The 118819-nt window shown below is 37.5% G+C and overlaps 5 protein-coding genes, 1 long non-coding RNA gene, 6 other non-coding genes and 1 pseudogene across 13 annotated transcripts in view; 7 read left to right on the top strand and 6 right to left on the bottom strand.

Moving 5' to 3' along the window:
• Nucleotides 1-14281: 14281 nt before the first annotated feature.
• Nucleotides 14282-35428, top strand: LOC131952213 (cdc42 homolog). Of its 2 annotated transcripts, none has more exons than XM_059314784.1 (4): nt 14282-14320; nt 30919-31997; nt 32351-32415; nt 33045-35428. In XM_059314784.1, exons 2-4 carry the CDS (start codon nt 31832-31834, stop codon nt 33459-33461), a joined length of 648 nt encoding a protein of 215 aa, XP_059170767.1. In that variant the 5' UTR covers nt 14282-14320; nt 30919-31831; the 3' UTR covers nt 33462-35428. The 2 variants fall into 2 exon arrangements, with proteins under 2 accessions (XP_059170767.1, XP_059170766.1); XM_059314783.1 differs by lacking the exon at nt 14282-14320 and adding an exon at nt 26960-27073.
• A 1438-nt stretch (nt 35429-36866) lies between these two features.
• LOC131952210 (endoglucanase 4) lies at nt 36867-60761 on the bottom strand. Its single transcript, XM_059314780.1, has 17 exons — nt 60757-60761; nt 59591-59771; nt 59244-59364; nt 58697-58783; nt 58178-58219; nt 57721-57878; nt 56629-56735; nt 56215-56309; nt 55540-55710; nt 50214-50398; nt 48769-48928; nt 41979-42090; nt 40629-40779; nt 39551-39695; nt 38475-38640; nt 37583-37773; nt 36867-37026 (listed from the first exon to the last, which is right to left on the bottom strand). Exons 1-17 carry the CDS (start codon nt 60759-60761, stop codon nt 36944-36946), a joined length of 2160 nt encoding a protein of 719 aa, XP_059170763.1. The 3' UTR covers nt 36867-36943.
• Nucleotides 45180-48220, bottom strand: LOC131952208 (uncharacterized). The gene is made up of 3 exons (XR_009388520.1): nt 48063-48220; nt 45774-45835; nt 45180-45331 (listed from the first exon to the last, which is right to left on the bottom strand). It is a non-coding gene; the product is annotated as an uncharacterized LOC131952208 (long non-coding RNA).
• Nucleotides 60762-63245: 2484 nt separating the features above from the next.
• On the bottom strand, nt 63246-70141 carry LOC131952209 (conserved regulator of innate immunity protein 3-like; annotated as a pseudogene).
• A 702-nt stretch (nt 70142-70843) lies between these two features.
• Trnap-cgg (transfer RNA proline (anticodon CGG)) lies at nt 70844-70915 on the top strand. The gene has a single exon. It is a non-coding gene; the product is annotated as a tRNA-Pro (tRNA).
• Nucleotides 70916-72384: 1469 nt separating this feature from the next.
• LOC131952207 (endoglucanase 4-like) lies at nt 72385-86884 on the bottom strand. The gene is made up of 17 exons (XM_059314778.1): nt 86833-86884; nt 85491-85671; nt 85196-85316; nt 83911-83997; nt 82404-82561; nt 81699-81805; nt 80886-80980; nt 80067-80237; nt 78857-79041; nt 77900-78059; nt 77204-77315; nt 76352-76502; nt 75601-75745; nt 75056-75221; nt 74564-74754; nt 73376-73497; nt 72385-72826 (listed from the first exon to the last, which is right to left on the bottom strand). Exons 1-16 carry the CDS (start codon nt 86838-86840, stop codon nt 73397-73399), a joined length of 2139 nt encoding a protein of 712 aa, XP_059170761.1. The 5' UTR covers nt 86841-86884; the 3' UTR covers nt 72385-72826; nt 73376-73396.
• A 2308-nt stretch (nt 86885-89192) lies between these two features.
• Nucleotides 89193-89264, top strand: Trnap-cgg (transfer RNA proline (anticodon CGG)). Its single transcript has one exon. It is a non-coding gene; the product is annotated as a tRNA-Pro (tRNA).
• Nucleotides 89265-89615: 351 nt separating this feature from the next.
• On the top strand, nt 89616-89687 carry Trnap-ugg (transfer RNA proline (anticodon UGG)). The gene has a single exon. It is a non-coding gene; the product is annotated as a tRNA-Pro (tRNA).
• An 813-nt stretch (nt 89688-90500) lies between these two features.
• Trnap-cgg (transfer RNA proline (anticodon CGG)) lies at nt 90501-90572 on the top strand. The gene has a single exon. It is a non-coding gene; the product is annotated as a tRNA-Pro (tRNA).
• Nucleotides 90573-91326: 754 nt separating this feature from the next.
• Nucleotides 91327-91398, top strand: Trnap-agg (transfer RNA proline (anticodon AGG)). The gene has a single exon. It is a non-coding gene; the product is annotated as a tRNA-Pro (tRNA).
• A 569-nt stretch (nt 91399-91967) lies between these two features.
• Nucleotides 91968-92039, top strand: Trnap-cgg (transfer RNA proline (anticodon CGG)). The gene has a single exon. It is a non-coding gene; the product is annotated as a tRNA-Pro (tRNA).
• A 653-nt stretch (nt 92040-92692) lies between these two features.
• LOC131952217 (calmodulin-beta) lies at nt 92693-106488 on the bottom strand. Its single transcript, XM_059314788.1, has 5 exons — nt 106370-106488; nt 95706-95736; nt 94724-94867; nt 93793-94035; nt 92693-93334 (listed from the first exon to the last, which is right to left on the bottom strand). Exons 1-5 carry the CDS (start codon nt 106370-106372, stop codon nt 93306-93308), a joined length of 450 nt encoding a protein of 149 aa, XP_059170771.1. The 5' UTR covers nt 106373-106488; the 3' UTR covers nt 92693-93305.
• Nucleotides 106489-115790: 9302 nt separating this feature from the next.
• Nucleotides 115791-118819, bottom strand: part of LOC131952218 (calmodulin-A) — a gene marked incomplete at its 5' end in the record, with an annotated part of 6477 nt that continues 3448 nt past the window's right edge. Inside the window, 2 exon segments of the mRNA XM_059314789.1 lie at nt 115791-115977; nt 116731-116866. Coding sequence (XP_059170772.1) covers nt 115949-115977; nt 116731-116866 — 165 coding nt within the window.

Below are 118819 nucleotides of genomic sequence, written 5' to 3'. Positions count from 1 at the left end.
TAACATCCAGTACTTTCCCTCTTCGTATCATGATGAGGTCAATTTGCGAGGGGCATTTAATGTGGTCATTTTAAAAGGTGCCTCTGAATGCATATATTAAGGTGGGGGGGGGGGGTGATGAGGTAAATTTTCGAGCGGCAATTGGATGTGGTCATTTTGAAAGGCACCTCGGACTGTAGGAATTTTGAGAGGGGAATCGGCTTGTGGTCAATATGAGAAAAACATTTGAATGTGGTAAAAATTTAAAAGTTGCGGGGGGGGGGGGGGGGGGCTGTTGGTACTGCGCCGAGCTCAGCTAGGGAGGGGCACTTAACTGGTTTTTATTAAATGTAAGCTTGACGAAAGGACACAGAGATGTGGTCTGCTGTCATCATGCAAGCGAGGGCTTGAATAATACTCTAATCACAATGGCAATTAGCTAATGATCTGTATTAATCTTTGCATGTGTCATTCTTTTTATTTCTTTCGCCCCTCCCACATCAACCCGCCCACAACATTAATCTCAAGAAATCACCTCGAACATCGCTGTCCATGTCTAAAACTAGGTCGATGAAGTAGCCGTTTACTCACACACTTAAGGTACTTGACGCGAAATAAAAGTGACGCACTGCCTAGATCTCTTGCGGGCTCTAGGATTAGTTTACTACTTGTCCCTTTCTTTTCTTTAAATGGTTGCGCCCATAAGGCTACTTTCCATAAGTCAATTTGGCATATTGGTGTTGTTCCTTGTTAGCCAGGTGCAAGTTTTCCGGTTAAAAAGGTGTGAAACTGGGACACTCGTCTCACGTGTTTCACCTAACTATAGCGTCATGTCACTCTGGCTACTTAATAATCCCTGGAATGTGGGTTAGTGGTTCGATGTAGTGTTGTGTGTAGTTTAGTATTGTGTGGGGGGCTAGTGTTGTGGATAGTGTTGTGAGGGGACTAAGTAGTTTTGTTGTATGTAACTTTGTGCTGTGTGTACGATAATGCTGTGTGTAAGTTGACGTTTTAGTGTGTAGTTTTGTTTGAGGGTTAGTGTTGTGTGTATGTTAGTTTTGTTGTGTGTATTTTGGTGTTGAATCTAGGATATTGCTGTGTGTAAGTTGGTGTTTTAGTGTGTAGTTTTGTGTGGGGGTTAGTGTTGTGTGTAAGTCGTTGGCATTGTATGTTAGTGCTGTGTGTAGGTTAGTGGTAATGTATGGTCTAGTGTTTGAGTAGGTTATTTTGTTTTTAATCTGTTTTTTTAACTGTCTTTGAAGGTGACTTAGAGTCAAACATGTTATCAAACCATGTAATTAAACTCTATTGATTTTTTAAAATTACGTTTTCTTTGTATTATCTCCTACTTGGAACGAATACAACACCAATTTTAGACTTCAATGTTGTTTTCATGATAAATAATTTGCTATATTTTCTAATTATAATAAGTAGTTTTGGAGCGGCGTGGTTGGATGGTAGCGCACACCAGGACTAACTCATAATTCATAAGATCGAATCCCTGGCCCGAGTCCTTAGAACGAAACTGAGTTCAAACAGCCCTAATGGGTACCTGACTCACGTTTGGGAAAGTAAAAGACAACTGGGCATAATGCTGACCACACCTTCCCTTCATATACCACAGTCAGAGAGACAAGTGAACTCTACATATGCTCCATATGCTTCTGTTAAAGTAACCTTACTATCATAATATACAAACTCCCGCAGCAGAAGTAGAACACCACTCCAGGCAGTGGCGTAGCGGCACTTAATGGTGTCACCCCCCAGAGGCGTAGCGACCCTTCCCGGTGACAAACTTTAAATTTTCGATTTCCACCCCCCCCCCCCTCCTCAAACTTTCAATTTGCACCCCCCCCATCAAACTTTCGATTTGCACCCCCCCCCCATCAAACTTTCGATTTGCACCCCCACCCCTCAAAAACTTTCGATTTGCAACCCACCCATCCACCTCCCCCCCCCTCAAATTTGTATCTATATATTTTGCTATTTTTTGCCTTGGTGTCACTCCCCTAAATGGTGTCACCCGGTGCGGCCCGCACCCCCCCCCTAGCCCCCCCCCCCCACACTACGCCTCTGACTCCAGGTAATAACTAGGCGCACCTGTACTTTTCCTCTTGACGTGTCTCCCTGTCCACGACTATCCTTCTAATTTTATCTGTCATTAATTTTAAAAAGCTTTTTTTGTTTGTAGTTTTCCACTTCATTATAGGTGTCGTTTACAGTGTTTCTTTCAGACTTTTTTTCTGCGTGGAGGAGGGGAGGGCACTTAGAATTTTCGGGGGGAGGGGCGGACTTAATTCTCCGGGGCGGAAACTGATAAAAGTATATATTTTCTATATAAAGTATGTTTTATTGGGGGGGTAGTTGTTCTACTGGTTAAGGTTAGGTTTGTTTTGTTTTGAAAACAGAGCCTGGGTATGGTTAAGGTTAGGTTTACTTTGACAATAAAACCTGGGTATGAAGGAATGGGTTAAGCTTCATGCCGGGGAAATATAAAGTTGATTAATTAAAGTATGAAACGTAGAAGACGTTTAAGGCTAGGCTTCAAGTACACGCTCATACACACACACACACACACAAACACACACACACACACTGACGTGCAAATCCCTGACTTCATTAACCAGAGCTTAGGTATCACACAGGAATTACCACAACTAATTTACTTTCTATAGATAGATTCAAAGGGATTCTGAGTATGTTTTTTTTTTAAAGTGAAGTATTATTTTTGTAATTAAACTTGTCGCATCGAGTGTCTAGCAATTCAAGCTGTAAAGCAATTATTTGAGTATAATTGGATTTGAGATGGCGTTGGAGGAAAAAGCGCCCTTGGCTTAGATCTAGATCTAGTACCGAACAGAAGATGTGGGTTTGTAAGGTTCACTTGTGTAAGGTAATACATATCTTTGTGTGTGTTTGATTGTGTGATATCATAGAACAGTGTGGTTGAGCTTACTCAGCTTAATTAGGTACCTGGCTCGAGTATGGTGGTGGGTGGATCTAATTTCAAGGCGGGGGTGTGGTGGTACATATTGTTCTCTTCCATATATCTTCCATATACCGAGTTCACACGGAAGTTTAAAATAAAGTTCCAACTACCAAATGAATTACCGGGTCTAAAACATATTTTTATTTTTGTAAAACACTAGTCTGACATGGCTAAATTCAGCACAAACATTTCACTTTGGGTGACTGCAGTTTTTCTTACGCTATGCACATTTTTTACATTTATAACATCCTTACAGGAGATTGTTTTTTTTACAAGTTGTGGCGATAAGTCCTCATATTTAGGGAAAGACAAAAGGAGGATGCTCAGTATAGATGGACGGGAATGGGAAAATTGAAATGTGCCCCCCCCCCTTGATTAGCATCATCATCTTCACTGCCCGTTACCCCTGGGGCATGGGACGCCAATCATAGACTCCTAGAGTAGATTCCCAGAAAATACACGCAATCGGAAACTGCGCAAACAGAAATATTTGCGAATACAAAATAATTATACTAATACATTTTAATTTCATCATATTTGTTGAAAAAAATCTTTTGTTATGATGAAATGTACATGTGGTGTTAATTTGCCAGTGTCTATAAATGTTCGATTTAAGAAAATAAAAATACCCTTGCGCACTTTTTTTTGCGCATTTTTCTGTTTCGCAGTTTTACCGTTGCGCATCTTTCTAATCACCACACCGTCTTCTGGGTGCACCGTCAAAACGGCCCGGGACAAACGGCCCCGACATAAAAACCCCGTCAAAAGGGCCAGTGTCAAATGGACCCCGTCATATAGACTCCCGATAAATAGGGTCCCGTCATTTAGGCTCCCGATAAATAGGTTCCCGTCATATAGGCGTCCTATAAGGGGCCATTTTGTCATTGGCCGTTTTGACACCGCACAATTTAAAATGTTGCTATCACGTTTCTAAAGCTTCCAGACTGTACATGTTTTATTAACTTTAGATCCAACTAGAAGTCAGTAGAAACCCACCGACCGCTCCCGTCCCACAGTGGTGTCGTCTGCCCGCTCGCCGTTATAAACCAGGAAGTGTGAGCAGACGAGAGACAAGTAGATAATTCAACGCTGATCCTAACCCGGACATAACTCGTTCATTAACACGTGTTAAACACGGCCGGTCATGAGTCACACGGTGTCACCGTATCCGGCTGTTGTTAACGTCTAAATTAAAAGCAACTATCACATGGCTCTTGTTGTGAGCGATGTTCTTTAAAAGGAAAAGCGAAAGTGACGATTTGTAATGGGCCTTACATTGGGAATTCCCTAAAATAACATCTAAATTAAGCTCTGCAGCATCACGAATCACATGGCCCTTACTGTGAGCGAAATTCTTTAAAAGTAAAAGCGAAAGTGACGATTTGTAATGGGCCGCTACATTTGGAATTCCCTATAATATTAACAACAGGATATTTGTTTTCATATTTAATTTTTCAAGATGAAAACTTTTGAACATCTTTCGAACGAATTATTCAACGGGTATTTCCGTCCATTTTAAAGGGTATTCCAGAGACGATTAGTTAGGCAGGGGTCTCCAAACTTTTCAGTCCGAGGGCCGCTTTAACTATCAAATTTCAGTTCGGGGGCCAGTTTCTTCCAGGCATGTCTTTGATTTTTCTGGGCAAAGTTCCTCAGCCATCACCAACAAACGATTTTTCCTTGGACAAAAAAAAAATCTCCGCGGGCCGGATCAGATGACTTTGCGGGCCGCATTCGGCCCGCGGGCCGTAGTTTGGAGACCCCTGAGTTAGAGAGTTAGGGTTGAGAAACATAGGCTACCTATATATATATATATATATATATATATATATATATATATATATATATATATATATATATATATATATATATATATATATATATATATATATATATATATATATATGCGTAGACTTGTAAAAACACGAGTCAAATGTGTAGCCACACTTTAACTTCCAACCATGATGTTTGATGCCGAAGATAGCGATACACACATTGACATTACACACGTCACATCAGTAGTATATTAGGTCACTTTTGGGTCGTATTTGGGTGGCGCAAAGGTTATATAGCAAAATACTCGGGAGGAGGATGCGCGGGATGTACAACGACATATAGTAAAATACTCCCTAGGGTGGCGCAAAGACATATAGTAAAATACTACGCCAGCTGCCGCAGGGTGGGTGAGCAGGATGTACAATGAGATATAGTAAAATACTACGCCAACTAGGGTTGGCGGAGGTGGTGGGGAAGTAGGTCACCACCGGTGACCTTGTGACGTAATCATTGACCTTGTGACGTAATCAGTCACATTGTGACGTAATCATTGACCTAGTTACGTAATTTTAATGCGTTTTTTTAATGAGTTTTAATGAGTTTTTTTAAATTTTAATTAATTTTTGACCTAGTTACGTAATTTTAATGTGTTTTTATTACATAATTGTTTAATTTGTTTGATTTAAATTGTTTAATTACTTTGTTTATATTGTGTAATTTTTATTAACGAGTTACGTAATTTGATTATTTGTTTACTTTTTAATTATTTTTTATTGACCTAGTTACGTAATTGGATTTTAATGAGTTTGAATTTAATTTTGTAATTTTAATTAATTTTTATTAACGAGTTACGTAATTTGATTATTTGTTTGATTTTAAATTGTTTACTTTGTTTGTTTACTTGTTGTTTATTTGTTTATATTGTGTAATTTTTATTCAATAGTTACGTAATGTGATTTTAATTATTTTTATTTTGTTTATTTTTAATTTAATTTTATTTTATAATTAGTTAAATTATTATTAACGAGTTACGTAATTTGATTTTAATTACTTTTGTTTATTTATTTATTTGATATATTTCTTTTCTTTGATGTATGGTATTTAAAATAAAAGACAATGTTTATTTGATTTTAAACGGATAGGGGTGTTGGTGGATGAGAGGGGAGTAATGACGGGGTTTGAGGGTAGGGGTGCGTTAGCGTGTACTTTGTGAATAACATCCATTAACCAGACACGTAACATTTGTTACGTATCGACCGCCCGCGAACTTTTCCGGGCTGCGTATTTTTTAATGGGAATGTATTGATCGCACCCACGGGCCATCACAGCATGATGTCCCACCTAATTAAATTTTTTTTTTTTTTTTTTTTTTTGTTAGGCTTCACCGAGTTTCCCCCACTCGGTTGACAGGTTATGGTAATTTACGACGTACATTAAGTGGCTTTCCACGAAGTACGTAGGTCATTATGCAACAGCTGTGTAATATCGATCGCATCCACTGACCATCACACCTAATTAAATTGGTCACGTATCGTAAGTGTAGCGACATCGGTAATTATTCGCTTATAGCGAGGTCAGCGAAAACCGATCGATTTGTCAGCTCCGTGAAGCCCTTAGGTAACAGCTGGTGCTGTAATTAGTCACGGCTCTCGGATTTTTTCATTAGATTACAGCTGTCCATGAACTATGTTCACATATCATACGCCCGATCATTCTTTGATCAAATTAAAAAATTTTGTTTCCACATGTCCTACGAACCGTCCCTTGCTATGTATGAAAGATTAATGGTTGTAACTATTCGCTTATAGCGAGGGTCAACGAAAACAAAATATATTTAAGGGTCGGAATTTTCTTTCGACCACCGTTAAAGCAGGTTTTGAGACGAAACGAGGTCTCGGTAGGTTCGTGCTTTTTAATGGGCGACAGGGGCGACTTAGTGCGTTGGTACGTAAGATATGCGTGGGTAGACATGTTTTTTACAAGTCTGGAAAAGTAATTAAGTTTTTTATGACCGTTCCGATTTTCTTTTGATCTGACCACCATTTGACCACCCTGAGCCAGATAAATTTAACAAATGTTCAATACATAGTCGCTTATAGTAACATTAGTGATTGTATGTTCGGCAAGACGGTTTGACAAGACATCACGACTCTGTTCACCGCCGACAAGGACATCTCTGTACAACATGCGGGAATCTATTTACACGACTTGACAATTTAACAAGACATTGTAAAACAACACACACCAACCAAACATCACCGACCGACACCCCATCAGCAACCGATAGACAAACTCCACAACCACTATACGTGACCGACAGACAAACCATGCAACCCCTAGCAGCGATCCAAACAACTCGTACCATGACCAATACTATTCCATTAAAGCGACATACGATATATGACGACATAGCAATCAACAAACGCGTAAAGACTAACAACGACAGTAACGTTAATTCATACACCACTATTTTTCCTATAGACGACCTACCCATGATACGTTATACATGGGACATATGTGAGCATGCATTCACCGGCAAACATGGTTTGAAACGACATCACGATACGGCACACAGACGACGAAGACATACATGTAGAGAATGTTTGCAAGAATTTACAAGAAAATATAATTTAACGAACCACTATAAAATACCACACACCATCAAAACATTACCAGACGACACATCAGCGACCGACACGAATATCCCATAGGAGGACTTCTCACAGACATCTCCTTACACCCAACACAGAAACTCACTTTCTTACTTTTATATTAAAAGACAAGTAGACACAATGTGACATCTCCCCTAGACTGTAGACCGATGGGGTTGTTTTTATTCAATAAAAATTTATTATATATGGTCTTTTGTGATTTTTTAATGTGTTATTGTTTTGTTACTTGTCCCTGAAAGTTATGTAACTCGGTATCCTGTATAAGAGGTATGACTGGAATCAAAATCAGGGGAGAGAACGTGACGTACATCGCGATATTTGAAAACATGGCGATGTTTAACCTCAACCAAAAAAGGCAATGAACCTAGAAGGAAGACGAATATATATCTTAGTCTTGCAGCAGATTACCTTCCCATGTTCGCTTTAGTATTACAGTTTTCATCAATCTTCTTTTTGACTTGAACTTCTTTAATTTTTAAGAAAGTTTACATAATACATTACGTCTAATGACAATTTTTTTTATTTTTACCACTCAATGTATTTTCTTTTTCTATATCTTACATTGTCATCTTAATTTTTGATCACCTTAGGTGGTGGTAAGGTGGTAAGGTGGTGGTAAGGTGGTGGTAAGGTGGTGGTAAATTTGCTTAAGATTATAAACTTCAAGTTTTAAAAATCAACAACGTTATAGTACGTCGTGTCAAATGACACACCTTTAAAATGTCTACATTTAAAGTTCACCAAAATAATGACGTAAAAACTAAATATGATATGACGTTAGCATACATATCATTCAATCTAATCACTCTAAAGTACAAATCAATAATTTTTATTGATTAAGGGGCTGGGTGAGTTATTTTTATCACTATTCGCCCTTCCCCTTCCCTTTGTCCGCAACCCCGTTCCCCTTCTCCCATCCAACCTTGCGTCATCACACTAACCTCAATACCAACCGCTAGATAAACAGACCGTACTACTACTACTCACACTATTCCTTGGACAGACAAAGGCTGTATGACAATCCTACAGACAAATATTTATTCAACTAATATCACAACCCCCTAGAAACCACTCCAACAGACTGGGATACATAACTTGTAGACACCACTCCCCAATGAATATCTCTTGCACCCTACCTACATCGACAACTTTGTCCGCCACCCTCGCCCCCGTCCCTAGTATGAACTCGGTTACCAACAATTTCAAAACATGCATGTTCCGAGTTCAAAACCAACCTTCACCGACACTAGTATGAACTCGACCCCTAACACTTCCAAAACATGCCTGTACTAACTTTGAAACCACTTCGGTGAAAACTTCACCGACCCTAGTATGGACTCTACACCTATCGATTCCAAAACACGCATGTTCCGAGTTCAAAACCAACCTTCACCGACACTAGTATGAACTCGGCTACCAACAATTCCAAAACATGCATGTTCCGAGTTCAAAACCAACCTTCACCGACACTAGTATGAACTCGGCTACCAACAATTCCCAAACATGCATGTACCAACTTTCCAACCTGCCTCAGTGCTAACAAAATTCCCCGACCCTAGTATGAACTCGACTGCCATCAATTCCTAAACATCCATGTACCGACTTTGTAACCTGCCTCGGTGAAAACTTCACCGACCTTAGTTTAACTCTCCCTAACAATTCCAATGATGCATGTACGAACTTTGTAACCTGCCTCGGTGAAAACACCCCCGTCCCTAGTATGAACTCGGTTACCAACAATTTCAAAACATGCATGTTCCGAGTTCAAAACCAATCTTCACCGACACTAGTATGAACTCGGCTACCAACAATTCCTAAACATGGATGTACCAACTTTGCAACTTACCTCGGTGTTAACGAAAACTCCCCTGACCCTAGTATGGACTCTACACCGACTGATTCCAAAACATACATGTTCCGAGTTCAAAACCAACCTTCACCGACACTAGTATGAACTCGGCTACCAACAATTCCTAAACATACATGTAACACCTTTGCAACCTGCCTCGGTGAAATCATCTCCGACCCTAGTTTGAACTCGGCTGCCAACAATTCCTAAACATGCCTGGCCCAACTTTGTAACCTGCCTCGGTGAAAACTTCACCGACCCTAGTATGAACTCTAGACCTACCGATTCCAAAACATACATGTTCCGAGTTCAAAACCAACCTTCACCGACCCTAGTATGAACACGGCCCCTAACAATTCCAAGGATGCATGTACCAACTTTACAACCTGCCTCGGTGTTAGCAAAACTCCCCGACCCTAGTATGAACTCAACTGCCAACAATTCCTAAACATCCATGTCCCAACTTTGCAACCTGCCTCGGTGAAAACTTCACCGACCCTAGTATGACCTCTCTACCTATCAATTCTAAAACATGGATGTACCAACTTCGAAACATCCCTCTGTGTTAACAAAACTCCCCCGACCCTACTATAGACTCGACCCCTAACAATTCCAAAACATGCATGGTCTAGCTTCGAACCTCCCTCGGTGAAAACGTCACCGACTCGTGTATAAAATCTGTCCCAACCAACTCCAAACCTTCCCTGGGCACCCGAATAAAAATAACTCACCCAGCCCCTTAATCAATCAAAATTATTGATTTGTACTTTAGAGTGATTAGATTGAATGATATGTATGCTAACGTCATATCATATTTAGTTTTTACGTCATTATTTTGGTGAACTTTAAATGTAGACATTTTAAAGGTGTGTCATTTGACACGACGTACTATAACGTTGTTGATTTTTAAAACTTGAAGTTTATAATCTTAAGCAAATTTACCACCACCTTACCACCACCTTACCACCTTACCACCACCTAAGGTGATCAAAAATTAAGATGACAATGTAAGATATAGAAAAAGAAAATACATTGAGTGGTAAAAATAAAAAAAATTGTCATTAGACGTAATGTATTATGTAAACTTTCTTAAAAATTAAAGAAGTTCAAGTCAAAAAGAAGATTGATGAAAACTGTAATACTAAAGCGAACATGGGAAGGTAATCTGCTGCAAGACTAAGATATATATTCGTCTTCCTTCTAGGTTCATTGCCTTTTTTGGTTGAGGTTAAACATCGCCATGTTTTCAAATATCGCGATGTACGTCACGTTCTCTCCCCTGATTTTGATTCCAGTCATACCTCTTATACAGGATACCGAGTTACATAACTTTCAGGGACAAGTAACAAAACAATAACACATTAAAAAATCACAAAAGACCATATATAATAAATTTTTATTGAATAAAAACAACCCCATCGGTCTACAGTCTAGGGGAGATGTCACATTGTGTCTACTTGTCTTTTAATATAAAAGTAAGAAAGTGAGTTTCTGTGTTGGGTGTAAGGAGATGTCTGTGAGAAGTCCTCCTATGGGATATTCGTGTCGGTCGCTGATGTGTCGTCTGGTAATGTTTTGATGGTGTGTGGTATTTTATAGTGGTTCGTTAAATTATATTTTCTTGTAAATTCTTGCAAACATTCTCTACATGTATGTCTTCGTCGTCTGTGTGCCGTATCGTGATGTCGTTTCAAACCATGTTTGCCGGTGAATGCATGCTCACATATGTCCCATGTATAACGTATCATGGGTAGGTCGTCTATAGGAAAAATAGTGGTGTATGAATTAACGTTACTGTCGTTGTTAGTCTTTACGCGTTTGTTGATTGCTATGTCGTCATATATCGTATGTCGCTTTAATGGAATAGTATTGGTCATGGTACGAGTTGTTTGGATCGCTGCTAGGGGTTGCATGGTTTGTCTGTCGGTCACGTATAGTGGTTGTGGAGTTTGTCTATCGGTTGCTGATGGGGTGTCGGTCGGTGATGTTTGGTTGGTGTGTGTTGTTTTACAATGTCTTGTTAAATTGTCAAGTCGTGTAAATAGATTCCCGCATGTTGTACAGAGATGTCCTTGTCGGCGGTGAACAGAGTCGTGATGTCTTGTCAAACCGTCTTGCCGAACATACAATCACTAATGTTACTATAAGCGACTATGTATTGAACATTTGTTAAATTTATCTGGCTCAGGGTGGTCAAATGGTGGTCAGATCAAAAGAAAATCGGAACGGTCATAAAAAACTTAATTACTTTTCCAGACTTGTAAAAAACATGTCTACCCACGCATATCTTACGTACCAACGCACTAAGTCGCCCCTGTCGCCCATTAAAAAGCACGAACCTACCGAGACCTCGTTTCGTCTCAAAACCTGCTTTAACGGTGGTCGAAAGAAAATTCCGACCCTTAAATATATTTTGTTTTCGTTGACCCTCGCTATAAGCGAATAGTTACAACCATTAATCTTTCATACATAGCAAGGGACGGTTCGTAGGACATGTGGAAACAAAATTTTTTAATTTGATCAAAGAATGATCGGGCGTATGATATGTGAACATAGTTCATGGACAGCTGTAATCTAATGAAAAAATCCGAGAGCCGTGACTAATTACAGCACCAGCTGTTACCTAAGGGCTTCACGGAGCTGACAAATCGATCGGTTTTCGCTGACCTCGCTATAAGCGAATAATTACCGATGTCGCTACACTTACGATACGTGACCAATTTAATTAGGTGTGATGGTCAGTGGATGCGATCGATATTACACAGCTGTTGCATAATGACCTACGTACTTCGTGGAAAGCCACTTAATGTACGTCGTAAATTACCATAACCTGTCAACCGAGTGGGGGAAACTCGGTGAAGCCTAACAAAAAAAAAAAAAAAAAAAAAATTTAATTAGGTGGGACATCATGCTGTGATGGCCCGTGGGTGCGATCAATACATTCCCATTAAAAAATACGCAGCCCGGAAAAGTTCGCGGGCGGTCGATACGTAACAAATGTTACGTGTCTGGTTAATGGATGTTATTCACAAAGTACACGCTAACGCACCCCTACCCTCAAACCCCGTCATTACTCCCCTCTCATCCACCAACACCCCTATCCGTTTAAAATCAAATAAACATTGTCTTTTATTTTAAATACCATACATCAAAGAAAAGAAATATATCAAATAAATAAATAAACAAAAGTAATTAAAATCAAATTACGTAACTCGTTAATAATAATTTAACTAATTATAAAATAAAATTAAATTAAAAATAAACAAAATAAAAATAATTAAAATCACATTACGTAACTATTGAATAAAAATTACACAATATAAACAAATAAACAACAAGTAAACAAACAAAGTAAACAATTTAAAATCAAACAAATAATCAAATTACGTAACTCGTTAATAAAAATTAATTAAAATTACAAAATTAAATTCAAACTCATTAAAATCCAATTACGTAACTAGGTCAATAAAAAATAATTAAAAAGTAAACAAATAATCAAATTACGTAACTCGTTAATAAAAATTACACAATATAAACAAAGTAATTAAACAATTTAAATCAAACAAATTAAACAATTATGTAATAAAAACACATTAAAATTACGTAACTAGGTCAAAAATTAATTAAAATTTAAAAAAACTCATTAAAACTCATTAAAAAAACGCATTAAAATTACGTAACTAGGTCAATGATTACGTCACAATGTGACTGATTACGTCACAAGGTCAATGATTACGTCACAAGGTCACCGGTGGTGACCTACTTCCCCACCACCTCCGCCAACCCTAGTTGGCGTAGTATTTTACTATATCTCATTGTACATCCTGCTCACCCACCCTGCGGCAGCTGGCGTAGTATTTTACTATATGTCTTTGCGCCACCCTAGGGAGTATTTTACTATATGTCGTTGTACATCCCGCGCATCCTCCTCCCGAGTATTTTGCTATATAACCTTTGCGCCACCCAAATACGACCCAAAAGTGACCTAATATACTACTCACATCAGATAGTACTGTGTTGCTTGGCGACACAGCGTCTACAGTTGATTCCATCTATATTTTCTGGTCATAACACCGGGGTTTTCCTTATATGTACGTGAGAATAACATACTGCATAAAGGGAAACGTGACACCGCTCAGTTTTTTAACGGCATCAGTCAGTGTACGAAGATGTGTCATACAATACAGACATTTAGTCATTCAAAAAAGATCTGACATCCTACAACACAGTCTTGTAAGACTGTAACCATTATAACAGTCAGCTGTATATAAATGACGTCATACACCAAGTGGTTAGGGGGCGATATATGTGAAGATTTTACACAGTGGTATGGGTAGAGGGGGTGAGTGATTATTTAAATGTTATGTATATAATGTACGTTATGAATTTTATAGAAATGAGACAAATAAAATAGTAGCATTAATTTCGCTTTATCGTTCTTCCGGGGGTTGTGGTAGTGGGGGGGGGGGGGGAGGGACTAGGGGAAGAAAGGGATAAGTTGGAACTTTGTGGCGTCATTATGAAACACAGTTCCGTCGCTTATCGGCTTTCTATTTTTAGCCTAACGTTAAGCCTGACCTTAAACTGACTCAGGAATGAGAAACAAAAAGATGGCAGACTTGTAATGCATTCAAATAAAACTGAAACAATTGTCCTACGAAAATCCTTACTCCAAGCAATACAAACACAAATTCATAAAAAGTACCTTTTATAAATAGTTTAAATTTCAAATTTGAAACGACTTTCCCGAATAAAAAGAATCAGTTCTATTTTTATTGCAGTTACAAAATCCCCAACCAACTATATCTGACGATCACAACAAATGAGCGTTTTTTTAAAGCTGTGGGTGGGGGAGGGAAGTACGTGTATGAAAGGGGGAGGGGGTAATTTTTAACGAGATAACAAGCTCGAGGGGAGCACTTAGTCGCCGCCCCGTTTGTTAATCACCGCGTGAGTCGATGTTAATTGTCACCGCACGTATAAAAGCACAAGCGGTAGTAAAAATAGCTTACTCTAGCGTCATCAGGCGACTCGGCTGGTGTGAGTTTATCTAGTGTAGGTATAAGTTTGTTTTCTTTGTATGTTCGTTTATTCCAGTTAAAATGTGACTTCTTGGTTTAGGTACCTTGAAACATAATGGTTTTTTTGTGTTTCTTATTAGCATTTCTTTTATGATATTCGGACTTTTGTGTGAATTTTGGAGAGGTGTTACTAAAAGGGACTAATTTGTTTTCTTGATTTACGTATTTTGAATTGTTTTGTATTTTTGTGTCCTGTTGCAAATTTAGAAATCGTATTTTTATCCTGTTTCTCGAATAGTATTTGCACATTTTTTTTTTGCATGTAAGTGTAAATTTTGGATATTTGTTCAAACAGGTTATGTGCGTCCTGGACTAGTGGATAGTGACAACTGTTTTTTTTTGTTTCATATGTTGTTGATGTTTTTGATTGATTGAATGAATGAACAAGGTTAAGGATTTAAAATACGATTCTGCGGGTATGTTAACCAATACCATTATCATCATCTATAAACATCAATAGGCTCACGAATAACTATATCTCGTGCGATCTTCTCCATGTTAATTTTTTTGTTTGTTGCATCCCTCGTTGTTTCTTGTACATTTCCATCTAACATCAGTCTTATCCAACTCTCCTGTTGTCTACTGTGTATATCATAAAGAGGGGTTATTTGTTCATGAAATAGCAATGTAGACAAAGTGTTATTCTAATGCCAAATGTCGACAATTATGAGTAAAATAGTCCTAAAATAGACAGAGTCGTTTTAGCCTAACGTCATTCCACTGCTTCCGTGTATAGGTTATGAGAGTGGGCGATCATGAAATGTCTAATTTGTAGAGATAACTGGTCATAGTGTTTACACTTCTAACCTGAAGCACACGTGGAGTTGTGGGTTCGGATCCTGTATGGCTAAAACGTTTCTGTCTTTTCTAGGACTATTTTACGTACCTGCGTCTACCTCAGACATTGAAATAATACTTGACGATTACATACCTGCACTATTACTTGTAACGTTTACCTATCTACCAGCCAGATAGATGGTGAACGTCCCCGGATTCTTTTTTTGGGGTTATATGCAAATGACTTACAGCCTAAATGAATGAACACTAACTCAACAACACACTAGGGCTCGATTTGATGTCTAGGGAAAACTAGTGATACTATTGAAGTTAACACTCATCCAATCTGCATACAACCTTTAATAAGCGAACACAGTTGTGGCAGAACACTAGGTTAAACGAGATAAAATATTTAATTTAGAAAATAACAAAACCCAACTTACAAAGCGTAAGAAAAAATACTATCACAGATTTTAACACTGTATAAAAATAGCCACAGGTCACACAACACTGCTATAGCTTCAAGAATCACTTGGCGACAAGTAATATTATACTAGAAGACTAAAACAACTTAAGAAAGCATAGCACACTCAGGACTTAAGTTCTCTCACGTTCAAATGGTCAGAATCTATTGCCGGACAAAATGGACGGCCTGGTCTTAATAGACCGTTTGATCAAGGTAGACTGCCTGCGCGGACAAGTCTCTATGGAGACTCACAGATCACTCAAGGCTACTTGAGCTACTGTTCTCGTGCTGGTTGTGTTTCCTGTTGTGTGACACTTATGTGGTTATTACCACTAGGCCACTAATGGTGTTCCTAACCACTGTGCCACACTACTCGGCTGCAAACCGAGATTCTAAGCCACTAAACCACTAGACACCATAGACTATACTCAGTTTCACACCGAGTAATCGAACCTCGGCCGCCGCCGTGGCGCGCCGAGATCCTAGCCACTGAGCTATGGGGTGGTTATCTTCAACTCATGTAGTCATTGGTTGGGGTAGTCATCTGATCCGGATCAATCAATCAGATCTTGATGGAAAATTTCTTAGTCTTAGACACCCTTAATAAGACAGTGGAAAAACCCCGGTAGTTGCACCATCAATCCATATAAGGTATTATACAATGTCAAAATAAAACATTACTGGACCTAAGTAGGTCACATCCCCTCCCTTTTTGGAAGTGACAGATAGGTTCCACAAAAACATACATAAGGAACCAATCTGACAATGAAATAAAAAAAAATGCTTTACAAATGTAGGCAATCAAAACCTTAATACCAGATGAAAATATCCCTGAACAAAAAAGGTAAGTAACTCAGACTTTTACAATTTGTGAAAGGGGAGTAACCCTTCCAAAAATAATTATACATCAAAATCCCTCAAAAAGGGGTATTGCAATATTTCCATGAGGATATTAAAAGTGGTAAACCCGCCAGGGTAAGACCTTTATTTCAATGACTAGCTACAATATCAACTGAGCCATGTGAGACATATTATCATAGAAGATTACATATAATTAAAAACCACCTTTAATTAAGGTTCACCTGAAAATAAAAAAAATTTGTAACAGGATTGACATTTTGAAAAATTCAAAACTCATACCACTCATTTTCATGTGAGTGTCACCCAAACACAACACCTGTGTATGGTCTTAATGAACCACAAAACATGTCACATGATCAATGTGTGCAATAAGATTTTACATCCTTGACAAACAATCAGCCACAACATTATCACTACCCTTAATGTGTGAAATTTCCAGATTAAAATTTTGGAAATATAAGCACCATCTCAATATTCTTTGATTTGTCTGTCCTAACTTAGAGGTAAATTTCAGGGGATCATGGTCAGAAAACACTCTGACTGGATTGGTTGAAGAAGAGACATAGACTTCAAAATGTTGTAAGGACAAAACCAAAGCTAAAGCTTCTTTTTCAATAGTAGAGTAATTCTTTTGGTTCTCATTTAACTTCCTGGAAAAAAAAGCAATGGGATGGTCAATCCCCATGTTGTCTTCTTGAAATAGGACTGAGCCAATGGCTAAGTTGCTAGCATCAATGGCAAGTTTAAAGGGCTTGCTGAAATCTGGTGCAGCCATAACAGGAGCATTAGATAAAAATGACTTAATGGTTAAAAAAACTTCATGACATTTATTTGACCATTCAAACTCAACACCCTTTTTCAATAAGGCTGTAAGAGGTTCAGCAACAGCTGAAAAGTTTTGACAGAACCGCCTATAGTAACCAGCCATCCCAAGGAACTTTTTGATTTCTTTACAATTTTTGGGAGGTGGCAACTTTACAATAGCATCTACTTTAGCTTCAATGGGCCGAACTTGGTTCGTTCCCACTTGATAACCCAAATAGGTAATTGAACCTTTACAGAAATCACTTTTATGCAAGTTTACAGTAAAATTCACCTCAGACAATTTTCTAAAAAGGTTAGTCAACTGCACAATATGTTCTTCAAAAGTATTAGAAAATACAACTATATCATCTATGTAGGCCTCACATTGGTCTATGTCAGCAATGACAGAGTTAATGACCCTCTGGAAAGTTTGACCAGCATTTCGCATACCAAAGGGCATACGTTTGTATCTATAAAAACCATTAGGGGTTACAAAAGCAGATATTTCTTTTGCACGGTCAGATAAGGGGATTTGCCAGTATCCTGAAAGTAAATCAATTTTGGAAATTATCTTAGCCTGACCAACTTTATCAATAACGTCTTCTATTCGAGGTAATGGATAGGAATCAGCTTTGGTGAGCGCATTTACCTTCCTAAAGTCGGTCACAAACCTGAAAGATCCACCGTCTTTCGGGACTAGGAGACATGGGGAACTCCAGTTGCTGAAACTGGGCTCAATGATATCATTCTTGAGCATATAATCAATTTCATCTTTTATCAAAACAGCTTTTTCCGGGTTAACTCTATAGGGGTGTTGTTTGATGGGTTTTGCGTCACCTACGTCTACATCATGAGGTGGAACCTTCGCTTCTTTGGGGACATCCCCAAAAATAGAGGGAAATGTCTCAAATAATTGAGACAATTTATGGCTTTCCTCTGTGGACAAATGCATAAGGTGGACATTCAAATTATCTAAAAAGGAAGAATTTACCAATTTTGGGGGTTTCAATTTATCATGTATCACATCATCAGAAACATTTGAACATACAGGTAAAGTAATTTTAGCTGTGGAATGAAAATTGTTACAATTATCATAATACTTTTTCAGTGAGTTAACATGATACACTGTCTGTTTCTTTCTTCTGTCAGGCGTATTGACAACATAGTTCAAATCACTTAATTTTGAATGCACAGTAAAGGGTCCACAATATCTCAAGGATAACGCATTGTTCAGATTAGGCACCAGCACAAGAACTTTGTCGCCTGGATTGAATGTTCGTTTACGAGAACTCTTATCATACAGTCCTTTCATTCTCACTTGGGCCTTTCTTAAGTTCTTGTGAGCCATTTCGCACACGGCTTTCAGTCGAACGTGAAAATCGTCAAAGTTTTCCACTGGATGATCGCTGGTACCTGTCCACCGTTCGTGTATCAGCTTTAGGGGACCACGGACAGAATGTCCAAACACCAGTTGAAAAGGAGAGTAGCCTAAAGAGTCCTGGACACAGTCCCTCGCGGCGAAAATAATCCAAGGAACTGTCTCATCCCATTGGGTGTTACTTTTAGCGAATGTTCTTAGCATGGTTTTGAGGGTTTGGTGGAACCTCTCAAGTACGCCTTGAGACTGAGGGTGGTAGGCTGAGCTGGTGATGTGGGTAACGCCTAGCTTGGCTAGCGCTTCCTGAAAATGGTGACTGGTGAAGTTGCTGCCTTGATCTGTTTGCACGATTCTAGGTAATCCAAAGGTAGTGAAGAACCGGGTCATGGCTCTGACTACAGTCTTTGCCTTAATGTTCCGTAAGGGGAACGCCTCGGGAAAACGGGTACTTGAACACATAAAGGTAAGTAGGTACTCGTTGCCCGCCTTGGTTTTAGGCAAGGGACCTACACAGTCCATGACGATTTTAGAAAAGGGTTCTTCTAATACAGGAATCGGACTCAAAGGGGCCTTAGGAATTTTCTGGTTTGGCTTTCCGGCCAACTGACAGTTCGTGCAACTTTTGCAGTAACGCGACACATCATTTCTCATTTTGGGCCAAAAAAACAGTTCTTTGATCTTCGCCGTCGTTTTAGTGACTCCTGGGTGCGCTGACATTTGATGGTCATGTGCCAGTTTCAGTATTTCATGCCGATAAGGTGGAGGGACCCACAGCTGGTTTTTACCCAACCATGGTTCGGCTGGTGAGGCATTCACTGGTACAGAGCGACGAAAGAAGAGGCCGTTCTCGGAGAAATATTCCCCATCGTCAGATGATAGAGATTTCTCGACCGTTGCTTTGAGTTCCGCGTCGACTTGTTGAGCTTTAATGATGTCTTCCTGAGATATTCTCAGGGGTAAGCCCAGGCTTGTGTTTTCTGGAAGCATAGACTCCTGTTTGGGAGTCGAATTTCTTGACGATGATGGTAGGTGTGGTTCAGACGTTGTGTCCGCTAATTGTTTGGTCTGGCTTCTTGTCACCACACATGCAGGATACAGTTCATTATCATTATCTGGAACTGTTGAGAAAGGGTTTGGAACCGTACAGGGGTATACTTTGCTTCCCGCAAGGTCATTCCCTAGAAGTAGGTGTACTCCTGGGACAGGAATACTATCTATCACACCTAAAATGACTTCACCTTCGACGAGATGATGTTTCAGGGCAAACTTGTGTAGAGGGACTACAGTAGATTTTGTCCCCACTCCCTGGATAATGGAAATCCTTCCGGTGTTCGTCAAAAGAAGTGATTGTGACGCTCCTGTGTCTCTTAGGACGGTGATATTCCGCTGAGACAACGGATCACCTGGTTTGCTAATGATAGCTTCTGTAATGAAAGATGAAAAGTCAACCTTTCTCGATCCCTCGAGATCGGTAGACTCGGAAGAAACTGGACGGTGGCGTGAACAGTCAAAATGTGACTGCACATAATGTGTGGAGACTTGACTACCTTCTTGCGGACACTTAGGGTTAGAGTCCTTTAGAATTCTAGAGTTCATAGCTGAACTGGCTGCTTGAGGGGATAGAGCATAGTGCGCAGAACTACGCACCACCTCTCTGTTATATTGACGACGTTTGTAACAGTCCTTGACAAGATGACCAGGTCTTTTGCAGAACTGGCATACTGCTCGACGATTGAGAGTTGATCTTGGTTTCTCTCTGGACTGTAATGTCTTCAAGTGTTGGCCAACAGGAGGATTGCTGCCAAAAAGGGGAAGCACGGGGTTGAGGCGGTTTCCTGACACTGGTGGTTTCTTATGCACCAACATATATGTGTCAGCCGACTCAGCAGCCTTCTGGATGTCAATTATCTTGTTATCCAGTATGTGAAGTCGTATGTCTTCAGGCAGGGACGTTAGGAATTCTTCCCTTAGGATAAGTGACCTGAGTTTCTCAAACTCAGAAACTTCCTCAGAGTGTAGCCACCTTGAGAATATTTTCTCCTTTTCAAAGAGAAATTCCACATATGATTGAGTGGGTAACTTGCGGAGTGCTCGGAATTTCATCCGATAGGCCTCGGGCGTCAGTTCGTAGGCCTTCAAAATGGCAGTCTTGACCAAACTATAGTTATTTTGAACGTCGTGAGAGAGTGCCTGGTATGTTTTTGCAGCTTTCCCAGTAAGGACCGAGCTCAATAAAGCAGTAATGGAAGTTTCGGGCCATTCACATGTCTTCGCTAAACTCTCAAATGAGTTAAAGAAAACGACCAAATCTGTTTCATCAAATTTAGGAACTAATTTCCCAAATTTGGCAATCACTTGCCCCACCGACAACTTTTTTGGATCTACCAGAGAAGTGACATCACTAACTTGACCAAATTCTAATTCCAACCTCCTCTTATCTAAAGCAATTTTAGCCTCTAATTCCTGTTCTTTTAAAGCCTTCTCTAAAGCAACTTTCTCCTTCTCTAAAGCAATTCTAGCTTCTAATTCTACCTTCTCTAGAGGTTTCTCCTCGCGGAGTAACACACCAGCCAACAAGCTTTCATCGAATACACCTTCATTAATAAAATGAACAACAATTTTATCTCTCAACACCTCTGACTTCTGCGTAACAGAATTATCCAATTTCAATTCCTTAACAACACTAATCAAAACTTTCCTACTCAACTTTTCTATCTCCTCAACAGTGGGATTAGCCAAAAAAGATTCCATAACACTAACTTCAAAATCACAACAAACCTAGATTCTCTAAATTAACACGGCCCAGCGCTGTGTTATGAGCTTGACCTCCTATCTAGGACGTGAAGCGTCTGACTTTTGACCTAGATAACTCTAGCCTTGCGCGCGTTTCAATAACACGGCTTCACTGGATAGAAAAACAACTAAATCAAACTAAACTTAGTGTTTAACTGATATAACCAACAACTGGAACGACAGATTAAATCTCGGCGAGACCCCACTTTGTAACGTTTACCTATCTACCAGCCAGATAGATGGTGAACGTCCCCGGATTCTTTTTTTGGGGTTATATGCAAATGACTTACAGCCTAAATGAATGAACACTAACTCAACAACACACTAGGGCTCGATTTGATGTCTAGGGAAAACTAGTGATACTATTGAAGTTAACACTCATCCAATCTGCATACAACCTTTAATAAGCGAACACAGTTGTGGCAGAACACTAGGTTAAACGAGATAAAATATTTAATTTAGAAAATAACAAAACCCAACTTACAAAGCGTAAGAAAAAATACTATCACAGATTTTAACACTGTATAAAAATAGCCACAGGTCACACAACACTGCTATAGCTTCAAGAATCACTTGGCGACAAGTAATATTATACTAGAAGACTAAAACAACTTAAGAAAGCATAGCACACTCAGGACTTAAGTTCTCTCACGTTCAAATGGTCAGAATCTATTGCCGGACAAAATGGACGGCCTGGTCTTAATAGACCGTTTGATCAAGGTAGACTGCCTGCGCGGACAAGTCTCTATGGAGACTCACAGATCACTCAAGGCTACTTGAGCTACTGTTCTCGTGCTGGTTGTGTTTCCTGTTGTGTGACACTTATGTGGTTATTACCACTAGGCCACTAATGGTGTTCCTAACCACTGTCCCACACTACTCGGCTGCAAACCGAGATTCTAAGCCACTAAACCACTAGACACCATAGACTATACTCAGTTTCACACCGAGTAATCGAACCTCGGCCGCCGCCGTGGCGCGCCGAGATCCTAGCCACTGAGCTATGGGGTGGTTATCTTCAACTCATGTAGCCATTGGTTGGGGTAGTCATCTGATCCGGATCAATCAATCAGATCTTGATGGAAAATTTCTTAGTCTTAGACACCCTTAATAAGACAGTGGAAAAACCCCGGTAGTTGCACCATCAATCCATATAAGGTATTATACAATGTCAAAATAAAACATTACCGGACCTAAGTAGGTCACATACTACCATCTCCATCCTCTGTACACAACGCCTACTATTAATGTTCCCAATTCCAACTGATAATTTGCGTAATTTATTGTTCGCCTGTTTCCAATTTCAAATAACATCACCGAGGTATCATTGATGTGTTATAATTATATGCTATACTGATGTTATAATTATATGCCGTTCAAAAAAATAGTACTTTATTTGATGTTTGTAAAAACGAAAGTATGATAATACAATTTCAAAACCAAGTTTTTTTAAAGGTCGAAACGAGGGTCAGGGTTCGTGCTATGGCGATTTTTAGTAGAGGATTAGGATTACGATTATGTCTAGGACCCGGACTAGTACCAGGACAAGGGCTAGGTTTGGGGATCTTTTATTCACAAAAAATGCTAAAATAAAATATTCGAGAATGGTAGCGTTTACCCTTTAACCTCTACAGCAATAAAACAACATTAACACGGAAAGGGGGTGGGAGTGACATGCATAGAGAAAACATGTAAACTTTAGAACAAAGCTGTGCGTATTCGTAACAGAAGAGGGCGAGTATCGGCATTGCTTTTTGTAGCTCCAAACTAACCAATTGACTTGGTTCTTGAGTCAGCGTGTGAAGGTTCAATATTCGCTGTTTGTTTAGACCAAGTTGCATGTGTGTGAGAGATTGTGTGTGTGTATGTGTGTGTGCACTTGTGTGTATGTGTCTGTGTGCATGTCTGTCTGTGTGTGTGAGAGAGAGAAATATATAGTGTGTGAATGTCTGTGTTCACGTGTCCTTGTGTGTATGTGTGTGTTTGTGTGAGTGAGAGATAAAGTGCGTGTGTTCGCGTATCCTTGTGTGTATGTGTGTAAATGTGTGTTTGTGTGTGTGAGAGAGAAACTGTGTGTGTGTTCGCATGTCCTTGTGTGTATGTGCGTGTATTGTGTAGGCCCAGCTTTGTTTACATCTGAGCCAGCGACACCGGCACATATTTGGATGTTACCTTGTGGAGGTTAGCATTTTCTTTTTTTGGTGTCACTGTGTTGGGGGAGACAACTCCGGAGCAATGGGACAACACCTGACGTCACGTTTATTCCCGTAGTCGTCTCCCGTTTGGTGTTACATTTTTCAGCTGCTTGGGAAACGTGCATGGATAGAGGGGAGGGGAGGGTTGGCGGACTGTTACAGAAGTTAAAATATTTCCTTTTTACTTTAGCGTATAAGAAGTAGGCTATAGAGGAAGTATTGTAATTGTGCAAAAATCTCTCGAGATTTTCACAAATCTCGACGTTTTATACCTCCCTAAGCCGGAAAAAGTTAGTTGTGCAATTTTGTACGTGTATGTCTGTGTGTGTGTGTGTGTTTGTGTGTGTGTATGCCTGTGAAAACGATAACTTAAGTACGATTACAGCCAGGTTGGTGAAATGTCTACGTCCTGTAGTCACATGTACGAACAAAGATCCGAACTCGGCGACCAGACTACGTCATTGTATGATTTTTTTTTTGTCCGAAGGTGGTTGGTAAAATATTTCTATCAGTAGACGTTGGCTTAGCCTTTAAGTCGTGCATCTTATTAAATAACTTGTGATTGTTTTCTGATTGATGATATTTAGATAGAAGAGAAAGTGCTGGGTTGGTGTGTTGATTTGGCGTAGAGGTCTTTATATTAGCTTATTTGCAGAGTTTCTCCAAGGCATCTCTTCGTGTAGTGGGGAGGGGTCCCCCCCCCCCCCCCCCGTAGAAAGTCTACCGCCCCCGAACGAAATGGAATTTATATAGAAAATATATAGTGTCCAGCCCCCCCCCCCCCCCCCCCCCCCGGAAATTTCAAGTGCTTGCCCGGAGAAAAATGTCTGGAAGAAACACTGCTTATCTGCCTTTTTATCATATAAACCATAAATCATATATATATCTATAATATAAGCAGCTAGGTAGTGTGTCAGTCCGTCATGGCTATAGGCGCGGGCGCCCGGGTAATCTTGTATATATATATATATATATATACATTCATTTATTTATATATGTATCGGTATGAATACACTAACATTTCACGGCAATATCAGTATATCTGCTAGATTATGCGTGACGTCAGTAGCCACTTGTTACTGGCCTATTTGTTGTTGGCCGCGCGTGTAAGCGAGAGACGCGTCATTTCATGGCGTCACTTGGTAAAAAAAAAAACTACATTCCGTTGATTGTTGAACTGGCGGTATTGATCTCCCCTTGTTTTCCGTCGTCTGCCAACAGGTGGGTCGCAGGAGCAGAGGCAGACGACACATTGTGTCTAGGTAGACCTGTGTGTTTGTTTGTGTTCTTGCAGTGGTGAGGAATAACGTACATTCGGATATATTTATTTTAAAGATTTCCGTAAGTTTTTCATCTGTAACGCATTTCAAATTTAGGAGGTTTCGACTAGTGGAGTGATATTTTCGGTATTTATAGCATGCGCGGATATATTGTTATATACTCGTGTAGATGATACAATATTTGAAAATGTATTTTAATTTATAGCTTACCTTACTTGTTACATTCGCTTATAAATGATACAATATTTGAACAGGTATTTATAACATACATGTATTGGGTTTTATATACACGTGTAGATGATACAATTTTTGGTAAGGTATTTATATGGCTTACATAAAAGGTGTGTTATATTCGCTTATAGCTGATACAACATTTGAAAATGTACTTGTAGCTAACACGAATTGAGTGTTATAAACGCTTATAGCTGAAACAATATTTGAATAGTTATTTATAGACGGTGATGTCATATTATAATGAGGCTCTCAAGTATCCTTAGCTCTACATTATTATTAGAGATAACATTTCACTTCAAACCGTTGCCTAGGCAACAGCCCACGTTTCGTATAATGCAAAGCCTTTACCTAATAGAACAACAACTCGAAATCTTCTGATCGGTAATTCCCGTTAGTATTTCAATACAAGTAGGATACCCTTGTCCATATCCCCCCACCATTCCTCACCCCCCTACTTCTACACCACAGCGTCCACATTTTTTAATGCGTCAATGACTGACACAGTTAAGTCTTCCCCTCCCTGAAAGTCGAACGATCAAATGCGCCAATGATCTCACCAAGCCACTCATTAATGAAGCGCGTGCTTCACCCTGACTCTTTAGACGGTGAGCAATATATTTTTATATCCAGTACTGTCGTCTGCTGTTTTTTTAATACACCCACGTCTGCATACTGAGTTGCTTTGTGCTACCATTTTTAAATAAGCCAGGAATAGAAATGTATACTTGAAACGGATTAAAGAGTTTCTAAAAGAGCCCAGTTTATAAATGATTAGCGTCTGTTCTAGATATCGAGTACAGCTCATGTTTAAATGTGTAATGAATGGATGTACTGCGCATGTCAAAATGGCGGAGTAATTGACTTAAGTTTTTTTACAATGTGAACATTGAAAATAAAAATAAGTTTTTCCCCGTTTACACATAATGAATTGAAAAGAAGGGTATGCAACAACATACTTTATTTGTATCAAGCACAAAATTATTACAGTTTTGTAGTTGCACCAACTAGTGTTGTGTTTTTAGCAGTATTTATTTCAGACATTTTTTTTCTGGTTCAGGGGGGTGGGGGGGGGGGAGGGGCTCCTAAAAACAATTTGGGGGATGGGGGATTGGTTAGAGTATATATTTTCTATTTAAATTACCACAACCGCCCTCCTGTTCCTCCCCTCCCCCACCGAAGAGAGACATGAAAGAAACTCTTGTTTTCTAGAAGTGTTGCTGTAGGCTGTGTGTGGTTGTATGAGATGTAGCTCTTTGATGTAGTCCATAATACGAGGGTTAGTGGTCTATAGTTATATGTTATATCATGTTATATAAAATATATGGAGTTGGGTTAATAAAGGTAGTTTTGTTGCGTTACGTAATGTGTATATTTCCTACTCTCTGTTGTATCATAGTACTCTTCTCTAATTTAAGTAATTACTGACGTACCTGAGTCCACCCGGCTCTAATGGGTACCTAACTCACGTTAGGGAAAGTAAAGGCGGCTGGGCATTTTGCTGACCACACTATTGTTTTATATGCCGAGGGTATATAAATATGTGGGCTCTACTTCACCTGTCCCATGGACAGTATTGTGAACTTTACTTTTTTTTTTACTGACGTAACCTAGCTTTACATCACGGGAGTTCTCCGCCCCTGGTGATGAAGCTACTCAATTACCACCGCGGCATACAAGCGAGGGTTGACGCATATTGTGAGTGCTCACGGAGATAATTAGATGCGCGTGCGCCAGGTGTCATCCCTTGTGTTCGACGTTGGTTGTTTTCATTGAAGTTCCTACATATATAGCACTTGTTGGGTTTCTTCACCAGTCAACATACATACCTGGGGCTCAACGGGTTTGATAACAGGAAAATCGGTTTTTTTTTAATAAAATAGAAATATTGTAAAAAAAAAGGATGAGATTAAGTGGATTATATTTGTGATTATTGAGAACTGTAAGTGTATTGGTTTTTTTTATTTCTTGCCTATTTTCTTAACAAACTTCTTGAGGAGTTTTAGAGGAAAGATTATATTTGTGATTATTGAGAACTGTAAGTGTATTGGTTTTTTTATTTCTTGCTTATTTTCTTAACAAATTTCTTGAGGAGTTTTAGAAGAAAGATTTTTGTGGATTATATTTGTGATTATTGAGAACTGTAAGTGTATTGTTGTTTTTTTGTTCTTGCCTATTTTCTTAACAAACTTCTTGAGGAGTTTTAGAGGAAAGATTATATTTGTGATTATTGAGAACTGTAAGTGTCATGTTTTTTTTCTTGCCAATTTTCTTAACAAATTTCTTGAGGAGTTTTAGAAGAAAGATTTTTGTGGATTATATTTCTGATTATTGAGAACTGTGTCTTGTTTCTTTTTTCTTCCCTATTTTCCTAACAAATTTCTTGAGGAGTTTTAGAGGAAAGATTGTAGTGGATTATATTTGTAATTATTGAGAACTGTAAGTGTATCGTTTTTTTTTCTTGCCTATTTTCTTAACAAACTTCTTGAGGAGTTTTAGAGGAAAGATTATATTTGTGATTATTGAGAACTGTAAGTGTCATGTTTTTTTTCTTGCCTATTTTACTAACAAATTTCTTGAGGAGTTTTAGAAGGCTGTAGCTTGTACCGTGAATATATAAGCTCTATTGTGCATTTTTACCAATTACAATTCAGAAGTTGGTTTAACGCGTCAGCGGTTTTCAAATTTGTAGACGCGGATTAATTTACGCGGATTTGCAAAAATATTTAAGAGAAATGCACATTACAAAAAATGCACAGATACAAATAAATTTATATGTATTTAAATGTATATTTTAGAACATCGATTTCATATTTTATTGTTATTTATTTTTTCAAAATCGTTATAATCATGTATTTATTCGTATTTGATTGTAATGCTTAAAAATTCGATTTAATAATATATGTAAATGTTATTAATTGTAATATTTAAAACTTTGATGTAATAATATATAACAAAAATGTTTAATACGTTTAGAAACATAGGCATACGTGTGTTGAAAGTTGAAATACAATTGTTTTATACTGGATATTAATTTGCCTTACTTCCCATTTATAAGAAACAAAATTAGCGAAGGGAGACAGTTTATCACTCCACTCCCAAAAGTTTTTTTTAACTATAGAAAGATTCAATACTAAAAAAGAATAATATCAATCGTGGTATTTTACTTTATTATATAATTTCAAATACTACATTCCTGTATAAAAGACGGTCTGATTGATTAACTTTTTAATTGTGTAATTAACATTAGGCTTAAGTTTAAATAGGAACCCATTAGCTGTATTATAAATTTAATTTTTTAAATTAGGAAAGTTCCAAATTATCAGGTTCTTCCTGAAGCGGTAACCTGTGTTTTAATAAATAAAAAAAATTAAAGAAGACAAGCTTTATCACAATTTAGTCTGTTGAGAAATAATTAGTTTACTCATATACACAGCAATAGAAAATGCTCAGAACGCCTAACAAGATACATTAAATAGGTTGACCTCAGCTTTTGGGCTTGCATTTACTTCGTGGTGTTTGGTGTTTTGGGTTCGTTTTAGCGTTCTTTTTGGTATACTCTTTTTGTGTAATTCTTGGAATACAAATCGACACGTGTTGAACAAGCTTGTCCAATTTTTTACTTTCCTTACCGTACTAAAATCAATGTCAGAAACCATTTGGCATTATCCTTTTCTACAACCCCATTAGCAACTTATGTTATTATATCTTAGGAAGCATCCAATTATAAAGATTTAAAAAAATAATTAATCCAATTACTGTGTAGTTTGAACACAAAAACTAGTCATGATGGTTTATATTGTAGAATGTATATAATGAAGAAACAGAAGTATAAAATATAATTTAAAAAAAAACAACTGGAGTAAATAAAAATTGCAGAATATATAAATACCTGTCAGGAGGTATACATACATGTCAGAACGTAGGCCCTTATACATACTTGTCAGAAGGTTTAAATACTTGTCAGAAAGTACACATGCTTGTCAGAAAGTATTCATATTTGTTAGAAAGTATATATACTTGTCAGAAAGTATACATTCTTGTCAGAAAGTATGCATACTTGTCAGAAAGTATACATACTTGTCAGAAAGTGTGCATACTTGTCAGAAAGTGTACATACTTGTCAGAAAGTGTACATACTTATCAGAAGATTTAAGTAAATACTTGTCAGAAAGTATACATACTTGTCAGAAAGTGTACATACTTATCAGAAGATTTAAGTAAATACTTGTCAGAAAGTACACATACTTGTCAGAAAGTATACATACTTGTCAGAAAGTGTACATACTTATCAGAAGATTTAAGTAAATACTTGTCAGAAAGTATACATACTTGTCAGAAAGTGTACATACTTATCAGAAGATTTAAGTAAATACTTGTCAGAAAGTATACAATACTTGTCAGAAAGTGTACATACTTATCAGAAGATTTAAGTAAATACTTGTCAGAAAGTACACATACTTGTCAGAAAGTATACATACTTGTCAGAAAGTGTACATACTTATCAGAAGATTTAAGTAAATACTTGTCAGAAAGTATACATACTTGTCAGAAAGTGTACATACTTATCAGAAGATTTAAGTAAATACTTGTCAGAAAGTATACATACTTGTCAGAAATTGTACATACTTATCAGAAGATTTAAGTAAATACTTGTCAGAAAGTACACATACTTGTCAGAAAGTATACATACTTGTCAGAAAGTACACATACTTGTCAGAAAGTACACATACTTGTCAGAAGGTACACAAATACATCAAGGGTTGACATACCAGCTGATCCAGACTGAGCATGCGCGAACACGTTAATTAATTCGGTGAGCAGTCGATGTGACCTGATTACTCCACTCGTTGCATAAGTTAGCCGTTATGCGAAAACCCACTGACCGAAAAAACCGTAACATTTTGTTTACAAGTCTTAAGCCATTGTTTACATGGGCATTTGTTTACTTTTATAAAACGTCAAAGCCTGTCAACACGTGCATGTTTTTGATATCATGAATTCTTAAATCATTGTTTATATCAAGGATGTGGGATGGACAAGTGTGACCACGCCGAAAGTATAACAAGTTTGTTCACAGTCACATGCTACAGCTTTATATAGGCAGCTGGGAGAAATTCAGCTTGAGCTGGGCATCTGGCTGATAATTATATATATATATATATATAATTATATATATAAGAATATATATATATATATATATATATATATATATATATATATATATATATATATATATATATATATATATATATATATATCTTTCCATAAATATATATATATATATATATATATATATATATATATATATATATATATATATATATATATATATATATATATATATATATTTATTTATTGTTAAGGATATAAGAGACTATTTTTGGCCTCCACCATACAAAGGGATCAAGCTGATGATGCCGTGTCGGCCTTTTCCATAATCCGCCACTTTTATAAAGCAGCTACGTGGTTACATTTGCCGTCTGTTTCAGAAAACTTGTACTTATTCTAGATCTATTTTAAATTAAATGAAAAATGTTGATTACAATTATGTTTATAATTTTTCTAAAAATGCGCTTTCTTGTGAATATCCAGTAAAAAATAAATAAACAAAAATAAAACTACGTTATAAAAATGGTAATTAAAAATGCAACCAAACAATAATATCGTATTATCAAATGTTGATTCAAGTACCATTTTTGATGTTTATGTCAAAATCAATTTCTTTACCCATTTTATACATCATCCATATTGATTTAAACATAAATGTTTTTTTTTAAATTTCAGATTAAAGTCAGGGATACGCAGCCCCCTACTCAGTCAGCTGAGCATGTTTATGATTGATTTCATTCGTCGATATAAATAAACCTACGTTACTGTGAATAAAACTTCCGATTATATTTGACACGCACCACAAAACCAACAGAAACAGCCGTCAACTCACTATCAGTGTTTCCATTCAAGGAAAGTTAACTCCGACTGTGTTCTTGCAAGGGAGACAACCCATGCTAATCAATAATAAAATACAATTTTTTATCCCAACCTTTTCATCTGTCGCCAGTGAAAGGCAGAGCACGCCATTAATTCGCCTGGGATTCCAGAAAAGGAAATGCCGTTAATAAACCCAAGGTTAACAAACTGACGGTGAATAGGAAGATTTTTTTTATGCCTTACGGTGAAGAGGAACATTTTCTGCCAGTATATATAAAAAAATATTTTTCTGCATACGCTTGATAGATTATTGTATGGCGTTGTCTTCTGAATAGAAAATTTGCCTTAAGCAAGTGTTTTGTTTGTATTAAAAGGAATATTGATTTAGAAACATCAACGAAGAACATAACAAAATCAAAACAACTTCAGTTTAGATTTGTAGAAATCGTCTATAAAATGCATATACTTTTTTTCCGCCGTGCTTACTGTAAACTTGCTATTAGTTAATCAACAGCACTTTAAATAAAAAGTGTTATGCGATTTCTGTTATTGACTGGATTACATCACATGCTAGAACGGCTGTGCATCTGTGATTTCGGCTAGGATAAATTTTTCAGCAGTCTAGTCAATCTTTTACACCGCTTTTATACCAACACCATCACTGAAAATTGAACAAGTTTTGTGGATAAAGACGGGATAATAACAGAAGAACTGACGTTGTTGTCATCGAATTCTGTGTGGAGGTAGCAGTGTCCTTGACATTAGTGACATGGAAAACCCGATGTTCCAAAGGAGGTCAGGTCGCCTCGACCCCAACCAGTACAAATGTGTGGTGGTGGGGGATGGCGGGGTGGGGAAGACCAGCATGCTGCTACGCTACGTCCAGGGGGATTTCTTGACGGAGTACTCACCTACACACTTCGACAGCTTCACAGGTAACTAGATTGTCACGCTCATAGTCACAACAGATATAGTAACTAGGTTTTTAACGTTCATAGTTACAACAGGTACAATACCTACAGTGTCTGCCTATGCAGTTCTTTAGTACTTAGTCAATTGCTCGAAGGTTCGCCCAAGTTCTATACGAAACTTGATCAAGAATTAACACGCTCTGTTTCATGATAATTTATTGACGTATTGCTCTATATACGATTTACATATGACTGTATTATGAATTACGTTTAACTTTATTATATGTACATCCTAGTTTTATTATGTGTATGTTAAAAGCACCAGTACAAAACGTATTGACCAAAAGACATGATTATGTTCTCTTGTATTGTCACAGTTGCCATGGCATTAGGAAACGAATGGGCGCCATGTTCCATGACCCTCATAGACACGGCTGGCCAGGTGAGAAAACGTGCATGTTTTTTTACCATCATTTATGAAGTGTCGTGCCTTATTCACTTTCTCTATTACGGGTAGTCTACTAGCGGAGTAAAACAGTTTTAATAACACACAGTTCTGAGCGAATTTTGGTACCCATTTAAAATTATCTTTGGACTTAATTTTTAAGAGATGTTCCTAAAAACATCAAGTAGATGCACGTAACTTGACAGTTTGACATATTTCATTTTATCGTTAGAAGGAAAAATATGTGAGCTTCATTAAGAAAAATTGAAAGGGGAAGAGGTTATATCTTGACCAGGATAGTGTTTTAACATGCCCATTGTTAATACGATGGACTAATTAGTACTTGTTATCTTAATACTGCTATTTCGCAAATGAACGTCATTGTTTAATCATTAATGTATCGTTTATGTGAATTTTCACCCCCACCCCTTCAAATCCATTTACTCTCATTTCGAATGTCGTTATGAATGAATCATAAAAACGGATGCTGTTGTGCTACAAATTTATTTCTCTTCATATTATTTTCATTTTTAAAATCTCATTTTTTGAATATCTCCCCTCCCCCTCTTCGCTAGATATTGCAAGTTTTTTTTTTCAAAAATGTTTATCTATTCTATTTCTAACAGGAAACCTATGATCGCCTGCGCGCGTTGACCTACTCCGAAACGGATGTCTTCATCGTCTGTTTCTCCGTCGCCTGCCCGGATTCGTTTATCAACATCCGGTCCAGATGGATCCCTGAGCTCCGCGAGTTCAAACCCAAATGTCCCATCATCCTCGTCGGCACTCAGACCGACCTCCGGGACCGAATCATCAGCGAGACCTCGGTCTCCTCAAACTCCTCCAGCCAATCGGTGTCGTTCGTCTCCAACAAAGAAGGAAAACGATTGGCTAACAAGGTGAAAGCCCGGATGTATGCCGAGTGCTCGGCGCTGACGGGCGAGGGGTTGGACAAAATTTTTTACCAAGCGCTTATGACGGCGGCGATACCACGGAGGAAAGATAATATCTGGCATCGAATGAAAAGATTGTTTAGCGGGTAATGGATTAAAAAAAAAAGAACAGACGATTCATTAACTGCAACGTCAGGGTTAAATCTTTATGTACATTTAAGTGTACAATAGCCCTGTGCTTACACAAGCCCCTAAAATACACATTCACGGTTTCACGGTTTTTGAAGTAGCTTCTAAAGCCGTGAAAGGAAAAACTGTTGAAGCCGGGTTGCCGGTGAAGTTACTTCTTACATTCCAAAAAGTTGTATCTTTTTTTTTACACGTTGATCACGTGATATAAGTCACCGTCAACACACCATTGAGTCAGCGTTAACACACCACTGAGTCACCGTCAACACACCACTGACACCGTCAACACACCAATGTGTCAACGTCAACACATCATTGACTCAGCGTCAAAAACATCATTGAGTCAGCGTCAATACACCACTGAGTCTGTGACAACACACTACTGAGACACCATCACCACACCACTGAGTCAACGTCAACACACCTCTGAGTCAGCGTCAGCACACCACTGAGTTAGCGTCAACACATGAGTCACCGTCAACACACCTCGGAGTCACCCACAATCCACCGCATCGCTCGCTGTTTTTCCATTGGCGACAACATCGTGTGCGGTCTAGGCAGAAGATTGTATTTCTGAAACAAATAGCGTTCACTGGTTTACTTACCTCATTTGGTCGCTCAGTTTTCGCAAGTTTGGGATACCAGAGCTATACCTGCTTGTACCGCTATCCCCAGCGCGAAATCTTACCCTAGTCTTAATTACGATCCTAACCTTAACCGCCAATACAAAAGTAAATAACCAAACATACAGAAACAACAGTACACAGTATGTTACAGTATTGCCCAGACTGCGATAATATGATGTTACGGTCTAAGCCAAGGCTAAAATAGACTGAGATTAAGTCTTCAAGTATTAACTGCTGTGGTTTAGATTAAGTTAAACACACTCTTAAACATAACCATCCTGATTATCTAACTTGTATGTATAATTAATTCTGATTTAATGTTTTGTTGTATAAAGGTGATGAAAAAAACTGTTTTGATTTGTTAGTTTACTCCTACATAACGAGTGTAAGTCGACATACACATTCATGTCTGACGAAGTAGAATGTTTTTCTAACCTAACGTCATGGTAGACTGGTGAAAGGAACTGTGATGTTCAATGGGGCATTTGAAGCCGAGCTCACCCGGAATTGTGAATTGATAGAGTGGTCAATTCTATGCTCAGCCGCTCTTGCATTTAAGTTAGATGCCCCGGAATCGAACTCGACATTTTGACTCAATCAGGTATGGGACGGAGTGGTCTAGCGGTAGAGAGCTGGACCCGTAAGTCTCGAGTTCGAATCCGGGTTCAAGTCAGTAAACCGTCCTTGAGTCCACCCAACTCTAATGGGTACCTAACTCACGTTAGGGAAAGTAAAGGCGGCTGGGCATAGTGCTGACCACACTATCTCTTCATATGCCGAGGTCACAGAAACAGGTGAACTCTACTTCACATACCCCATAGACCGTCAGGTTTGAAAGGGAAACTTTTTTTTACTCAACCAGGCACTCCCGGATGGGACGATTCATACCGGCCAAACAAAGCCGATTATCTGAAGTGGGGTTATAAAGGGAGATAAAAACGTACGGATGTTGTTTTTCGTGTTGTTTCTAGATATCCGTAATTTGAGAAACGACCAAGCCATAGTCATATTTTTAACACAACCGATTTTATTAGATGTTGATCAATAGGTTCAATACATTAATGACATTCTGATATCTAGTTTGTTGTTTTTTATGCGGAAACAAATGCCACCCTTCGCACCTGGAGATAAATTAGCACGCCGACAAATATTATTAATATCGGGACCAAACCAATGTCAATCTTCCGCCCCAATACTTTTTTCAAATTGGCCAAGTGCTTTTAGTATAATTAGTCACTTAACATGTCGTACCACCCAATTGAGTCGGGTGTTATCCGGTGCCCCCCCACTCTCTCCATTGTATCGTCAAGTAGTACAAAACAATTTCATTTGATTTAATCCTTAACTTAGCTGGAAAAAAAAGCATTTTCCTTCAGTATATTTTGGAATTTTTTTTTGCCTTGGTGTCACCTCCCTAAAATGGTGTCACCCGGTGCGTCCCGCACACCCGCACCCCTATTGTGACGCCTCTGCTCCCCCCCCCCCATACTTCTCTAACTAAAAATACATCATCTGAACGTTTGGTTTTTTATGTATTGTGAGACTATAGTCGTAATACATCATGTAAATTGCCTTAACGTTTGACAAGTTCTCTTTATGAAAATAATATTGTTTATTACTGTGATGGGTGATTATGTGTAACTGTATATAAAACTATTCACAATTTTACTATTGTTGTAATTGAATGTGGTAAAAATATTGATAATTTGTCAAATGTAAAATTAAATCAAATTACAAAACTACAGTTATCCTTTGTTCATTTTATTTCTGTACAACTGTAAAATAAAAATAGGATTTTAAAAACTGTCAGAACCGTGTGAGTGAATTCTGGTTTGGTGAGTACCCTCCCTCTACTTCCCCCCCCCCCTTCGCGACGTCAGCACGGACCATTACTCACCCTTTGATTCCAATCTCGGCTAGGCAACCTGTTCCGGTGTCAGTTCTCTGATTACAACGCAGGTGTGAGGTCGTACACCCTCCTCCCCCGCCCCCCCCCCCCCCCACCAACACACCTGCCGCACGTGTCTCTAATTACAAATTTTAACCGATCATTCCTTGACGCAACGTACCAGAGGTATGCGTCAGACGATGACTCAATAGGGCTGGTTAGTAGGTCACCAACCAGTTCAATAAAACCTGCATGAGCCATAGAACTGGTTGGTGACCTACTTACCAGCCCTATTGTTGAAAGCAAAACTTGTTTTGTATTAGATTTCAACGGTTTTTTAATCACTTACTAGAAGAGAGAACCTTGATTCAAATCAAACCTACTGACAGCTACCGAATAGAGCCCATAAAGTCACGGCCTACGTCAAAGAAAGTAGATAAAAACATAAATTTTCAGTCCAAATCTGTTTAAAGTATTTTTTTACCTTTCTAAATTTTATATTGTTTCCCCGACCAAAACTGCTCATTTGCTGCATTCGGGCAAGTTTTTTTTTTGTGTGCACATGTCGTATACCTAGCTATAAGAACTATTAGATCTTTCTAACAGAATTCGCCGCGCCTAATCATATCTGCAAATGTAACTTTTTGTACACGTAGTTAGAACATTATACTATATCATTATAATATATATATACTATATATTAGAAAATTTGTCATTAAACGTTATGCTGTAAACATTTTAAATCATTCATTTTTCAATGAAAATAAAATTATTCCTAATTTTTAAGAATTAATACAAACTCGAAATGCACATTATATTCAATCAAATTAGAAAAAAAAAAAATGAAACACATTTGTATAACATTATTTTATGGAGCTAAAATTCCAAAAGAACAATAGCCATTCAACATTTAAATATTATGTCAACAATTATCCGCTGCCCGAGGTGTATGGGCACCGGGCATTGTTTTTCTGTTCTGGGTGATCTCCCCTTAGGTACAGGGACTTGAGAGCTGCAATTTAGAAATTGTAAAAAAAATTTAAATAATTTTTTAATCAGCGCGTTCAGTTTTAAATCTATATATATATATATATATATATATATATATATATATATATAGACATACATACATAATACATGGCATGGGATGGTGAAATCAAGCGCACAATTATTAGCCCGAAAATTTCGAGTTTTTACGTTCATCATTGAGACTGCAGTGCGTCATTCGGCTGTGATGGGTACTTGAAAGTAGAGAAGACTGACCACACTATCCTTCATATAGGGCTGGTAAGTAGGTCACCAACCAGTTATATGGCTCATGCAGGTTTTATTGAGCCGTATAACTGGTTGGTGACCTACTTACCAGCCCTAGACTGAGGTGGAGAAACAGATACACTCCACTTCAACTGCACTCTGGGCCATCTGTTTTGAAAGGGTTCTTAGGGTTGTGGACTAGTGTTAGGACTTACTTTATAGCCAGGATAGGTATAGATCAAATTAAGTTCAACTACATGTAAGACAGGGTTAAAGTTAAATCCCAGCCACCACAGGGCTGACCTTTGACCTACCTGCAACAGCACCCTGGAACCCAGCGTTGTAATCACAGGCGACCTCGTTGTTGACGTAGTTGGATCTGTCGTCGGTGTAGTCGTCATTTGCACCTGGGCCTCCGACCAGAGCACCGTAGAGGACGTGGGGGTTGGGCTCTTTCAGTGGCATAATTTGAGAACCGCATTTGGCTGGTTGGTTGGGGCAGGAGCTGATGTATAAACACAAACATGTTATATAATAAAAAAGTGTATGTGTATGTGTATGTGTATGTGTATGTGTATGTGTATGTGTATGTGTATGTGTATGTGTATGTGTATGTGTATGTGTATGTGTATGTGTATGTGTATGTGTATGTGTATGTGTATGTGTATGTGTATGTGTATGTGTATGTGTATGTGTATGTGTATGTGTATGTGTATGTGTATGTGTATGTGTATGTGTATGTGTATGTGTATGTGTATGTGTATGTGTATGTGTATGTGTATGTGTATGTGTATGTGTATGTGTATGTGTATGTGTATGTGTATGTGTATGTGTATGTGTATGTGTATGTGTATGTGTATGTGTATGTGTATGTGTATGTGTATGTGTATGTGTATGTGTATGTGTATGTGTATGTGTATGTGTATGTGTATGTGTATGTGTATGTGTATGTGTATGTGTATGTGTATGTGTATGTGTACGCGTATGCGTATGCGTATGCGTATGCGTATGTGTATGTGCGAATGCGTATGCGTATTGGTATGGGCATGCGTTTATGTATTTGTAAATTATATATGTATATACAGTGGAAATTGCAAAATTATCGGAAAGGAATGGAAATTGATTAGGCGAGCTTTCAAATCAATTGGAAATGTCAGGCAAATGTCACCATATGACTTGTGCCAGATGTCAATAACACATTTTTACCTGGAGCGGTGATGTGGCCTCAGTGGATACTTGGTGCCGAACCCAACCACGTAGCTGAACCCCGTGTCGCCGAGGGCGTAGTGCATCTGACACATGGCCCACCGCCTGTACTCGTCAGGGTGAAGGCCGGCGTCGGCAGCCACCAGCGCCGCCATCGCCATGTTGGCTGAAAGAGGTCGAATGCTGTTTGATAACCATCCTACATTACAAGCTTTTGGGTTTGGTTATGTTTAGAGCCTTTTTAGGAGCTTGGGTTAAGGTTAAAACAATAGTTGAAAAAGTAATTAACAACTTTTTTTTATTTGTAGAGGAGACTACTCGTTTATTTATAAGGACTTAAAGCTAATGCTGATTGCACTTACTTTCTTACATGACTTAATTAAATAAAGTAATTTTTATAGGACCTAATTGCTAAGTTTCAATATAGTTGATGTTATAGTTTTTTATCAATACCTATCTATATTTATAAGCAATGTATTAATACCGGCTATATAGGTGGATTAAATGTCGAATACTTAGACCCTACAGTAAATGTTACAGAGTATTCTTAAATTTAAAAAAAAAATTTGACTGTTTTTTTAAATTGCTGTTTCACAATAAACCGCATACTATTCTTTGAAAATGAAAATTGAACAAAAATAAAAACCTCGCGACGAAAGCATCAACTACAAAATTTTCAACCACAATTTGAAGCTAATGATTAGAGTAGTACTTTGGATAACTATTTAAGCCTTCGGTTAACTATTTAAGCCTTCGGTTAACTATTTAAGTCTTCGGTTAACTATTTAAGTCTTCGGTTAACTATTTAAGTCTTCGGTTAACTATTTAAGCCTTCGGTTAACTATTTAAGCCTTCGGTTAACTATTTAAGCCTTCGGTTAACTATTTAAGCCTTTGGTTAACTATTTAAGCCTTTGGTTAACTATTTAAGACTTTGGTTACCTATTTAAGCCTTTGGTTAACTATTTAAGCCTTCGGTTAACTATTTAAGCCTTTGGTTAACTATTTAAGCCTTTGGTTAACTATTTAAGACTTTGGTTACCTATTTAAGCCTTTGGTTAACTATTTAAGCCTTACACGAATATCTGAGCGAGCCCCACTGCAGCCTGTAGGCCAAGCCTTTGGGGGTGTAGGGGACATTACCCCCGGGGAACCAGTTCTTGAAGGAGTTCTCCACCACTGTCTTGTAGACGTCCTTCTTGGTCAGCTTGTACAGGAGGATCTGGGGAGGTTCAGGGGAAACTACTCTTCATGTTATCAGGGGAATGAACTCTTTAAAAAGATAAAAACTATTTAATATTATCAGTCAGGGGAGAAATCTCTTCACAAAGGGGAAAACTGTTTAGTGTTATGAGTGAAAAATTCAGAAAAGGGAAAATTTGTGCTTGTGATCAGGGGCCAAACAAATCACAAAATGAAAACGTAGTGCTCTAAGGGGCATAACTCTTCACAAAATGAAAACTTAGTGTTATAAGGGGCAAAATCCTTACAAAATGAAAATGCAATGTTATAATGGGCAAAAGCTCTTTAAAAAGGGAAAAATACGTAAGTGCTTTTGGGGATGGGTAGTGAGAGAGCTCTTCACATGGGGAGGGAGAGGGGATGACTTTAGTGTTATCAGGGTGGGGGGAGCGCAAGCGTAAGACTCTGCATTGCATGTTTAGGGGAAGGGGCTCTTGATTTTTTTAACACGTAATATCATACTTCGTACAGATGCTATCACTAAATAGTAGAAACAGTTTCCTTGTCCCTGGACCCAATCACTAACAGTAGTTTAACAATTTGTAATTCATTCAAGTATCGTTTTTTTTTAATACCAAACCTTTTACTCAATCTTCTCTTAAACCATTGGTCAAATGAAACGAGAGACAACTCTAGCAAGCACCTTATAACTATAGTACGCAATGGATTATCTTCATCAGTCCTAAATGGTACTTACAATTTATTTACTCTTGGCCCAACGTTCACAATTAAACTTATTAATTCTGCTAAAACATTGCTAACAATAAATTATAATGTAAACTTGGGCAGCTATATGACACCATTATACTCAAACCTTTCCGCACACCATATTTTTTTCTATACACAAACACAACACGAGGTTATTAGCCCACTGAACCATCACCACAAAGGAAGTGAAACCTATTTTTCGCACCTGGTTAACGATGGTCTTGTCGTCCCAAGACATCCCCCAGGCCGGGTCGTGGTCCAGGTATCTCTCGGCCTCGTCCAGGTATTTGGTGTCGTTGGTCACCTGATAGAGCCAGAGTGATCCCCAACACAGCTCGTCCGTTATGTTGTTGGAACTGTGTGAACAGAGGAAAACATTAGCACAGGCCCAAAAAAAAGTGTCATACATAAACAGAATAATAGTCGGTTTTCTAAGAAAAGGAATAATTTTTCATAATAATTCATTCTTTGTCCTCAACTAAAAAAAATGATTTAAAATTGAATACGTTTTTACTTTCTCGTATATACGTAGTATAGAGAAAGTATTGTAATCGTGCAAAAAAAAAAAAATCGAGATTTTTACAAATCTCGAAGTTTTACACCTCACTGATACGGAAAAACATAATTTTGCAATCTTGTCCGTATGTCTGTGTGTGTGTGTGTCTGTGTGTCTGTCCGTGTGTAAACACGATAACTTGAGTACCGTTACAGCTAGGTTGATGAAATTTCATATATAAGTATTTTATCAAAATCGTAGATCCGTATCAACTTTTGAGCGATTTCCGATAACCGGAAGTGGTACTTTTCCTACTTTGAATTTTTCAAAAGCCTATAACTTGAGTACTATTTCAGATAGATAAATGAAATTTCACATGTAAGTAAAAGATCTAATTCTCTACCTTCTGTTAAATTTTGAGTAATTTCCGTTGACTGGAAGTAGTAATTTACGCTACTTCCGATTTCTCAAAAAACTAATCTACATTTTTAAAGTACTAATAATATTGCGCACTATTATACGCGTTTTTATTCGGCGTTTGCTTGGTGCGCAATGTTTTTTTTATGAGATTCTATTCTATTTTTAAAAGTTTAAGTATTTAAAATGGATTAAAAATCATAACTATATCCCCAGTTACCATCCCCTGTTGTTTTATATAAGAATATTCGAGAAAGTTTAGGGGAGATCACTACCGGTTTATTTCATTATAAGCTATTACAAAGTCTTGTTTTAAAGCTTTTTTGAAATTTTTAATAATAATAAATAAAGAAAAATAATTTTGCCTCTATAAACTCACCTGTAAAAATCTGCAGCAGGAGCGAGTTACTCACCTGTATACATTACAAGCACCTGTAAAATCCTAAAGCAGTACCGACTCCCCTGTAAAAACCTGCCGCAGTACTGACTCACCTGTAAAAACCTGCCGCAGTACCGACTCACCTGTAAAAACCTGCCGCAGTAGCGACTCACCTGTAAAAACCTGTCGCAGTACCGACTCACCTGTAAAAACCTGCCGCAGTAGCGACTCACCTGTAAAAACCTGCCGCAGTAGCGACTCACCTGTAAAAACCTGCCGCAGCACTGACAGACTCGCTGTACTTGCCACGGTACTTCATACCAAAGTCCCACAACTGTTTGGCGTGGGTGAGAAGAGTGGCAGCGTAGGTCGGGTCTACACAAGAAACATACAATCTTCAATGAGATACAAACTATAGGACAATACTATAACTATAACTCAATACACAAATAATTTTAACCCTACCATCAGGCTAATTAAGTATATATATATATATATATATATATATATATATATATATATATATATATATATATATATATATATATATATATATATATATATATATATATATAAACTTTAAAAAAAAAAAAATTTTGGTCTGTGCATGTATCCAATTATCTTACCACAAACTGATCTTTACTGTACGTGTCTAACAATTTATTTTAGAAATTATTACTTTTGTTTGTGTACGAGTGCATAACTCACAATCTAGTAATGCAATGTTGCATATAACTTAAATATTATGCTGATTATTACTTTCTCGTATATACGAAGTAAAGAGAAAGTATTGTAATCGTGCAAAAAAAAAAAAATTCGAGATTTTTACAAATCTCGACGTTTTACATCTCACTGATACGGAAAAACATAATTTTGCAATCTTGTCCGTATGTCTGTGTGTCTGTCTGTCTGTCTGTGTGTCTGTGTGTGTGTGTGTAAACACGATAACTTGAGTACCGTTACAGCTAGGTTGATGAAATGTCATATATAAGTATTTTATCAAAATCGTAGATCCGTATCAACTTTTGAGCGATTTCCGATAAACGGAAGTGGTACTTTTCCTACTTTGAAATTTTCAAAAGCCCATAACTTGAGTACTATTTCAGATAGATAAACGAAATTTCACATGTAAGTAAACGATCTAATTTTCTACCTTCTGTTAAATTTTGAGTCATTTCCGTTGAACGAAAGTAGTAATTTACGCTATTTGCGATTTCTCAAAAAACTAATGTAAATTTTTAAAGTACTAATAATATTGCGCACTATTATGCACTTTTTTATTTAGCGTTCACTTGGTGTGCAATATTTTTGTCTACGAGATTCTATTCTATTTTTAAAACTTTAAGTATTTAAAATGGATTAAAAATCATGTCTATTGGGCTTGTAAGTTGTTAAAGTAGCTTACCAAGTTCTCGCTCCGGTAGTTGCCAGCTGGCGTTTTTTTGTTTTTTCAAACCAAATGAGAATATTTTTTATTTATTTTTTTTTAAGTTATGAAATCTTATTTCGTTTTTGGAATAAAAAAAACTCCGACAATAAGTTGTTTTAAGTAAATTAAGTTTAAAATAACACACACACACAAATATATTATATTTTATATAGATCTAGATAGATCTAGAATACAACCTGTATAATAATAATACATCTATAATCTATATAAAATATGATATTTATAGGCCTAAAAGATTTCAATCGTAAATCTGAAATCAAGCCTAATTTAATTAATAAATATATATAGCCTAGATCTAGAGTCTAGATTTCTAGATCTAGAATTCTATATCTAGATCTATGACTTAAAAAAAAACCCTCTTGAAAATTCCGACTTAGACAGTAACATACGACATACAGGATTTATTTTTAATTTATAGACTCAAGAGTAGTCTAGAGATCTAGATTCTAGATCTAGTTTCTTTTATTTTACAGTGTAGTTGAGTGGAATTAATTACTAAATTACTAAATAGGCTATTTACTTTAAGACAGGTAGACTAGAATATGTTCAATATCAATTTATATATAGAATCTAGATTATTCTAGATCTAGCGAAGTTTAGTGTAGTCTTGTTGTAGAACTTAAGAACTAAATCTAGAGTGTAGGCAACTGTAGTAATTTAGATCTAGAATCTAGTACTGTGTGACGTCATTTTAGGGGGTGGGGGTCTGGCTTTTTGTGACGATGTGTAGGGGGAGGGAGGGAGGTAAAAATCGTCAAAAAAATGCGTGACGTCATTTATAGATGACCCCCATGGAGAAGATCCACACAGAAACAGTTTAAGGAAAGGGGCCTAACATTCAAACAGGTAGAGGTACCAACATGATTTTAGAGATTATGTAGATATACATATATATGTATATATAGGGGGGGAGGGGTAGAGAGAGAGGGTTCATCTGTAAATTGCATCACACATTTTATGATGATTTTTACCTCCCCCTCATCAAGGAGGGCAGTAAAAAGAAGAATGTATGATAGCTGGGTAATCCTAATTTATATAATCAGATTATTGTGGTAAATAAAAGTCAACATATCTAGCCTAACAAAATGCCATGAATTTAAAATATATATTATGACTTAGAGAAAGTTTGGTGAAATGGAAATATCTGCAAATTTGATTTATTGATGATGTGTAACTTGTTTATATTATTCCTTTGGAGCTGATATTAATAAAAAGTTAATAAAATTATAGAGTTTTATCCAATTGATGTTTCTAAAGCCTTGCATGAACTTAATTTAAATATATTTAGCTGCCCAGGCAAAGAACCCAATGAATTTTCCAGAATTGGCTTGTTGTTTGACCGATGGTAACAAAGAGAATCACCCAGGATCTTCGCTGATAAGAAAATCTGAAGACATACCTTATTCTTCTATATCTAAATGTGATTTGTCTAATGAAAATATTTATTCAGTGACAATTGCTAAAGATATTTTACTATTATTTCAAACATCATCTTCTGAAATGTTGTTTTCTATCTCTAAACCTTCCACAATTTCTTCAAGTTTCAAGAGATATTTTAACATCATTGCCTACTTCCCACAGTTCTTATGTTCAAAATTTGCAATTTTCTGAGAAACAAAGTAATAATAAATTTGTACCCAGTGTTTTAGTTTCAGCTCCATTAAAATTTAATAAACCAATCAATTTCAAAATTAAATGTTTCTTATCCCATATGAAAGTAGTCTGTTTTATTTAAGAAAAATCACCTTTAAAAAAATTTAATGTTTGAATGTCAATAAATTGTTGACATGGACTGGTTTGCGGGTAAGCTTTTATACTTAGTGTACAATAAAGATTCAGTTTTGATGTCAATATAGTTGCTTCTGAAAGAATTAAACTATAAACAATAGCATTTATATTAATATCTCAAAGGCAGTTCAGTATACTTTCATCATTGTTTTCAAATAACAAAACAGAACTACAGTTTTAAAATTGAAAAAAAAAATGAAAATAATTTCATAAATGGATAGTTTTTTAATTACTTAAAACAGAAGATGCATCAATACAGCATTACAATGTATATGATTAATATTTCTTTTCATGGACAATCATCATTTAAATTCTTCATTAAAAGTTAAATTCAGCTTCCTTGTGTCTAAAAATCCACATCCATGCTGTTCCATTTACCTAGAAATTAAATAAATAATATTTTTAACAACTTTCTGTAATATGAAAAAATTAATCATTGATTAAAACAGACAGCCAATATAGCAGTTGAATTAAAATTCACCTGTTTCTGTGACATTTGCATGTAAAATTAGAGTGTTCAGAGGTATATACCCAGCCACCTTTAATTTCCCTATCTTGAGCCAGGTACTCATGAGAGCTGGTACTCATGAGACTTAGGACATCATACCAGGACTAAAACCAGGGATCTGAACTCTTATCTTTTAGGATAGAAATGTGAAAGCTACTGTCTGACAGTCCCACTATCAAGCCATACATATTAATACTTACAGTATATAATCTTAGTAGCAACATATTCTTTAAGAATTAGAACACTGAATCGATTTAAAACTTGGGCTTAAGCTGAAAAATGGCTTATTATAAAAAAAAAAATTCAGCTCACCTTTAGTTCAAGATCAGCACCAATAGCCACAGTAAAGTGTGAGAAAATTGCTTGCCAAGTACCTAGGGAATTTAAATATAATAAATTATTAAGTTTATCCATATATTATATTAAAATAATTATTTAACTAATATGAGATATTAATATATATATATATATATATATATATATATATATATATATATATATATATATATATATATATATATATATATATATTTATATTTATAGAAAGTTAAATTTATTGTAAAGGTTCAGTTTTCTATCTACTTAGCTTGTCTTAAAAACTAAAATATCTGGTTTACAGTTAACCATATCTTAACTATTACAAAACTATTAGTTTCATTTTCATTACTTGTAACTAAAAATTGTAGTCAATAGATCTAAAACTTAATTCTATTAACAGCTAACTGTAACCATACTGACTCTGACCAATTTATTAATTTTTGTACCCTGTAATTCATGAATAATTAGGCTTATACTAAAAGGCCGAAAGTTATCAATTGTAGATTTTATAGTCCCTGGTCTAGACTAACAAGACTAGCCTACAAGTCTAATAGTACTAATACACATGATCTAGTTTATAAGTTTACTACTAGGCAACTTGCTAGAAGACTAGTACTTAACCAAACTTTAACTTGCTAAAAATAAAAGGGCCTAATACAATAATAGATGGCCTAGTAATACCTTTTTTTTACTGTGCTACTTACACTGCTTTTGGTACTATTACTATGACTAACTAACTACTAACTAAACTCTATTGTAGCTTGATGGAGATCTATCATCTTGCTCTTCTAGTAGTCTACACTACTTACTACTTAGAAAAGTAGTAGCACTACTGTAACAATTTCAAACTAAATTTAATCTATATATTACTAGATCTACTCATTGCAACACTGTAGTCTGATAAGTCTGTAAGCCCTAAATGTATCTAGACTATTCTAGACCTAGATTCTAGTCTAATTTAGTTTCAGTCTAGTTATTAGTACCTACACTCTACAATAGTCTACAGTACTCTACACTACACTCTACTACTACTCTAATCACTCTACTGGCTACTGATCTAGATCTAGATCTAGTAAATAGCTAGAGTAGATCTAGTCTAGATTCTAGATATAAAAAAATTAATTTAAAATTAAAAACAGGTTAGCCTTACTAGGCATTACTAGCTCTTACTAAACTTAACTAGGGTAGGTTTTACCTAAACTAGATCTAATCTAGATCTAGATTCTATCTAGATCTACTAGATTCTCTAGATCTAGTCTAGATTTTAGATCTAGGGCCTACCATACTGGACCATACTACCATCTGCAATCTAGATCTATTCTACTATCTCTATCTAGATCTAGATCTAGTAATACTATCTATCTAGCCATCTATCTACAAGCTACTTCTAATAACTAATATATGTTAATAGGCCTACTTCTAAAATATTAAACAGTAATCACTGAGTAATCAGTACTAGAGTTAACTAGAGTCTAGTTCAGTAATCTAGCTAGATCTAGATCTAGATCTAGGTCTATTAACATTAACATTGTTGTCTAAGTTCTAGATATCTAGATCTAATATCTAGATCTAGAATCTAGATCTAGAAAAAGATCTAGATTCTAGATTCGATTAATAAGTAAGTCGTAGTCGTAGGCTGAGTGAGACTGGAAGTCATCCTCATTTTCCTGTTGTTTTAGTTTTTACCGTCATCCTTTTCTTAATATTTTTAATATTTTATCTAGATCTAGATCACTAAAATACTAGATCTAGAACTAATATATTCTAATTCATGAACTTATACTCTTAGAACTAGATTAAAGCAATGTAGATCTTAGTAGGTAGATTCTAGAATCTAGATCTAGAAAAATCTAGATCTAGATCTAGGTCTGGGAATCTTAAGTCTCGTAGCAAAGACTGAGTAGAGTCAGAGTAATGTCCCCTAGCCTTGGACAAACTATCAACAAAAGAAATAAAATCAACGAGCCGGCCCGCGGCATAACATACGCCGCTATTTAGTTGTTTCTAATTTTCAATAATTCATAATTTGTGAATTCGACAGTACCAACGCTGACACTGAAAATATTTCTTTAAAACACTATAAGTAGCTCGTTAAGGACCATAACCCCCCCCCCTTCCTTCCCCCCCCCCCCCCCCTACGTTTAAAATCGTTGGCTCTGCTTGTAAACATTTAGAGTGAACACAGCTCACTAAAACCATGTAGGGGTGGGGAGGTAGGGAGAGCGTTTGCAGCTTGTTTTCTAACGGCTCGAAGAGGAGAATTATATATATAGATATACTTACCGCCACAAAACTTTTATATTCAAAAATGCATACACATGTGTTTGTTCCCATCCATATGAACAAAACAGCGTTGAAAGTTTTTACAGTTGTTGCATTTCTGGAACGTTTGATGATTTTGAAATCTTGAAGCGGGACCTACTAACAAATAGCCGCCATGTTTTTTGTTAGGGGGTTTTTGTTATCAGTGGGAAACCCGGTTCACAACAATTGATTTAGTTCGAAAACTTTTATCTCTCCCTGGCTAACCAGACACGAATTAACGCGAGAAAGAACGATAAACTTACAAGTTCTATAGCCCGAGTTCCCTTCCCCTGTTATTTTATATAAAAATATTCGAGAAAGTTTAGGGGAGATCACTCCCGGTTTATTTTTCATTGAATTCGATAGATATTAGACACGCGTTGTGACATTACCCATGACCATCACCTTAACGACACTTAGCGACATAGATATCTGTCTTTAAATGACAGCAGCCACATTACAGACATTAGACCTTGGGTGCTAAGCAGCCTCACCTAATAACATAATAAAATATTTTCTATAGATTGCAAGTAGTTACAACACTGGTCTTTGTACTTTAATGCTAGATACAACACCCACACTACAGACCTCTGTCCTTACACGCCAGGTAGCCAGTAACAAATACCACATACAACATAACCTACGAATACCTTTTCTGTAAAGGCTAAGTAGCCACACTACAGACCTTTGTCCTTAAACGCCAGGTAGCCAGTAGCAAAAGCCGCTGCAGTGTCCATGGAGATCTCACTGCCAGGCTTGCTGGTGGTGATCTTGAAGGCTGGCCGTGCCATGGTCATCAGCTCTGGTGGTCCCCAGTAGCCGTGGTCAGCCCCGCCGTCCCCCACCTGCCCAGTGAAAGGACCAGTGGTTAGGGTTAGGGTACTAGCATGTATTTGGCTGAGTTACGTTTGATTAGTGTTAGAGACATTTATGTCTAAACTATGTTGTTCATGACCAAGACTCTTCCGATTTGTTGGTGGAAAACAAGTTAATTAAAAAGTCTAGTGACAATTTTAGCGCAATTTTCTTATATCGAACCTCAGCTTATTAATAGGGTACAAAAATAAAGTTTGATTTAATAAGTAAATTAAATCGAGATAAATCATATATTCAGCAAATAAATAATGCAACACAAGTAGTTTTAATAATTCAAAACAAAATAGAAACTAGCCTCCCGTATCAGTCGAAAAAAAGGGGAGAGTAGCCTCCCGTATCAGTCGAAAAAAAAGGGGAAAAATTTAAAAAATCCTTTCGAACCTCCGCTCATTAAAATCCTTTCGATCCTCAGCTTTTGCGCTAAAAACCTACAAGACGCTCAGTTTAAAAATTCTTAATTAATTTTTTGTGACCGAACGAAAGGATATTTTTGAAAACTTTCTTCGGCAATATTGGTTTAAATTATGGCAGGAATCGATTGGTAAATGTTTCAAGTCGCTAAGTGGTCTGGTTGCCGAGATATGGAGCAAAAACTGAATTTGTTCGAGGTTTTATGGCTTTTCCGGGAAATCCATGAAAGAAACCCGGAATTTTTATGGCCTGTGTTCATCCTCGTAACTTGCTTAACATAATTGCTTTTGTAACTAGTCATCGATATTGCTTCGTTGAGGAGGAGATACGACTTAAAGCTGCGGACACACATCCATCCATCCATCCATTCATTCATACATCCAGAAATGACGGGTTAATAAACGCAATTCTCCAGAATGGAAATTGCGCTAAAAAGTGGATTAATTTAATTCACAAAGGACCAAATAGCTATTTATTTAAATACCAAACAAGACAGCACACTATTTATACAAGAAAAAAAACTTTCATTTTAACCACTTAAAAGAACGCACTTATTAGGTCGTGTGCCGTTTTTATTACCAAGTTAAAATTTAGCAAACATTTAGGGCCCTAGATTTCAGTGATGATAGTACTAGTTGCAATTTGCAAGCTCCTTTTTGCTTTGGATTTAATATCGATAAAAGGTATCACAACTCACACGGTCGCACATCCCAAGAACAGCACACAACAAAGGTTATAGATCTTCACAGGTTACACATCCACCAAGGTGACCCACCCACCAAGGTGACCCACCCACCAAGGTGACCCAAGGTCACCCACCCACCAACTTCACCCCATCCTCACCTGTACGTACAGCTCCTCTGGACCAGTGTGACATTTGAGCAGGTAGTCCAGCGGCCACTTGATACAGTCCAGCAGGTAGTCCGCCTGACCAGCTGAGACGTAGGCGTCCTTGTACATCAGGTAACTCCAGGCCAGGATGGTGGCCGAGTAGGCCATGGGGAAGTTGAACTTGACGTGGTCGCCGGCTGAAATACAAGTTGGTGATACATTCTCATTAAACATTAAGAACAACTTAAGGCAATTATCATAAGGTCGCCAGCTGAAATACAAGTTGGTGAAACATTCTCATTAAATATTAAGAAAAACTTAAGGCAATTATCATAAGGTATCCAGCTGCAATACAAATTGGTGAAACATTCTTATTAAACATTAAGAACAACTTAATGCAATTATCATAAGGTCTCCAGCTGCAATACAAGTTGGTGAAGCATTCTCATTAAACATTCGGAACAACTTAAGGCAATTATCATAAGGTATCCAGCTGCAACACAAGTTGGTGAAACATTCTCATTATTCATATTGAAAACATAGAGGCCATCAACAAAAGGTGCAAAAAGAAAAGGACAACACAAGGGGCTAAAACTAAAGGGCCTTAACACAAGTGCTTAAACAAAAGGGCATTATAACAAGGGGCTAAAACTAAAGGGTATTAAAACACAAAGTTCTAAAACCAAACTGGAATTAACATAATTTGCTAAAGTGAAAGAGCATTAACATAAGGTGCTAACACCAGAGGGCCTTACATATTATGCTTAAACAAGAGGTCGTCGACACAAGATGCTGAACAAAGTGACATCGCGAAAGTTATGGGCATTTTGTGCAGCAACACAAATGTTAAGTTTCGCATACATTCACGACACGAAACTGATCCAGTGACAATTTCGCCAAGCAGGCATTTGACTGGAATCCACGGGGAAATAAAAACATTCGGGAGGACTACAGAAAGAGAAGTAAAAGATAGTGGATTCACCAGGGCCCAACTGAAGAGAAACCGAACAGAATTGAGAACGCTGGAAAAAATGTTGCAGTTGTTTGTTCCACAGGTTCAAGTCTGTCAAGGCACGTTGACAAACAAAGTATCAAACAGACATATTTTAAAAGATGTGTATAATTCCAAAAAATCCCGAGTTTGGACCCCGGGCAGATGTGGCTGTAGTAACCCATCTCGGAGAGAAAGCTCCAAAATTATAAAAAATGCTACTTTGCAGGGTTTTTTTTTGTAGACAAAGGCTAAGGAAACAAATCCAAAAAGAAAAGCAGGCTGAAATCGGATCAACGGTCCATATGGCACATAGCAAGCTGACACATAATACTTAATCGTCTCATTGGGGGGGGGGGGGGGGGTTCACATTTTTACCCGGGGACAAACTTTCGATTTGCATCCCCCCCCTCAAACTTTTGATTTGCACCCCCCTCATACTTTATATATATACCGAGGGGTCTATGGGGGGGGGGGGGGGTTATGACCCCCCTTAACTCCCCCCCCCCTGCCTACGCCACTGCTTTATTGTGTTGAAGTAAATTCCCTTCCAGTTTACGATGAATAAGATCGAAGTTGAAAAATAGCTGTATGTTTTTCTATACAATCGTAGTTTTTTAAGATTTCATCACAATTTTTAACGAGCTAGTAATTATTTACATTTTACATTATTATTTTACATTTCGAAATTTCATATTGTGTTATTGTAGTTAAATGTTTTCGGTGTGGCGTATTTTGTTGATTTTTAAAAATTTTATTATGTTTTTATTTGTTTAGATTAGTTTCTGAAATATTTTTCTTTACAACTAATATTAATATTTTTTTTTATGTACTTTCCATTCATACATTTAAATTGTAGTAAGGGAGGCGACTCACAATTTATACCAGTATACGCTAACTAATATAGAATTATGTAAGTATTAAAACATATTACTGTTTATTTGTTATTTTCTATTCATTTATTGTATAAAGTAAAATATTTTGTGGATGTGTATTAACTAGTTTAATAATGCTTCGTTCCTTACCTATAACTTTAAATAATTATGAATTAAGAAAGACAGTACCTTTTCCAATTATTTCGTAATTTAAAGAAAAATAAACAACATTGTAGGCAATTCGCACGTTCTACAGATTTTACTTTACAAAATAAACTGTCGTCGAAGAATTATTTCAAGCAGAGCTAAAATATTCACTGAGAACTCTCACTTAACTAAAAAAAATGTATATAAAACAATAAATAAAGAATTAATTTTAATTAAGACAGTCTTAATCATCACTAGACCAGCCCACGAGTAAATTAACGTTAGAACAGTCTTCTGTTTCCCAAGTGCTTAAAAGGGCATAATATGAATGGTATGTATAAGTAAACCATCTTACATGAATGAACGTAGGCTACAAGTAAGAAAGTAGTATTACTATTGTAAATCTGTATCAGTCCTCACAAGCCGATGATGAAAACTGTAATACTAAAGCGAACATAACAAGGCAAACTGACGCTGTAAATTACACGTCTGGGGCGAAATAAAAAACAAATTAGTAGGACATTAAATCTCCTAAAACTGCAAATGTTCTGAATAGAGCCAAGAGCTCCAGGAACCTGGACGAGACATGCCCTTAACTGGACACTTGGCTCTCGATGATACCAGAGTTTCTTCCAGGCATCTCTTCGGGGGGGCGAAGCCCCCCCCCCCCCCCCCCGAAATTTTTTTACCGCCCCCCCCCCCCCCGAACGAAATGAAATTTATATACTTTATATAGAAAATATATACTTTTAACAGTGTCCGCCCCCCCCCCCCCCCGAAGAAAGTTTACCGCCCCCCCCCCCGAAAAATGTTTACCGCCCCCCCCCCCCGAACGAAATGAAATTTATATATTTTATATAGAAAATATATACTTTTAAGTGTCCGCCCCCCCCCCCCCCCCGAAGAAAGTTTACCGCCCCCCCCCCCCGAAAATTTCAAGTGGCCCCCCGGAGAAAAAAGTCTGGAAGAAACACTGGATGATACAGCATCCAAACAGACAAGCCCTTTTCGTTTGCCAGGCTCGTTGGCATAAAATCTTAGAAAAAACCATATCACTGGTTTACTTTGTACTTGCATGTGTATTAAGAACTCACAAGTAAATATTTTAGAGTTAAAAAAAAAAAGAAAAAAAAAAGAAGGGAATTTTAAAACTTTTTATCAGAGTTTCTTCCAAGCATCTCTTCGAAGAAAGTCAACCGCTCCCCCCCCCCCGAACGAAATGAAATTTATATAGAAAATATATACTTTTAACAGTGTCCGCCCCCCCCCCCCTCCCCCCGAAGAAAGTCTACCCCCCCCCCCCCCCCCTCCGAAGAAAAAAGTCTGGAATAAAACACTGCTTTTTATATTGACCAAAATGACTTTATGCAAATATAGACAACATCAACATGGGTGATTCGCCCACTTATTGGATTCTCTTGGCGTAAGCTGTTGAGATGAGCCGCAAATGTTACGGCCCTAGCAGCTTAATGCACATCTATGGCCCATCCCTTTCAGGACCAACAGTCACATTAGACTTCTCTGAGGATAACTGTCCGGATCTTTTCAACGACAACACGATGCAAGTCACCATCAACAGCAACACGATGCATGTCACCATTAACAGCAACACGATGCAAGTCACCATCAACAGCAACACGATGCAAGTCACCATCAACAGCAACACGATGCAAGTCACCATCAACAGCAACACAATGCAAGTACCATCAACAGCAACATGATTCAAGTCACCATCAACAGCAACATGATTCAAGTCACCATCAACAGCAACACAATGCAAGTCACCATCAACAGCAACACGATGCAAGTCACCATCAACAGCAACACGATGCAAGTCACCATCAACAGCAACACGATGCAAGTCACCATCAACAGCAACACAATGCAAGTCACCATCAACAGCAACACGATGCAAGTCACCATCAACAGCAACACGATGCAAGTCACCATCAACAGCAACACGATGCAAGTCACCATCAACAGCAACACGATGCAAGTCACCATCAACAGCAACACGATGCAAGTCACCATCAACAGCAACACAATGCAAGTCACCATCAACAGCAACACGATGCAAGTCACCATCAACAGCAACACGATGCAAGTCACCTTCAACAGCAACACAATGCAAGTCACCATCAACAGCAACACGATGCAAGTCAACATCAACAGCAACACAAAGCAAGTCACCATCAACAGCAACACGATGCAAGTCACCATCAACAGCAACACGATGCAAGTCACCATCAACAGCAACACGATGCAAGTCACCTTCAACAGCAACACAATGCAAGTCACCTTCAACAGCAACACGATGCAAGTCAACATCAACAGCAACACAAAGCAAGTCACCATCAACAGCAACACGATGCAAGTCACCATCAACAGCAACACGATGCAAGTCACCATCAACAGCAGCACGATGCAGGTCACCATCAACAGCAACACGATGCAAGTCACCATCAACATCAACACGATGCAAGTCACCATCAACAGCAACACGATGCAAGTCACCATCAACAGCAACACGATGCAAGTCACCTTCAACAGCAACACAATGCAAGTCACCTTCAACAGCAACACGATGCAAGTCAACATCAACAGCAACACAAAGCAAGTCACCATCAACAGCAACACGATGCAAGTCAACATCAACAGCAACACAAAGCAAGTCACCATCAACAGCAACACGATGCAAGTCACCATCAACAGCAACACGATGCAAGTCACCATCAACAGCAGCACGATGCAGGTCACCATCAACAGCAACACGATGCAAGTCACCATCAACATCAACACGATGCAAGTCACCATCAACAGCAACACGATGCAAGTCACCATCAACAGTTGAGGTTTAACTAACCTTACTGGTCACGTCATTAGGCAGCTGATTAGCGATAAGCCTATTCTACTACTTAATTACGGAAATGGTCATTACATGGTTTTTTTTCAGCTCCGATGCCTTTGAATGTCACCACTCTGCACAATACGACGAAGACCTACGGACCATATTTACACAAACACAGTCTTATACACAGCCCCAGGTGCAGTACAGTGTATAGAAGAGAATCACATAACCACGCCAAGTTTAGAAGAGAAACAATATAGCCAAAGTAACAATACAGCATACATTGTGGCTATGAGTCTTCATCGGGATAAGAAAAATATACGAAAAATATCTCCATTCTTTTATTTACTATCGTCCTTTAATGAGTTGAAATTTGTTATTAAACTATCATTATTGTTTAGTTGGACTAATGATTTTTATCGAAACATCTTTTCTTTTTTAATGACAACAAATGAGAAATCAGAAAGCGCCACCTACCGTCATACCATCCCCCAGTCAAGTCCTCCCCTGCACTGCCCTTATCCCCCAGAGCCGAGTCGCCCCTCCACGGGATTCTGTTGGTGGCCGGTAGTTTGCCTGACCGCTGGGCCTCAAAGAACAGGATGGACTTTTGGAGCAAGTCGTTGTAGTTGTATTTGGAGTTGTCGGCTGAGGTCAAAAAACAGTGTTTAATTTTGTGAATAAACGATGTGGACACAATGTAATAGAAACACTAGTATGGGTTATACTTTTTTTGTGAAGCTAGGGCGAGGTAATCAGATAAGGTGAAGCAGAGAATACAAAAGATAAAAGATAAAATGAGTTTAAGATAGGGCACAAAGAGAGAGGAACAAGAAATAGCAAGAGAGAAAAAACTCTCAGAAGAGAGGTGATTCAGAGAAATGACGTTAAGAGAAGTAGAGATAGAGTGAGAGAGTTATATGGATGTTGAGATGGATAAAATGAGTGGTGAGTAATGTAATAGATTTAAGAAAATATACATGTGCTTTGTTTCACATAATATGTTTGAACAAATTCCGAGTGACATGTTTATAGACCAAAGTGAATGCGACTTGTTTAATGAGCTTCCTATTGGTAGCAGCCTGTAGTATGTAGCATGTAGTAGCCTGTAGCGTGTAGCCTAATGCGTGTAGCCTGTATCCCTAGACTTACTGTTGGGCGCCTCGTGGACAGTGATGTTATCTTTACCCAAGTTGATCAGGACAGCTTGACCAGTCACACCCCCACCCCCGTACTGTGCGTCAAACCTGATCACAAGAGACCAAACAATTATTTTTTTAAAAATTGAAAAAAAAATGAACTTTCTTTCTTTGGTAAAAACTTTGCTTGCTCATACATTCTCTTGCACATATCAGAAAAACAAAATGATTGGGTTTTAAGATTTGCCAACTATAAAATCCCCATTTCGACCTAATAAAAGTGCATACACGTTTTTTTTTAAATTTACTTAGTGTTAGAGATTATTTCCCCCCCCCCCCCATCCCCTTCCCCCCCCCCCCCCCCCCCAATCCTAATAACTATCGAATTACTGGCCTGATAATTCGTGTTGTGAAAGAAACCACTCACTTGAGGTGGAGCTTGGAACCAGCGTGGTAGGAGACGTGCTCTGGACGGTTGACCACCAGCCAGTTGTAGCCGTCTGCTGAGTGGGACAGGACATCACCCACCTCGAACTGGACAACAGGGGGAGAGGGGTGGGGGAGTGTGAGGTCAGGGAATTTCTTCTTCGTTCATAGCTTTTTTATGTTGGAAGAGATTCCTTTCATCACAATTAAGTATACGTGTCAACTGGTTATGCACCATATAGGAAGTTTACTCCGATTTCAGCCTGATTTTCTTTTTGGAATTGCTTCCATAGCCTTTGACCAACCAAGAACAAAATACAAGGCAGCAGTTGTTTGATTTTGGAGTTGTCTCTCCTAGAAGAGTTGTTGTCCCCAGCTATCGAGCCTCTTCTGCCCGGGGTCAGGGAATTGAAATAAGGGGAACCGGTGTATTTAATACGAGTTTCCTATAATGACACCTTAATGGGATTGTCTTGAAAACGGCTGTTAAATTACTTGCAGCAGATTAACTTGAAAGAAAGATAACTTGGATTATTGTCAAGCAAAGCCCTAAACCATATCCTAACATAAACCTCACTCAATTTCTTACCCCCCCCCCCCACCAACACTAAACCTGATTGGTTTAGGTGCTCGCATTGAAATTAAAAGCTGTTACAGCGACAAAAACTCGATTGTAACTATCCTATGTATTTTTTGGACGGCTTGGTAGAGAAGTAGTCGGTGTAAGTACTAATTTAACGGCTGAATTAGCATGACACCCTGAGTCCACCCAGTTGTGGTACATACTTGAATAAGAGAACTAGTAAAGGTCCTTTTTTATCCCGACAGTCCCACGGGGCAGGTGAAGTAGAGTTCACCTGTTTTGTGACCTCGTGAGTCGTGATATGAAGAGAAAGATCTTTATTTTCTTTAACATAAGTTAGGTACCCATCAGAGCTAAGTGGACTCATTGGTGTTCTATGGATTCGAACTCGAGACTTTCGGGTAAGCAGTCTAGCGTTCTACCTCTAGGCCACTCCGTCCCAAATTAGAAAAACTACTCTCCTATAGTAATAGTAGCTGTAGGTCTATACAAAAAACTGCGATAACTCACGTTCATCATATTTCGGATAGGTTTGCTGAAGGTGATGTTGATGACCCATCCAAAGATGTCCTCAACGACATCAAAGTCGAAGTAGCCTTGGATGTTGTCCGGGTTATTTATAGCCACTGTAAGACTGGCGTGTACCCCATCACCAGAGGGAAGAACCACTGGAAAAACATTCTAAAATTTTAGAATCATTTGCGGAAGTAGCTCATATTTTGTAAATGCAATAATCGAATGAGATTTGTTTTGGTGAACGCTCTTCATAATTTGACTTACAATGTTTCTTTGATCACGCATATATATATATATATATATATATATATATATATATATATATATATATATATATATATATATTGTCAGTTACTTCAATTGGCGTGTAAAAATCAGTTAGATCATTTATTAAATACCATTGATATTGTAAGTGTACATCTGTCACTACATTTTGTCACTAAGATCTTACCTGGTCTGGGTGTGATCGTAGGTAGAGTCTCACCTGGCGCGGCTGTATGAGAAAGGTCAAAGGTTAAACTATGTGTACCCACACTATATATATATATATATATCCTAAATAAATGTCTCCACACTGACGTGTGTGACATCATGCTATGTGACTACAGCCAACAATCGTTTATAACCTAGTCTCCTTATATTCACATCAAACAAACAGTAATAAACAACTCCAACATAATACCGGGAGTCTTTATACATGAACAGCAACAACACGGTCATAAAACCTGTGATACTGAGACTCAACATAACAAAATTACTCGTATCACTTGTTATATTGACACTCAACACAATTACAAATATAACCTGTTATTTTTATGTTACTTTGATATTGAATATAACAAAACTACATAAATAATCTGTTATATTGACACATATAGAACAACAAAATTGCATACATAACCTGTTTTATTGAGAGTCAAAATAAGAAACTTACATGTATCACTAATATTTTGTAACTAAAAAAACGTACCTGTAATAACCGTTGTCGTGGCAACAACACCACCACCTACCACACCATTCAGCGATGCCGTCAGTTTGGGGACTATGTCGCCGTCACCTGATCAGTTATTAACAACAAAAGTCAATCATGTGTTAACTGGGTATCGAGTGGTCGAGTGATAGAGCATACGAGATCTAACCCTCTGTCTCGGGTTCGGATCCAGGGCTTGAGTCCATATAGGACGTGTCTGTATTTACCCAGCTCTAATCGGTACCTGACACACATTAGGGAAAGTTAAGACCGCTGAGCACTATACATCATATTGCAAGGTCACAGAAACAGACAAACTCCACTCCCCCCCCCCCCCCCCCCCCACCATAAGATTCAAAACGATAACTGTATATTAGTATAAGGTTAATGAGATGATATTTTTTTTAAACAAACAAATCATAATAAATACATCACCAATGCTTTTCAAGCTAGATCGAGCTCTAACTAATTCTCCCTCACAAGATGCAATGGCTGATGGGACACAGGTGTGAGGCGGTTGAGACAGGTGAGACACTAGAATACTCACCGTGACCGAGCATGTCAACACACAGGTGATCTCCCACGTGCTCATCCTGGTTCCACGTCTTGCTATGGAGGACATAGACCTTGCCGTCGTCTTTGACCTCAAGGACGTCAGCCACCCACACCTAATCGATAGAAATAGAACAAAAAGTTTCTGTATAAAAAGATATGCTATATAATACTATTCATATATTAAATTTATACTAACATGTAAAATGTTTGTGTGTATGAGTGTGTGTAAGTATTTTCATATGGCTAGATATATATATATATATATATATATATATATATATATATATATATATATATATATATATATATATATATATATATATATATATATATAATTACTTCTAGACTGTTGATTTTCTGATCAAAGGTAAGAGTTATCGTCCATTCGTGGAGCTCTTGTGTGATGTCAAAACACGCCTGCGCCTGAAAACCTCCATTCCAATGGTTGGTCACGGGGACGTCAACATCCGCCCACGTGACCTGCGCCCAGAGAACCAATGAAAACAATCCAAACAGAAACCTAAGCAGAGAGTAAAAAAATCAAGGTTTAACAAAATTAAGAATGTCGTTGCTCTCAAAAAATTAACGTAATTGTCTAACAATTTTTTTTTTTTAAATTTAAAGTTTTATTATTAAGAAAATGATGTTTCTACAGGAATACTAGAATATTCTTTTAAGATTTAAATTAATCCGGACCGTTACCAAAGGGTCATCCTTAAATGACGTCACGCTTTTTTGGACGATTTTTACCTCCCCCCCTCCCCCCCGTCACACGTCGTCACAAAAAACCAGACCCCCCCCCCCCTAAAATGACGTCACACCTCAGCCTACACCACCCCCCCCTCAAAATTGCAGTTGAATTTCTTTTAAAACATTCGATATTTTTCTAAAATGTTGTCTGAACTCTGTCAAAATAGAGTATTTAAATCAACTCCTATTACAGTTTATTAAAACAGTTTTCTAAAACGCGAAATAACGTCTAAAATTCGTTTTCTAACATTGCTTTTTTTATAATTTAAAAGTGTGACGTCGCACAATCTGCCCCCCCCCCCTCAACACACCGTCACAAAATTACGGACCCATCCCCCTTCCCCCTACGAGGTGTGACGTCATTTATGGACGACACCAAAGTCTACTGTTATAACAATCGGTGATTTCCTGAGCCACATAACCCAAGCCAACCACTTAGTTCTTAGAACTCTAGGATAAAACAATTGCTGAACAGCTGGTGAAGATTAACGCTGTATCAAACCTACGCTAACACAATGTGCCATGCATTTTTCTACCGCTCATAAAATAAAATCTGTCTCTTGACAATATTTGTCAATGTATCCACGATGTTTACTAGTCAAATACTTAATTTTTTGTTCTCTTGAGAAATCGTAATTAATTACAGCCTACTAATTGAGTCCAAGAAAAACAATATACCAAAAGATTTGAATATTTCGTCTACGACTACGTCAAATTCACACGGCTACCTAGGATGTAAACAAAACACGTCTTACCTCATTATGAAAACAATCCAATCTGCGATACAACTAGCTAGATCCTGGCTGATATACCAGCTGTCAATTAAGTCCTATCGTACTCTCCAAGACCTTCTTATCAATCAGCAGGCTAGCCGTGAACTTAGAAAACCAAAACAAGTTCTAGTTTGTCTTCTGTGTCATGTCTTCGTCGCGTGCTTGCTACTCGTGTTTCTATATTAGTAAAAAAAAAGATGGTCTTTAAATCTTGAGAAAAATAAACATTCTAATCAAAAAGGTTTCATTACAATTACACCTCTATGTTCTAATTCACCATAACACACACACACACACACACGCATATATATATATATATATATATATATATATATATATATATATATATATATATATATATATATATATATATATTTATATATATATATATATATATATATATATATATATATATATATACGTATATAAGTGTGTACGTATACATATATACATATATACATATATATTTACGTATATATATACATATACGTATACCTATATACATATATGTTTACATATACATATACCTATATACATATATATTTACGTATATATATACATATACATATACATATACATATACATATACATATACATATACATATACATATACATATACATATACATATACATATACATATACATATACATATACATATACATATACATATACATATACATATACATATACATATACATATACATATACATATACATATACATATACATATACATATACATATACCTATATACATATATACATATATATATATAGTATATATATAGTATATATATATAAATATATATATATATATATATATATATATATATATATATATATATATATATATATATATATATTTATTTATTTATGTGTGTGTGTGTGTGTGTGTGAGTATGTATGTATGTATGTATATATATATAATATTACGAGAGAAAGATAAAAAATAATATAATACCTGTCTATTTAAGAGCACTATTTAGCAATAGAATGAAGTCCAAACAATCCCTTCTGAAAAACCTGCTACATCCCTTAAAGAGTAGTTCCCCTTAATTGACTTTCACAGTAAAAGTGAAAAGGGACGAAGTTTCTCACCAATACAAAAAGAAAAAAAAAATATCTTTGCAATGCTCAGAGCAACTACACATTTGTATTTAAGCATAGAAAAAAATTCTGGTAAAAAATTTTAGTTTTCGGAATTCTTTCTCCCATTACCAAAGCAAACATTTTACACGTAACTCAATAACTACTCAGCGATGAAGAGTGTGGGTAGAGTCTAGCTACACCTGTACGACACGAGGAAGGGCATGTCTCTAACATAGACCCAGGCCTACCTTGCGACCTTTTTGTACCCAATGCTTGAAGGTGTGAAATAGTCAACATGGTTTCAGGACGCGCCGACATTTTTTCCTTGATGAAAAGTTTGTGCAGCGGTTAAGGTCGCGAGAGAAGGTCACCAAGGTCAAATATTTCACTCATTATCCGTGTCTAGTTCATCAACGGCGACATTTCTAAGTATGGTGCTCATTAGTCACGACATTTCTAAGTATGGATGTTCATCAGTGGAGACATTTCTAAGCAGGGTTGTTTATCAGGGGCGACATTTTTTGGTATGGATGTTCATATGTTGCAATTTAGACCCACCTACCCCTTCCCTTTCCCTATGTGGACGTCCAAAAAAAATTTACTAGACCTCTGAAAACAGACTTTCAATTTATTTTTTCAATAACATATTATTATATTATTTCATACATATTAACGGATATACACTGACGTCATTCCGTAAGGAGTGCATAGGGCTGGGGGTGACTGCATACTTTTGCAATAATTTTTTAAACTGAATTTTAGCCGTTATTTCACTTTGGTAAACGATTTTTTTTTAAATTGCAATGTTGATCGATCTCAGTAAACATTTCTGGGCGAAAAAATAACTGGGTTTTTTTTTTTAAACAAATTACAATTTATAAGGGGGTGGGGGAGGGGGTAGACTGAGGTGTGACGTTCTTTTAGGTGTTAGATTCTTGCTTTTGGTGACGACATGTAAGGTTGGTGAGGGAGGGGGAGGAAGTAAACATTGCCAACCCGTAAGTCTCGAGTTCGAATCCGGGTTCAAGTCAGTAGACCGTCGTTTACCCAGCTCTGATGGGTACCTAAAAGGTTAAGGAAAAGTAAAGGCGGCTGAACAAAGTGCTGACCACATTATCCTTTAATATGCCGATATCACAGAAATAGGTGAACTCTACTTCATTTACCCCATAGACTGTCAAGGTTTGGAAGAGGAAATTTTACTTTACTTTTAAATGATTATTAATGCACCATTTACATAATAATTATAAAATAAAAATGCAATTTCAGATTTTTTTTTAAATAATGAATTTGCTTAGAGCAAGATTGTTCTATTTTCAGTGAAGAAGGATACATTTCCTAAAATTCAATAAAACAGTGTACTAAAATGAGTTTTACTACAGAACTAATGCAAATATTTCCATGTAATATTTTTTTCAGCGAATGATTGTAGCTTCTTGATGAACCAAATGTACTGCTGCAGAGGCGTAGCAAGGTCGGGTGTCACCCGGTGCGGCACTTAATGGTGTCACCCCCCCCCCCCCCCCAGAGGCGTAGCGACCCATCCCGGGGACGAACTTTCAGTTTTCGATTTGCACCCCCCCCCCCCCTCAAACTTTCGATTTGCACCTCTTAAAGACTATTAAACACTCGAATTAATCACTTAATTAATTGGAATTATCATTTTTCTGTATATATTTTGCTATTTTTTTACTTGGTGTCACCCCCCTAAATGGTGTCACTCGGTGCGGTCCGCACCCCCGCCCCTAACCCCCCCCCCCCCCCTCGCTACGCCCCTGTACTGCTGGTTCTCATAAGCTGTGCAGAAGTCGAGCAAGTGGATAACAAACTCATCATGGATGCCACCCTCATCCAGCGTATCCATCAGCAGGTCAAAGAGTTCAGCATCCATTGTTGAGGATGAAACTGAGTATCCACCATCTGCAGAACCCTCGTCTTGGAAAGAAGAATTCATGAATCTCAAACTGATCACCTATTTGCTCTGGTAGACCTTGTCATCATATGTTCCCTCTTCTATGTATGAACTGTCATTCTGGGCGAAAGAAACCTCAAACTATTGTTCTGATACTTTGCCCTTGTCATAAGATGTACCCTCTCAAATGTAAAGTAAAGAAAGTTTCCCTTTCAAACCTGACGGTCTATGGGGCAGGTGAAGTAGAGTTCACTTGTTTCTGTGACATCGGCATATGAAGAGATAGTGTGGTCAGCACTATGCCCAGCCGCCTTTACTTTCCCTAACGTGAGTTAGGTACCCATCAGAGTTGGGTGGACTCAGGGACAGTCTACTGACTTGAACCTGGATTCGAACTCGAGACTTACGGGTTAGCAGTCCAGCTCTCTACCGCTAAACCACTACCGTCCCTCTCAAATGTATGAACTATCAATTTGGGCAAAAGAACATTCAATCACCAACTTTTGTTCTGATTTTTTGCCCTTGTCGTAAGATGTACCCTCTTCTATGTATGAGTTATCATTTTGGGCAAAATAGCACTCAAGCACCAACTTTTCCCCATCCCCCTTACTGATCTCAAAATCAAATGGTGGTCTTCAGACCATTTGAGATGGATCATTTTCTTTATCAGTGGGATTCCCCACAGCGCCATTAACATTCAGTTTCACTGCCATTGTTTCTTTCCCATTTTTGTTTTTGATTTTTGTTTTGTTTGTTAAAGTGACATCACCTCTATTTGTAATAATTTAAAATCCTGGAATATTTGGCAGGCTGCTTCTTTCGTCAGACTGATCATATTCAATTTTTTTTTTATCAAAAATCTTAAATGGTGCGAATGTCAATGCTTTTGCCATAGTCAGAGGCGTAGCGACCCCTCCCGGCGCCCGGGGACAAACTTTTCGATTTGCACCCCCCCCCCTCAAACTTTCGATTTATTTTTCCAACCCATTTTGGCGCCCACTAAGGTCGGCGCCCAGGGACATATGTCCCCCCCCCCGCCCCACCCCCCCCCCCCCACCCTCGCTACTGGGCATAGTTGTTTAAGTTCTATACCTCTTGAAATGAAAATGCTTCTTAGTAGCACCACTTCGAAGATTGCATATTATACTGTTATTTTATTTTAAATACATGGTATAGAGAATTAATGTTTGTAGCGTACATTATCCCAGTGCCGAAGTCTTTTGCTAGTGCATTACTATGCTCATCTGTCGACGTATCAGGACTACTGTAGATTTATATAGATAGCTAATCTTTTCACTCTAAAGACTAAAGATGTATGCCTATAAATAATCTACAGGATTTTGCAATAGGCCTACTATTATACACGAATTTTTTTCCTCAGACATGCAATTTACAACGCCAGTTCGCCTTGAATGTTCGGTTTAGTATTACAGTTTTCACCATCGGCTTGTAAGGACTTATACAGATATAGAATAGTAATACTTCTTTCTTAAATGTAGCCTACTTCCATTCATTTAAGATGGTTTACTTATACATAGGTCTAGTCTAATACAAAACGTCTAATTACAATTTTATTTTAAAAGCCTAAAAATGCAAATGTGTAATTAAATGGTGATTCAATGGATTTTATTTTCCATCAGCGTGGTGGGTTGAGGCAGTTGGGGCTTTTAAGAAGAGCTGAAATAAATTTGGTATTAATAGAAAAATAATATTATAAATATTATCAGCAACCGGAATGTTATGCACCATGTACAATGAGACACATCAAATCAAACATTCTTCCCTTTGAAACATCAATATCTATTGCAGTGCCTCCAATTCTATTTGATTATATAAATTTATTTTAAACATTTATTATGGTATAACTTTACTTATAAGTTTTACCCACTCGAAAATACATAATTTTTACAGATTTCAAGTAACACTAAAAAATAATAAATCTTCGTTAATAAAAGCTAAAATTATTTTTTAAGCTAACAGCTTTGTATTTAGACTAAATATGTAAAATAAATGTACTTTTCAAACAAATCATTTAATATATTAAAAGTTGTAATAAAAAAATTAAATAATATTATTTAACGATTACCTTAGTTAATGAAATGTATTTTCTTCTTTTCTTACTATTGAATTATTTTTTAAACGAATTTTGGGAGCATAAATACACGTTGTTTCCCTTGAAACTAAAATCATTAATATAGCAGCTGTAAACAACGTTACCTTTCAACATCTCAATACGTTGTACAGTGGTTTTTGGCATTGTTTCATCCAGACTTTTTTTCTCCGGGGGGGGGGGGGGGGGACTTGAAATTTTTAAGGGGCGGACTAAAATTTCCGGGGGGAGCGGACACTGTTAAAAGTATATATTTTCTATATAAAGAGATGCCTGAAAGAAATTCTGGTTTTTTGATAGAACGACAGTTATTCTACAGACATTTTGTCCAAAGTTTCTTCCATCCCCCTTGGAAAATGTCCGATCCCCCGAAAATATCAAGTGTCCCCCCACATAGAAAATAGTTATTGGTCAAAACGCAATGTGCTTTAAGAAATTAGTGATAAAGTAAAGAAATAACTAAATCACTGACAATCCGACACATTTAAAACAACATAGGCTACCAATACCTATTAGAAAAAATTAAAACCACATTATATACATTATTAGTCAACACCACACCATATTAAATGCACACGTTTTATAGGCTTTTGAAAAAACAAAAGTAAAATAAGTCACACTTCCGGTTAACGGGAAATCGCTGAAAAGTTGATATAGAACTACACATTTATTATAATACTAATATATGAAACTACATCAACTTAGGTGTAACGGTACTCAAGTTATCGTGTTCACAAACATACCTACACACATACATACATACATACACACAGACACACGGACAAAATTGCAAAACCCAGTTTTTCCGACTCGATTACGCATAAAACGCCTAAATTTTGATAAATCAGGATTTAGAATTTTCGCCTGATTAAAATAAGTCCGCTATACTCCGTATATGATGAATTACTGAGGTATAAAACGATGAAAACTTTAAAAACTTCAAGTGATTTTTGTGCACGTTTACAATACTTCTATACTTTGTATACGAGAAAGTAAAAAAGGAAAGATTGCTCTTTAGACCTAGTCATTGGGCTGATGAAGTAGAGTTTATATCTTTCTTGCCCTCGGCAAATTAAGGGATAATGTAGTCCGCACTATGTCCAGCCGCCTAGAATTTCCCTAACGTAAGTTAGGTACTCATCAAAGCTGGGTTGATTCAGGGACATTTTACTGACTTGAAACCGAAGTCGAACTAGAAGCTTTCGAGCTGTGCTACGCCGTCCCTTAAATGCTTTATATATATATATATATATATATATATATATATATATATATATATATATATATATATACGCAGAGGACGAGTTGGCATTTAAACATCTTGTCTCTCTTAATGGCCAGATCTAGATCTATATGAATTCGGCTAATCCTTATGCACTAAGATAAACAAGCCAAAGTTTTTCTTATGTAATGGACAGCCAGTTGTAGCAGATACACTCGTTACATATGTAAACGAACTGATAGGATTCTATGACATCACAAGCTTGCGTGGTTTAAATTTTTCTTTGTCGCATGAAGACAACCTTGAGTTCATTTTTTTTAAAAACAATTCGTTGCCCCCTCTCCTTTTTTCCCCCTCATCCAACGCCCTTACCCCCAAATGTTCCAGATTTACAACACTTATATATTTTATGCCCCTTGCATAAAATCACCCATATTTGGAACTGTAACTTAGACGAAATGACGCAAAGCATGACAAAAGCGAATACAACTTTAAGTGGACCTACAAAAAGATGTCGTATATAATTAAGGTCTCTCATTAAATCATCATTATAAAAGCATTAAGTCTATAAACGCTAACAGGTGCTGACATCAAAGTTCTATCCATCTAATTAGATAGACTCATGTCAGCTGATTGTATAGCCTCTAGGCCACTTCCATCTAACTTCTAGGACTTTATGCAGGTTGATTATGTAGCCTTTAGGACTCTTCATGCAGGTTGAGTATATAGCCTCTACAACACTTCATTAAAGCTAATTATATATCCATTAGGGCCACTTCATGTCAGCTAATTCTATAGGGCTGGTAAGCAGGTCACCAACCAGTTCTATAGCTCATGCAGGTTTTATTGAGCCGTAGAACTGGTTGGTGACCTACTTACCAGCCCTATAGCCTCGAGGCCACTTCAATATAACCTCTAGGACTTCATGCAGGTTGAAGATATAGTCTCTAGCAGTGGCGTAGCCAGGATCGTCTCAAGCGGGAGGGTTCCAATTTTTTAACCCGGGGACAAACTTTCGATTTGCACCCCCCCCCCGCTCAGACTTTCGATTTGCACCCCCCCTCAGACTTTTGATTTGCGCCCCCCTCACACTTTTGATTTGCCCCCCCCCCCCTCAAACTTTCGATTTGCACCCCCTCATGCTTTATATATACCGAGGGGTCTATGGGGAGGGGGTGTTATGACCCCCCCCCCTAACCCCCCCCCCCTCCCCGCCTACGCCACTGGTCTCTAGGACAATGCATGCTATCTGATTATATTGCCTCTACATTACTTTATGCAAGCAAAGAAATGAAACGCAAATAAAAACTAACGATGACTACATCTCCACTATATTTAAGAATATAACTGGTTACATATAAAGCTAATCAAAGGGACTACCTAAGAAAAAATTATTTCAGATTTTCCTCAAAGATATAGTAGAGAGTGTTTGAAACTGAAATTAGATATCACGTTATTCGCTTCCATTTGGCGGGAAAAGGTATCACTTCTTGCAAAATAGAAGGGAAGGGTGTCTAAAATGTTGTGTGGGGTTCTTCTAAATTTACAAATAATGTTTTTCGACATTCTCAGGTGCGTCGTACCAGCTAGTTTTTAAGGGTTACGTCTTGTGTACAAACCCACTACTTTCTACCGCTAGATCACACTGTTCTACGAGTATAACATGAAATCTGCCCATTAAAACAGAGAAAAAACAAAAACTAACAAAGCAATTCATTAACATCAACACTAAACTCATTCGGAATTTACTCGTGGAGAGTGAAACATTTTTTTCCATGATCTATGTGTATAGTTGTTATGTGTATCTATGTGTATAGTTGTTTTTGTTTTGTTTGTTTAAATACATTTTTTTTTCTAATTCTAACAAACAGGATCCTGCGTGATTTTTGTTGACGCGATTATATTTTGTCTGAGGCTGGAACAAAGACTAAAAAAGAATAAGTGTTTAACCATTCTTACTTCTTTTTCAATGCCAGTCACATAATAGAGCCGGATTGGCTCAGTGAAGTTTTAATGACGACTGTAGTTTAATCTTGACTTTGTACTGGGACTTACAAATCTAAGCTCAAACGTATTTTTTAGGTCACTGCTGTGTTGACCTGCTCGTAGGTCAAAAGGTCAATTCAATGTCTTATCTGCAAGTAACTGAACAAAATGTTGTAAGAAACTACAAGGTCATAGGTTGAAAAATTGCCTGTAAATTCAGTTGTCTATGTGTGGACTTTTTGATAGCAAATATAACTGGTTGAACTAATAACTGTCTTACTTGTAAAATTAACCAGGAATTAGGCCCTAGGTTTTATTTGAAATAAAATAAAATTGTAATCAAACATAGTTTTGTTGAAGTATATAGCTCTTATCTCTTGTATAAAAAAACTTTGTTTGGGTAAGTGTTTGATTTAAAAGTTATTGCACAGCTTCGACTAGAGAAAACATCAGTAGCGACAAAATTATAATTTTAAACTAAAGTAAGTAAACAATTAATGAGCTTAGTGCATCAGGTGGCTCGTTGGTCTGGGGTTATGATTCTCGCTTTGGATGCGAGAGGTCCCGGGTTCAAATCTCGGACGAGCCCACTGTTTTGGTTTGTTTTGTGTCGTAGATTTATTTTTTCGAATTTATTCAATGTATTTGATTTTAAAACTATAAAAAGTAACCTATTTATTTGACAACATTTGCTTTACTAAACATGTCACCAATATAGCCTACTTGTAGTGGGTTTTGAGCTATTCGAAGGTGTGTGTATCCTAGTTGATGAAAATTTGAGATTTTTTACATCTATTTGTACTGACGTCCAAACATAGCACGGTTTACCAAAATTGTATATTAATCCGTGGAGGGGTGGGATAAAATAGAAATATCCCTCCCCTAGCGACAAAATGGGCAGGGTTAGATTCTCGTTTTAAATCTAGAATCTGTAAGCCGGTGAATTGTAATTGTAATTTAATTATCGCCGATTGCCGTTGGCACCCAGTCGTTTGGTCAAGGGAGGTGATTCGATTCTCTTCCTCCTTCGCTCCCCTACCTATTGTCCATGGCGATATAAAGTATCGTATCATGGATTCTCTTGTATTCTAGTATCGCGCTTGACGTTTGTGTTTGGGGGTGAGGATTAAGGCGTAGATTAGAGTTAGTGTTCAGGTTGTCGCCAGGTTTATGTATCACGTTAGGGACAGGCCTAGTGTTGAGTTACACTTCGATATCTACTTTATTTTAAGCTCCAATCGAAGGGTAATGCAAGTACTGAATCAAAGTAACATTTTCGTGACAAGCTTATGGATTAACTCGTAATCTTGTCGGGTCATTGATAGTTTTCTGTGGCTAATAGGTGTACAGAACAAAACCACAACAATGCATTCCTTTACAGCAGGGGTCTCCAAACTACGGCCCGCGGGCCGCATGCGGCCCGCGAAGTCCTCTCATCCGGCCCGCGGAAATCTTTTTGTCCAAAAAAAATCGTTTGTTGGTGATGGATGAGGAACTTTGCCCAGAAAAATCAAAGACATACATATAAGAAACTGGCCCCCGAACTGAAATTTGATAGTTAACGCGGCCCTCGGACTAAAAAGTTTGGAGACCCCTACTTTACAGGATGAGAGTATGTTTTGAAGATAGGAATGGGAGGGATATAGTGTTAAACAATTTATTCGTATGTGACGTCAACTTAATAAAGGCCTTCTGCATCTCTGTTAGATCTAGATTGCTTCAGATCAAAGATTACATTATCACGATATCGGAGGGTCGTTGGTCTAGGGGTATGATTCTCGCTTCGGGTGCGAGAGGTCCCGGGTTCAAATCCCGGACGACCCCATTACTTTTTACAATTTTGTTGGCTTCATATAGTACCAGTTTTAGGATAGATTTCGCCTAATGGCGAACTAATGGCCTACTTTTCTAAGAAAATTAATTAAAAATAAGATAACCAAGATGTAGTTTTCTTGATTTTGTTGTAAGAGAAAAGATGTTAACCGTTAAAACAAATTTAATTAGATGACATTATTATTTATTTTTAGTTTTTAATGAAACAAATTCTTAAAATGCTACCTTGGCCCTAACCCTTAACAAACTCATTAATTAAAACACAAAATTTGTAAACGCTACACCTTAATTTACACACTTAATTCAAAACATCCAGGTGGCTCGTTGGTCTACGGGTATGATTCTCTTTGGGTGCGCGAGGTCCCGGGTTCAAATCCCGGACGAGCCCAAGCGATTTGTAAGCTTTTTTCTTTTCTAATATTTTAACTTGTACATTTTCTAATGTCTTTTATTACTTGTCTAAAACTGTTACTAACATTGTATTATTTCACAGTAGATTAAATAATACGAGCCGACCCGCGGCGTATCACAAGCCGCTATATGATACTCCCCTATTTAGTTGATTTATTTTCTACTTTTCAGTAATTCATAATTTGTGAATTCGACAGTACGACTGCTGTCACTGAAAAAAATTTGCTTTAAAACACTATCAGTAGGTCGTTAAGAACAATACTACCCCCACCCTCGTCCCCCCCCCCCTCCCCCGTGAAAGCAGCCTCCCTTAGTTTAAAATCGTTTCAAACTAAATTTTCTGCCCTTAATAGCCGTCACTAAACCCGGCTCTACGATTGTAAACATTTAGCGTGAACCACGGCTCACCAGACTTCCTATCTGCCCCTAATAGCCGTCACTAAACCCGGCTCTACGATTGTAAACATTTAGCGTGAACCACAGCTCACCTGACTTCCTAAAGAGGAAGAGAGGGGACTGCAAGGGGCGCTTACAGCTTGTTTTCTAACGTCTCCAAGAACAGAATTATATATATATAGATTATAATGTGTAGTGTATGTGTTGTCTGCGTGAGTGCGTATGTATGGCTGTGTCTGCGTGCGAATGTGCGTGCCTGTGAGCGTATATGTGCATGTATGTGTGTATGTATGTGTGTGTATATATGTGTGTGACCTATCTTCCATACCGTTCAAGTATACAACAGAGATTTTCTACCTTCTTACCGCATACATAAGTGGACGGTGCAACAAACAATAAACACATTACTGAGGTATTGTCAGTAGTACAAATCAAAGTCAAACTTGTTTACAATAATTTATTAATTAATTGATGAATTAAATAATTTTACAACAGATAAACCTTTACACTAAACATGCGCATGATAAAATTAAAACGTGTTTTTACATCGCAAGGAATAAACAAATAGGATTGAATATTTACATTTGGCTAATTGCTTGAAAATAAAAAAAAATATAAAAAAACGCTAATTAAACCTACAGTCGGAATGTTACGAATTTCAGAAAAGTTTGGCCTATACGTACGTTCATTTGTACCTTAATTATTGTGTTAAAACTTAAATGAATAAGAAAGTGAAAATAATCGATAAATACAGAAAATGAATAGTGCACAGATGCTTGTTTTGATAACACTTATGAATTCGTTGTTTTTTTTTTTTGTGGTATTTATTTTTAACGTGAAAATGTAAACTGTTATATAATGTTACTTGTTTTTAAAGACATCCGATAAGTTATTTTAAATGCAATAAAAATGTTGGAAATTCCTACAGTATCGAGTAAAGTTTATATTTGGTGTGTTGAATAAACCACCACTTGCTGGTGTCAAGGTGGCAGATCATGAGGTGTCTCCACATGCGTCCTTCTGTACTCGTGGTTGACTTTAAAAATGAATGAATACCTAATGAAGTTGAGCGTTAGTTTGTTGACATAAGAATTCGGAAATAAACAGAGTAAAATAAAGTAACAGGGGAAGTAACATTTTGTCTATTTATAAACAAATAGATATAGATTTATCTTACTTGGTTTGACTCACCGTTTTCTTCATTCAAAATATTTAGAATAGTTTTATTTAAAACGTTTTTTGAGTTTATCATAAATTTATGTTTAATTATCGTTTAACTATTTAAGTTTTTTTTCACTTCTTTTAATTACTTGATTAAACCATTACTAATCAGTACTTTAATAATGCTATAAATTTGCTTATTTGCATTACTTGAGTACTCAAAGCCATTTAAAGAAGGCGAGACGATTTTTCGATTTCGTTTGTATTAAAAAAAAAGTGTGTATAAATAGGCATATATCTATATCAGTTTCTAATATTGTTACTATGAAACAATCAAACAAAGTTAGCGATCAATAACAAAAAATTAAATTCTAACAAACTATTCACAAATAAAAATAAAATAATTCAAATATTTAAATTATTAGGCAAAAATTTCAAATGCAGTTCAACATTAATATTACGTCAATTTTTTAGACTCTCACCTGATCACGTGATGTGGGTCGTCTACCCAACAACGACGGTATTTTCGCTGCCCGAGGTGTACGGGCAATGAGCATTGTTTTTCTGTTCCGGGTGATCTCCCCTTAGGTACAGGGACTTGAGAGCTGTAACGTGTAAAATATTTTCAAAACAAAATTAAGTAATTTTTTTTTAATCAACACGTTCAATGTGATATGGGTGATTATATCTATATCTTATGCGATTCCCAGCATCGACCCTTTGTTATATGAAGTTGGTCAAAAAAACATAAAACAATATGATAATCCCTAAATCTTAAGTAGGGTTTAAGCTCTGGTTATCAGTACGAAATTAGGTGTGTAAGGGTTATGTGAAGCAACGGCAGGGGATGGCGGGGTCAAGCGGTAGAGCCCAAGGTTACGAGCCCGAAGGTCTCGAGTTTAATTCACCAGCTAAACTCTGTTGAATGTGACTGAGTTTATCCAGCTCTGATGGGTACCTAACGACAGTCGGTGAAAGTAGAGAAGGCGGTAAACATGTATTGACAGAGGTCGGAGAAACAGATGAGCTCTACTTCAACTGCACTGTGGACCAAATGTGTTGAAAGTGTTCTTAAGGTTGTGGATAGTGTTAAGGACTCAGGCTAGGGAAAGATAAACTAGCAGTAGTCTTATATGATAGTACCTATACATTTGTTAGTAGTACAGTGATTTACAGTAATTTACAGTGATTTACAGTGATTTACAGTGATTTGCTTTAAACATGTTCATTGAGGCTTGTACTTTCACATCTTCTCATATTGTTTGGCTTAATTTGAAGTTCTGAATTATCTTTTAATTATATTTCAGCGATCTCAGTTGATAACCCAAGACAGGTAAGACAGGGTTAAAGTCAGTGGCGTAGCCAGGATCGTCTCACGTGGGAGGGGGGGGGGTTCAAATTTTTACCCGGGGACAAACTTTCGATTTGCACCCACCCCTCAAACTTTCGATTTGCACCCCCCCCCCCCTGAAACTTTCGATTTGCACCCCCACCCCTCAAATTTCCGATTTGCACCCCCCTCAAACTTTCGATTTACACCCCCCTCATACTTTATATATATACCGAGGGGGTCTATGTGGGGGGGGGGGGTCTGACCCCCCTACCCCCCGCCTGCCTACGCCACTGGTTAAAGTTCAATCCCAGCCACCACATGGCTGACCTTTGACCTACCTGCAACAGCACCCTGGAAACCGGCGTTGTAATCACAGGCGACCTCGTTGTTGACGTAGTTGGATCTGTCGTCGGTGTAGTCGTCATTCGCACCCGGGCCTCCGACCAAAGCACCGTAGAGGACGTGGGGGTTGGGGTCGTTGAGAGGTATAATTTGAGAACCGCATTCGGCTGGTTGATTGGGACAGGAGCTGGTGTATAAACACAAACATGTCACTATATATATATATATATATATATATATATATATATATATATATATATATATATATATATATATATATATATGTGTGTGTGTGTGTGTGTGTGTTTTCTGTGTGTGTGTGTGTGTGGTTACTAATATCAGATGGAAATCACAAAACAATCTACATTGAATTTTTATTGTATGGAGCTACAGATACAACGTCGGACTAATGTCATCAGATCATTCAGGTCAGGTACATGTTAGTAACAACTTAGTAACAACTACAACTTTAAACAATGAATCTCTACCTGGAGCGGTGACGCGGCCTCAGCGGATACTTGCTGCCGAACCCAACCACGTAGCTGAACCCCGTGTCGCCGAGGGCGTAGTGCATCTGACACATGGCCCACCGCCTGTACTCGTCAGGGTGAAGGCCGGCGTCGGCAGCCACCAGCGCCGCCATCGCCATGTTGGCTGAAAGGAACTGTTGGGTTAGCCGTACCAATCAATAGAGTTTTGAGTTTTGTTAGGTTTGGTTAGTGAGATACTTAGGGTGTTAGTTCGTAGTAAAGAATTGGTAATAAATAACGGTACGTAATTAAAACTCCCCCTACCCCTCCCTATTGTAGCACATCGAAACAAAAACTTATTTTTTGTTTATTATTGTTCTAAAAAAATAACTAACTAATTTGCAGATTTTTTTAAAAAATCGTTGAAATTGGATATTTAATTTACCTATTTTAATTCACCATAAATCGTTTGTTATTCTTTAAATTAAAAAACCCTGATTTAAATCAAACTTTAAATTTTTATTTTAATGTAATATTTCATTAACTATGTAGTCAAGCCTTACAGGAATATCTGAGCGAGCCCCATTGCAGCCTGTAGGCCAAGCCTTTGGGGGTGTAGGGGACATTACCCCCGGGGAACCAGTTCTTGAAGGAGTTCTCCACCACTGTCTTGTAGACGTCCTTCTTGGTCAGCTTGTACAGGAGGATCTGGGGAGGTTCAGGGGAAACATCTCTTCATGTTATCAGGGGAATGAACTCTTTAAAAAGATAAAAACTGTTTTGTATCATCGGGGGATAAATCTCTTCTCAAAGATGAAACTGTTTTGTTTTATAAAAGGGGAAAGCCCTCCACAAAGATGAAAACTGTATAACTATAACAAGAGGAACTCTTTAATTTTATAAGAGGCGCAGGTGGGAGGGGGGGGGGGAATCGGGGGGTCTAACGTTATAAGGAGATATGGTCCTTAATGCTATCAGAAAATAAAATTATATAATGTGATTAGATGTGAAAAGTCATTGATATTTCAAGGAGAGTAGGAGTCGGTGTGGTCGAGTCGGTAAAGCTCCAAGTTTTTAAATTTAAAGATTATGGGTTCGAATCCCCCCGAGTAGATGAGGCTCGATATCTGGGGACAGTGACCCATCTAGAAGAGATAAGTCTAAAATCATACAACTGCTGTCTTGTAGTTTGTTCTTGGTTGAACCAGGATTTGAACTGGAGAGTTATGAGTTAGCAGTCTAGTGCTCTACCGCTAGGCCAACCAGTCCCTTATATTACACAAACCATCACCACAGGTAACCCTATCCCCGCACCTGGTTAACGATGGTCTTGTCGTCCCAAGACATCCCCCAGGCCGGGTCGTGGTCCAGGTATCTCTCGGCCTCGTCCAGGTATTTGGTGTCGTTGGTCACCTGATAGAGCCAGAGTGATCCCCAACACAGCTCGTCCGTTATGTTGTTGGAACTGTGTGAGCATGAGACAAAATTAGCAGACAGTCCTAATGAGTAGGCTATAGTATACAGTATACACATAGGATAATAGACGGTTTTCTAAGAAAAGGAATAATTTTTCAAAATAATTCATTCATTGTCCAAAACAATTTAGAAATTTCAAAAAAATTGAACACATTTTTCCATTATAAGCTTTTTGAAAGTCTTATTTTAATTTTTTTTTGTGTTTTTTAATAATTAAAGAAAACACAAATTAATGAATATATAAAATAATTTGCCACTATAAACTCACCTGTAAAAATCTGCCGCAGGAGCGAATTACTCGCTGTATGTACATGATTCATTACAGACTCACCTGAAAAAAGCTGACAAATTACTGACTTACCTTTAAATCCTGCCGCAGTACCGAAGCACCTGTAAAAACCTGCCGCAGTACGGACTCACCTGTAAAAACCTGCCGCAGTACTGACTCACCTGTAAAAACCTGCCGCAGTACCGACTCACCGGTAAAAACCTGCCGCAGTAATGACTCACCTGTAAAAACCTGCCGCAGTACCGACTCACCTGTAAAAACCTGCCGCAGTAATGACTCACCTGTAAAAACCTGCCGCAGTACCGACTCACCGGTAAAAACCTGCCGCAGTACCGACTCACCGGTAAAAACCTGCCGCAGTAATGACTCACCTGTAAAAACCTGCCGCAGTACCGACTCACCTGTAAAAACCTGCCGCAGCGCTGACAGACTCGCTGTACTTGCCACGGTACTTCATACCAAAGTCCCACAACTGTTTGGCGTGGGTGAGTAGAGTGGCTGCGTAGGTCGGTTCTACAATTGAAAGAAACAGTCATTCTTCAGCTAAATACATACCACGGGAACAGGCTGGAGCAATATACAGACAAACGATTCGGATCTCATCCTGGCAATTCATTAATTTGTAAACAGAAAGATTTATTGCGAAGATGAAGTTAAATATGTCCCAATCACAAATTTTCATGCTTATCTTTACTTTGTCTTAGAATTTGTTTTAGATGCCATTGTATTTGTTTGTATAAGTATATATTACAGTTATTTTAGTAGTTCAAATAAAGCATATAGTGTGAAAACTATGATGTTTTTCCTTTAAAAAACGTGTTTCGATATCCATTAGACACACCTTACAACCCATACCGAGGTTTTAAAATGCCAATTAGCTAAACAAATCCTTGATCTTATATTACAATACAGACTAAAATCTTTAAATAATAAGTAGCCTCACTGAAGCAACATGACCTAACAAGACCTATATTCTATGCCAGATAGCCACACTACAGACCTTTGTCTTTAAACACCAGGTAGCCAGTAGCAACGGCCAGATGCAACATAACCTAACAAGACCTATATCCTTCAGGCTAGGTAGCCACACTACAGACCTTTGTCCTTAAACGCCAGGTAGCCAGTAGCAAATGCCGCTGCCGTGTCCATGGAGATCTCACTGCCAGGCTTGCTGGTGGTGATCTTGAAGGCTGGCCGCGCCATGGTCATCAGCTCTGGTGGTCCCCAGTAGCCGTGGTCAGCCCCGCCGTCCCCCACCTGCCCAGTGAAAGGACCTGTGCTTAGGGTACTTGCACGTATACGGCTTCGTTAAGGTGAAGTACCCCTTTTTAGTGTTAAGAACTTGCTCTTATGTCTAAACTATTTTATCCACAAACTAGACCTCTCCATTTCGTTGGAAATTTTAAAAGTTTATTCAATAACCGATAAACAAAGAAGGAGCCAATGAAGAGGCTACATCAGACAAAACGCGTTGATATAAGACTTAAAAATATTTTTTTTTATAATCTGGGATACTCATTAGGACAGGTGAAGTAGATTTCAACTGTTTTAATTGTCAAGGCACACTGAGCTGAATTTTTGGTGCCGAATATTTTGTTGGGGCTAGTATAAAATGCATTTTTAGCATAGGCAAATGATAAATATTTTCTTCCAATAAAGAAATTGAATAATATTTTTAAAGCCATTCTCGGCGATTGATTTATTATAGTTAAGACTGAAGTCCTAACAAGCTATGCTTTACATCCACACACGCTTCTACAATTGAAGGTATTTAATCCTATATATGTCACATTGACTCAAATTTTAAGCATCTACTTAAGGTATCTCATCCACCAAGGTCAAACAGCCACCAAGGCCACTCTGACACCAAGGTCACACAGCTACAATAGTCACATACAAATCAAGGTAAAACATCCACCAGTAACACTCAACCACCAAGGTCACCCACCCACAAAGGTCAAACATCCACTAAGTTCACACACCAACAAAGGTCACACTTCAACCAAAGACACACTCCCACAAATGTCACACATCCTCCCTCACCCCGCCCTGACCTGGACGTACAGCTCCTCTGGGCCAGTGTGACATTTGAGCAGGTAGTCCAGCGGCCACTTGATACAGTCCAGCAGGTAGTCCGCCTGACCAGCTGAGACGTAGGCGTCCTTGTACATCAGGTAACTCCAGGCCAGGATGGTGGCCGAGTAGGCCATGGGGAAGTTGAACTTGACGTGGTCGCCGGCTGCAACACAAGTGGGCATTAACACGGTGCTAAACGTAAAGGACTTTACACACGGTGCTAAAATAAAAGGGCCTTTACACACGGTGCTAAAATAAAAGGGCCTTTACACACGGTGCTAAAATAAAAGGGCCTTTACACACGGTGCTAAAATAAAAGGGCCTTTACACACGGTGCTAAAATAAAAAGGCCTTTACACACGGTTCTAAAATAAAAGGGCCTTTACACACGGTGCTAAAATAAAAAGGGCCTTTACACAAGGTGCTAAAATAAAAGGGCCTTTATGCAAGGCAGTGGCGTAGCGAGGTCGGGTGTCACCCGGTGCGACACTTAATGGTGTCACCCCCCAGAGGCGTAGCGACCCTTCCCGGTGACAAACTTTCAAGTTTTCGATTTGCACCCCCCCCCCCTCAAACTTTCGATTTGCACCCCCCTCAACTTTTCGATTTGCACCCCCCCCCCCTCAAACTTTCGATTTGCACCCCCCCTCAAGTTTTTCTATATATATTTTGCTATTTTTTGCCTTGGTGTCACCCCCCCTAAATGGTGTCACCCGGTGCGGTCCGCACCCCCCCCTCGCTACGCCCCTGATGCAAGGTTCTAAAATAAAAGGGCCTTTATGCAAGGTGCTAAAATAAAATGGCCTTCACACAAGTTGCTAAAATAAAAGGGCCTGAGCACAATGTGCTAAAACAGATGGGGATTAACACAAAAAGCTAAAATTAAAGGGCCTTAACACAAGGATCTAAAATAAAAGAGCCTTTAAAAAGGGCTAAAACTAAATGGCATTAACATAAAGTGCTAAAACTAAAGGTCCTTAAAACAAGGTTGTAAAGCAAGAGGGTATTAACACAACGTGCTAAATCTAAAGAGCATTAACATTACCATTTTGATAACAAGACAAAATCATGTTTAAAGTCAGTAAAACATAAAACCTTATTGTTATATAAGAAAATACGAGGAAGTTTAGGGGAACGCACTCTGAATTTTTATTGACAACGAATCATAAATCAGAGAGCTCCACCTACCGTCATACCATCCCCCAGTCAAGTCCTCCCCAGCACTGCCCTTATCCCCCAGAGCCGAGTCGCCCCTCCACGGGATTCTGTTGGTGGCCGGTAGTTTGCCTGACCGCTGGGCCTCATAAAACAGGATGGACTTCTGGAGCAAGTCGTTGTAGTTGTATTTAGAGTTGTCGGCTGGGGTCAAACAAGATGGTGAAAAGAGTGAACTTTAAATATAAAAGGAGAAATAGATGCGGAGGGTTGAGGGGGGGGGGGGGGAGGAGGGGTAGTTAAGAGAGGGAAAAGAAAGAAAGAAATTAAAGAAATTTAATGAGAACGAGAGATTATATGAGCAATGTTATAGGTTTTTAAAAAGTTACAAGTGTTATGAGATGTTGAAGGAACAAGTTTTGGGTGAGATGTTTAAGGAATAAATTGTGAGTGAGATGTTTAAGAAACAAGTTTTGGATGAGATGTTTAAGGAACAAATTTTGGGTGAGATGTTTAATGAACAAGTTGCAAGTAGATCGTTGAAAGGGCTTTTGCTGGGTAGCACGGTGAATAAAGTAGCAGCAGGTTTCGGCCTGTAGCCTTTTGACAGGTAGCCTGTAGACCAGTGATTCTTAACCTGTTCGAACGAAACCCAGGTGTTCCGTGAGTCAAACTTAAGGGTTCGACGGAGATCAAGACACACCAACTCACATAATTCACGATTGGATTTTGTCAGTGCGAACCATATAACTATTAAAAAAGGGTTCGGTGAATGTGAATATGAATCTGGTAGGGTTCGGTACCTCCAAAAAGGCTTAGAACCACTGCTGTAGACCACAAACAACGACTTACTGTTGGGCGCCTCGTGGACAGTGATGTTATCTTTACCCAAGTTGATCAGGACAGCTTGACCAGTCACACCCCCACCCCCGTACTGGGCGTCAAACCTGTCCACACGTGATCAAACAATATAAAATCTTTCATAATTATCTTTAGATTAGACTGTAAATGACAAAAAAGCATTGGTCGCTCAAGAAACATCTTTCATATTTTAGCGAAAAGTGATTGAGCTAAACGTTTCCCCACAAAAAGAAAGACAAATATACGGACCTAAGGAAAGTTTATAAAAATAAAACATTTTTATTCGAGGGTGTTAGTTTATTTCGAAATTTAATGTCACCTATTATAGGTTAAGTGTTCACGTGTACTAATTAATAAACAAGTACCAAATAATATTGAGAAAAATATTGGCACACAATGAATATGACTGCTTGACACAGTGCTGACCACACAATGATTGTGACTGTAGACACAGTGCTGACCACACAATGATTGTGACTGTACGCACAGTGCTGGTGACACAATTCCTTCAAATGCCAAGATATAAGAAAAATAAATGACCTCAACATGTACTGCCCCTTAGACGGTCTGAAGTGAAACTTTAAAACTTAAAACTGAAATATGAAATGTTTCGTCAGATAAGAATTTTTTAATGTTACTACCAACTTGACGCAGTAAACAACATAACGTTAGGCCAGGGGTGGTACCAAAACCGGTAGAACAAAATGTAACAATTGTTCATAGTCATACAACCATGTATTAACACCCGACGTCAAAATATGACGTCATGATGCGACGTCACACGATGACGTCACGAACACTCACTTGAGGTGAAGCTTGGAACCAGCGTGGTAGGAGACGTGCTCCGGACGGTTGACCACCAGCCAGTTGTAGCCGTCTGCTGAGTGGGACAGGACATCACCCACCTCGAACTGGACAACAGGGGGGGGGGGCGAGAATGTGTGCGGTCAGGACATTAGAAAAAAAAGAAAGGGAACAGTATCTAATCATTGGTTCTTAACCTTTTTAGAAGTAACGAACCTTAACACGTTTACATGAGCATTCACCGATCCCTTCTTTATAGTTCTATCTTCCGCACTGACAATATCTGATCGCAAATTATATGAGTCAGTTGCCTAGAGTTCATGGCTGGAGTTCATGGCAACAGTTCAGGCTAGAACTCATGGCTAGAGTTCATGGCTAGAGTAATGGCTAAAGTTCATGGCTGGAGCTAATGGCTAGAGTTCATGACTAGAGTTCATGGTTTAGAGTTCATGGCTAGAGTTCATGACAAGAATTCATGGCTAAAGCTCATGTCTAGAAGTTGAGGCTAGGGAATTGTGAATTTAAATCGTGGCTCGATATAAACTACAGAAGTCGCTCATGTACCTATTTATATAATTAAAATTGATTGATGTAGCACTTTGGCTGAATTTAAATTTCCTGATAAAATTGAAAATATTTGAAGTGAATAAAAAAGGTATTTTCCGAAAGTTATGATAGATGTATAGAAGAAGGGAGAACACTTACGTTCGTCATATTACTGAAAGGTTTGCTGAAAGTAATGTTGATGACCCATCCAAAGATGTCCTCAACGACATCAAAGTCGAAGTAGCCTTGGATGTTGTCCGGGTTATATATAGCCACTGTAAGACTGGCATGTACCCCATTACCAGGTGGGAGAATTACTGAAAAAAAATAAGCTATGATTTTAGAACCACTGCGGAAGTAATTCATATTTTAGAATTCTCACTGATCTTATTGGGGATTAATTTTTAAATACGTTTAAGGTGGGGGAAAAAGTAAAAATAATTAACGTATTTTAAAATACATGATTTAGCATAACCATAGGTTTTATAATATACTAGATGACCAAGTTTTCATTTGGAAAACTGTCTTTCGTCTGGACTACACAGTTCAAACCGATTTCTCATTAGGCCCTACGCCCCAATCCACTCTATTACATCTCTTAACCCCAAATGTCTCCCTCTTCTCACATAACTAATGAAAATATTAAAACAACATAAAAACATTTTAATCATGGACGTATGCAGGTTTTCTGGTTAGTAGGAACGGTAGGGTTTGAATGCCAGCTATTAGTTGTAACGTAGTAACTAATAACAATCAGTAAAAATAATTTAATTTAGCGCGTACGAGGGTGATAGCCGGGAATCTTTTATTTAAAAATATACGAAAATAAACCGTATTGAAACAATAATCTAGCAGAATGATGCAACTCAACTGGTAGGTAGATCATAGTCACTCTTTTTCTAGTCATTATGGTAATATCATATGTGACAATACAGAGAAAATAATACATATTCTCTTCTGCTCTATGGGCTAAACAAACGGAGTGGTAAAAAATGCTATTATAATAAATGTGGTCTACTGACAGGTAAACTAAGTCACTGTCATGAACGTAAAGTAGCAATAGAAATGTAACAGTAAAGTGTGCTAAATAATATTAACAATAGCAGTAAGTCGGTAGTATACTGACTATAAATAAAATAGTATGCCTTCTTTAAATAAAATATATTCATTCAATATAACCAGAACATGTTTCTGTACTTTGGTATTTATCTGTAAGTTCTAAACCTATAGCAGAACATTCTCGTCTTTTGACTTCCAATATTTGTTTAAATATTCAAACTGGCACACCCATGAGTTTTAGTAGTATACAGGATGTAGATAATTATTTTCATAAAGTTTCAAAACTAACAAACTGATGTAATGTAACTTGTTCAAAACTTTAATGCTAACAAACATTTGACTCTAAGATCTTACCTGGTCTGGGCGTGGTTGTGGGTAGAGTCTTACCTGGGGTATCTGAACCAGAAAGGTCAGAGGTTAAAGTGTTTGTATACCCACACTATGACATTACGTTGTACACGCTCCAAAGAAAATGTCATCTCATTATTCCATATGGTTACCATCAGCACCCAAATGTGACGTCTTCATATTCAACTCAAATAAAAATAACAGCTCTCTTATTTAAAAAAAAAAAAACCTATTATATTGGAGATCCAAAAAATCCTACCTGTTATAACCGTCGTAGTGACTATCCCTCCACCTCCTACTACCGCGTTCAGCGATGCCGTGGCGTTAGGGAGAGAGAAGTTATCACCTGGGCAGGGAGTAATGAGTGAAGACATATTTATATCGTTTTTTTTCAGGATAAAATAGTATCGATGTTCTCATAATAGATCGAGGTATTAGCAATTATATCTGATAGATAGGTGTAACAGGTGTAACAGATGAGACAAGTGAGATAGGTGAGACATGTGTAGCAGATGAGACAGGTGTGACACGTAAGGCGAGTGAAATAGGTGAGACAGGTGAGACGGGCGTGATAAGTGAAACAGGATCAGATGAGTGAGACAGATAAGATAGATGAACCAAGTGAGATAGATAGGTGAGACAGGTGAGAAAATTGAGATAGGTGAGACCGATCAGACCGGTGAGACAGAAGAGACAGGTTAGACAGGTGAGATAGACGAGATAGGTGAGACAGGTGAAACAGATGAGACAGGTAACATCGACTTAACACCGGAGAAAAAGGTGTAATAAAATACTTAAAAAAAACTTTTTAAAAAACCACGTTTTTCTTGTGGACTAAAAAGTAGAAAATAACTATTTACATACATTTGATGACAAAAAACGTGGGTACGTTCACCATCAAATTTCCCGACCCATCTGCCCGACCCACGTTTTTTGTCATCAAATGTATGTAAATAGTTATTTTCTACTTTTTAGTCCACAAGAAAAACGTGGTTTTTTAAAAAGTTTTTTATATAGTTTATTTACTACTTTATCTAATGACTTGATTAAGTATGAATTGACTAAGTGTTTATAAATACACGGACTAAAAAAATCTTGAGCGACCAGGATTCGAACCTGGGTTGTCGCGGCCACAACGCGAAGTACTAACCACTATACGATCACGGCCAGCGCGCTCACATCGATTGGGGCCGAAGTAACTGTGTCAACAAGCCTCCAGTCTTGTCGGTATCTTTAGAAATCATGTCCTCAATTTTATGGTCCTTTGGGCGTAATTAAATTAAGCTAATTACGGTCTCTAATTGCTAGTTTTTATGATTGCATCTGAAATTGTTAGGCGAAAGTAGCATGCATGCCAAATTTCAGATCTCTAGAGCAATCAGAAGTGGGCTAATTTTCGATGTCAATTTTAACAACAAACAAATCCACACATCCACAAACGCGAAGCTGAGTTAAGAAAAACGTGTTAAAAATTGAAACAGACGAAACAAGTGAGCCTTGTTTACAGGGGAAAAGTAGCGTGACACGTGGGACAGATGACTCACCGTGACCGATCATGTCAACACACAGATGATCTCCGACGTGTTCATCCTGGCTCCACGATTGGCTGTGGAGGACATAGACCTTGCCGTCGTCTTTGACCTCAAGGACGTCAGCCACCCAAGCCTAACCGGTAGCAATATGTATGTGTCTATGTTGTCTATACATATATATATATATATATATATATATATATATATATATATATATATATATATATATATATATATATATGTGTGTGTGTGTGTGTGTGTGTGTTTGTTTTTGTGTGTAATTTGATTTTTTATTTAAATTTATTACAAACAGACTGTCGATTTTCTGATCAAAGGTAAGAGTTATCGTCCATTCGTGGAGCTCTTGTGTGATGTCAAAACACGCCTGCGCCTGGAAACCCCCGGCCCAATGGCTGCTGACGTTGACGTCAACATCCGCCCACGTGACCGGCGACCAGAGGACCAATGAGAACAATCCAAACAGAAACCTGGGTAGGGAGTAGAAACAATTTCAGGTTAACTTATATTTTCACTCGAGAAATATGCTTAATTTTGTGACTACATTTCTTTTTTAGTTTCTCGTATACGAAGTAGGCCTATAGAGTAAGTATTGTAATCGTGCAAAAAATCGAAATCGAAACCATCACACATCTCGTCAATTTACATCAGCCTTAGTCGGAAAAGCATAGTTTTGCAATTTTGTCCGTATGTCTGTGTGTATGTGTAATGTATGTCTATGAACACGATAACTTGAGTACCGTTAGAGCTAGTTTGATGAAATTTCATATATAAGTATTGTATAAGTTGCCATCTTCCGTAGTGTTAAATAAATTTAATGGAGAAAGTTTAGGGGAGATCACTCCCGTTTTATTTATTTTTTTGTTACTTTTTGAAAATTTGCGTTTATATAAATTATTTTTTTTAAAAGGTTAACATTTTTTTAAGAATAAAAGTAATCCAAACTGTGACGACTAGTATTATTATAAATATGTGTGGTTTGCCAAGCCACCGCCTCCCCCCCCCCCATACTACACCCATCTGCCTCTTAAAATATCTCCATAGATACAACACTAGAATAAACCAATGGCTGCAATGTAGTAAAGACTAGGGTTGTATTCAAACTTACGTCAACATTGTGCTATGGTTATTTCTAACGTAAATAAAAAGCTTTCTCCTTACAGAGGGCTGGGTGGTCTGATGATAGCGCATTTGCCTGTTTACCCAAAAGTTTGAATCCGCAGGTTCGTGTCCGTTGAACGTCCCACAATAAACCCAGTTCTAATAGTTATCAGATTTAGGATAAGGCGAACTTAGGCGACTGGGCATAGTGCCGACCACACTATCCCTTCATATGCCGCGTCCACTGAAACAGGTGCACTCTACTTCATCTGCGTATGGACACTCAGATTTGAACGGATACTTTACTTACCTACACTTAAAGTGTGTTTTTATCACTTACACGACGCCATTTTTTTAATTCTCTCAAGAATTCTTACATCGAGAAACTAAGTCCAACGAATACTATGATAAAAAAGAGAAAGGAATAATGTGACTTACGACTACCAACAACTACCAACAACTACCAACAACTACCAACAACTACCAACAATCACACACCTCAGACTTACATTTGAACAGAGCCGTCTTACCTCATCATAACAATATCCTATCTGAGATAGAACCTTGTCACTGTGTGGCTGGTACACCAGCTGTCAAATCTTGTCAAATTCTCCAAGACGTCCTTATCAATAAGGAATCTGGCCATGAACTTACACACAAAACTATTTACAGTTGGTTCTCTAATTCATGATTCGCCGTATATATATATATATATATATATATATATATATATATATATATATATATATATATATATATATATATATATATATATATATATGTACATAGGCCTATATATATATATATATATATATATATATATATATATATATATATATATATATATATATATATATATATACTAGAATACCCGTCATCCCTTGGATAACTGTGGCTTTCGGGGGTCATCCATCAAAAAACATCACGTCTGTCACTCAGAGGCATAGCGAGCCTTCCCGGCGCCCGGGGACAAACTTTTCGATTTTAACCCCCCCCCCCCAAGATTTCGATTTTCAACCCCCCCCCCCCCTCAAACTTTTGATGTGCACCCCCTCCGCCCCCCCCCCCCCACTCAAACTTTCGATTTGAACCCCCCTCAACCTTTCAATTTATTTTTCCAAACCATTTTGGCGCCCCAACATACGTCCCCCCGCCCCCCCCCCTTCACCTCCCCCCGCCTCCCCTTCCCCCCCCGCCTCCCCTTTTCCCCCCCCCCCCCCCCCCCCGCCTCCCCTCCCCCCCCCCCCCCCCGCCTCCCCACCCCCCCCCCCCTCCTCGCTACGCTACTGCAGTGTCACTTATCGTCACAAAAACAGAGCCCACATTCAAAAATATGTTTCTTATCTTTTAAAAACACCGAAAACACCGATTTCGGACTATCCCTTCATATACTGACGTCACATGTGACCTACTCAACTCTACTTCACCTGCCCAGTGTCCCGCCAAGTCTCAGACAACATGTTTTTATCGTTTAAAAAACGATTCCAGCCGAGCATGTCTCTGACCACACTATCCTTTCATATGGTTAGGACAAAGAAACAGATGAACTCTACTTCACCTGCCCTGTATCCTGCCAAGTTCAGATAGGCAACTTTATCATTAACATCTAAAAAAAAAAAAATTGAAAAAAAATATTTTTTATCATTAACATCTAAAAAAAAAAAAATTGAAAAAAAATATCATTGACATATTGGTCTAGAACCTGTACCACTCGCATGAGAGCGGACTACGCTACAAACTTAGCTATTTACTCGTGACGTCACAAATGAATTTTTATACTATACTTTGATGCAACTTGATTTCGAGCGTCTAGTCTAGAAGTAGTAACTTTCAAATTAAATTTTATCTTAAATTAGCCAAACAAAGATTTATATAAAATAATTAAGGCCTGAAATAGATTCTAGATGTATTAAGGCCTGAAATAGATTCTAGATGTAGAATTTACATTAAGTCTAGATTTAGAATTTACATTGAGTTTAGTGACCTAGATCTAGATCTAGGCTAGATTCATAAATTTCCTTCGACAGCTGATCTTTAGATCTAGAGAAATTTATTGTAAAACTAAATGAAAAAAGACAGTTGAAAATTGATATAAGTGTTGGTACGTAATAAATACAGCAAACGGACGTATTGTTAAAGTTATGACCGACAGAAAATTAGATTTAGAACGCGTTAAACTTTGGAATGGGAACACAATTTTCTTCGATAGACGCCGCCATTTTATTGTACTAAAGAGTCAACAAAAAACTCTGACGTCACTATCAAGGGACGTCACTATCCCCACAAAGTTTATTCAAAGTATTAACATTTTTAAAAAAATACGGTTAATTTAACAATGAATAAATCAATAAATTAATTAACGTCTTTAAATAAATGTGTGATTAACAGTCTGTCTTAAAACAAAAATTTTTCTCTACCTACATACTATTTTACAGCTTTAAACGATGAGTGCAACCATGCGAGATAGTCAATCAGGCAAACAAACAAACAAACAAAAAAACAAACAAATAAATATTCAAACATGTAAACAAACTTGACTTTTAGTAGTATATAGATGTAGGCCCTATATATATATGTATATATATATATATATATATATATATATATATATATATATATATATATATATATATATATATATATGAAATTATTTTATTAGCACCTGCATTTTTCTTAACCAGTAGCTTTGAAATGTGGAGGGGTGGGGGGAAATTTAGTCTTGAGTTTGGATATTGAATGACGAACCTGTCAAGATACTTCGTCATGCTGACGCAATGGTATAAAACATACGAAACTGAATCGCTGTGCATTTTTTCGGGTGTGACTTCAACATACTGTACTATCTGCCCCTCTCGTTTTACTTTTTATATTAGCTTAAGATATAGAGAGTGGGTCGTTGGTCTAGGGGTATGATTCTCGCTTCGGGTGCGAGAGGTCCCGGGTTCAAATCCCGGATGACCCCATATTTTTATTATTTTGCCTTGACGTATATCTTGTTAATATTTTTAAGTTGGGCCCATATTCTAGCCCCCCCCCCCCCCCCACCTCAACCCGTGTACACAGAGCATAGAACCAAGGGAGAGAAACTAATTATTAGGAGTTAATTAAAAATAAATTGAAATAATTATGGTTTCTTTATCTCAATCCAAGAAAGAATATAGTGATCTATTTAGTAAAGAAAAACTTTTATTACTAAAATTGAAAATAATAAGAAATTTTTTATAAATTATCACTTTAGGCAAATCGTGTAAATTCATGCGATTCTGTGAAAAATACATTTTGATATTATTTGTTCATGCCCTTGAAATCAGGTGGCTCGTTGGTCTAGGGGTATGATTCTCGCTTTGGGTGCGAGAGGTCCCGGGTTCAAATCCCGGACGAGCCCATAGTTTTTTATTACGTGTTTTATACTTTTCTTCTCGTATGTTTTCCATGTATTTGATATTTCACAGCCAAGGTTACTGGGAACTTTGGTTACGGTGATCATCTTTTTTTTACAACCCTCCCTTCCCCCCCCCCCCCCATTAAAGTATTGTATCAAAGCTAAATTTGTCTTACCTGTATTGCTCTTGACGTTAGAGCTTGATCATTAGAATTAGGTTACTGGTTAGAATTTGTTTTAATAGGAGTTCAATTGATGTTAAAGGTTAGGACAAGTCCTAAAGCCGTGTAACAAATAGCTAATTATTTTACCCAATATGTGATTATGGAGGTATTCAATCTAGTTGGGAGATGTATAGCTTAATATATATATATATATATATATATATATATATATATATATATATATATATATATATATATATATATATATATATATATTAATACGTGTATGGAACAAAATAATCACCATGTATTCCTAAATAAGACGAGAGTATGTTTTGTAGTTAGAAATGGGATTTAGATTTTGTGTTGTACATTTGAAACAGATGTGTCTTTAACTTACTGAAAGGCCTTCTAGCCTAGACGTGTTGTAACTCAGATGAGTCAGCAGGTTAAAATAGATTGTGGATTAGATTACGCGGTGCGTTTATGTTTTGTAGTTTGAGATGGGATTTAGACTGCGTGTTCTATATTTTGTTTAGATCTGACGTAAACCTACATTAAGGCCTTCTAGCCTATCTGTGTTAACAACTATTTCAGATGAGTCAACAGAATTAAATAGATTGTAGATTAGATTACCAGTAGTGCTAACCGTGGGTCGTTGGTCTAGGGGTATGATTCTCGCTTCGGGTGCGAGAGGTCCCGGGTTCAAATCCCGGACGACCCCTATAACGTTTTAACGTTTTTACCTAAATGTTCAATGCTTCTATTAACATAAACTTGTCTGGACAGGGGTAGATTACTGAAGCTAATATGTGTATGAAACAAAAATCACAATGTATTCTATAACAGGACGTGTGTATGTTTTGTAGTTTGAGATGGGATTTAGATTGCGTGTTCTATATTTTGTTTAGATCTGACGTTAACATACTTCTGGCCTATCTGTTTTAACAACTATTTCATATGAGTCAGCAGATGAAAATAGATTCTAGAGTAGATGTTACCATGGGTCGTTGGTCTAGGGGTATGATTCTCGCTTCGGGTGCGAGAGGTCCATTTTTAACTAAATGTTCCATTTTTAGCGGGTGTTCAGTAAAGATAACGCTTTGTTACAGTATGCTGGGCCAATTTACGGTCTAGTTTACTCAAGTAAATAGAAGTGAATAGAAATAACGTTATAAAGTTTTTAGGCAAAATGTTGTGTCATTTTCAGCTTTTGCTTTGTAAAGATAAAGCTTTGTTTACTAAAGAAAACAGAGGTGAATTAATAATAAAGAAACCAAAATGTAGTTTTTTTCACATTAATTTAGGACGGATAATAGCAATATCTTTGATAAAACAATAACTGAAACATTATAAAGAGTTATTTTTTTCAAAAATAAAAGCCATTCCTTTATCAAGATTACTTTTGTTATTTCATCGATAACTTATTAATACTAAAACAACATACACATTGAACTTTCATTATCAGTCTAGCAAGTGGCTCTTTGGTCTAGGGGTATGATTCTCGCTTAGGGTGCGAGAGGTCCCGGGTTCAAATCCCGGACGAGCCCAATCGTGATTTTAGTTAATAAGATATTTATTTTCCTGAATTTTTCACTGTATTGTATGGTATTATTTAAGTTAAAACGTAGGGCAATTAAAAATCCCTCCATTTTAATTTTAATACTCCTATCAGTTTTATAATCAGTTGTGCTAATTGCAAAAGTAGGCCTATTAATACAACGTCAGAAAATATGTCTTTATATGTCTGTGTCTATATAACATTATTACAGTTTTTGTTTATTTACTCTACCACTATTTTTGACACTATAACTTATTCTTATTTCCTTCTAATACACACGCATAAATGCTTCCTTATAGGACTGAAGGGATTTATTATTTGATGTTATATAGTGGCGTCACAAGGCTGGTGCGTGACTGAGCGTAGGGGGGTGCTCCCTGCACGGTGTGACTATACTTAGAGGTTGACAAAAAAGTCTCCACGTATTTTTATTATAATAATTAAAGTGTATTTTGTTCTAAGATTTAGATTAGTTATTGTTAATTTATCCAAATGAACCGTTAATACTCTACTATCTCTGTTGCCGGTAAGATTTTAGCTTAGACTGCTAAAATCACGGGGTCGTTGGTCTAGGGGTATGATTCTCGCTTCGGGTGTGAGAGGTCCCGGGTTCAAATCCCGGACGACCCCCTTTTTGCGTAGTGTATCAACACATCATCATCAACATTCCTTTGTGCCCTCTGTGGAGCAAAGGGCTGCAACTACACATTTCCAGCGGACTCGGTTTTGGGCTGCTCCCTTAATCTGTGCCCATGTGAGCCCAGCTGTCTTAGCCTCTTCTTCAACCGTTCTTTTCCATGTTTTCTTTGGCCGGTCCACTTTCCTTTTTCCCAGGCGATTCCAGTCCATAGCAAGTTTTGTAGTATTTTCTTTTTCTCTTCTTAACGTGTCTCCGATCCATCCCCATTTACGGGCCTTGGTATCCTTTTCCATTGGCTGTTGCTTTAAAATTTGCCAAAGGTCTTTGTTTGATATTTTGTCTGGCCACAGTTGCCTTTTTTGTACCGTGTATATTGTAACGAAAAAAAAATACGCCTGTAAGGAAATACATGGAACGCAGATTTCCTTCAATAATTTCAACGACAATTAATTTTTCAATATATAAAATAATAAATTCACAAAGAGTATTGAATTAACTTGTAGTTTCGATCTAGCAACTAAACTCTTCATATCCTCGATTTGTTTGTGATTTTTAGTGTTTCTATTTTCGAAATTTTCGAAGAGAAAAAATAACAAAAACTTCCTAGTCTCGATAATACATTGTTGGCAACACAACTCAAATCAAACTTTTTGACAATAATTTATTAATTAAATAATTGTACAACAGATAAACCATTACACTTAAACCGTGCAAGGTTAAAATAGACGATTTATAATTACATCACAAGGATGAAAGGAATATAATTGAATATTTACAGATGGTTAATTACTTTTTTTTAAAAAATAGCGTTAATTAGCTCTACGGGCGGAATGTTATGAAGTTTAGACAACTCTGTCCGACACGCATGTTATCAATTACTTTGTTCTTTTAAAACTCTTTTAAAAAAGTAAGAAAGTGAAAAAAAATCAATAAAAACCGACAGTTAATAGTGAATGTTTTCAGATTTTAAGAAACTTACTGTAATTATCTCTTTATAGATGTAATATAAATTGTTTATCTTTTTATAAAAAATACACGTTTTAAGACAAGTTAAGGCACTTTAAATGAAATAAAAAATATCCTAAATAAAGAAGCCTACAGTATCTGAGTGAAGATTATATTTGGTGTGCTGAAACACCACCATTTTATGGTGTCATGGTGGTAGGTCTTGAGGTGTTTCCACATGCGTCATTCTGTACTTGTGGTTGACTTTAAAAAAAAAATGAAGTTGATTTTTTTCCTAATGAAGTTGAGCGTTACTTTGATGTCATCATTTTGACGAATTCTGAAATCATAAAGGGTAGAGTTTAACAACAGGTTAAGTAACATCTGGACCATAAGTCTACAACCGGCTTTGTAGGAGTTCCATACATACAGAAATGAAAATAAAAGCAAAAATGTTTTAAAAAATAAAAAAAAAATAAAAAAAAATTGAAATACGTAAAGTTTTCTGATGAATTTAGAAATATCACATATATTTAGTAAAAAGTATTTTAAGATCCTCGTTCATATTTTAACACAAAAATCTGCCATTGAAAGATTGCATTTTTTTGTGTGTGAGTATTTCTGATTTAAGTGTCGGATAAATTAAAAATTGTATTGGGTGTTGACTTTTATAAGATAAAATTGAATATGATAAAACGAAGTGTTGCATAACTTAATATAAGGCCGGGGATGCATTAAAAATACAGCATATTTAAGTTTTATACAATACGCGAATAATCTTCAACACGTTTTAATTACCGTCGTAATTAACTTGACCGTCCCCGTCCGTATCCGCCTCCCGGATCATCTCGTCCACCTCCTCGTCCGTCAACTTCTCCCCCAGGTTGGTCATCACGTGACGCAGCTCCGCGGCGGAAATGAACCCGTTGCCGTCCTTGTCAAACACGCGGAACGCTTCGCGGAGCTCCTCCTCCGTGTCCGTGTCTTTCATCTTCCTGGCCATCATTGTCAGGAATTCTGGGAAGTCGATGGTTCCATTTCCTGTGAAGAAATGCGGCGTTAATTCGTGTTTCGTGTTTTGTAGAAAAACAAATTGTAAAGTGTCAAAGTTTGAATTGCCTCAGAACAAATGACATTTTTTTTTTTTATTTTTTTTATTTTTTTTTTTTTTTTTTTTTTTTTTTTTTTTTGAAAATTTGATATAGCTTCAGAGCTTGATCGAGATTCGATTTAAAAAAAAATGCATGCTTTTTGTTTTTTGTTAAAATTATTTGAATAAGACATAGTTTCAATAGGAAAAGCAATTAATGTAAAATGTTGATTTATGCAAAATAAATGTATAATTATACAAAATAAATGTATCTAGTCTAGATCGGTTATAAATGTGCACTTTAAATTACTAATTAAATGAATATAAATATTTTGAAAATTTTTGTTTCATTTATTTAAAAATACTATGAGAAATATCAGATTTTAGAGGCGTGAGATTTGCTAACTCTAGAATTTAAAACAAACTTTTAAATTGTGATTCGAGATATAGAACGAAGTTTACCTTCAATTTAAGTATGATTGTAAAGTTAAATTCCACTTTCACAAATATAGTTAAATATTTTAGGAATATTAGTAAAAAAACATTGATTGTTTTAAAATGCACTGAAAATATTTTATTGAAACGCCCTTACATTTTGTTAATTATGAATATAACACAGCATGAGTAAAATAGAATTACCATCAGCATCAACTTCATTGATCATGTCTTGAAGTTCAGCTTCTGTTGGATTTTGCCCCAGAGAACGCATGACTGTTCCCAACTCTTTGGTTGTGATGGTGCCGTCGCCATCCTTATCAAAGAGACTGAAAGCTTCTTTGAATTCTGGAATTTGAGGAGAAAACAGTAGGCAAAAAAAAAAAATTAATAAAATCTCTGAAATAAATTAAAAAAATTAAAAAAAAATGTCGTTAGTGACATTTTGAAAAACTAAAAGTAACAAATAAAGAGAAAACGGGTAATTAAAGATAAGGTAACCAGGAAGGTTATTGTGAAACTACATTTTAGCAGTTATGTCCCTTGATAATATATTAACCACAGTAGCTTCCCTTAAGAGTAAATCTATATAATTGTTTATTTTATGGTTCCTACGTAACATTTAATAATCTAAAAGCACTTTCAATGTCTTTCTTTCCTTCTTTCTTTATAATCATCGTTAGCTTAATAGCCGTTACCGAATAGCCAGGCAGGCCTCAACACGGCCAACTCCGACTAACTGGCTCATCGGTTTGATTGGCGGGTATCGGTGGCTTCCGCCCGTCAGTTTTCGCTACAGTCAATGTTGATCCCCTTCCCCACCCAAACGTTACAGCTGTGAGTTAACGAACACTGAACATATCCGGGAATGATGCTACACGCTGAAGCGCCCGAGCATAAAAAACTATTAGGTGCATTCAACCTCCGTGTTTGTTTATCTTTCAATGCGATCTTTCGAGACATGGAAACTCCTACTGTATGACGTAGGATGTGTAACTTTAAGGCTGTTTGTCAGAGATGTGTTAGCGTGTCTGTCCTAAGCCTAGCAGGAATGTGTCGTAAGTTTTGCGACCCAAGAAATGTTCTCCTAACTTAGCTGTGGCCTAATTATTTGTCCTAAAAGATGCGTCCTAATTTATCAGCGTTAATCAGTGTGGTGTATAGGAAGTCAAGGACCATAACTCACCAGCTATTGACTCTTCTGTGAGTTGTTCCGTCTGAAAAAAAAGACAAAAAATGTGTGGTAATACAATTATTCGTAAAAGAATTGCCGACTGAAAAGGAAAGTAGCGAAACAATTAGATCAGTGCATATGGAAATATCATTGGCTATTATTTATACAAACAAATTCCTTGGAGTCTAATTGAGGCTTCTCTTCGGGAGGGGTGTGGGGGTTGCCACCTCCTCCACCCAAATCATGTCAAATCCCCCAACCCCTCAAAGAAAAAGGAAAAAATATGTAATTTATATATAGAATATACATACTTTAACCAGTGTTTAAGATATGTCTCATAGTAATAGACGGCGCGTAATGAACTTCACATACGTAAGCGTCGAACAACTTACAACTAAAGAAACACATTACGTTAACAATCTTGTTTTTTTTTATTTTAAAAATTGAATTAGGTGTTCCTCTAGTAAATATTAATATCATGTGACGAAAAAAAAATTAAAATAAAATATAAACTTGACATTTTTAGAACCTTTGACGTGAACTGAAACGGATTAAGTGGAGAGTGATTAAGCACTTAGTATTAATTTTAAATTGTTTGCTGAATTATAAAAATGGGATTAAATGACACACACGCAACAACAACAAAAAATCACAACAACAGCTAAGCTTATCCTGTCATGTATTAGATCTAGTACTCTTGCTTAGTGTTGCTTGTGTTTAGGCAAAGTTTTCAAAAAGGGAAAAAAATATTTTGCTTTTTTTCTTACTAGATTATATGAAGAGATTAAACTGGATTAAAAATTAGGCGGCTTGTGTTATTACCAAATTTTTTTATCATGGGACGACATGATCGGAAGGTAGAGAGCACAACTGGTCACAGTCCCGAGTTCGAATACCGGGCTTGAGTCCGCATGTCGTCCCAGAGTCCACCCAGCTCTGGTGAGTACCTGAATTTAGGAAAAGTAAATGCGGCTGACAGCACTATCCCTTCATAGGCACATGTGAACTCTACTTCATCTGTCCCGTGGACCACCAGGTTCGAAAGGGTAACTTTGTTTTGGTTCTTGGAGTTGTAGCCCTCGAAAGTCTCGAGTTCGAATCCAGGTTCAAATCAGTGGAACGTTCCTGAGTCCACCCAGCTTTGGTGATTACCTAACCTATGTTAGGGAAACAAGGGCGGCTTGGCATTGTGCCGACCACACTTCATATACCGAGGTCTCTGAAGCAGATGAACTCTACTTCATCTGCCCCATGTGTCTTGGGCACGAACGGGAAATGATGATGATGATGATGATTCGCCTGCTCCACCACGCCTTCCAATACCTACACTGTGTATGCTTTAAAAATTTGTATATTTATGTCAAATGAAAATAAACATCCAATTGTGATTTAGCTTCGTGTCTGCTACTTCATCAATTCCCCTTATTTTATTAAAACACTAACTATGAATAAAGCCAAAGCTTCAGAATCGAGGTTAACTTAGTCTGTGCCCATCTCCTTAGCCTAAGCTATAAATATAAGATTAACCAGTCTACTTACAGAAATCTAGGCTAAGCTATAAATATGAAATTAACCAGTCTGCTTAAAGAAATCTAACCAAAGCTACAAATATGACATTAAACATTCTCCTCAAAGAGAATGTAGCAAAATGATCCAAATATGAGATTAAACAGTCTCCTTAAAGATAATGTAGCAAAAGCTACACATATGAGATTAGCCCGTTTCCTTAAAGAGAATGTAGCCATAACTACATGAATAAGGTTAATCTATTCTATGTCATTCTCCTTATCAGCTGTCATCTCTACAAAATAGTTTCAATGGTTAACAGAATCACCACCCTATTTTCTCCCCACCCCCGTGTTTGTACTTTTGTACCCCTAAGCTTCCCATTCGCGTTCAATGGCGTGTGGTAACGTTCCGGATCAGTGGAGCGCATCATTACGTCCTGCCACCACAGGAGTGAGTCACTACCGTGCGGTAAACAAACGGAACACAAGCACTGTTACACTTGTTGATGTCCCTTCAGTGCCAGCATTATCCCATTTAGTTTGTGATCCAGCTATCCGGATTATCCTGGTATCCGAAATATTAGTTAAAAACCACTATCCTTTTCATCCAGTAAATTTAATATGTATAATATGTCAACTATCCCACTATTTGTGTTATCCCAAAACTCCACAAATACACATATCATTTAAATAATACTGTTAATGTTCAAATATTTGCACTTTTATATTGTTTATATTCACACTTTTTATCCCAGTATCGATATTATCACATTAATATCCCAATTATCCCTACTATCCTAACTATCGGAGTTTATATAATATCATATTTCTCGTGTCATCCAACTATACTTTTGATCTTATAATACCTATAATTAACTATCAATATTCCCCAACAGCCATTATTATTCACTAATTCTATCATCCAACAACCTGTATTATACATATCTAATTTACTCAACATCCAAAATTATAATCAAACTCCAAATTCACTAACTAACGCTATTAGCGAAATATCCATGATATTCAACTATCACAATGTTTTTATTATGTAATATGCTACACCAGTGGCGTAGCGAGGTCGGGTGTCACCCGGTGCGGCACTTAATGGTGTCACCCCACAGAGGCGTAGCGACCCTTCCCGGGGACAAACTTTCAAACTTTCGATTTTCACCCCCCCCCCCCCTCAAATGTTCGATTTGCACCCCCCTCAAGTTTTTCTCTATTTATTTTGCTCTTTTTTGCCTTGGTGTCACCCCCCTAAATGGTGTCACCCGGTGCGGTCCACACCCCCCGCCCCCTCCTCGCTACGCCTCTGTGCTACACGTATGTTCCTACTACCCAACAGTTAATCTAAGCTCACATTGCCCCACTATTGTAAACATTCCATAACTAGTAAAACTCCATTATTCTAACAATCCCACTGCTGATCTAACTTTACGTCATTATCACACCATCAGAATTATCTCATTATCACTACTATACAAATTATCCCAATAAACGTATTCTACTTCATTACCGTACTAATTAGCGATTATCTCAGCATCTGCCTTATCCCATTCCAAATTTTATACCTAATTATCCCACCACAAGAATTATCTACCCTAGCAACTAGCTATGTCCTATGTAAACCATATGACCCCTAACACCCGACACAGTTATTTCCCTTACCCCTGTGTTATACCGGACTATATCATTTAGATCTAGTTAATATCTCAAAGCCAATGAGAAATGCCCTACACAAGATTTGACTGACACCTTATATTTTCATTAACTCGCTGTGTCGTCAAGATCATTTTTAGACGAGGAAATACCAAGGCTGTGTCGTAACGCTCGTATTTCACAACTACACAGGGGGGGGGGGGGGGGGTTTCGTCAGCTGTGTTAATCGTGTGTAGAGTGGAATGTGTGTATGTGTGTGTGGGGGGGGGGGGGGTGCAATTAAAAATTAGGCAATGTTAAATTTAAAATAAAATATTTTTCCAGTTTAAGATTTACCTGCTTGTTGAAAATGTAGGTAATCGATATATGTTACAGCTAGCTCAGTCAAATCTAGCAGCTTAGGTGAGAATCATTGTTTGGTACTATTTTGTTTGGTACTACATAACCTGAATTAACTGATAGGGCGTATTGAAAAGCTTACTGTATCTATTTCGTAACATTGCAATTTTTACATGTGAACATTATTTTTGTCTCCCAGATCGATTTTTTTATGATCATTGCCTCATGAGCTATTTATAGCACCGAAATTTCAACCCAAACTGGCCAATTACAAATCGTCTCAGCAACTGACTAGCTAGAAAACCATCGACCTTCAGCCTCTAGTTGACCAGCGACCATTAGCCTCTAGTTGACCAGCGACCATTAGCCTCTAGTTGACCAGCGACCATTAGCCGCTAGTTGACCAGCGACCATTAGCCGCTAGTTGACCAGCGACCATTAGTCTCTAGTTGACCAGCGACCATTAGCCTTTAGTTGACCAACGACCATTAGCCTCTAGTTGACCAGCGACTTTTGACCACTATTTGACCAGCGACCATTAGCCTCTAGTTGACCAGCGACCATTAGCCTCTAGTTGACCAGCGACCTTTGCTCTAGTTGACCAGCGACCATTAGCGGCTAGTTGACCAGCGACCATTAGCCTCTAGTTGACCAGCGACCATTAGCCTCTAGTTGACCAGCGACCATTAGCCTCTAGTTGACCAGCGACTATTAGCCTCTAGTTGACCATCAGCCGCTAGTTGACCAGCGACCATTAGCCTCTAGTTGACCAGCGACCATTAGCCGCTAGTTGACCAGCGACCATTAGTCTCTAGTTGACCAGCAACCATTAGCCTTTAGTTGACCAACGACCATTAGCCTCTAGTTGACCAGCGACTTTTGACCACTATTTGACCAGCGACCATTAGCCTCTAGTTGACCAGCGACCATTAGCCTCTAGTTGACCAGCGACCTTTGCTCTAGTTGACCAGCGACCATTAGCGGCTAGTTGACCAGCGACCATTAGCCTCTAGTTGACCAGCGACCATTAGCCTCTAGTTGACCACCGACCATTAGCCTCTAGTTGACCAGCGACTATTAGCCGCTAGTTGACCATCAGCCGCTAGTTGACCAGCGACCATTAGCCTCTAGTTGACCAGCGACCATTAGCCTCTAGTTGACCAGCGACCATTAGTCTCTAGTTGACCAGCGACCATTAGCCTTTAGTTGACCAACGACCATTAGCCTCTAGTTGACCAGCGACCATTAGCTCTAGTTCACCACCGACCATTAGCCTCTAGTTGACCAGCGACCATTAGCCTCTAGTTGACCAGCGACCATTAGCCTCTAGTTGACCACCGACCATTAGCCTCTAGTTGACCATTAGCCTCTAGTTGACCAGCGACCATTAGCCTCTAGTTGACCAGCAACCATTAGCCTCTAGTTGACCATTATCCTCTAGTTGACCAGCGACCATTAGCCTCTAGTTGACCAGCGACCATTAGCCGCTAGTTGACCAGCCACCATTAGCCGCTAGTTGACCAGCGACTATTAGCCTCTAGTTGACCATCGACAATTACCCGCTAGTTGACCAGCGACCATTAGCCTATAGTTGACCAGCGACCATTAGCCTCTAGTTGACCAGCGACATTAGCCTCTAGTTGACCAGCGACCCTCAGGCGACACATCCCCGCGACTAATGCGACGAGATTCTGGCATTTAAAAATGTTTAATGTAGTATAAGTCGCACTGGTAGTTCTTGAAATAAAGGAAAAAAAAGAATTCTAAGAAATCAAGTTTCGATTTCCTGTGATTAAAAAAAAAAAATTACTACCTATATGTTGTTAACATTTCAATTAGACTTGATAACGATTTTATTTAAAAATTAAAGTTATATTTTTAACAAATCAATTTTTATTGATTTAAGAGCATGCTATAATTAATTCTGACAAAAGCTTAGCATGGGGTAACTTTGTGGTATGATTAAAAAATTATCGTATCTATCTTTAAAATGATTCTAAGCATACCCTACATAGAATCCTGTGGCTAAGCTGAACTACGAAATAACTTTTTTCCCGATCTTATCTTTAGATAGCATAAGTCTAGCTTTAACAGAAACATCAGTGGTTCTTAAATTGGGCTCGATCGATGAGTCAGTCGCAGGGGTTCAGTGAAAGTCAAGACACACACCTGACTCATATGATTCATAATCTGATTTTTGATGATCAAACCTAACGGCCTTCAAAAAGGCCTAGTGACTAAACCCTATCGCTACAGACTTCCTCCGGCAGCCGCTTGGTACACAATATATGCTGAGTCGGCTCAGCGACTATTTTTTTTTCTCCAAGTTTCCAAGCATATTCGCGTATCCTATTACAATGTTCCCACAATCTACTTGGAAATTCAACGCCCCCCCTCTACGCGCTCAGTATGGTATGCGCAATATGACACACGTCAAATAAAAAAAAACAGAGTTTATAACTTCACCCTTCCCCCCCCCCCCCTCCCTTTTTACCCGTGCAACTAAACTTCAGTGACTGACGCTTATGACAGACAGACCTGCGGCTACACCCATATACTAAAACCTAGAGACACCATGACGGGTATAAGATAAGGGCGATTGAAAAAAAAACCCACAGATTTCAAATCTGAGTCAATGGCGTCATGGCAAATATTTGCTCGTGGTTTTAAAACTGCCAAGACTAAGGTAACTTGTTTTTAATTCGTGAATAAACATGGCTATTAAAAGATTTTTATTTTATTTTTTAAATAGCTCGGGAAAAATCCTGTGTTGCAATTTAAATCACAATTTTAAAACATTACCCTATAGACAGCAAATTGTGAAATGTCGTATAAATAACGGAACAACTACACCCATGGGCGCTTGAACTGTAGGTATAAGGGGCGCTCCCGAACACTCACTATCACCAAATCGGGTTTCTTTTAAACCTTTATCTACGGGAGGGGTGCACTTCAAGCTTTCGGGGAAGGGGGGCGCACTTAAATTCCTGGGGGTCCCGACACTACTTGAAGTGTATGTTTTGTATATAAAATGTTTCCTATAGGAAAGATTGCCACTCCCTTCCCTTCGCCGCCATCTAAGAGATACCCGAAAGAAACTCTGTCACCAACCCGCAGGATAAAACACACTGCCAGGGTACCAGTAACTCCCCCCTCCCCGCCCCACTACAAACATCCTGTCCATGTCACGTGACTACAAATACACAACTTAAAGAACAGAGGCGTAGCGAGGGCAGGGGGTGCGGACCGCACCAGGTAACACCATTTGGGGGCGGGGGGGGGGGGGGGTAAACACCATGGCAAAAAAATTGCAAAATGTACAGAAGAAAAAAAGTTAAAAAGTCTTTTACGCACAAATCGACAATTATTACTAGGGGGTGGGGATGACACCATGAAGTAAACGTGCTAAATACAAAAAAAACTACATCCAACTGCATCATTAACAGACTGTAGATAAACATCGTTACTATTTAGCCTGCAGTGATTAAAGTTTACAAGTGCGCGTATGTGGCCTAACAAACAATATATATATATATATATATATATATATATATATATATATATATATATATATATATATATATATATATATATATATATATATATATATATATATATATAATATATAAAGTACTATATAGATACTTTGTTTCTTAGAGGGTGGTGACACCGTGAAGTGCCGCACCGGGTGACACCCGACCTAGCGACGCCACTGTAAAAGAATACTTTTTTTTTAGAATGCTAATACTTGCTGTTATTTCTATTTACTCCAGAGCACATACTAGTAAAACAGGGCCCCGGGTTTACGTAAAAGCTTGACAAGCTATAGATTAGGCCTCCGATTTCTTTGGGGCCCCCCAAAAATATTTTTTTAAAAACCATTTTGGGCATTTTCTTGCCAAATTTATTTTTAATTTTCTTAAATCGCGGTGGAGACCGAGGTATGTTTTCACTACAGTTATAAACACACTTTTTTTTGGTCGGCAAACGTCTTTTTTTTTAAAACGCAAATATTTGGCACTGACGTTTAGATCTAATATCTGCACTGAAAACTAGCCCCATATTGAAATAGCTTAGGGTCTTATCAACGCTAAATCCGGTCTGGTAGTTAGTTAACAGTTTGAGGATTTGATAACTTGACGATTCAATCGTTTTTATTTTAAGGAAATACAATGGTCTGAATTAGAATGTTTCATTAAGATAGTTTTAATACGAGTCAATATGAGGAAAAAAAGCCGTTAATTAACATGCAAGCGATGAATCTGGTTTTTAAAAAGTTGATACGGATCTACGATTTTGATAAAATACTTATATATGAAATTTCATATACCTAGCGGTAACGGTACTAAAGTTATCGTGTTTACACACACACAGACACACAGACACACAGACACACAGACATACGGACAAGATTGCAAAGTTATGTTTTTCCGTATCAGTGAGGTGTAAAACGTCGAGATTTATAAAAATCTCGATGTTTTTTTTTTTTTTTGCACGATTACAAGACTTTCTCTATACTTCGTATATACGAGAAAGTAAAAATACTTGGACTCCAGCAGTGATTTTAGTTGGAATTTTCTAGTGGTGGTGATGGGGGGGGGGGGGGGGGGGGTTCAGGTATGTGTCGTCAGATCTCCATGAAGTGTCAAACATGTAACAAGAGCATGTGGCGTAGCTGTGAGGGGGGGGGGGGTCCGCCCCAGGTGGTATTTTTTTTTTCCATTGATGTAAATATTTTCTGCGATAGAGCCTAACAAGCTGGGCACGGCACCAGTGGTGAGAAGGGCGAGGGAGGCAAAGACGGCATTGGATGAAGGGCAACAAGGAACGGACTGGGCTGCCGGTTGCAGAGTAACTTAAAGCAGCGGAAAATCGAGAAAGTGGCAAAAAATTATGAAATTAAAAATAACTATAGTCCGGCTCCCCCCCCTCCCCCCCTCACCTTCCCTCGAGGATGACGGTTATGGAAGAAGTGAATATAAGAGAGGTGGGACAAAAGAAATAAGCTGCTGATCTAACCTTTTAGAGGGCGGTGAATTGTCAGCGGCCTAGGGCGCTAGTACGTGTGTTACAATGGAGATCGTTGAACATAGCATGATACACAGTTTGAGAATCGCCGATTGAAAGGCGACTGATTAGGTTAACCCCCACTCCACCCCCCCCCCCCCCCCCCGACCTAGGTAATTAAGCGGCGCGAGCCAGGTCGAGATCTCGTTCTTGGGTTACACCGACCTTGACCTTTGCCACAGTCGCCACTGACCAGCCCGGGCCCGTGCGCTTATCTGTGCTACACCCACACACGCCGACACGGTCATTAAGCTCCGGGACTAATAATTAATCACGTGTTGGCCAAGCCCCCTTGAAACCCCCACCCCCTCCCCTTTTCTCCCCCTGGGGAATGAAACTTGTATCAGTGACGCTGATTACTTACAAGGTGACCGGATGTGACGTAACATACCCGATATAGGTCTGTTCGCTTAAGTTAATCGTGAGTCGGGAATTCCCGATTAATTGAATGTTGTTTAGGTTTAAGGTTAAAGCACATTTTTTTTTTTTTTACGGAATGAACTCCTTTTCTTAAGTAAATTGTATGTCACTTCCAAAGAACAGTCACATTTTATAATGAAAATATACGTCACAGTCCATCTCCTAATTGTAACTGAAAAACAAAAATACCTTTTTTTCAAATAGTAACTAACTAATGTTGAAAACACTAATATTAATTTTTGTTCCTCTTTATTCTAGTCGGATTAACAATTTGATCCTGCGCCGTCATCACTATAAATCCACGACGGCGTTAGCTGGGATAATCCTCTACACCGTGACCACAGAGATTAAGTTACACGCGACCTTCGTGCGCACACACACACACACACACACATACACACACAATACAGACACACACACACACAGACACACACACAATACACAACACAAGGGAGACGACTGTATTTAAAGCCATTGTTGACAGGGGATGTCGATGTCAATAGTAACATCAGTTAACCCCCACCCTCCACTCCTTCCCCCCCCCCCCCCCCACCTCCCAACTCAAACGTGTTACCCAACAATGTAGATGGGATTGACCTACAATTGTTCTTACCTAAGTATAAGACCTACTTCATTGCTAAAAAAAACAAATTCGTACTTTTTCTTTATGAAGAACAGTCGACCATTAATTTCTATTTTTAGTTGGTCACCCAGGGTATCGATACTGTTTTGTCACAAAAATTGAACCTAATTTTAGCACAAACAATAATATATTAATTTAAGTAACTTTTTTTTGAAACTCTATCTTCAGGTATCGTTTATATGAGTAGTTCAAGATCGCTAGCAATGTAACCGCTAACGGAATTTTTCAACCCCTCTGCCTAAACACACATATCGATAATTAAACATATGATTATGGACCACTGCGTCAACTGAAGAATTTTTTAGGTAAACTTCTATTTTCAAATTTTTAAATATACACACCACTATTTTACTCAGAAAACACTAGATATACATTATGTCTACTTGCCTACTTATAAAGGGCTTTAAATATTCAGTGTATGTATAAATATGTATATAGTTTATGTATGTATGTATATATATATATATATATATATATATATATATATATATATATATATATATGTGTGTGTGTGTATATTATATTTATATATATTATATATATATATGAAAACATATATCGATATATACTTACACACACACACACACACACACATATATATATATATATATATATATATATATATATATATATATATATATATATATATATATATATATATATATATATATATATATATATATATATATATATATATATATATATATTATATATATATATATATGTGTGTGTGTGTGTATATTATATTTGTATATATTATATATATATATATCAAAACATATATCTATATATACTTACACACACACATATATATATACATATATATATATATATATATATATATATATATATATATATATATATATATATATATAGGCCTATATATATGTGTGTGTGTGTGTATACTTTTAAAATAAGTTCTAATACTTTAATACAAGACGTTAAGTTTAGCAATTCATTTAAATTCTATTATAATATTAAAAACTCCACTAAATAACTTCCTTTAAGAAAAAAAAATAAAGCTTTAAACATTTCCTTACCATTTTTTACGTGTAGAGTTAAGCCCCCTTAGTCCGTCTGAACGATACTGCGGCAATGAACTGCAGACCGGGGAATCTCTACATTTCTACACTCCCCCATAGGAAGTTGTCGCAAGGGGGCAAAACCCTGCCCAGACAAACACGGGCGACTAGTAGTGACATGCCGACTGGTGTCAAGTTATTTTCCCTAACCAGTGTACGTTTGGCGGTTGGTGTAGGCTCTCTTACATTTCAATTTCATGTTAGAATAATTGAAAGTTATTTCATATATTTGCCGTTTTAATAGAATGATTGCATTAAATTATGTTTCAGTTGTTTTAAAATAATTCAAACCAGAGTTATGTAAACAGAAGAAGATAAACTGTTCATAAAAAATTTAATATGGGTAGGTAGGGTGTAGAATGAAACAGTCAATTTTGAGATAAAGTTTCAAAAGACAGGATGTAATATAATCCTTTAAAAAATAGTTATAGAATAATACGAGCTTAAACCACTCTAATAATGTATGTTAAAATACAGCCTAAACTAACACTATAACACCTTTTTAAAAAACCAATTAAACAAAACAAACTAGAATGACTAGGAGATTTTTTTTAAAGTAAAATAAAACAAAATTAAACTATTAAAGAAGATTTTAAAAAATTCATAAAAAAACGTTTTAATAACAAGTTTTTATGTACTAATGCACTAAAAAGTAGAAAATAAATTATACACTACTATTTAAATTACTATAAAGAAAAGCGTGGGTCACTTTAGTACTTTAGTACCTATTGGATACCTTTACTAATATTTGAGAAGAGACCCACGTTTTTCTTTATAGCAATTTAAATAGTAGTGTATAATTTATTTTCTACTTTTTAGTGCATTAGTACATAAAAGCTTGTTATTAAAACGTTTTTTATGAATTTTTTTTTCAGTACTTTACATGTTTTATTTACAATAGTGTTACATGACTAAAAACCATTGCGCGTCTATTGAACGTGATGGCGCAGCTATTGAACCTGATGGCGCAGCTATTGAACGTGATGACGCGTGTGGTGTGGTTGGATAGACATGCCTACTAATTCGGTCCAAATTTTAATTAATTCATAAAAAATTAATAAGGCATCCAATTAAGTCAAATTTAGTTTCAGATTGCATTGTCTTTATGTCTTGACCCACGTGCCAAGTGTGAATCGTATCGATCAAGTAGAACTGTCCGAATTTTCACTCCTGCGTTTCGATCTAGACTGACGACAGACTGTCGACTGACGACTGACGACAGAGGAAGTGAGTTAAATAAAAGCTTGTAAAAAAACTATATACTCTATAAACCGTGTATAAGAAAGGTTTTAGCATCATTTGCAAATAGTGAAGGGAATAGTGTCGTTTTTGTCTAATAAATTGATACATATTAAAACGCGTACACACACACACACACACACACACACATATATATATATATATATATATATATATATATATATATATATATATATATATATATATATATATATACTAGCCGTCCCGGCCAGGCTCTGCTCTGGCTTCTGTGAAAAACCTTTCTGTTAAAGACCATTACCTGTGTGTTTAGTAATCATCATAAACCCGGCATTGCCCACCCAAACCACAACCAACCAAAACAACAAAACGCAAACATAACGCTAACATAATTACAAATACAAACGAAAACAAAAACAAAAACCTAACAACAAACCCAACCACAACCACAAACACCAATACAAACACAAAGAAAAAACAAACAAAAAAGCAAACGAAAACAAAAACCTAACAACAAACCCAACCACAAACACCAATACCAAAAAAAACCAAAAAAAAAAACCAAAAAGCAAACGAAAACAAACCAAATCCAAACGCAAAACCAACCAAAAACACAAATACAAACCCAAAGAAAAAAAACACAAACAAAAACGAAAAAAGAAAGAACAAAAACGAACCAAATCAAAACGCAACCACTAACGCAAACCCACCTAAACACAAAGAAAACACTAACGCGAACATAAACGCCCGGGGCGGAATCACCTGTTTTAGCTTAATGAACGACTATAGTACCCCAACTTATTCTTAGTCTTTTGCACTCACTTAAACAAACGCGCCTGTTTCAATTTAATGAACAATTATAATACTCCAAGCTTATCCGTAAAATACCTACAACATTTGCACTTGATCAATCCCCGCTAATTATGTAATTATTTTTTTTCCCAACACCAAAACAAAGTAATTAAAAAGTAAATTCTTTTCCACTAATGCAATGGTTTTATAAAGGGAAGTAATTGTGTTTTCCTAATTTATCAAAGGGAAGTAAGTGCTATAGGACTAAATAAAGACATAATTAGAATTTTTGTAAAAGATGATATTTTTTTAAAACTTGTGTTTAATGAACATGCCGACAATTATTACTATAATTTGAAAAATGAAAATTATTTCCCAACACTTTCAATAGTACTTTTTTTAACTCATAAATTTAGACAAATGCGCACGATGATTGTCTAACACTTAAATCCATCCAAGACCAACGACAAACATATGCGTTACCTACAGAACTGAGCTTTATATATTATATATATATATATATATATATATATATATATATATATATATATATATATATATATATATATATATATATACATATATACATATATAAATATATATATCCACTAGAAACATTCTGGCTAGAAAACGTAAACTCGCACTATAAGGGCTTGTAATGTCCTATGAAGCAGTTCCTGTAGCCTTGACGACAGTCACTCGGGTAGTCAACGATCGACTAGCGCTGAGGGTCGTAGACAGGCGAGCTGAGGGGGGGGGGGGGCGACTTGTTACCCTTACGCTAGGGAGGGGTGGTGTGGTTGGACGGTGTTAAGTAGGGCGGGAGGTGTTAGGATTATGATTGCTGTTAATTCAATACGCATGGGTGTAGTGGAGGTCGGTATTTTAAACTGCTGTGCCGTAGTTTTTAGGTATTAGTGGCGTCTGAAATGAACATGTTTGTGGGGGAGGGAGGGGGGGGGGTAGCATGTAACACGTGACTGGTCATTCTTAGTGTTGCCAGTAGTGATTTATCAATATGGATAGCTGTAGTGTAGCCTGGTATTTTAAACTGCTGTGTCCTCGCCTCAATAAGTGTTTATAAGAAAAGTCGGTGGGTACATGCGTGGTTGGGAATGTTGTGGGTAGGTGTGGTAGGGGACTGTGGTGGGAGGAAAGAAGAAAGTGACATATGGCTGGTCTCGCCTAGTGTCGCCAATAGTGAAGTATCAATTGATAAAAGCTGGTTCTACTTTGATCGCCACTCGGGCGTATCGAAGATTTTTTTTTTAAAATTCGTTATTAGTATTATAGTAACCCTGGTCATGACCTTAAACGTTAGCATAATTAAAGTAAAAGGAAAGAATCCTTTTTGGACCTAGCGATCCATTGGGCAGATGAAGTAGAGTTCTCATGTTTCTTGACCTCGGCATATGAAAGAAAGGTGTGGTCAACACTATACCCAGCCGCCTTTAGTTTCCCTAACATAATTTAGGTACCCATCAGAGCTGGGTGGACTCAGGAACCTGAGTTCGAACTCGAGACTTTCTGGTTAGAAGCCTAGCGCTCAACTGCTTAGGCCACGCCGTTCTATTAAACGTTAGCATAATCCGTATGTAGCCCTGAAATTACCAATGATCATAACCCAATACCAAAACAGCTATAGGAAATAAAACATTCTCCAGTTAAATTTGACCAGCCTTGCCGCGAAAATTGAATATAACAGTTATTTCGGTTATAGAAGATAAAACAAGCTTTACAGTTTCAAATTTTATAATGCATGGTGGATTTCTGAGTTTAGCACTAGTTTAAAACAGGACGTCGTAACCTGAACACCCGCCCACCCCACATACACACATACTTAGATGTGACTAGCACGCCATAAAATTTATTCCCAATGTCAGACTTTCATCTCGTACGAAGAAGAGTTTTAAATGGCGCTTTTTTTATGTGGGAGTATGCGGGGGAGGATTTTTAAAACTGAGCCGTGTAAACAAGATCAGTCAGTTCTGCTGTTTATTGACGTGACGAGAAGATTCCACACGATGGTAATCGACGTGATTTATTTGAATTATCAAATATTTCTTGACGTGACTGAACTGTGACACCTAGTGTTTCTTGACGTGACAAAATTCTTAGACCAGATGTTTCTTGACTTGACAAAACTGAATGACCTAATGTGTCCTGAAGTGACAAAATCCTTAGACCTGATATTTCTTTACGTGCCAAAACTGTTAAATCTAATGTTTCTTGACGTGAATAAACGGTTAGACCTGATGTTTCTTGACGTGAACAAACTGAATGACCTGACGTTTTTTTCACGTGACAAAATTATTAGATCTGATAACTGATAGCTCTGATGTTTTTTGACGTGACAAAAACTATTAAAAATACGTGTTTCTAACGTGACACCAAATGTGCCCAATCCAATGCCACAGAATCTTCTTACATAAAGCACGATAGCCTTCCCCTCCCCACACACCCTTACACATTCATGTGAGCCTTTATTACAGATTTGTGTGGGGATGGCGTGGTCGGGCATAAGAACGCACAGTTTCTTAATCCAAACGTTCCAGGTTCGGATCCCATGCAGCTACCTATTTAGGCGGTAAAACTCGAAATGGAATACCTGCTGTCTTGTAGATTGTCCAGTGTGTATAAAGGCAAAAGAAGTAGATCTAGAAAGAAAAACATGCTGAAATTGAAGTCAACGGCGCAACACACGCACACACATACATACTCACACGCATATAAAATCTGATTCCAATAAAACAGCGACTTTTAAAATAGTGTATGGAGATAAAAAATATTTAGATAACCGGAATCTCTACGATGGAAATAATTGCCCTGTTTTATATTTTGTTTGCAAATATGAAAGTGTAATCATTTTTCGTCAATATGCATCCAACGATTTAAAAATTACAGAAAATGTGCATACAGAAATTAGAAAAAAAAAATGTATATTCAAATGTGGCTTAAATTACCATTGCATTATACCACATTGCCCCACCAAAAAAAATATATATATATAAAAAAATCCACAACATAACTCAATTATTTTATTTGTATTACTAAAGGATACCCGGACAGCAATGTTTTAACTCTCACAAACAGCAGGCAACATTATGACGTCTGCCACACACAAGGTTCCCACCAAGGTAAGGTTCCTCCACTACACCAAAAACATAAAACGCATTGTGAATGTTTTGGTCAAATAATAAACCGATCTATCATGTAGATCTTTTGCATAACTTTTCTTATGGTGGTATTTGATATGACAACGTATAGTATCAATATTTAACCATAATTATTTGCATATATATATATATATATATATATATATATATATATATATATATATATATATATATATATATATATATATATATATATATATATATATATATATATATATATATATATATATATATATATATATATATATATATATATATATATATATATATATATACATGTGTGTGTATGTGTATGTGTACAGTACACAAAAAACTTTATTAGCATACACAATTACCCTTGGACATATAGAAATAAATCAATACCTTGAATTAAATTGTCTTTGTTGTTTTTCTTAGGGATCTTTCCAAGCTATGAAATAAAATTAAATATAGAGGCTGAAGAAGGGACGCTCTACAACAGACAATCGCTCTAAAAATAAACAATCGTTCTACAACAGTCAATCGCTCTAGAACAAACAATCGCTCTACAACAGTCAATCGCTCTAAAAACAAATAATCGCTCTACAACAGACAATCGCTCTAGGACAAATGGCACTGAGTGTAGGTTTCCGTACGACACGTCGAGGGTAGGGTTCAGTCACGGAGCGGTGAACTTGACCTTGTCGCATTGCGGTTGTCGCATACCCCCACACCCTACACGTCACAGTACTGACGTACACGACAAACATTAAGACCCTGTTTGTCAAGGAACTATACCAGTACGTCTTGGGTTACTAGTGAATGGTCCGTCAAGCGAGGAACGATAACTCCAGTCGAATAACTTGACATGAAATTCTATTTATAAAAATGTATGTGATTTTCGTGTTGAAGAGGATCAATAGTCTATATCTTACCCGGTGCGTACCTTGTATAAAGAGGGAAATAAAAATAAGAATGCATTTATTGTTGTGTGTATAGCAGAGGTTTTATTCTGGGTAAGATTTAATTATAGGTATGAAAATATTTTGGGGGTACAAACATGAAGAGAATATTCTCGATCAAAGAAGTTGAGGCGGGTCGTTAATTCCTTAGAGGCGTGAAAAAAATTTCTATAGATGTGTGAAAAAATGGGTATTATAAAGGTATCTAACTCACGTTATGGAAACTAAAGGCGGCTGGGCATATCATGGACCACACTATCCCTTTATATACTGAGGTCTCAGAAACAGGTGAACTCTACTTCACTTGACCCATGGAGCGTCAGGTTCGAAAACACAACTTTACTAAACAGGAGAATTAATCCAAACAGAATTTTAAAATTCGTTTTGCTCGTTGATTAGCTATATCTACATATTCGTAACGCAATTATTGAGTGTAACAGAATTGACGAGTTACCCAAAACTTAAGCCTAGATTTAAGCCTAATGTTTGATACATTGTTTTGTCAAGTGATTGGCCAGTGAAGTGTATACAATAATTCTTGTCCAAACAGTTTGACATAAACAAATATTGCTCTTATCCGAGGCCCCATTGCTAAACAACTCTCATGGTCGCCATTTTGGTGTCACGAATCTCCGCTAGGGGTCAGTTATCAATACATAACGTCACGCATTTTAGAAAGATTTTTTTACCCCCCCCCCCCCCCCACTTTACAAAATGTAGGACCGCACCCCCTAAAATTATGTGATAGCTCAGCGTACTACCCACTTAAATGTGTAATTTTTGTTTCTTTTTTTAACAGAGAAATTTATTTATAAAATATTTCCCTAGTTCAGTCAATATTGCGTTTTTATGGTACATTTTTGTTACACTTTCCTAAAAAAGTTTTTTTTCCAGCGCGAAATGTGCCGCGATAGTTTATCCGCTCAATGTCTATAGACAGTAACGTTAACTGCAATCGTTATCTTAAACATTCTCGTTCCTAAGGCAACTCCCCCCCCCCCCCCCTCACACACACACCAAACAATTTTACTTTTTTTTATTTTTACCACACTCTCTCCTTTCTACACCCCCCCCCCTAAAATACAAAACAATTTTGTTACTTTAGCTGGATAAAACATTGATTAATACATTTTGCGATTTGTTGTTGTCAGTCATTTCTCCTCTCCCCCCCCCCCCCCCGCCTCTGTTATTTTTTAAATCATGATGGCCACTGACAAATTAATGGTTTATAAACTACCACCGCTGATCCTAAGCTCAAACCACGTCCAAAACCTCTACCAATATTTAACTTGGTCCGCCTCAAACACCCCCCCCCACCTCACCTGCATGTCACCGTGACCCCCACCTGGAGTTTACACTTCAGACCTGAACATTAAACTCTCTACAGCCGTATTAAAATTTTTATGGCCTATACTTAGGGCCTTCAGACCTTCAGTCGAAGGTCGGCAGTCGAAGCCAATAGTTGAAGCAGCGCCGTGGGCTATAGCAACACACTGGCGAGTTAATCCTGGTATGCGTACACAGTACATGCAGGTACATGTCGCAAAACTAATATTTAGCTCTCCTCTATAGATACATGTTTTAGAGAATAGCTTTTTTTTTGTTTTAAATGGGGAAATGGCAAATATTATTGTTGGCGAATTCGCTGAAATTAACACGTTGATTCAATGCATTGAGATTGTGATTAGTAATGTAAACTTGGCATTTTGTTTAATCTATCTACTTAAACAATTATGTAATATTGCCTTTGTTTATCTACTGGTTTTGCAATATGGCCTTTTGTTTAATCTGTCTACTTGTATTGTAACTTTTCATTTTTCTATATCTATCTACTTGTATTGTAACATTGCTTTTTGTTAAATCCATCTACTTGTATTGCACCATGGATTTTCCTTGATCCAAATACTTTAGACAATACAGCTAAATACAAAGAACACAAAAACCAGAACCTTTTAGTTAAAAAACAACAACAAAAGAAACCGTTAAAATGCTGCTACTAAAACAACACATAAAAGGAGGATGTGTCAGACTTCCATTATAAAATTAAACCTTCACCCACATACTCGTCTGTGTATGGAGCTCATGGGAGCCCATATTGGCGTCACTAAGGGGTGTGACACCATGTCGTTTAATATCAATAGGCACCCCCTAAACTCTTCATAAAGTGACACTTTTTTTTTATTGTCTCAGTTATAGAAAACAAAGCTAGGAAAAAAGTTATGGATATTTTATAAAAAGCAAATCTGCAGTATTTCAAATGAATATATTTTAATTTTTAGTCGAAAACCCTTCAAATACCAAAATTTAACAGCATGCAGAAATAGCAAACAATGGGTGTCCTCAACTTTTTTTTTTAAAAACACGAAACTTCTAGAAAATCTTTTATTGATTAAAAATAACAAGAAACAATGTAACCTGTCAGATTTTTAGACATATCAAGGGGCATAACCGAAATAAATACATCAATGATCACAACACGGTTATCTCTCCATTATAGTTCAGCTTACTATAACCATCAAATTGCCAGAAGGAAGACAGACATAAACAGTGACATCATGAGGTTAATTTATCTGCATAAAATAGTCTTTTTCTCACGGCAAATACTTCTTAACTTGTTGTATGTTGAAGTCGTTTTGGCTAGTTTTGTATCAATAGTCTGGTGCGTACGTTGTATAAAAAGAAAATAAAAATAAGAATACATTTATTGTTGTGCGTATAGCAGAGGTTTTATTCTGGGTAAGATTTAATTACAGGTATGAAAATATTTTAGTAATAATGGTGTCATCCATAAATGATTCACGCTTTTTTTTTTGAAGATTTTTACCTCCAACCTCCCCTCCGCCACACATCGTCACAATAAGCCAGATCCTCCTCCGAAAATGACGTCACACCTCAGCCCACAACCCCCCCCCCCTCTCCCCCTCAAAATTGCAGCTGAATATTTCTTAAAACATCGATATTTTTTTTTACAAAATCTTGTCTGAACTCTGTCAACATAGAGTATTTTAATCAATTTCTATTACAATTTTTTTTAAAGTTTTCTGAAACGCGGAATAACGGCTAAAATACGTTTCCTAACATTGTTTTTATAATGCAAACGTGTGACGTCACACCATCTGAACCCCCTCCTCCCCCTCATCACATACCGTCATAAAATTACGGACCCCCCTCCTCCCTACGAGTGTGAAATCATTTATGGACGACCCACCCATTCCCCTCTTGGAGTGTGACGTTATTTATGGACGACACAGAGTAATAATGAAAAGACCCATGTTTGAGCAGTATAAAATTTAATAGTTTTATAACAGTTCATACTTTGTTGATATTGTACATATGTTGACACGTGAAATATACACAGTGAATGTATGTATGGAGCGGCAGTCTCGACTGACACAGTGGAATTCCTTGTCTCACTAGGGTCAATCGACACGTCATTTGTGGGACATCATCTTCATAAATTCTGGGAAAGATAATAAATAAACATCCTCTTAAAATCAGTCCAATTTTTAATTTTGAACAAAGTTGTGTTGCATTCCAGTTTGCTCTGTCTTTTTAATAATCATAAATTGTAAACGTGCTCAAAGTTATTTTAATAGTATAAGTATAAGGCTCGTACCATCGAACTAACAATGATATTTTTTAAAGTTATACCTTTTTTGAAAATTTTCGTATATACATATATACACACACACACACACACACACACACACACACACACACACATATATATAAATATATATATATATATATATATATATATATATATATATATATATATATATATATATATATATATATATATATATATATATATATATATGCTCGTTAGGCAAATGTAAAACACTCAATTAAGTTCAATTATAGTTAAAACACTGAAGGGGGTAGAATTTGAGCGGGTATGACTGAGTCACACAGAGAGTCAAACACGTGTATGCTGTAACATGGCTTCATTTCCGGAGCTGGTAAAAAAAAAGTTCCCTGTTCATCTGTTTCTGTGACCACGGCATATGAAGATATAGTGTGGTCAGCACTATGCCCTGCGATCTTTACTTTCCCTAACCTGAGCTAGGTACCCATCAGAGCTGGGTGGACTCTGAAACTACTGACTTGAACCCGGATTCGAACTCGAGACTTTCAGGTTAGTGGTAGCTTGTATGAACTAACCAGCCAATCACCAGCGGTGTTACATATGTTGGTAGGCCCCAACCCTTACCGTGGTAGTTGACGTGCCCGTCCCCGTCCATATCCGCCTCCCGGATCATCTCGTCAACCTCGGCGTCCGTCAACTTCTCCCCAAGGTTCGCCATCACCTGACGCAGCTCCGCGGCTGAGATGTAGCCGTTACCGTCCTACGGAGAGAGAGAAAGCAGTTGTTATGGTGGTTGTTGCTGCTGTTTTATGTTGTGTCATCTTTGAATTTCGTTACTAGAGTATTATATATTTGAACAAACGTGCTGATATTTTCAATGGTAAAGTAACTTTGGGTAAATTTCCCTTTTCGAACCTGACGGTCCAGGTAATCCCCCCCCCCCCCCAGAAAAAAGTCTACCGCCCCCTCCCTAACGAAATGGAATTTAATATAGAAAATATATACTTTTAACAATGTCAGCCCCCCCCCCCCCCGAAAGTTTCAGGTACCCCCTCGGAGAAAAAAGTCTGGAAGAAATATTGTCCATAGGCCAAGTGAAGTAGAGTTAAGCTGAAGGGATAATGCTGTCAGCACTATAACCAACCAGTTGGGTGGACTCATGGACCTTCTACTGACTTGAACCCGAATTCGAACTCGATTAGTTGGTTCAATAGGGCTGGTAAGTAGGTCAGCAACCAGTTCTATGGCTCATGCAGGTTTTATTGCGCTGTAGAACTGGTTGGTGACTTGCTTACCAGCCCTATAGTAAAGGCGAGAGGTAAAAAAAGACATGACGACTGTTGAATATTTTAAGGGACGTAATCAAAATAAATGACCGTTGTTAATTCTGCAATAATCAGTCAATTTAACACGCTTATTGTTTCCGAACAAAAATTTTTTCCAACACTAGTTGCATTCCGAATTTCCCGTGATTAAATCTATGACAGCCATGTCATGTAAGTTATGACAACCACGACATCATATATATATATATATATATATATATATATATATATATATATATATATATATATATGTTACGGTCAAAGCCCGAAGTCGGCCAATGCTAGGATTGGCCGGCCAATCCGCGCATTGGCCAATATCGCCTCCCATCGGTCGGTCAAAGTCCGAAATTTTGCTTGATTTCGGCCTTTGGCTGGCCAATCCGCAGACTGGCCATGGTGGACCGGCCAAAGTCTTAATTAGAAGATCATCTGGCTAGGGACGACCGGCCAAAGTCCGAATTAGAAGATCATGAGCAGATTTTTTTTATGCCGTAAGGATCATGAAATTAAGTCTTTATTGATTATTAATTAAAGTAAATGACAGACACATTCAGATTTTTATTGTACTAAAGTCTCAATCTATCAATATCATCATTTGTTACAACAAGTTGAACTTTTATGGCATTTAGAATTACATAGCAGCTTGATATGTTTACACTTGCAGCGATTTGTTGTGCACTTAGTTGTGCAATTGCAGCGAGTGTAGCCTTGGCCCCCAGTCAATGATTGTGAAGATGCGATGGTTCGTAGTGATTTTTATCAGTGCCAACTGACGACAATAAGAGCAGTTTTTCGTGGAGAATTGAAAACTCACTTCTAGCATACAGTTGTTTTAGAACATCATGTTCCGTTCCTAATTTGTAGAAACCGCCCTCGGCGCTCATGACAACTGCAATCACGCTTCGGGGATCACCGTGACCTCTGTCAGAATCTGGAACACGGATGCGTACATTGTCACCCACTTCACCATCTTTAAATTTTGTATTTGATGTTTTAAGCATCTTAGCACCTTGAGTTTGCAAGCCAGTATGAGCTGCTGATCTGTGTTCCGTGATGTCTTGTTTCTTGTGACACGATCTGCAGTACCCTTCGTCTGCTTCATTGGGTATTCCACAAATAGCATGGACATCGTTACCACAGGATCCAAAAGAATAAGCTGCACTACAATGTTTTTCACAAACTATATAGAATCTGTTGGCCACATTATTGTCACGCAACTGGTCTTGGCGTTCCGCCACGGCAGTAGATGTTTTAGCTGAGGATGTCGTTGCATTTATGGCAACCTCCATTTCTTGTTCAATGTTCTCAAGATCTTCCTCAGTAACTATTTTATCGAGAGCCCTTATATGGAAACTAACATGGATTTACATTTTTTTTCTTTTGGCAGC

The sequence above is a fragment of the Physella acuta genome, unplaced genomic scaffold (genome assembly GCF_028476545.2).
Source record: "Physella acuta isolate Inbredline_101_S28 unplaced genomic scaffold, ASM2847654v3 ptg000860l, whole genome shotgun sequence".
In the NCBI taxonomy this organism is placed as follows: Eukaryota; Metazoa; Mollusca; class Gastropoda; family Physidae; genus Physella; species Physella acuta.
The sequence above is the reverse complement of the archived record's forward strand: the minus strand, read 5'-3'. Positions and strand labels throughout refer to the sequence as shown.

Excerpts from the sequence above, each read along its gene's own strand:
- LOC131952213 (XM_059314784.1), top strand. The coding sequence starts at position 31,832 with ATGGAAAACCCGATGTTCCAAAGGAGGTCAGGTCGCCTCGACCCCAAC. Across the intron at positions 31,998-32,350 it reads ACACTTCGACAGCTTCACAG|TTGCCATGGCATTAGGAAAC; the intron begins GTAACTAGATTG and ends GTATTGTCACAG. Across the intron at positions 32,416-33,044 it reads TCATAGACACGGCTGGCCAG|GAAACCTATGATCGCCTGCG; the intron begins GTGAGAAAACGT and ends TATTTCTAACAG.
- LOC131952210 (XM_059314780.1), bottom strand. Across the intron at positions 48,929-50,213 it reads CAGAGGAGCTGTACGTACAG|GTGGGGGACGGCGGGGCTGA; the intron begins GTGAGGATGGGG and ends TTCACTGGGCAG. Across the intron at positions 39,696-40,628 it reads ACAAGACCATCGTTAACCAG|ATCCTCCTGTACAAGCTGAC; the intron begins GTGCGAAAAATA and ends GAACCTCCCCAG.
- LOC131952207 (XM_059314778.1), bottom strand. Across the intron at positions 82,562-83,910 it reads CACTACGACGGTTATAACAG|TAATTCTCCCACCTGGTAAT; the intron begins GTAGGATTTTTT and ends ATTTTTTTTCAG. Across the intron at positions 80,238-80,885 it reads TGTCCACGAGGCGCCCAACA|CCGACAACTCTAAATACAAC; the intron begins GTAAGTCGTTGT and ends GTTTGACCCCAG.
- LOC131952217 (XM_059314788.1), bottom strand. Across the intron at positions 94,868-95,705 it reads CACAGAAGAGTCAATAGCTG|AATTCAAAGAAGCTTTCAGT; the intron begins GTGAGTTATGGT and ends CTCAAATTCCAG. Across the intron at positions 94,036-94,723 it reads CAATGAAGTTGATGCTGATG|GAAATGGAACCATCGACTTC; the intron begins GTAATTCTATTT and ends ATTTCTTCACAG.